Here is a 143579-nt window from a genome sequence, read left to right on the forward strand (position 1 = left end):
GATTATGCTCCTATATGTATTCCCACTTAGAGACTCGCAAATGCGTTGCTTCTACCAAACAAGACGACTTCATCATCTACTTCCTCATTTGCATGAAGACTTGATGTGACTACTTCTTAAGTTGTACACACTCAAGAAAGAAGTGTTGTATAGGAATGTGATTGTATAAATTAGAAGTTGGTTATAGGATCTAAAAGATGATTTCCTTGTAAAATTTGTATTACTTAGGAATCAAGTAATTCTCTCCCTTAAATAGTACAAATAAAGGCACTAGACACAAGAGATACACACACATTTCCTTAAGTGCTTTTTTCTCTCTGTCGTCCCTCCCTACTCTCTCTGCAATTATTTTATAACAATTTTTAATTTGTTTGGTTTTTCTATGTAGTTACCACGGCCTTTTATATTTGAAATTAATTATAAGGCCAAAATTTTCATTTAAGAGTGATGTGAAAGTGGATTAAAATATGAAAGGATATTAGTATAATTTCAAAAACTCGAGTGTTTTTTTTTATAAAATTATGATAAACCTCATGAGGTATTAGTAAAATTAATATTTTTTAACACTATTAATATTTGTTAAAAAAACACTACTAGTAAAATTCCCGAGTTTTCTAAATGAGACAAAAAAATTGAAGAAAATCTACTTGCGCTACATGGTGCAATCTAGCCTTTAGAAAATGGAGGAGGATTCTCTCATCTCCTATTTTGTCTCTCATTCTCTTCTCTCTTACTTGAACAATTACGGTTAAATCATATCAACATCTCATATTGATTTTTTTAATAGATACAACACGACAAAAAATAAAGTGTGAAATAATGGAAGGAATGAGGATAAAAATAAAAAGTGAGGAAATCCTACTCCTTAGCTAGATCTCGTTGGTGCCACACCTAAACGAAAAATGACATAAAAGAGGATGAGATTTTTTTAGATCTCGGAGGGCTTGGATCCTTTCCAGATCCAACCATGCAGAGCTTCCTTCAAACCACGCAATCTTGACCGTTCAAACAGACTAAAAATCTATTAAGATTTTTTTAATTTTTTCACAAACGGACCCATCAATATAGGATGAATTCCAAAATAATACGCAAACAGCATCGACACACCCAAAACATGTTGGAAAATGACAGCAACTTGGGAAATAGACAAAGATAATTCACCCTCAAAATGTAAGGTCATAAAGTAATCAACTAAACAATGCAGGAGGAAACAACTCGTGTCAAATACGCACAGCGCGCAAGTTAACGCTCCATGCGCCACGTAAACGACATCCCCTCCCAGTTGAACAGAGCAACTTCACGGTTCTACGCAACCTCACACAAAGTCCAAAACGCTGCACTTTCATTTCACCACGCTGTCCACCGTGGACGCGGAAGCCCTGTTACCTTGTACCTCCCGGCGCACGTTACCCCTTCCCCACAGTTACCTGGTACCTTCTCTCTCTCTCTCTCTCTCTCTCTCTCTCTCTCTCTCTAAACCAGTTTCCACTACAAGAAAGCTTATGCGAGAGAAGTCGGGAAGTTAGTTATCCTCTGCTTCGCTGCATTTGGTAATTCTACTTAATTATTTCCTTGTGAATTTTCCAGCTATTGCTTTTCCTTCCTTAGAAAGTAGAATTTCTGGTCATTTTTTTAACTATTAATCTCTGTTTTAGTTCTGAATTTTGGTTTATTATTTCATTGTTTTTTCACAAATTTTTGTAAGGATTTTATCTGTGTAATTTGTTGGAAGATTTTAAGAAACCATGAAAAAGTTAAACGTAAAATTCACTGGCCTGCTTTAAATTGCAAATTCTTAACTTCATAATCTTTATAATTCTGGGTTATTGTTTAGGATTTGAACATAAAGTGAGAAGTTGAATTTTGAGTTTTGGCAGGTGTTGGTGTACATATTTGCTAATGTGAGACTGAGAATCAGCCATGCCTCATGCGGCTGCTACGCGGTTTTTGTATGATTGGAGAAGCCACAGGAATCGTGGATGCCGTAATCCTGATGCTGTATGTGAGATTTCGTTGTAGTCTTCATTGCTTCGTACTATCTTCGCGCTTAAGAGTTAACTTTTTTATGGAGTACTAATGGAGTTTTGTAATTTTTGTTTGATTAAAAGTGTTTTGTAGGAAAGGGTCGAGTCCATATGGTTGGCATCAATCTTCCGTCACATGGTTTGGTATGGTTTTCTCCTTGGTTCGGTTATTTTTATCTTTTCAGTTGCTGCTCGGTGATTTGGCATGCATAATTATCACTAGAGTTCTGGTTTTCTTTTTTCCCTTTGTGGAACTGTGGTGTGTATGCTCGTGTGAAATTTGCTCATCATTCATTGTTTTCAAGGTTTTGTCGAGTGGATGATTGATTCTAGTGTAGTGCTTGCTTGGTCTGTGCGTGTGAGTTTAAGGGAATTCATTTTCTTTTGTTACGTTTGATCGTCAACGACAGGGTGCCTGCAGTCTCCATCTTTTAAGCAGTGTACGCGGCCCAATAGGTCCAGTTTCTTCCAGATGCAATGTTTTCTTGTGCAGATCTGTTTTAGGTCCAGGTGGACGAAACGGAGTTCCTGTTGTAAAATCTGCTACTCTTGTCTTAACAAGGTGTGTGTACACGTTCCCAATTGAATTCTCAATCCCTTTTTTGTTTTGATTCGACAACTGCACACAACAGCATACAAGGTTCTAAATTTTGGGTCTTCCATTCTGTTTAATTGGACGCAATGCCTCACCATGTTTTCTCTCACATTAGTATGGAAATGTTTGGTGTCTAAACAAATATACATGTTGACATATTATGCAGGTCCTATGATGCTTTACGTGGAAGCCCTGCTTTACTTAAATTGATCCCAGCAGCGGCTATCATTGCTTTTGCTGTTTGGGGTATTGGGCCACTATTGCGTCTCGGCAGGGTTATTTTTCTTCGAGTATGTTATTCTTGCATCACACCTTGCCTGTAGACATGGTTTGATTATGTTATTGAGCTGATTAATTCTTCCATGGTGAGTGTCTGCAGCGGAATGATAATACTTGGAATAAAAGTAGGTCCCACTATGTCATGACTTCTTACCTTCGGCCCTTGCTTCTCTGGACTGGAGCAATACTTTTATGCAGGTTCAGTTCTACTTTAGAAGTAGTTAGTTTCATATTACACTTCAGGGAACGAAAAATGATGTAACCTGTTCGCTTGTTTTGTTTCCAGTCATTTTATCTGCATTAACTGCCGCGATGTTCATTTCAGAGCATTGGATCCTGTAGTCCTACCTTCAGAAGCAAGCCAGGCTGTCAAGCAACGTCTTATAAATTTTACACAATCGTTATCAACAGTGCTGGCATTTGCCTATTGTTTGTCAAGGTGAGTACAGTTCTCTGCTCTTATTGTGTCTCAAAAATATTTATTTCATGATTCCGTCTGTCAACTAATAGATTGGTCTCCGATGAATTGCATTTTGATATTTGTTTCTTCCAGAAGTAGTGAAGCAACTTCTTATATTAGTTAAAAGTAATTTGAACATTGAGAATGGCCAAAGGGCCTCGTTCAACAAGTTTAGTTCTTCTGCCAGGATGTAGTAATTTCATTTGTTGGCATAGTTTTTTATTTTGCTGCTATGCTCTATACGCAGATGTTTCTGTGTGAGTGTTATTTTTATTTTTCCGCACTGGTCCTGTAATCACTGTGCTTGTTGATTGTGATGGCTCTGGTTCTACGGTTTGAAGTTTGATTTTCTACAGCGATACTTTTTGTTTACAGCTTAATTCAACAAGCACAAAAGTTCTTTACGGAGACAAATGACACAAGAAATGTATGTTTTCTTACTTTCTCAGTAGGCAACTCCTGTAGTTACTTGTTTTAATGTTGTGTTTTCATTAGTTCGTATGCATTCGTTTTCATTCATACTTTGTTTTGGCAAAAATTAACTTTCCTTTTCAATTTGCAGCACTGAAAAGGAAAATGTCATTAATATCTATGCAAAATTGCAAATAATAACAAAATGTTCCTCGCTATCATATACATTAGCTTCTTTTTACCTTTTTGTAATATATGTAGCATAGTTTTTCTTTTCCTGTCAAATTTCTATTATTGTGTGATTTTGTAATAAATAATATAGTAATATAACTATCTTGGTGGCACTTATATCGCGTAAGATCATTTTTCTTTACAAAAATTGTCCCTTGCTTGGGCAGATGGGCTTCAGTTTCGCTGGAAAGGCAGTTTATTCTGCAGTTTGGGTTGCTGCGGTATCATTGTTCATGGAATTGCTGGGATTCTCAACCCAGAGATGGGTAACGGCTGGGGGTCTTGGCACAGTATTGCTCACCCTTGCTGGTCGTGAGGTAGTGATCTTCTACCCCTGACATTGTTAACCGAAACAGCTGCAGTTCATTGATCATAACTACAAATTCTTGATTATCTATGTTTATACTTTTGTTCAAATACTATTAAAAATAATAGTTTCTTTCAAGGTTTTTCTGATAGCGTTGACCTTAATACTCATATTTTGACTCAGATATTTACAAACTTCCTTTCAAGTGTAATGATTCATGCCACGCGCCCATTTGTTGCTAATGAATGGATTCAGACTAAGATTCAAGGTTACGAAGTTTCTGGTACTGTTGAGGTTTGTATATGTCTTTGTTAATCCATCATATGAGAACTGTTAGGAGGAAAAACATAATGTATGTGCATAATACCTTTGATTGCTTCCACCTTAAACATAAGCGGGATTCAACAATTTAGTTCTTTCTGCAAAAGAAATATTTGGAAGTGAATTTCTTATCTGCAATTTGGCCCTTTTTATTTATTTTTTGATGAATTTGTTTTGTTTTACCAGCATGTGGGTTGGTGGTCCCCAACAATTATAAGGGGCGATGATCGTGAAGCAGTTCACATTCCAAATCACAAGTTCACTGTAACTGTTGTCCGGAATCTTAGCCAGAAAACTCATTGGCGAATCAAGACCCACCTCGCAGTCAGTCACTTGGATGTAAATAAAATTCATGTGAGTATTCATTTAGTTCACTGGTTTGTTACTCGTTCTCTGGAATATTGTTTCTTCTATAATGTCATACGATAACCTCGGTGGCATTGCTGTCTACAGACTATAGTAGCTGATATGCGTAAGGTTCTGGCAAAAAATCCTCAAGTAGAGCAGCAAAGGTTGCATAGAAGAGTTTTTCTGGACGATATTAATCCGGAAAACCAGGCTCTTATGGTAAGACTTTTATGCTGTCATTCTTTTGAAGTTACGAATTTTTCCAACTTTAAAAATACACGACGGAAACTTTTGGTCTTCCAATTCCTCACTTTCATTCCCAAGGTCTTCATAGAATAAATGGGAAAACTCATTTGATTTTCCAGTGGATCTTCAATCTCTATATAATACGCTCCTCTCTTTTGTTTTCTTTTTTTTTATCAACTTATTTATTTAATAATTGTTCTTATCTCAAGTTTATGTCTCATAAGCGTAAAATTTTGTTACAGATTATGGTGTCTTGCTTTGTTAAAACACCTCGTATTGAGGAGTATCTCTGCGTAAAGGTAAGACTTTTTTATTGGTAGAAGCTTTAGGAATGGACGTCGATACAAACTATATAAAGTAATGATGTCTGAAAAGCAAAATTATATAATAGAATCAGAAATAGTATAAATCTTGATCAACTTTGAAATGGACCATGGATGCAGACCATGGATGCAGATTGTATAATTCGTGTTGTTTGCTAATTCTGGTTTCCGAGTGCCTGTTGTCTGCCTGTACTTTGCAGTTGTTGTTTATGGATATCGCAATGCCTTTAAATCTTTCATTGTTAATTATAGGCTTTGAGAAAACCTTGAATGTCTATCTCACGGACTTTATTGATGAAATAATACAGGAGGCAATACTTATGGATCTTCTTAGAGTTATTAGCCATCACCGTGCCCGGCTTGCCACACCCATCCGCACAGTCCAGAAATATTACAGTGAGGCCGACTTGGAAAATGTGCCATTCGCTGACACCGTTTTCACTCATTCAAGGGCATCCACTAATCGTCCGCATCTACTTATTGAAACATCTGACAATATTAGTAGTGACGACAAGGGCAAGGCTTCAACTCACACAACCCGTACAAATGGAGAAAAACATTCTGAAGCGGCCTCAACATCTGACTCCAAGGGATCAAATACTAAAGCTGGGCCAGCAGTAACTCATGCACAAACTGACGACAAGGTTGTGGTGACTTTAAGTTCCAACTCAAGCACAACCTCTAAGGCTTCTGAAATGCCACCATCTGAACCCCAAACAAGGAATTCCGCTTCTGATGGTTCAGTTCGAAGTAACTCTGAGATGGTGCGGTCCAAGAACGAGAGTACAAAATATGCAGGGAAGGATACAACAGGAGTTAATTCCAAGGATGCCTCTCCACAAAAGGTGACGGCTAAGAAGCCCCCTGATGCTTCACCCGAGACTGGTAGCGAAAAAGCAGATGTTCCTTTGACCACTACGCAGGCAAAGCAAGATGGTGAGAAACCTGTTTCAGCACCATCAGCAGCTAGGCCTCCGTTAGAAGAGAATATTATCCTTGGTGTTGCTTTGGAGGGCTCAAGGCGAACGCTTCCAATTGAGGAAGATACCACTCCATCTCCTACTGCAGGATCAAAAGAGTTCAGCGGCAGCCGTAATGGTAGCGGGTCTCCTTCCGGTGGCACGGATGTGAAGGATGGTTGAATGGTTGTGGCTATGCAGAGCCATGGCAATGAATAGCAGAACCGAGAAGGCTACGATGTCATATCCTAAAGAAGTTATTAAAAGTGTAAAAAAATTGTATGCCGCTGAGTTTTTCAAGGTGGCATTACATGGGAGAAACTGGTCGTTTCTCCCATCACTGTAATGAATATTCAAGCTCAAAGGAATGAAGAAAAAAGGTAAATTAATATACACTTGGGGACGTTTGTTAATTATTTTGTTTTCAGTTTTTTATTTTAACGTTTTGTTAAAGTGAAAACTTAAAACTTGTCTGGTAAGTGAACCAGCACTTAAACTAAAAATGAAAAGAACCAGCTTTCGAAATAAAATTTGTGCAAGTCACGTGTCTTTTCACTTAACTTTGGTAAATATTTTTTATTTTTAAAAATAAAAAGAAATAACATTTAATATAAAAGTTAACTAGAATTGGGTGAAAAAATACATGGCAGATGATTAGATGTAGGGTGAGCATATATCATAGTTATAGTGGTGAGCAAAATTGCATGAGAGCATTTTTGCTTGTCACCATAAACTATAGTGTATGCTCATCATACATCTAATCATCTATCATGTGTCATTTCACTTAACCTTGGTTACAGAGGGACGAAAAATGTCACACTTGACATTAAATTTGGTGTCCAAGTAAGAGAAACACGTACGCTATCTTAGGCCTACATTAATAATATATTTCTCTAACTAGGCCTACATTGATAATATATTTCTCTAACGAGTGTAATGCTAGTACATCTTTCCTGTATTTTACGCCCAATGATGATAATCAAGCTGTGTGCCTTTTTCGCATTTAGGTTTAGATAATTTGTGCTATGTACATTCTCCATTTTATTAATTTTTACTAGCAATTGTACACATGCTATGCCTGTACGTATTAAAAATTTGAAAAAAAAAATTATAAAGATAAAATAAATAAAATGATCGCTAAAACTTTTTGGTGACGTTTTTCAATGATTTTTCGTCGTTGAAGTTGCTATTCCTATTTTTAGATGACTATTTCGTTATAGAAGGTTTATTTTATTTGAGAAAAAAACACGCTGAGAAAATGGAGGCAACTTATGTGTTACTTGACTGTAAGGCTTTGAAAAAAAAGTTAGTAAAATATTTTTGTGTTTAATTTACTATATTGACCATTACTTTTATTTTATTTATTTTTCTTTCGTTTTGTCAGCTTTAACCTAGTTTGGAAAAAGGCAAAAATTGGCTGGACTTGGCCCTGAGTCCGAGAAGGCCCGATCCGTGGGCCCATTTTACATACCAGTGCCCAAATTAATTTAACTTTGAGTCCTGACCCAATTTAATTTATAGCCGTTTACAACCACAAGCCCCAACCAAATTCAACTCTCTCTCTCTTCGCGCGCTCGCGCTCGCTCTCTCTCTCTCTCTGAATTCTCAGTCCGACCCTCTCTTTGCTCTCCTCCATCATCTCTCTCTCGATCGCTACTGTTTGATAACTACGGTGCGACTTTGGCGGAGGCCGTCGCCGTGGCCGTTACCAGCCGAGCAGCCTCCTCCTCGTTTGTCGTTTGTGGAGGTATATATCTCTTTCTCCTTGTTCTCTCGATTTCTTGATGGAATATTTTGTTCAATAGTTCGATGTGTTGGATTTTTTTGATTTGTTAAATTTGTTTAATTTGTCCGAGTTTTCCCTAACCTCTGAATTTTGCCCTAATCTCTGAATTTTGCCCTAATTTGTGAATTTTGCTATGGAACCTAATTTTCCGGCCGCCGATCCTTATTCGGAATTTCTAAGAAATGTGCATAACATTGTCAGGGAGTCGGTGGCGAGTAATAAGAGTCTTGTTCTTGACATTTTTGCTGTAAACGATGTCAGGGAAGAAGTTGAGAGGTTCAAGAGAACCCCTTTTGCACAGAAGGCGGAGAGGGACCAAAATGTAAAAATCCTTATGTCTTTCCGCTGATTGTTCTTTTCTTCTTATATATCTAATTTTTGTTTAATTAAAAGTGTCTTGGATGAATGGTTAGCCAATTTCCATCACATGGTTTAATATGGTTTTCTTATTGGTTTAGTCACACACACACATATACACATATATTGTCCAGGTGCTGTTCTTTGATTTGGTATGTCTACTTGTCACTAGGTTTCCGGTTTTTCTTTGTCCCTTTGCGGCATTGTTGTGTGCGTGCACGTGTTTCTAAAATTTTCTCATCATTCCTTATTTCAAGGTTTTGTCGAGTTTATGTATCTAGTCTACTGCTTGCTTGGTCTCTGTACGTGTGAGTTAATTTGAGGAGGAAGGGGAGGGGCGGGGGTGTTTCTAAATAGAGCCGGGAGGCTTGAAGTTCATTTTTGTTTTGTGGCATTTAGTTGTTAATTTGTTAGCGATAGGGTGCCTGCAGTCTCCATCTTTTAAGCAACGTACGTGGGCCGATAGGTCCAATTTCTTCCAGATACAAAGTTTTCTTCTGCAGATCTGTTTTAGGTCCAAGTGGAGGAAACAGGGTTCCTGTGCTAAAATCTGATGGTCTGGTTTTAACAAGTTACGTATACGTGTTCCCATTTGAATCAGTTCCCTTTTTGTTTTTATTAGAAAACTGCACCACACAAGCATATAAGGTGATATATATGTTCTCAGTTCCGTTTTTGCTGTAAATGTACAAAGATCAGCCAAAAACATTCTTATCTTGTACTGATATCACAGTCCCATTTTGCCCAAACCACTTATCGGCCAGGTAATCAGTGTTCCCTCTCTATTTAATATTCTTTCTTACAAGTTTATTTTAATTTTACGTGTACTTTGCGTTGTGAATGGTAATATTGTATACATCAATCACAAGAAGGTTGACTTCATTTTTACTTTTTCGTAATTGGTTTCATTGTGAAGTTTTAAATTTCCTTTGACATCCAATCTCCCCTCAACAGTTTTGGGTTTGTCTGTTAAGTTAAGCTCAAGGGAAGGACATCCGGCGAAAAAGGTGGTCTTTACCTTTGGACTTACTCAAGTGTTGTAATTCTTTTAATTAGTTTGCATAAACTTGGCATACAGCAAGGTTTCCTTCTTAGCTAACATCCTTGATTGTGTTATTTTCAGTTTACTGTTTATATGATTTTTGTTTAATTTTGAACTTCTAAAGGGGTGCAAGTCATAATTTTAAATTTGTATCATATTTGATTAATTGATATGTTGGTATATGTTGGGTGACCAATTCGGACTTAAAGTTTGTAATTTTACTGTGTTTCTATTTTTGTTTAGATAGAGGGTTGGATTTCGCTTTGTAGATTGATGCTGTTTTGTGTGGTTTACATGCGGGAATATTTAATGACAGTTGTTTTTGGGATATATAGGTGAGACCATCAATGCAAGGAGTGTACTATGTAGGGAATCAGGATGATGGGTTCAAACGGTTTGAGTTCTCAACTACAGCCAGCGGGGGTTCCGGCACACCATCCACAGAGACCAGTCCCCAGTCCCCATCTTCCCAAGTGAGTATTTTGATTCAGTTTCCAATATGTGGTTTCTGCACATGAGCGAATAAATATGTAACGTAAACGTGCTCTACCATAACTGATAAGGTGATATGTGTTGCCTGCTAAGGCTATTCTGATTGGTTTTATTAATATTGATGAAGTTAGTTTTTTAATTTCAACATACTGTTAGTGCTTGCATCTTCTCCAGTTGTCCGTCCGTTTGGTTCATATGAATGCCTGGACATTCTACATTTTAGGGAAGCAAAGAAATGATTGGCGTCGCACTGTTAGGTTCGTTGTCCCTCAAAGGATTTGATGATGAAGATTTACAAATATGTTTTAGTGTTGTTTCTTTTTCTTCAGTATTGTACAAGATGAATATGCCTGGTTTTGGTGCCATTTATTTTTATATGTTACGATTTCAGTTTACATTCTTTATCCTCTAAACTCACAACATAAACCGAAAGAAATGGTATTGTAAGGAATATTTGACACAATTTGTTATTGTTAAGATCAATTTCGTATAATTAACTGTTATAGTTATCGTTTTCCTGATCTTGTTGAAATAAAACTATGTAAAACACGTGTAGCGCCCTTTGATTAAAGTACACCTTAATACATCATGCACAAGGCTCCATTTTGCAAGCGCATGAACGTGTGCAGAAAGGCTAGTTCTAAATTACTCTAAGCCAAAAAACTCACTGTATTGAAATGGAAGAGTCTGTCGGAGTCATGGTATGCAAGGCGATTTCGTCACTGGATCTCTCTTCTGCTGGTGAGAAACAATGGTTGCCCATCGACATGAGAAGCAGAATGTACAATATAATTAGGTCAAATGAAGCCTATACAAAAATGGGATTGGATAACTCCAACACATTAATTGATTTCAATTATGATTGACACAAGCAATCAGGAGCAGGGTATGTATAGATCGACTGCTTCTCCTTCCTCAGTCTCATCTGCCCCTGTCTAGTTTTGTGTCCATCCAATACCGCGCGTTGGAAATTAGACCATTCCATGCTCTTATTCACGAAAAGCTTGCCCAACAATGCCATGTTTGGTCTAATAGTCTTCAAGTTCATATAAGCCCGGTGACCCACCTGACGGTACAAGTTTAATCCTGTCAGCTCAGAATGTCATATCTATTTTTAAGGAAACAATTCTTCTCTAGTGACACTGATTTTATAATAGGGCAAAAACATGCTATTTACAACAGCAGAATTGATGACGTGATAATCGGAACCATTCCCCCGCCATCTTAAAGAAGACAAATATTTACCAAGTATTGAACTTGATATGCTTACCAGTGCATTGTGCATATTTCCGGGAGAAGCAGAAATGAAGATGTCGCTTTGCATGCTCACATAATAGTCAACTGCGGCTAACAAAGAAGCCTTGCCTTCAACTTTGGCCCTTTCCTCTGCAGAGGCAAGGCTTTTCTTGTCATCCATGTCTGGAAATATTCTTCTCAAAGTCGAGATCCTTGCTTCTCCGCCGTAAACCTAAAAAAAGGAACATACAATTGTTTCTCCAATTTCAAACCACAATGAAGACATGATGTCAACATTTTGTGAGAAGGAACCTAAGGAATCGCATGAGATGCTTGTGGCTCGTTTGTCAGTATTTTCGATTTGTTTCTATTGAAGAGAGAGGGAAATGAAAATGACTGAGGCGAAGAGAAGGAGAATATCTAAACAAAACTTTACCGAGTATTATTTTGTAACCATTCTATGTTTTTTTTTTATCTTTATAGAGTTATTTTAATTTTTTTTTTTAAATAAAAAAAAAACATCAACAAACGATCCCCTTGCCATTAGCCCCTAAATAACAGCATAGACATTCTTCTTTAAGACAAACCTTGTGAGAAGCAAGATAGAGTCGGGTCATATTGTTGAAGCCCAAAGCAGCCAGCAGCAATCCAATCTCTTCAGGAGTCAATGGGCAACGCCCCTGATTTCTTAACTCCTCGTCTGTGAACTGAGATTTTAGGACCCTACCCTGCCAGATTACTTGCCGATATTTTGCAAGGGCGAGTTTCTCAGCTTTACCACCACCAAAATCACAGGCTGAATGAGCAGCCATATCCTGTGTGTATGTGCATGCAAAGAAGATATTAGGAAATACTAATCCTGCAGATGTAATTAAGATTCTTAGGACAAGCTTTAAGATTCTTCAAAAATTATTTTGGGCAACATATATTTCATAAAACTTATATCAGCCCAAAGACTCCGAAACGATTACATAATCAAACATGCCAAGGATCTAAAGCTAATTAAGAACATACTTTATCAAAGCGAAGATGCAAAACAACATATTTCCCAGCTCCCTGTTTCTCGATTTCATTTGCTTTGTCCTGTGAGCCATTACCTGCCTTTTGGCTTCTATTGGGATAGCGGAGACGATTAACAAGGGTTTCTCCCAATTCCCGGATATGAGGAACAAAGGCTAAAGCTTCAAAGTTGACTTTACAACGTAGGCGCTGTATGTTTTGAGGCAAGTTTTCAAAAGCCAAACGATGAGAAAATGGGGAGATAGCAGCAACTCCATATCTGTGGCAGTGAAACACCTTTTAAGTCATGAAAAGATATTTGTTTAAAAATTAGGTCCTAAAAAGCAACCTATTGTAGTGAAACATATGCATGCACTTCAGATTGGTAGCTCAAGTTGTGCCCAGAAAAGATACTCTAACATAATACCAATGGATATTCCTGGCTTACAGTTAGACCTAGAAAACCGTACTCTTTCCGTCCACAAATGACTGTCTTGAAGTAGTTCCTTCATCTTTCTTGCCTTGGAGCAGCAAGAAGTACACGGTAATCAATTTCTGTAATTTAAATTATTAATATACCTTCCCTTCGAGATCTCTTCTGAAGGTGCAAACATGTATAATGAATAGAAGTGAATTCCGCTTATGGTATTGAAATTTTTAAAACATTGGCTCGATCCCTCCATGGTTATTTCATTGACATCCCAAGATATAATAAAACTTGAAAACCCGATGCCTTGATGTGCAGAGACAGAAGTATTTCTGTGGTGCACTGCTAAGTTCTAAATATATACGATACACATTAACCAAACAACCAATTTCCCAAAGTTATGTCCCTAACATCATAATATTACCATGCCAAAACTTTCCTTGTCATGACAACTTCTTTCTGCTATTTACCCCAGTAAAGAGATGACAACTTATGTCCAAGTTTACAACACAAGCTATCACAATCAAAACTTTAAGGATTGTACACATCATGATCCATTACAAGATGGAATCTAAACTTTAGGACCTACAACATATATGATATGGACAACAGTATACAAAACAACTTTGCTCTCAATAAAGGGTCAAAGCATTTACTGACCTCTGCAATATGGGCAGGACGTTTTCCAGATACCAATCAGAAGAAGCATGAACAGGTGCTGTTTTTATTCTAGTAATCCGTATCCCAGTAGCATAATACTCCCTAGTGCTCCAAGAAAATTCAATAGGAACGACTTTAACTATAGAAACTTCACCCTGTAGGGCTTCAATAAAGTGATCCACATCAAAAATTTCCTCAAAGGAACTGCAAAAGCACAAGGAGTTTCACATCAATGGCTCCCCTTTGGATAAAAATAATAATTTCTAGGGACGGTTCCAGGTTAGCGTACCCACTATATACCTCGAATCTTGCCACACAGGATTAACTTCAAGGTGTGGAATAACCAAAGTGGCATTCAAAATTTTAGCAACAGCAACTGCATCACAAATCTTTTTTAAGAAAAAAAAAAGACCAAATAAATTAAATTAGATAATCTCATTTTGAACACCCATCTGACTATAGAATTACATGTAATAGCAAGACTTTCCTCATAAACTTATTAAAACTCACCCCCATTTTCTGCTGGTTCAAGCCTCCATCAAGGAACACCTGAATATACCCAGTAGATTCTTTCGGCAACGCTGCCAGAAAATGAACGGTAGTACATCAGATAACAATCAATACAATGTAACATATAATATGGCCTTATCTTTAATACTCACATGATAAACTTCTAGGCTCTTCAGGACAATGCTTCCATCTTTGGTCGGGCAACGGAGCCCAAAGCTTGCTCTGTTGATCCGCAGACTACACAAATTCAAAACCAATATGCAAATACATGTAATCAGATCAACTGTTTATAAGCAAACACCAAATCAAAGGCACATAAAAAATAAAAAATAAAAAAGGAAAAGGAACTGACAGATTGAAGAAGTAAAGCCGGACTTAGAAGGCGCGAATGCCGGGGTTGCGGGGCATTCCACTCCTGCAGAAAAAACCCATTTCAGTTTAATAATTATTCAACAAAATCACGCATTTCCATTAACAAAAACTTCAAACCTGTGGGAGTGGTTTGCTGGGAAGGAACTTACCGAGAAGATGGAAGGAGAGGCGTGGCCCAATGGGCCAAAGAGGTATGGCAGGAAGGCCGGAAAGAGGACCACCAAAAGGCCGGCTAAAGCGGCTCTCTGAGACTGGTTGGGGTAGTAGTAGCCATAGTAGTCTTTGTGAAGCTTCATGGGTTGGTTTGATTTTGATCGAAGACCTAAAGTTTCACCATTGATTGCGGGTTTTGGTTGAGGGGGAAGGTAGGGCGGTGGCGAAGCCCACCGTCGTCAACGAGGAGGACAGTGAATCGGATCTAATTTTAACGCGATAAAACTGAGAAGGGAAGGTGTATCAAGGCTTACGGTTTGATTAAGCGGAATCCGGATCTTCTTCGTGAGGATCTCGGAACCTACATGTCTCTTACATCGTACGTAATAAATTATTTTAAATATTTTTATTTAAAATTAAATACGATGACTCGTTTAACAGCTTAAATTGTAATAATTATTTCAGTCGAATAGGATAATCTATCATCAGATGACTTGTTTGACAACTCAAATTGTACTAATTATTTCAGTTAAATAGGATAATCTGTCATCAGACTGACTAAATTAATCAGACGTATAATGCAATATCATACTAATAATTGTATTATTTATAATATATTTGATACCTATATTATTTTTACTAAAAAATTCGATGACTAACGTAAAAAAGGGATGTTTTTTGATAAAAATTTCACAACCAAATGCATCAAATTTAAACCAAATTATAAAAAAAAAAAACAAATAAAAAATCCTTTCTTCCCCAAATCTTCTCCACTGCACAGCCCCCAGACACCCTCACTCCCTTCTCCTTACCAGTTCAAGCAAATCTTCCCCCTCTATACAGAAGAAGCGGATTGTCGGTGCTGGCATCGATGGATTTGCTAGGCTTACAGAAGAAAAGAGATGGAGGCAAAGGCCTATAGAACGTGAGAGCTCTCCGGAGTTGTTGATGTAAATTGGAGATTCCTAGTGATTCTATAATACCTGATTTCCCAAATTTAATCCACAATTTTATTTTCAATTTATGGAGAGGTTACATTCGATTGCCGATATCGTCGGACGGTGACGCAGCGATGTTGGGCAGTAGGTGAATGCAGGCAATTCTAGTGCTCCGACAACGTGGGTTTCAGTCGGATCTAGTTCAAATCCAGGATCGATGGCACGCGAACCTGCGCGGATCCCGCGATGAGGAACTGAAGTGAGTTTGCAGAACGATGCGAGAGAGCTAGACCAAAATAGCGAGGACATACACTGTATAAAAGATGTGGTTGCACCAAACACTTGAGTCCGTATTACTTATCCTATCCGATTTCATATACAATCTGCCAAACGAGGTCAAACTGTATTTGACAAAAACTAACTGCACAATGTACGATGATTGGATACGATTCACGCATCCCCAGGACCCTCACCAAAAGGATCCTGTTGGGATTAAGTGCATGTCAATTATTATTATTATTATTTTGACAAAGGATAGAAATGTATTAATAATCAAATATGAATAGAAACATTTGCATCTTCTACTGGAACATTAAACAAAAATTTAGGTCTTAATTCATCCCAACTAAAACTCCAGCCATACTTGAGAACGTATGCCGCCACCATATGGGTTGCATGATTGCATTGTCGAGGGGTAAATATAAACTTCACTGATTGGAATGACTACATCATATTCCAAATATCAACTAAATAGACCTCCATCAACACATCAGCTTGACTTTCCTTATTTAACATTTAAACCAAACCTTTTGAATCAAACTCCACCACCAATGCCTCCCCGGACGCATGAAATCCCCTCAAAACACACATCTCCAGACCTTGTCTTATGGTTGCCGCCTCAGCCGTATTTGACGACAAGAAATACTCCCCATCATTTCCTCCCACCATCTTTGGAATTCCTGCAAAGTCACACAAGACCCAACCCCACTCCACCTGGCTTTGTTTCCTTTTGCCATGCCGCATCAGTATTTAATTTAAACCTGCCAAATTCAGGTTTCCTCCATCCCTTTGCACTGACCTCAACCTGGGAAACATCCTTCACCATTTCCTGCCGTCCACTTCTACCCCCCTCCCCATGCTCCATGTCCATTGCCGCTTGAAACTCGGATACTTGATGTAACCACAACTCAACTGCAATACGAGGCATGATATGATCAATGAAGGTGCGTGTGAAATTTTTTACTTTTGTTTTTAAAATTGAAGAAGAGAGAGAATGTGCGAGTCGGGAGAGAGAGAGCGGTTTGTTTTTTATTTTTTAAAATTAGAGATGATAAAATCACATGTAAGTGAGGCTTAAACAAAAAGCGGTTTGTTTTGTGAAATTACGTTATTATTTTTAACTTTTTTGTTGTGATAGAAGACAAAAATGTCGGGTCATTAATATGTAATTTAGATTATCGATATGATGGGGCATGTTTAGGGGTGATCTGGGTTGGGATCCCGAACCGAAACTCCCAAGAATTCCAAACCAAAATATTTTGGGACGGATTTTATATCCTGAAACCGAACCGAACACTCAAGATTCTTGAATTTCGGGTTGCTCGAAGTTTTTTGGGGATTTTGGGGTCACTTCAGAATTGGACCCTGAAGGCCAAAGTGTTGGGCTTTTTAAAATTTTTGGATTTTTAAACTTTTTATACAACTCAGCCTACCTGTTTCACTAATTGCATAGCCTACTCCACACAATAAACAATAAGCTCAAGTTTATATCAAAGTTCATACCAAAAATTGTACAAAACCAATTGCATAGCCCACCTGTTTCTAATTTCATATCAAAGTTTATAATCTCATAAGTTCATACGAAGCAAAACGTTAAGCTTATGTTCAAGCCACCAATGTTCACAGTCTTCTATCAAATTACTTAATTAAAAGTGCATGCAACCAAAATGGAATAAGTTATTTTTGAGATTTATATCTATCTGCTACACAAATCTTAAAAATGAAATTCATCTGACGTGGTGGCATCATCGTCACTATCACTTGATAGTGATGAGTAAAAAATATTCCTTTATTTTAATTTTGGGTAATAATAAGAAGACTAAAATTTTAAAATAAATTTTATAAATTAAATGATGTTGATAATGATTAAATTATTAATTAACGTTCTTATTCTTCGTTGATAAGAAATCATTTTTCATAACAAATCTTGACCAAACCTGAAAATCCAAAAAGACAAAAATAAAAGAGAAGGAAGTTGTCCCTGATTGGTTAACTACAAATTTAAAGCAACACGCTTCATCGTGGAAAAACCCCCTCGTCTTCAGACTCTGCTTTCTCTCTCCGATTTGACCCAGTTTCACAACCCCGTCTATGCTCACTCGCTGAGTCACTTTGACTCGCCCGAGTTTCCACTCCAAACCCGTTACCTTCGCGATGAAGACTAGCGGCCTCGAAGTCTTCGACTTCAGCGAGGAGGACGAGCAGTCGGAATCGGTCCAGGGGAAGTATTTGGGGAAGTTCAAAAACCCTAGCCTCGATACCAATCGGATTTTCAAGTACGATTTTCTCCAGAATGGTACGTTTGCTTTCCGTAATGTCTAAAATTAGTAAGCTACATTTCTGTGTCTGGTTGCCGAGAATCCGTGGGAAAATAATCTGGTGTGAAATGAATGAAAGTTCAATAATTTTGTCTGAATTTTTATGTTAATGCTTCGAATTACAACTTTGGAACTTGCTGCTATGATAATCCATCGTTTGGAAATTGTTACTTAGTAAGGTTTGAGCCACGATGGAAATTTGGCCTGTTTGGATTCGATCTTTGTCGATAGGCTAATAGTTTTGTAGGACTAAGAAGTGTTTTTTTTTGAGTTTCTGGTTAATTATTCTCACAGGTTTATTTGTGCTAAAATGTTGGGATATGTATACTATCTCATACTTAAAATCATCTTCATATGAATGTTGAAAATTTTGATAATATGGTGGTTGATTTCTGAGTTAACCCCATTGTTTAATCTGTAAGTTAAGGTTGATCATATCGTAGAAAGGGGTAGAGATTGTTTGGCGAAGTTGGATGTATGTTTGAAAGAACTAGGTAATTACAGATGGATCTCCCTGTAATCCTAGTATCATATATGGTAACGTTTGAGAGTTAGGGCTGGCTTGGCATTGCTGAAATTATTTTAAAAGCAGCTTTTTAAAAAATCTGGGGCTAAAATTGTGTTTGGTAAATGAAAAAAAAAAAGAAGTGCTTTTTGTCAAAATCAAACAGCAGAAAGCAAAAGCAGCTCTACCCCTGCTTCTGAAAACAGCTTTCTATTGCACAGCACAGCAACCCAAACTAGCTTAGTGATCAGTTTGCATGCAGTAGGCTATTTACGGTTGTGTATTTTCATAATGTGGTAAGTAAGTAACATTGTTGTCAGGTCCGTCTGTATGTCAAATCTGCATTCCAGTCCCTTGTTTACAATGGTTTCTCACGTTTTTGGTAAATGCTGATTTATGTGTTGATTCTTCGAGTTTTGCTTGATGTAATAATCAAGCCACTAATCTTCTGACATCTGTCAGTCAACACTCCCCCTCAATCTCAACTGGGGAATCCCAGTTTGAGATTGGAAGAGTGTTTAGAAAATACGGGACTAATGAACCCCTTTTGAACAAAATGTCTGCAACTTGTCATCAGTTGGATTGTAGTGCACATTTGTATCTCCCTAAAGCTCCGTTTAACGAACAAAGTGGTTGTCAGTAGCAGGATGTTTACCCTGAGTCTTGTTGATATGCTGTTGTCAGTGTTTATTTTTCTTTTTCTCTGTTAGCTGAAAACTAAAGATGGTTGATCTATATCATCAGTGTCTTTGTTTAAACTATGCTAATTCATCTAAATATTTTTCTAGTTGCCCAGGGAGCCAAACTTCAAACAAAAGATATCAGCAGCATCCCTTGCGTAAATGATGATTCAGTTGACCGTGATCATTGTTGTGATAATGCTATTTCACATTCCCCCGTGGGAACAATTGAAGAGAGCCTTGCTACCGAGAAAGAGTATATGGAATTGGATGCTGCACCACAATTCAAATGTTTGAGTCATGAACAACAATCTGATTCCAAATTAGATAGTCATGGATCCAGAAGTTTTGTTTCTGAGCCAGAGAGAAGAGGTTCAAATGCTACGTCATCATCGTCTTGGGAAAGCCAGTTACACTTTGCCCTTGCAGTGCCTCCGTCCAGTGTATGTCAACTGTCATTTATCTGCTGAAGTATATCCTTAAAGGAGAGATTAACAATCAAAATTATGCTTTCTAAATTTTGTTGTTGTGTTCTTTTTTTCAGAATGAGCCAACTGATATGATTTTAGATGCTGATGAAAGCACGAGTGACTCTCCGTCAAGTCCTGCTTCTGAAATTGAAGATGATGACGGTATTTCCTTGTTAATTGGAGGATTGCTAATCCTTAGTTTGTGCCTTCCTTAGGCATTTCTGTCATGCACCAAGGTGTTCTTACTATCATTTGTTGTTCACTTTCAGATTCTTTGGGTACTTATAAATCGTATCATTGCTCTGGCGATTTGGAAATGGTAATCTCTTTTCTCTGTTATTAGCGGTCCAATACATGTGAGATTGCCTCTTACATAACTACATATTTGGGGTTGTAAAAACAGAAAAATAAAGAAGTATTTTATTTTTGTTGATGTTTAAACAAAATAATTGTCAAGAAAGAAAGTGGGGTTGTCTGTGTGATTTTCTAAATAGCGTAATGGGTAGTTTAGGTGGGTATTGGGTACTTTTTATTTTCATGTCACAAATACAAAGAATAATTTTGTGAGGTAACACAGAAGTAAGACTGAAGTATGCACCGTCAAAACATGTTTCGGTGACACTATCTATGCTTTGAATAAGTGTATGCAACAAAATAAATAAGAAAAAAAAAAAGGGCCTAATCAGATAAATGGTCCCCGTGGTCATAAGGTATTCAAAAGATAGCCCCTATGGTAAAAAAATTCGGATGTAAACCCTTGTGGTCTAAGTCTGTTAGGATTTATACCCAAAATTAAAACTTCCGTCAATCCTCCGTTAGTAGCATGCACGTGAGTCTCATATGTGAGGATAAGATGGTCATTTCATAGTTAGTAGCATGCCAATAGCTTACCTAAAATCTTCATGATGTTCCCAATTCTAAAGCACGAACAAAATTCCCAAATCTTGCTGCCACTGGGACTTCAAGTTTTGGGATTTCAACCAATCCCACTTCCATTTCGACAGAACCCATTGCCGCATTTTCAGAGTTTGGTTCTCTGTCAGCGTTGGATTTGGTCTAACCTCTCCGTCTCCCCCTCCTCCTTATATGGGAGCTCAGTAGAATTCTTAATCTCTTCCATGGAGACTTCTTCGTCAACTTGGCAGCGGGATTTTTTGTTCTTTCTTAGTCCTTACCTTTTATACATTTGGTGCTTCTTGGGTTTTCGGTTTTTGATTATTTTGATTGCAAGCAGTTTGAGCATTATCCTACCAAATGTGCAGAAGCATTAGAAATACTGCAGATTTTAATCAGTCAAATTTTGGGAAAAATCAAATCCTCCGCATAGAACTACAACAAAGTTCACAAAGTGTTCATTGCAAAAACAGTAGAAAGGAGATTGAAAGAGTTAATTTGTTTGCAAAATTGAATGCTGATTTGTATTCGGGGATTGTGCCATGAGCAAGATGAGAAAGATGAGATTGGGAACCAAGGAGACAGAGGAGAAAGAGAGAGAGAGAAGAGGAAAAGATTGAGAGAAGCGGCGACCATTGATGGTACTAGAGTTCACGTTATTGATCAGTAAAAGGTGTAGAGGTGTAGTTTATCAGCAATGCTAGGATGGTTTTTTTGTTAGTCGACATGAAAATACAATTCTATCCAACATTTAACAGAAACTTTACTTCTAGGCTAAATTTGCTAACGGTGTTGACCACAGGGGTTTAATTCCTAATTTTTTTACCACAGGGGTCATCACGCAAGTATCCTATGACCACGAGGATGATTAATCCAATTTGACCAAAAAAATATCTTCTTCATGTGCACAATGTTACTTGCCTTCTAAATAAGTGTTATATACCATTTTTATTTTTGGTGCAGATTTTTTAATACTTTGTTAATCCACTATTAGAAGGGTTTTTTTAGTTGTGACTTTTATACTGTTGCATAATTTGCAGGATAATACAAATATGACGGTTGTTCTTTATCCTGATTATGTTATATATCGGGATAGTTATTGTACAGAACCTCGGTTGACCTTTTCTCCCAGTTGCTTCAAAATCAGTGGTTCAACATCTGAATGCCCTGGAACCTTTAGTTCTGAATGGGAAGTCGATGATCTCATTGATGTAGAGTGTCAGTGGTTTCAAAAAGTGAGTCCTGAAACTCTCCTATTGGATGTCACCATTTACCATTTATACTCTGTATTGAATACGTACAGTTTATTGTACTGCATTCAGGTTGAATTTGTCATGATAAAACTTCGTGTTGTAGCAAAGGATGCCACTGAAGATGATAGTGCACCCAATACTTCTGGTCAGTGCACTTTTACTAACAAGCTTTTTTCTCTTTGTTGGTTTTTGCATTCATTTGGTGGGATTAGTGCTGCAAGTGTATTTTTAGGGGACTTCTCCTTCATGAAATTCTACCAGATTTTTTACGTGTAGATTATTTAACTTGCTGTTCACTTGTTGAAACTAATGTGATCCTTCTGAAAAAGTTTGGTCAATTTTCACTCTGGTTCTATACAAGCTCTCAGATCTCATTCTATGATGTTTAAGCTATGAAGTGAGGACACTGATAAATAGGGTTTAGGGTTACATGTTGTGTATACATTATATAGTCTTATGGCGAGGACACAATGTAATCATACTATATGTGACTTTAAAAATATTTGTGACTTAAAGTGTTATAAGTAAGATGGACTAGTACTTTGTAATCCAAGTATTAATGATGCACCTTCAAGTACTGCAGATTAGTTTTAGCAAGTAGTATGTATCATATGGGAAAATGTGCTTCTTTGTAATTCAGAAAAGAAAAGAAAGTTCTTGATTTTTAGTCTTGTTCTTGAACACAGTGTTGTTTAAATTCTGTCCAAACTTCTTAGTGTTGCGTCTTAATAGTTTTATTTTCTTTTTGGGACTTGAAGCTCTTAAGCTGAGTGTGGCTCCTCTTTTTTTTTTGACATTATCTGCTATCAAAACTTCTCCTAGGCATTGAAGAGTTGAAGATTGCAATTGTTGAACCCAACTGGTTCAAGCAACAGGAAAGGATAATGTCTTTGAATGCGAAATATATCAATTCATGGGTTTTGCATGAGTAAGTTTGTTTATGTTGCATTGGCTAATACAATAATATAATTCATATTTCTTGATGTTCTAAGCTTTATGCCAAGTAGCTACGTAATTTGATGGCGTATACTCTGATAATACCGATTCTTTTTTCATCTACTTATGTGGTTAAGACTAATTGTATTTGAATTGAACTTTGGGAATGACAGCATGTTTCTTTTTGGTAACATGTTTCCTTTTTCTCTTTTGTGTAGAAAGGCAATATTTGATAATTTTGTAAAAGGAACAGAATATTCTGCTGATTTTTACTTGAGATAGACGAGGATATTATGTGTTTAGTAGTCTTAGTTTCAGGCTTTCCGTTCTGCACAGATGTTTGATTACTGTACCTTAATACGTTCAATATGCTTTTAATAGTCTTAACTAGATTTAAAGTTCCATATTTTCTCTTTACTCAGTTTATACCAACATTGACAAAAGTATAGCCACCAACATACTCAAATTGGAGACAGCTTATCTAAAACAATATCCAAGATATGGTCAATGTAATATGATTTAAGATTTACGCTTTGTCAGTACAATGAAATTCAATTTCATCAAGATCATAAATTTCTTTTTTGTGTTTTCAAAGGGTTAGTGTTAAGATGAAATGAACTAAATGGCAATTTTGGGGATTACAATGGAAGATTTAAGGGGATACATACTTCTGTAGCAAAATGGATTCCTGTGAGAGCCATCTGATGTCCACTCTTGAATTTAGAACTTCTAAGTAATAGTGTGAAGTGAACCATCTAGCTTGTGGTTTTATTATAAGAATTTATACCGAAAGAAACTCTGTAAACATTAAATCTTAAGGCTCTTGGTTTATGACTATGTTTTATTACACTAGTGCTGAGTTTGTATGCATTTAATTTATACGGTATCTGTTCAACCATGCTTCTGTACAAGGATGGTGTACTTCTGTGGTGATAAGTGTTGCGTGTCTTGTTAGTGGTTTGCAAATTAGAATGGTTCAACAGTACATTTGTGGTGAAATTTTTATTTGTGCATATTCTCTCTCTCTGTCCACATATATCTAGCTTAGAAATGCAAGGTAAATTGTCTGAATTCAAATTGTATTCTTTCCTTTGTGATTTATTTGCCACAATTGTAAAATATGTACTAGTTCTTCTGTGTATTATGTATTATATTAGTCTATTTTACTTCAGTAATACTGCACAATCTTAAATTCATCTTTTTCTCCCATTTTGATACAAGTAGCGTGCACACGGAAACAGATGAGGAGGATTCACTTGGGCAGAGGCATCATTTTCCGAAGTGAGTTAAAGTGATCCTAGTGCCTTTCTATGTAACTATGGATATACAAACTAGATTGCTTTCTGTATAATTACTAGTTAAATGATGTTTCCTTAACCCTCCTTTTCCTTGCTTTGTTTTCAGACTCTTTGTTTTGTCCTTTGAGTTCTTTAATTGTTTACGGTTCTTATGCTTTCTAGTCTTTCTTTTTCTTTTCTTTTCTCACTTTTATGGTGAGTATTGGATAAAGTATTGAACCCTTTGTTCCTCGGTATCACGTAATGTGGATGCATGCTGTTTTAGCTTTAGCTCATACTCGTGGCCCAAAATCCATCATTAGCTAAACCATCATTCAGTTTTGCCTCATACAACAAACAGATGAAGGATCAATTTAAAGAGACTGAGAATCAATTTATGTGGTCCCTTTTCTTGTTACCACCTGTGGAACTATAAATATTTATGGAGTTGGACTCTGGTGGAAACTGTTTGCGTTTATGTTGCTTAGTAATATACCAAATGGTAGAATTGATTTGGTTTTTACAGTTCAGTTTCTATTTCTTTCTTGGTGTTGCTTTCTAATGTATTCTAAACATATTCCAAATGTTATACAGTTTTGATGGGCCTTTTGAAGATGTTGTATATCCAAAAGGGGACTCAGATGCTGTTTCCATCAGCAAGAGAGATGTTGATCTCTTACAGCCAGAGACATTTATTAATGATACAATTATTGACTTCTATATCAAGTAAGCTTGCGTGGATACGGTCACATGCATAATTTATATTCTTTATATTAAAAACTTGCATGTTTGGGGTTCTGAATATTTAGTTCCATTATGGATGACATCTATTTCTGGGACTTGGTTTTGTTAGTTTTATTAATAAGAGTTTAACGTCAAAATTAAAAAAAAATGTTGGGAGGTAACATCCCTTTCCTTGGTCTCACACGAGATATGAGAACTTTGTGCGTTTGTTAAGGTAAATGGTTTTGTATAGCTATATATGTATATATTTAGTTGCTTAGTTCTTAATATTTCAAAAGGAAAATATAACTACTAATAAATTCATGATTTTACTAATAAATAAAGCTAATTTAGTATTTATTTGTGTTCAAGTGACTCTTGCATACCTTAATATAAACAGATGCCTATAATCACATACTAATAATCATTTCGTTGTTAGGGGTCAGCAAATAAAGCAAGTTAAGCAACTTGGCCCGTTTGTTAACCTTTTTATTTTCAGGTTGAGCTACTTAGTTTTCACTTTTTTGTTAGGAATATAGGTGAAATACAATGAAAAATGGGATGAGCAAAGGTAGAGGAAGGATGGTTGGAAAAAAGTGGAACAAAGTACACAGTGAAAATCAAAAACAAAAAACTGAAAACGATTTTAGTATGTTTTCTTTTATAATTATTGCTACTTTGATCTTCATTTCTCTCTCCTCCCTTCCTCCACCCTTCTTCATTCCTTAATTCCTCCATATAGATTTCCATATAGATTTCCTTTATGAAGAAAATATGAATCCTAAAACTAAAAAACGACATGGGTATCAACCGAGCCCTTACCTTCAGAAATTTATCTTTACTTTGTAATTCTTTCATCTGGTTAGTCCCACACTGTATCAATCTTCTCTACCATCAATATCCTCACCATCCTCAACAAAACCCTTGGGTTTGTTTTATAGGAAATTTTAAATTGCTAGACTTTTTTACCTGACTATATAAATAAATAATATATTTCAAGTAAATTGATATAAAGATCATGGGAATGGTAGATGAAAGCATTGAGAAACTCTTAATTTTGATGTTTCTGCATTTTATGAACTGTTAATGAATTTAAAGACAAGATAATTAGAGTCCATAATGTAATGATTTAAGTTCATTGAAATACTAATACTTTGAAGTTTGAAACAGCATTTGAAAATGTAATAAATTATAATTGCTATTACCAAAAGACAATGCTAATGCCTGACAAAGCTAATGCTAATTGCTTTTGCCTTTATTAGCAATTAGAATTATAATGTGATTGTAGGTTTTGAATTTGTTTTATAATTCACCTGCTAAAATGTACTCTATTGACAGGTATCTGAAGAATCAGATTCAACCTGAGAAACAGCATAGGTACCACTTTTTCAATAGTTTTTTCTTTCGGAAGCTGGCTGACTTGGACAAAGATCCATCCAGTGTTTCTGATGGCAGAGCTGCTTTTCATCGAGTTCGTAAATGGACGAGGAAAGTGGATTTATTTGAAAAGGATTACATCTTCATTCCTATAAACTTCAAGTATGACCCTTTGACCAAACTTTTTGACTTTTGTAATATGCTCAATTTTCTGGAGTGCTGATACATGGCTTTTGTGTTTTTTAATGTCAGTCTACACTGGAGCCTAATAGTCATATGCCATCTTGGTGAAGTGCCTAAACATAATGGTAACTTTTTCTTTGATTGTGCAATGCGCATCTCAACTCTTATTCATCCCGTCATTTATGTACTTTTGCTATGTTCAGGTGGAGACTCGGGAAATTTACTTAAAGTACCTTGTATTTTACACATGGATTCTATCAAAGGAAGTCATACGGGTCTGAAAAATCTAATTCAAAGGTATCTATTAGCTATTAAAATTAATTTTTTTTTATTTGTTTGTGCAGATATCTTTTTCTTCTTGGAAAAACAGGTTTTATTGAAGTTCTTCCTTTTCGGATTTCTCTAACTATTCATGTATTCTCATGCAAAGTTTGACTTCTAAGAAGTTAATAGCCAGTTGGGATTTTGGTTGAAGCTGTAAAAGTGGGTGAGATATTGGAGAATTTGGGTTAGATGCTTCCAATAAACCAAAGGAGGAAAAAGAACAAAATATGAAATTTATGTGACAGGATCTAATTTGGACAAAATATTAGCTATAAGAAAGAGTGTCATTTCAATTGTAACTTCCCTTTGACTGGTAGAATAATGACAATTTTAAATCAATTGAAATGTTTGACCTTGGACACGCACAATATCCTTTTAATACAATTCTAACCACATAATCTCTTGACTCTTGTTATTAATTATATGAAAACTTAATGACATTAGAAATAGTCTGGTTATTGTGATATAGATAACCATGGGATCAATAATACAAGCATTAAGTTAGGTTGAAGTTTCTTATTTTTTTGGGAGGATGGACAATTGTCAAGTCAGTAGATATGGGTTGTCTAGTTTTTTAATGGGATAATATTGGATTTTGTGTGTTTCTGTTTGATGGTTTGATTTTGTGTGTTTCTAAATTGTGACATCAAAATTTGATCTTGAAATGATAGTTATCTGTGGGAAGAGTGGAAAGAAAGGAAAAAGGAGACATCTGAAGAAATCTCAACAAAGTTTCACAACCTGCGGTTTGTCCCACTTGAGGTATTGCTCCAGTTTAGTGAAACAGTTTTAGAGAGGGAAGACAATAAAGAACCTGTATTAGTTGGGTATATTTGAGTTTTATGATCATATTGTTGTGTATGCTTACTACCCTTGTGGTTTCGTAGGCCACATGGAAGAATGATTTAATAGGACACTGAAGTAGAGATAATTTGATGTATCATATATAAATGCTACCGTTCTTGTTTTATTAAAAAGTGCTACTACCTGTGTAAGTTTTTTGTCCAATGTCCTTGTTTCATTGGCACGGGATGCCAAGTGGCGGTGTACTCGTTCCATGTAAGTTGTTTTCTAAGTGAAGGGCATTACTATCTTGAAACCACCTTTTTTATTTCAAAGAAAAATATATAAAGAAATTTGTGGATATTAAGATTGTCTTTTATTTTTATGGGGCCGAATTATTTTGATTGCCTGGTATTAAAGTATATGCATTAAACCATTATAGGTTAGGTTCTAGATACAGTATGGTAAATTGATCATTTTTTTAACAATAAAACCTACGAAAATGTTCTTTTCCTTTTGGTCCAATTTTTTATAAATAAATATCAGATGTATGGAATTGCTAAGATGCACGTGTGCATCTTCATTTGTGATCATTTTGTCTTTGTGTTCCTGCAATAGATATATGCTCTCTTTGTTCGTGAGATAATTTTTGTCACTTTAAAGTTTTATCATTTGCTTCCTCATTTTTTGGTGTGGTTTTAGATAAAGAAGTTTTGAATAGTTTTTCCTGATGGTAACATCTTAGCTTCTGACACTGGTTCGTGTTCTTATTAGCTACCGCAACAGGAAAATTCATTCGATTGTGGCCTGTTTTTACTCCACTATTTGGAGCTCTTTTTGGCAGATGCTCCTGTTCATTTCAGCCCATTCAAAATAACCAAGTTTTCCAACTTTGTAAGTGGTCTACTTTGTCTTTTGTTTTTGCTTAATTTAACTAAGTCTTTTAAATTTTATTGTTTACTTTGTTGAAATTCTTGATTTGGCATGTGAATTTTATATATCTGATACTCAACCCTAACGTTTAATATTTAAAATTGTACCACCCACCACCTGTTTGTGTGCGTTGAAAGCATAATTACAGTGTTTACAAATTAGGGTGATGCTTGTTGGAAGCCATTCTGAGGGGAAAATCAAATATTGTTCTCTTGTTCGTTTGTATTATTAATTTGTTACATACAAATGGAGGAGTCCAATCACTAAGCAATTTAAGAGGAAACATAGCACATTCAAAGCCATGGGATGCAAATCTCATGGTTTAAAAGACAAATGAGAGTCTGAGAGCACTTACTTTCTAGTAACTGCTGGATGAAAACCCAACTAAGATATCATACTTTAAGCCTTCATTTGCATGTTTTCCTATTAATTGGTGGATGAAAAGTCAAACATATCAACAATTACTTGGTGTATATTTGAATTCTCGAAAGTCCTTAATGCCAAGTGTTTGAATGCTTCTGCATACATATCTGTGTTAGTATGTTGATTTACAGTTTATGCATCACGTCCGAAGATTGTAGGATTTCTTTTTCTCAAATAGAAGGTCTTTTGGGTTCTGTTGCCTAACAATGAATTGGGACAGAATCAGATATTACATACAAATGTTGGAACTTTAAATGGGGTTTCTGTGCTTAAAACTCTTGTACCCTTTTCCCATTATTTCTTGTTACCTTTTAAATATGATCCTCCTGTAATTTAATTGCATGCTTTATGTTTCAAGTTTTTGTTATGTATTATCACAATTTCTGTTGCCAGCTTAATGCAAATTGGTTTCTTCCGTCCGAGGCATCTCTGAAGCGTACTCTTATTCAAAGGTTAATTTTTGAGCTCCTTGAAGATCGTTGTCGGGGAGTCTCTTCAGTGGCTTCTAGTGATGAAGACCAGGCTAAGTTTCCAGAATGTAACAATCATGAAACTGGTGTGCAGTCTTTTTCAGGAAGATGTGGTCCTGCTATAGCTTGCCAAGAAAATATGTCGAGTTCTCAAGCAGGCCTGGGAATTGAAATTACTCTGTTATCCTCAACTTCTCTAAGGAGTTCTGATTGCGTTAAAGATGCAGGCTTTGTTATCCAGGAACTTTTTGAGCCAGGAGCCACCCCAGGCTCACTATTTGGAGAATATCAATCAATTGACCAAAAGTCATCTTTTTGCCGTCCTAATGGAGCTGTACCACTGATGGAGGTAACATTACTCATCTTGTTCTGTTTGGAACAGTATATGTTTTACTATGAGATAGTTGGGATTGAAAAGCATGAGCATGACTAGTGTTAACTTTTGAGGCTGTTTTGAAGTTCTTTTGGGTGTGGCTTTTTAGTGCATGTGTGTGTTTGGGAGAGAGAGGTATTCGAAAGGCCATGTTATAGGTTTTCTTTTTATCTCTTGCTTAAAAATTACTTTAAAATGATCTTCCTTTATTTATATTTATTTATGAGAAATTGGAGTATGGTTTGGTATTGCTGTGCTTTGAAAAAAACTGCTTCTGCTATGCTGTGAGAATAAGCTCATTTTTGCTACTTCACGTTTTCAGCTTTTTTTTCACCCAAAACTATGAAAATAAGCTGTTTTTAAGTGTTTACTAAACACCTTTTTGAGCTCAGCTTTTTTCGATACCCACTTTTTATAAAAGCACTTCAGTACCAAACCAGTACTTAGTATGACACCCAATTGGAGCTTCGGTCCCCAAACTAAAAATCTGTTAGTATTGGTCCCTAAACATGTTACAAATTGGAGCAATGGTCCTTTTGGGTAAAACATTTTAAAAGGAGTTAAGGGACGGAAGTTCTAATGGAGTTACCCAAAAGGATCATTTGTCCAAGTTGTGACAAGTTCAAAAACCATTACTCACATATTTTCAATTCAAGGATCAATGCTCCAAATATCTATTATTTTAATTTTCTTTTAACCAATAAGTGCTTTGAGAATCATTTCTGTCATTATTCAGAAATCCTTGATTTATGTAGACCTGTGATGCAGCCCGGTACACTCTTTTTTTTTGGGTTCTGTTATGGGCAAAGAACTGTATAGGACAAAAGGAAAACATATTATAAAGGGATACATGATTTCATTTAAGAGACTGCAATACTTGCACTTGACCATTTGTTTCATAACAGGAAGACACCAAAACTGGAGAGCAGTGTGCTTTTTTGCCTACGGGAGAGACTGGTTTTCAGCAAATAACTGGAATTACATCTCAAACTTGTGACATTCCGTATACATCAAGAGCTTATGGCGTTGAGACTTCCTTTGACTTGGCACAAACGGAAAATGAAAACACAGATTTATCCCCTAAACTATCTATGTGTGTCTCTGACCATGCTGAAGATATAGGGGTCATTGAGGATTATCCAGTTGGGGAAGGTTTGGGTCTGAGCCAGAAAGAAAAAATGGATGTAAACCATTCTCAATCAGTGGAAAATGTCACATGTTTAACAGATTTCCTTGTTTCTGCTCCAGGCAAGATGCAGGGCGCTTCCATTATAGAAATGGAAGGTTCTCAAGATCATGATAAGGTGTATGACGGGAATGAAAATGGAGATTCTCAAGACCCTGATGGCAACGAAAGTTGTCAAGAACATGATAAGGGGCATGATGGCAACAAAAATGGAGGTTCTGAAGACCATGGTAAGATTGATCGAAAAAGTGGAGGTTCTCAAGACCATGATGTAGTGCAGGATGCCAATGAGAATATGGGTTTTCAAGACCATGATAAGGTGCATGATGGCAATGTAAATGGAGCTTCTCAAGACCATGATAAGGTGCAGGATGGCAGCGAAAGTAGAGGCTCTCATGAGCATGATAAGGAGCAGGATGGCAAAGAAAATGGAGGTTCTCGAGACCATGATAAGGAGCATGATGGCTATGAAAATGGAGGTTCTCAAGACCATGATCTGGTGCAGGATGGCGATGAAAATGGAGGCTCTCAAGACCATGATAAGGTGCAGGATGGCGACGAAAATGGGGGCTCTCAAAACCATGATAAGGTGCAGGATGGCAATGAAACTGGAGGCTCTCAAAACCATGATAAGGTGCAGGATGGCAACAAAAATGGTGCTTCTCAAGACCATGATATGGTGCAGGAAGCAGTTCCAATTCCCTCGTGCCAAGAAAATCCTGACATACAAATGGATCAAGACTCCGATATGGTAGACAACAGGACTGTCTCATGTGATGATGTTCAAATGGCCGATAGTCCACCGCCTGATGATGTTCTGATGCCCGAATCGCTAGAGCAACGTGCTGCAAAAAGGCTGCGGCTTACACCTCCAGTTGAAGGGGATAACTGTGTCACATGAAGCCTTGTTGAAGATTGAAAGTTGTGAGGCCACCAATGCTCTTTTTGGCATTTCACTAGGTGTTTGACTTGATTGATCTGGCCACATGAGGTATGTGGGATGTATTTAGAGAAGAATAGTTAGATACTAGGATGCATAATCTAAAATGTTAGTGAATTTAATTCCTCACAAAAAAAGAGATTTGATAAAATCTTAAGGGTAAGAAAAAAAACATGGAGAAGTCATGGCCTACTTGGAGTTTTGAGGTTATGTGCATACTCTACAGGAGTAGGATTCGTTTCCCTCTTTTTCCTTGGCTCCGCTTGAACTAGGGCTGGGCGTGGGTTGGAGTAGTCTGGTTTTGGATGTAAATTGCGTACTAAACCGCACGCTGCGGTTTTGCCTAAATTCCAAACCACAATTGAACCGCAACAGCTGAGAACCAAGGTTGGGGTATGGTTTGCAAATGCTGTAGTTTTTAAACCTGTCAATTTATAAGAAAATTCAACATCAAATTGTAAGTCTCATAATTTTAATTTACGATCTCACAACCTCAAAATACACCACCTCATAGCTCAAAAAAGTATCCAATTCCAACCTCATAACTTGATGATGAGTTTAGTAAAATAGTAAATTATGATATAATTATACAAGAAAGTTCCCCAGTTTTATACTTTATATTATTTGTTTTAATTTTTTAGTATACAAAATTTATTGGGCTCTAATGATCATTTTTTGATATTTAGTTGCAAGAATGATTAGTACAAGGTCCATATTAAAGTAGTCCAACTAAAAATGGACTAATTATAATAAATTATGATTTTTCGGTTTTACACCCAACTTTTTTAGGTTGAGTTTCAGATTTTTGTCGTTAATGGAGTTCATCGTTGTTTTGTAGACCTTCTTTTTCTTTGAAACAAAAATATAGATCCTCATGCTATTTAATTTATATTTTGTATTATTTCGTTGAAACGTGATCATTGTCATTATTCATAAAGTCTTCGAGGGTCTGTTTTTCAATTTTTCTTCGTTAGTGGAGTTCATTGTTTGTTTCTCCAGAAAATAAATTTGAGATCTGCATGTTATTCAATAATAACGACGAGTCATTGTTTATGGATTGTAAAAGTAAACTGTTTATGGATTTTAAGTAACTGTTTTTGGAATCTAAGTTGCTGTTTCTGGAATCTAAGTCACTATTTCTTGATCCAAATGAAATAGACACACTGTTCATTAAATGTAAGTTAGAAAAGAAATAGTGAAATTTATTGTATTTGGATTCAAAGAAAAATAAGCATCATGTTTCTTAAATATAATCAATTGATGCATGAAATAAAAGAAACAATCAAAAGTTAACACATAGACTGTTTCTGGAATTTAAGTCACTGTTTCTGGAATTTAAGTCACTATTTCTGGATTTTGGTTCTTTTCTTTCCAGATGCAGTGTTTGTTTGTGCATAGAAAAAAAACAAACACTGTATCTGAAGTTTTGGTTTTTTTTTTTTTGTTTTTTTTTTCCCTATTTACAGATGCCTGATATGTATGTACATCACTGGGACCATAGGTCCTTATTGGATCTGATTGGAATAAAATACTAACACTATAAATTGTTCATGGTGCAGATAAGAGGATGAGGATGAGGACGATGATGAGGAAGATGAGGATAAGGGCACGAAAAAGGTAGACAATAGTTTTGGATGATTTTTTTATTAAACTTTGAGCCATTTTGGTTAAATAACATTTTAAGATGATTTTTGGTTAAATATTTGTTGACCCAAGCCCTTTTCATTAAAGCTCTCCTTTTTTTAATAACGACGATATATTGATACACGACGATGAAATAGCAACACTTGATAATTTAATTTTAATCAGGCGTAATATATGACTTGTAGGTGGATGGGAATATACAGCTTGTAGCACTACTGCATCGTCTAATAACTCAACCAATTTTTTGTCTTGAAGTTTACCACATAAAACGGGTAGACTCCACTTTTTCTCACTTCTTTATTCTAGCATTGACTTGTGCTATCAAATAGCTTTGTATCGGTTAAATTCGCGAGTTAGAGATAAGCGGATTCGAACCGTTGACATCCGCCATAGGGTAAACTACCGCCTCCAATCAAATTCCAAATTGAAGTCCGGTCGATGACACCAGCTGCCCGACATTTGCCAATCCCATCGTGGCTGGTGTAAGCCCTTCCTTCTTCCCTAATCCAAGCAACAACAATATAAGGCAGAGTACCGCGTAGCTGATCTATTCGAAGCTACCATCGGCATGAGAATGATGCATACTTATTTTCATATCGGAGGAGTAGCGGCCGATCTACCTCATGGCTGCTAAAAGTTAAAGTATCTCTTGACCTAAAGCTGCCTTTGTATTCGTACTTCTTGACCAAATAGAATATGCTTCTCGCCCCAATGGTTGATAATTTAGGTCCTGTAGATGCTCGCACAACATCAACAGAGAGCTCATAGGCCTTATTCTTCAAATCAAAGAGCGACGTAATTCCACGACGTAGTCTTTTAGTATAGAACAAAGACTCTTTGAGCTGACTAGGCATAGAGGAACCACACCAATCCATCCTGAACTTGGTGGTTAAACTTTACTGCTGTAGCGATACTGAAGGGGAGGTCCTATCTTTTGAGGTGCTAAACGAAGTGAAGCGGGAGACTACTACACCTCTGTTAGCTTTACCTGACTTTATTATTTGAAACATAGATTTTTTGAATCGAATGACAACCGTAATGGATGTCAGCTCAATCTGAAGGAAATTATGTAGAAGCTTTACAGGATTATTACGAAGCTATGCGATTAGAAATTGATCCTTATGATTGAAGTTATATAGTCTATAACATAGGCCTTACCATCTCTCCAAGGGCGGATCCACAGAGCTACTATAACTATAAGATATAAGAAGTAGAAACAAGCCTACTTGGAGCATGTTCATCTTCCTCTCATACGTTCATGGACGTTCCAAAAATGGGTACTATCGGGTCGGGTAAATTAAATTCAATAATAGACGCCTGTTGATAGTCCAGCCAAAAGTCAAACCATTTGTATGTACCACCTCTATATTCCCACTTGAGACCAGCTTTATCAAATTGTCTTAGTTCATCACCATGCACTACCTTCAAAGTGAATATATCAACATCATCTACAAAATCACACAATCAAATGCAGCATAGGAATTAAAAATGTAGCATAGAAAATTAGAAATTAGAGATGGATTAGTGTGATTTCACTAACATATATACAAGATTAGCATAAACCCCCAATACAACATAACTTAATCAGGCGTAGTTATAGTTTAATCCACATGTGATTATTATAATTGCTCTTTGTAGTGTAGTAGCTCTGTTTTTTAAGGGTATTGCTTTGTCTCTACTTCACATGAAAATATACCTTCCAAAAAGCTACATATAGCCACACATAGAACCCTACCGCACTACCCTCGCTAAACCCTTTTAACCCAACAAACAGTCAAACAAATGCACACAGAGACCACAAGTTTATTTTATATCCTGAGATCCTATATACAACCTGAAAAGCGCTCTCAAACAACATATTGCACAATAAAATACTCATACAAATAAACTCCAAACATACAATAATCCCTAAAACCCACGACCCCAACCAAATCACAATCCACAAGCATAGTTTAAGGTCTAAACTCACCATAATCTGGTTGAGGAGCTCCAAGTTCTCTTGGGATTGTCATTTTAAATTCTTCTCTTATTCACAGATATTCCAATCACCATACTTATAATATAACATACTTGCAAAAAATAAGATAAGCCGAATCTATAATTCGAAAAGCATAATATTAGGGTTAATGCATTATGACGAATTTTTCATGCAATCAAGGCTAATTAGAACATTGAAATTAAAACCGTGTTTTAAAAGGTACTTGATTGATGATGAAGATTGTGAAAGGATTTGTAGAAAAATCGCCTACAACTCCAGAGTTCGTTCTTCATTGCGTTGCATCACGTCCAACATAAACATTGAAACAAGGAGTAATTAAAGTAATAACAAGTAGATCAATTTAATAAAATAAAAAGTTAATCATAGTAAGAATGATTGAAACATAATACTCCTCTAATTGAAGATAGACAAACTCTCTTTAGCATAACATTAAAAGCATGTTGAAAACATGTTATAGGCTATTTTTGGGAGAAAGAGGAAAGGGAAATCGACAGAGAAAACAATGAAAGAAAAGAAAGGCTTGCAGAATTTTGTATTAATACTCTTCATGCCTTATGATCTTTTAGATCTCATAGAATTCCTATACATAACCTACTAGGATTTACAGAATCACATTCTTAATTAAATAAGAATAACAACATTCTTCTAATTTCTTTTTTTTCTTTCTTATGTGGCATTTTAAAAAAGGGTAATGCTGGGAGACTAATTTGTAAACTAAATATGACATGCAAGTTGATGATTGAATTATTACTTAAGTGTTGATTCATGTGCTTATTTCTTATTGGTGACACATTATTTGGTCTGCAAATTTTGATCTACCTATGCTCTTTTAAAAATGATTCTTAACCCTTTGAGAATTTTTACTTTACTTTTTTTTTTTTTTGGAAAAAAAGACATATACATGAGCATAAATGTGGATTTCAAGCTTGTCAAGTCATCATTTAACGAATTGATGAACAATAATTTGACATTGCATTGAATTTAACTTTGTGTATGAAATTGCAATGTTTATTAGATGAGATGACTTTGTAATGTCACTCAAGCTTGGGGTTACTGTAATTAACAAAAAAAAAAAAAAAAAAAATTAGCTAAGCAAGAGCACCTGAGGAGCCATTGTTATTGGAAATTGTTATTAGAGTTCAAAATTCTCATTTTATATTCCAAACTTTTTATATTTAAAAAGAAAAATACACTTGTTTTCATTATTTTTTGTATATCTTAGATTTGTTTTTTTTTGAGACTTAGTGGTCACTTTTATTTAACAATTTGAAAAAGGGGCTTTTAGATCCAGGTCCAAAAATATAGATGGTTTTTAGGAGTGAGTCCAATTACCTAATTATATGTATTTATTTATTTTTAATGCTCATTTTATATTTTCTAAAAATATTAAAAATCAATTAAAATCTTCTAATATTATGCATTTTCAACCCCAAAAAAAATATAATTAATATCTTATAACAATATATATATATATATATATATATATATATTGACATAAATCTATCAGCAAATCATTATATCCTAACTCAAGTAACAAATATATGAATGTATATCATACCTATAAGTAAGATATGAAACCTAACTAAAAGGTAGAAAAAACATAATATATCTACAAGCAAAACATATGAATCTTACTTGATTATAAAAAAGAATCTGTCATATAGGTAGATAAATATAATTAACCTGTAATATAAGTTGATTATAAAAATAAAAACTAAAATCTATAAATGGGGTTTAAAACGAGATAAAGAACAAGAAAGAACAAAAAAAAAAAAAACAAAAAACAAAAAATTAATAATCAAAGAGATAATTAGGAAGAAATTTGATTTTTATAATAAATCTTATCATTGAAGAGATAATTATTGATAATGAAATAATAAGATTTAAGGAATTGGACTTATTTTAATAAATTGGACTATTTCTACTATTGGCTCAAAAAATTGGACCTATATCAAGTTTTCCCTTTGAAAAATTTGTGCAACACTTTCGGCTTATGCTCAAGTAGACCTGGCAATTTCTTATACGACCCATTAACACGACACAAAAACAACCGGTTTCGGGTCAACACGATAACTAATCGGATTGTTATTGGGTCACACGATAATAACGGGTCCTTAATAGGTTTACATGAGAGTGACACGCGGGTAACCTATTTTGACACGATAAGAAAAAAATTATTTTAATGATTTTAATTTTTTAAACTACTAAAAAAACTTACTATAAAATACTGTAGATATAGTGATACGAATATATTGTTTATTAAATATTGTATTACTATTTTATATGAATTTCAAAAATTTAAGTTTTATTTATTTATTTATTTATTTTTATAGTATACTATGGGCAAAGAGTGAGATTAAAAAATTTATAAAACACATTAAAAATGTTAGATCCCACATCGCACAGGGGAATGATCCTTATATGTATATTCCTATCCCTACCTAGCACGAGGCCTTTTGGGAGCTCACTGGCTTCAGAGTTCATCGGAACTCCGAAGTTAAGCGAGTAGCGCGTGAGAACACTCCCATGATGGGTGATCCACTGGGAAGTTCTCGTGTGAGTTCCCAGAAATAAAACCATAAGGGCGTGGTCAGGGTTCAAAACAGATAATATCGTGCTACAGTGGTGGAGCCCGGGATGTGGTGGACCTTGGGCTGGGATGTGACAACATCGCCCAGGGGATGTGGTGGGGGCCTAGGCTTGAATGTAACAATTTGGTATCAGAACCTAACCCTGGCTGTGGTGCGCCGACGAGGACGTCGGGCCTCTAAGGGGGGTGGATTGTGAGATCCCACATTGCCCAAGGGAGTGATTCTTGTATGTATATTCTCATCCCTACCTAGCACGAAGCCTTTTGGGAGCTCACTGGCTTTGGGTTCCATGGGAACTCTGAAGTTAAGCGAGTAGTGCGCAAGAGCACTCCCATGATGGGTGACCCACTGGGAAGTTCTCGTGTGAGTTCTCAGAAACAAAACCGTGAGGGCATGGTCGGGGCCCAAAGCAGACAATATCGTGCTGTGGTGGTGAAGCGCGCCCGGGATGTGGTGGACCCTAGGTTGGGATGTGACAAAAAAAATCAAGTAATTTAAAAATACAAAACACATTAAAAAAATTATAATAATTAATTTTTAAGTGCGAAAAATGTGGAAAAAGTATGCAAATGCTCGAAATCGCATCCTCTACGCTTTGAGATGTGTACATTGTCGTTTGAATTTTTAAAACCATACAAATCCTCATGAATAGTATTTTTAAGAGAGTTCAAAATAAATAAAATTCATAAACATTAATGTATAAGTATGAAAAATGTGAAAGCAAATATAAATGTTCGTGATTGCATCCTCTACGCTTAGACGATGAGTACATGGCAATTTAGAATTTTAAAAGCCCTCCAAATCTCATGGATAGTGTTTTCATTTGAGTGCAAAATTAATAATAATTATTGTAGAAGTGTGAAAAATGTAAAAGAAATATACAATCAGTTGTAATGACAAGCTTTACAACTTTCGTAAAGGGGTCAACTTTGAAATTTGACACCATAGTCTATAAACTTTAGATTTAAATTTAACCATTCATTGTCATTTACACTTTATTCTACTCACCGAATTTTATTTTTTAGATTTTATTTTTTGAAAAGTGATCTTATAGCGGATGTAAAAAAATGAATGGTTCGATAGTTGACATGACATTCCGATATTTACGGTAAACTAACATGTGAGTTGATGTTATATAGAGACTAAAATGTGAGTTTATTTTCTAGAGACTTTATAAACTTCGAGCTATATTTTCACTAACGGTAAAACTCTGAATGTAAATCAACGATTCAAACCGTTCATCTTCCTACATCCTCTAAGAGATCATGTTTTCAAAAAAGAAAATCCAAAAAAAAAAAAAAAAAAAATTGGTGAGAAGAATGGAGCGTAAATATAAACGATAATCAACGGTTCCATTGAGATCTATAGTTTACGGATTATGAAAAACCTTAGTGAAGACATGGTCAATATAACCCTTGAAGACAATATATTAAGCCAAAGTTCCAATACCATTTCCCTTGGTGATTGATGAAAATTGAAGGGTTTTATTGTAAAAAAACCCAAAAACCTCTTTTGCCTCCTATCTCAAATCCACAATGAGGTTTAATTGTATGAAAAAAATATGAGGGAGGAAGTGAGAGTTATTGATTTAGGTTTAGTTTTGTAAACTGAGGGAGTGTAGTTAATTTGAATTTTAAAGAATTTTGACTGACTTTTTTAAGTGAGATTTTAAATGATTTTAATAGACACTACAATCTGATATGATTTTGGAAGATTTATATGGATTTCTATTTATAGATTTCTATGAATTTGTATGAACTTTTTTTCATGGATTTCTTAGGATTTAATTCTCCTACAACATAAAATGATATATTTTTTTCCCAGTGAACAATTTGAAAGGAACATAAACATATACATACATACATACATACATATAAGAGAAAATTGTAGCAATGGTCCCTCAAGTTTAATTCAACTGGAGCAATGGTCCTTCAACTTTAGTTCCTTGACCATTAGTCCAAATTCGTCAAAATGTGCAGTTTGACCACTTTCGTTAACACCATCAATAGTTCTGTTAAATTCATTCACGTGCGTCGCACATGAGACTGATTGTAGGGAAACATAATATTTCTTGTGGGTTGAATTCTATCGAACGTAGAACCCATCCCCAATTGAAACTTCCTCCCATCCCCAATTACAACTTCCTCCATGCCCATCCTCACATTCCTCAAATTCCCACCATGTATTGCAATAATCAGTCTTTAGAGTAGCTCTACCGGAGCTGATAGCCCGGTGGACAGAGGATTAAACAGTGTCCAGTTGCTCGAGCAAGAAGGTCTAGCCCAAGCTGGCTATTGAGCCGTGCGAGCCCAAGGGAGAGGCCTGGCGATAGGAGTTGGCCTGAGAGCACATCAGCCACTTATTTGTTATTTTTTTTTCTGTCAGGCGCGTGGGCTTCAAGCGCATGTTTGAGCGCGTCGTCTAACAGGATTTCAGAAGCTGGGGCCCGTGACGCACTCTGAAAATGTTACCGTTGGGAGGCCACATGGCTTCCCTTCATCAGTTGGATTTCAACGGCAACAATTTGTGGACCGTTGGATTTCCGATGGTAACAAAAATTTAAAAACCTTATTTAATTTCAGCTGTTGGATTTGAGATCAATGGTCCACGTTATTCGCCTTTATAAATTGAAAAAAAAGAAAAGAAAAAACAGTTTATAATTCTGAAATATTACCATTGTGCCACGTGGCACAATCTGGAGTGTTGGAATTCAAATTTTTTTAATCTAACGGTAGAGATTAATTATGTGAATAAAAATTAAAAAAATGTAAAAATCAGAAAAATTTAAAAAAAAAAAATTGATTTGATTTTTCTATAAATACCTTCTCATTATCTTCTACCTTATTTCAATCTTTCAACCATATTCCAATCTTTATCTCAAATACTTTCAACCACAACCATAATTTCATATTTTCTAAAAGTTTCAACCACAATTTCATATTTTCTCAGCTACTTTCAACCACATTCCTATCTTTCTCTCAAAGTTTCAATCCGAATTTTTCCCAACAAAATGACAACAAATGTAGGTACGAATTGGATGCTTATTGAAGATGTTGCGTTGTGTACTAGCTGGGTTGAAGTTACTCATGATCCGATTACGGGTAATGAGATGCAGTTGCGAGAAATGTGGAGTTTTATTCATACCGATTATCTTGAGAAAATGGGTGGAAAAAGAACCAAAGAATCGATGTCCAGTCATTGGAAAATACTTAGCCAATTGTTTGGTATGTGGAGAGACGGTTTGGCACAAGCTAGTAGTAATCTTAGAAGTGGGAAAAATTTAGCGGATCAGGTAACAATATATTATTTATCGTTTGGTATGTGGAGAGACGCTTTGGCACAAGCGAGTAGTACTCTGCAGTGTAGATAGATTCGATTGCTCCGCAAAACAGGGACTCAAGAATGGTTGATTTCCCCATCCTCACTATCGTCCACTTGGTCTGCAGATACTCCATATGCAAGCATCCGTAAGGCAGCAATAATTTTTTGCTCAGGAAGGAGACCCATAACACCAAAAGCAGCATTCTTTTGCACAAAGTAAGAGTCATGGTTGCAAACAACAATCATGATTTTGTTGAACAAATGTCGTTCTATTCTAAAACGATGTCTAAAGTACGTATCAACGAATGCACTGTTACAGACAAAATAATCGTCCAAGAGATTTGTACCTCGTCGTTGCCTACTTCTATGAAGGTTTAGGGAACGGCTTGGCGTGTAGATCTGAGTCACAAATTCGATGACTTGACGGAAATGTGAGGCTTTTGCCATTCTTGCTTCGTCATCTCTCCTTCTACACTCCTCGTCCTCTTCCATCTTATTTTGGGCCACCTGGAGATTGAACATTCCTTCTGATTGGTTAAACAATTCTTCCTCTTGCTGATAGATTTTCCACATCATCCTTGAAGAAGAAGACATTGTAAGAAGGAACGAGAAACTATGAATAATGATACAGATTTTGATTTTGGTAAAGAAGGAAGCAGAAACTATGAATAATGATAAAAATCTTGAGAAAATGGATGGTGGATTATATGGAGGATTTAGAAAGGATTAGGTTGTAGATAATGCCACGTGGCATGCCGTCATTTATTAAAAATATGATCGAAATCTATCCTCAAAGACTGTAAACAGATTGTGACACGAGGCGCGATGTGATTGATTAAAAATCTAATCGGAAATTTATCCTTAATGATTCTGAAAAGGTAACAACATGTGGCACGACGACATTGGATAAAAATCTTATCGAAATCCATCACCAATAATTGTCGTTTCGGATAATGGCACGTGACGCAACAAGAACGATTAAAAATCTTATCCGAAATTACAAATAAAATTATTTGGTATTATTTTATAAATAAAAAAAGTACCAATATTTTATTGCCTATTATCAGGGCTATTCAGTGTAAGGGTGGAGATACAAAAGGCAGTTACTGTTCACTTGGTGGATAAAATAGTGAATAGCCCTGGGGGGCCTTAGCAACGGTGGAGTTGCTGTTAGTGAAGGAAGACAATAGCAGAAAGTAACCAATTTGGTGCAAAATATCGGCGAATTTGAAGCAGGTATGACAATGTGGTACGGAAGAGCTTTACTGCACTGGTATAGATTGGTATAGAGGAGAAGGCATGGAGGAGTAGGCAATTCACTTAACCTTAAGAGCAAAATGGACGATTTGGAAGCAACTGCCGATGAGGAGAAGACATATGGTAACATCAACTAATTGAGGCCTCCTTGGTCCATGAACATAAAAAAAACAAGCACCAATATCGTCTATTTCAAAGCCTCCATGGTCTTCCCATCTTTCCAGAAGCTTGTGTCCCAGAATGTTGACCCACAAATCCATGTAAATCTGGTCTTGCTTGGTTCCCCATCCCCTTGTATCGACTTCAACCCACGAGAAATGATGTTTCCTTAATTACCCCTACAATTAGTTTCATGTGCCACGCACATGACTGTATTTAACGGAATTATTGATGATGTTAACGAAAAGGACCATAGCTGCACATTTTGACGAGTTAAGAGACCAATGGTCATGAAAATAAAGTTGAGGGACCATTGCTCCAATTGGATTAAAGTTGAGGGACCATTACTACAATTTATCTACATATAAATATATATAAATACCAAATAGTGGGAGACTGATCATTTCCAATACCAGAAGATATACAATAAAACTCTCATCAAGTCCCGTACGTCCCTTTCATCAAACTTGTAACAGATGCAACACGAACATCTCTTGCAAAATGCATCTTCTCGAATTAAGGTAGCTTTGCAAGCTGAGTTTTTGAAGAATTTAGTATTGGCTAGGTCACTCCCACTTCTATGGTTAGAAACACTATTCTCCGGAACATGTAGTCGAGATGGATTCTTAGTTTTCCTATGCCTTGCTTAACTTGCTGCTGTTTGATTGACAAGGTTTTTCTCTTTTTATCCTTGCTTAACTTGCTGCTGTTTGATTGATCAAGTGCAAGTCCTAAAGCCAAGAAGAAAGCAACGTATATCAAAGTAGAATCGTTGAACAGAAGATAAAAGCTTGAAAAGAAATGCTAGGAGAGATAGGATTCTTCAGATTTGTATGGACTATCTTAGAAGTCTTTTAAAATTCTAATTGACTACATCTGGATTTAGATATATTCTTTGAAATTCTATGAAATTCTGCTTTGATTACATCATGATTTCAAAATATTTTAAAATTCTAATTGACTACACACTAATTCTAAAATCTATTAAAATCCTTTCAAATCTTAGTTGACTACACCGTCTTCATGAAAGAGTGAGGAACAAATACTTAAGCATGCTGATACTTGATTTATTATTATCAGGAAGATCAACTACTTGCCGGCAAGGCAGGTGACCTTCTCAAAGAGGAGAAGGAGGATTTTCAAGAAAGCTGGAGAGCTGTCGGTTCTGTGCGACTATGAAGTAGCAGTTATCATCTTTTCTCAAACTGGCAAGCTCTTTGATTTCTCAAGCTCCAGGTACCAATACAACACCCCACCGCCTTACCAGTTCTTTCGAATTTTCCTAACTCGAACAAATATAACCAAGTACATGACTTGACTTCTCATTCTGTGTGTGAGAGAGAGATTCAGTCATTTGGGTCAAAAAATGTTACACACACACACACACACACATTAAGAGGAGAGAGTGCTAACTAACATAATCCATGCATGTACATAAAGACACATTAGATAAGACACAGAAGAAAGGCTATAGAATCCAAAAACTTTAACACAGAGAGAGAGAGAGAGAGAGAGTTTTAAATAGAGGATTGCTATCTAAAAATCCGGTGCAGGAGATATTAGAAATATATTCTCATTGAATTAAACTGGGTTACATTGGATGTATTTATACACAGCAACTGATAACATTAGTTAACTACTAATGTAACTAATTAAGCTTAATCTATGAATTAGTTACAATAGAAAACTTAAGGACTAAGCAATAGATGACTTAGACTTTAGCACTGCTGACTGTTGGGTTGACTGAGAAGAATAATGTGTTTCTTTACACCCCCTCAAGCTGAACGGAGGGGAACCAAGTGAAAGCTTGGAACGAAGAAACTGAAATCGACCCTTGGTCAGGGACTTAGTGTGAATATCTGCAATTTGATGGAGACTAGGAACAAACTGAACTTTCAGTAGAGAAGCTAAAACCAGTTCACGAATATAATGGTAGTCGATTTCTACATGCTTTGTTCGAGCATGAAAAACTGGATTTGAAGCAAGAGAAATCGCAGAAACATTATCACACCAGAGAAGAGGAACCCGGGACAGAGGAAAACCAATATCCTTGAAAATTTTGCAAATCCAGGTGATCTCAGCAGAAGTGTGAGCCAAAGAACGGTATTCAGCTTCAGTGGAGGAGCGAGCAACTGTGGGCTGTTTCTTGGCACACCAACTGATTAAGTTGCAACCAAGATACACACAGTAACCACTTGTAGAGCGGCGATCAAACACACAGCCAGCCCAATCAGCATCTGAGAAGGCAGTAAGAGTGAGAGAGCCTTTCCGAAACCAGATGCCATCATTCACAGTGCCTTTAAGAAAACGTAAGACACGTTTGACAGATTGAAAGTGTGTATCTCTCGGACAATGAAGGAATTGACAGAGTTGGTTGACAGAAAAAGAGAGATCAGGACGTGTCCAGGTCAAATACTGTAAGGCCCCAACAAGAGACCTATATTCATGGGGAGTAGAGAGAAGTGTACCACTGTGGTCTAACTTCTGAGTACCAAGAGGAGTAGCACAGGGTTTGCTGCCATCCATGTGAGACTTGAGAAGAAGATCCATGACATACTTATGTTGACTGAGAAAGATGCCATCGGAGGTGCAATGAACTTCTAACCCCAAGAAGTAGTGCAACGGACCTAAATCTTTGACAGGAAAGAGCTGACTGAGCTTGTGAATAAAAGCATTGCAGGCATGAGCACTAGGGCCAGTAACTAGTATATCATCAACATATACTAGGACAATCACAAGAGAGGGCTGGAAATTCACAAACAGGGAGCAATCAGATTGAGAGTTCTGGAACCCCAGAGACAGTAAAGTTTGAAACAATTTATCATACCAAGCCCGTGGGGCTTGCTTGAGACCATACAGGGACTTAGAAAGCTTGCAGACATGAGAAGGCAGAGAAGGATCAACGAATCCAGGGGGTTGTTGCATAAACACCTCCTCCTTGAGCGTCCCATGTAAGAAAGCATTGCTTATATCCAGCTGGTTTAAAAACCAATCAAATTGTACTGCCAATGTCAAGAGAATGCGAATGGTGACAAGTTTGGCAACCGGGCTAAAGGTTTCCTGGAAGTCAATACCTTCCTGTTGATGGAACCCCTTGGCAACTAAACGGGCTTTGTATCTGTCCACACTACCATCAGGTTTTTGTTTGATTCGAAACACCCATTTGCAGCCTACAATATTCTGATTTGGTGTAGAAGGGACAAGGGACCAAGTTCCAGTGGACTGCAAGGCTTGAAACTCCTCAGTCATGGCTTGCAGCCAGTGATCATGTTTGGAGGCTTGAAGGAAAGTGGTAGGAACAAACTCTAAGGGATTAATAGGATGTTTAGTAGCTGCAAAGGCTTTGGGTTTAAAGATCCCGGCTTTGGATCGAGTAGTCATGGAATGAGTGTTGACAAAGAGGGGAGGTGGATGTGGGAGTGGAGAAGGTGGCACGGGGGAAGGATCCTGTATTGTGGGAGAAGAGGATAAAGGCTGGATAGGAGAAGTGGAGACAGGGGGAGAATTGGAGACAGGAGGAATAGAGGAGGAAGGGGAAGAAAGGACAGAGGGTGAGGTAGGATGGGTAAAAGTGAAAGGAAGAGTGAAGGTGGGAGATGGGGAAGATGGATTGGGGTGCACTGGAAGGGACGTGAGTGATGTATGGAAAGGAAATTGAGACTCATTAAAAAGGACATGGCGAGAAATGTAAACGCGAGAGGTAAGAAGATCGAGGCAACGATAGCCTTTGTGGTGCAAACTGTAACCGAGAAAAACACAGTGAATACTCTTCCCATCAAGCTTAGAAGTGGAATAGGGTTTAAGCCATGGGTAGCAACTACTGCCAAAAACCTTGAGCTTGGAATAATCCGGAGACTTATGAAAAAGTAATTCCCAGGGAGAATTATCAAGGTTAGAGATGGGAAGCCTGTTGATCAAATACAAGGCAGTAGAAAATGCCTCAACCCAAAACTGATGAGGAACCTTGGAGGCAGTGAGAAGAGTGCGAGCAGTCTCAATAAGGTGCCTATGTTTGCGTTCAACACAATCGTTCTGTTCCGGTGTATGAGGGCAAGAATATTGATGCAAAATGCCATGTTGCAGAAGGAACGAATTAAAACAAGAACTGGTAAACTCACCCCCAGAATCTGATCGAAGAACTTTGATTTTATTACCAACCAAGTTTTCTACATAAGCCTTGAAATGGACAAATACTGAAAACACCTCAGACTTGAGCTTTAAAGGAAACAACCAACTGTACTTGGTGAATTCATCAACAAACAACACATAGTACTTATAGCCAGTAACAGACAACGTAGGAGCAGGTCCCCAAACATCACAATGAACAAGTTCCAGAGGTATAGAGACAGAACTAAGACTGGTAGTGAAAGGCAATTTGTGATTCTTACCAATTGCACAATCAGAACAGAAGAAAGAAGTAAACTTTTTACCACTGTAAACTATAGAACCATTATGTAAAGCCTTGCGAAAAATAGCAGAGGAGGGGTGGCCGAGTCGACTGTGCCAAACTGGTAAAGGAGCCTTGCTACTGACAAGAGCAAATGAAGAATTAGATGCTGGAGGAAGGCCTTGAAAGGGATAGAACCCATCTTTAACAGGCCCTCGGAAAAGCATCCTCCCCGACATACGATCCTTGATTGTAGAACCATCAGAATCAAGAGTTAAGTTGCAGTGATTGTCTCGTAAAAATTGATACGCAGAAAGGAGATTATGTTTCATGGCAGGAACATGTAAAACATTATTCAGACGAAAAGTTGCAGCAGAAGTAGTGAGAAAAGAACTACCAGTATGGTGGATAGGCATACCTTGACCATCACCAATATAAACCTTGTCCTGACCATTATAAGGCGCTGGAGAGTGAAGAGCAGAGATATCATTGGTTATATGAGATGTGGCACCGGAGTCCATGAGCCAAGTGGGAGCAGAAGAGGGGAGATTAGTGTGAGCACACATAACAGCCAATTTGGTAGGAGGAATTTTACCAGCAAAGGCATGATTCATGCGTTCAAAACAATCCAGAGCATCATGATCAGGGGAATGACAGATTTGGCATGAATCACGATGACCATGGGAGTAACTAGAAGGTCGAGGATAACTACCAGAGTTGCCAGAATTGCTGCCAGAATTGCTGCGATAATTGTTGCCTCGAAAGTTGTTGCTACGATAGTTATTGCCCCTATAGTTGGTGCCACGAGAAGTATTGCCGCGATAAGAACCTTTACCACGATGAAATTGCCTTGGAGCAGAATAGCCCTGTGGTGTGGGAAGAAGAGGAGGCTGAGATTGGGGAGATTGAGTCGCATAGGCTTGAAAGGGTTCAGAAACAACAGGTTTCTTCTTGCGCTGCATGAACAATTCCTTGTTAATCAGGAGGCCATGGAGTTCAACCAAGGAGGTAGAAGAGATGCGAAGCAGAATTGAGTCAACAAATGACTCATAGTCATCAGAAAGGCCATTAAGAGTGACTGCAATTAAATCACTTTCAGAGATCGGAGCACCGGCAGCCATGAGTGCATCAGAGATTGATTTGATGAGCTGAATGTATTCAGAAATTGCAAGATCCCCTTTCTGAACATTATGCAGGCGAGAGCGAAGCTGGTGAATGTGAGCAGCAGAAACACCGCCGAATCGTTGTTCAAGATTTAACCATAGCTCACGAGAGGAAGTAACACCAACGGTGAACGGAATGAGATCCTCCGAAAGAGTAGAATTGAGCCAGATAAGAATATTTTGATCCTTTTCATACCACAGATCGAAATCTGGATTTGGAGTAGCAGTGAGCTGGCCAGAAGCATCAAGTAAGAAAGGAGACGGACAAAGTTCAGAGCCATCAACAATCCCGGTAAGCTTGTAGCGACGAAAAATTGGAGCAAACAACGCCTTCCAAACAAGATAGTTGTCCCGTTTAAGCTTGGTAGGAACCATACAGCTGATATTCTGAATCGAAATCGAAGAAATGGAGGGAGAAGGCGGAACCGGAGGAAAATTAGGGTTCATCGGGGACGAATTTGGGGCAAGAACATCAGGATTCATGGGAGATGAACTCGACGAAGGCATGTCGAAAACAAATCAGAGAGGAGAAGAGAAGGAGATATCGATCAAGATCCGCAAGAAATTGAAGAGAGAGGATCAAAGATCGAAGAAATCAGAGGACACAGGGAGCGACGAAGAGGATCGGAGAAAAAGCAGTGAAGCGAAAAGGGATGATACCATATTAGAAATATATTCTCATTGAATTAAACTGGGTTACATTGGATGTATTTATACACAGCAACTGATAACATTAGTTAACTACTAATGTAACTAATTAAGCTTAATCTATGAATTAGTTACAATAGAAAACTTAAGGACTAAGCAATAGATGACTTAGACTTTAGCACTGCTGACTGTTGGGTTGACTGAGAAGAATAATGTGTGTCTTTAGGAGAGTGAGGTGTACTTTTGATTGAGACAACTTCTTGCTAGGTGTCCAAGTTTGAGAAACATTTTTTTAGTTTACATGCTTTCAATCTGTGAAGTATTATTTGTACGTGACTTGGTGATGCTGCTCTCTTTGCTTTTCATTCTACATGCAATTAGTCGTGTCTGCCATGCAGAACTCTCTATATATAAGAGCCATTTGTCTAGTGAATTATGTAATCTTTTTGTAATTTTACAGTTTCATAGTTCATCTTGCAGCTTTGATCTGATCTTCCCCACCTATCGCAAATTGATTGTAGATAATAATATATAAAATGAGGAATATATATCACAAATTGGTTGTACACCGTTTCACTTGTTAGATACACGGTATATTATTTTCTTAGACCATCATTCTTACCAAAATTTAGATAATCAATTCTAAATTAATAATTTAACAACATAAAGCGATAGATAAAATACTCTAGCTATAGGCAGGGTGAAATTCTTCATAGTCTCTCCGGGTCTGGAAAGGGTGGATAATTATGGCTCGCCACTAGTTGTCTCCCTTTTAAAAAATAGAAAGAAAAAAAAAATACTCTAGCTAGTAAAAGAGTGTATCACTCTCTACATACCACATATATAATATATGCAATATGTGTATGTATATCCATGCCACCTTCGACTCATGATGTTGGGTTATGTTCCTTTATTCTCCCCACCTAAACTAAAATGCCTGTAGATGAATAAGGTGAACTTGCTAAAGACTTAAAATACGAACATTCAATTATATGTGCTTTGTATTTGTCTTACAAGGAATAAAGTGATATGATGAGAACTTGGGAATTCATCATACAAGCCTTGAAGATCCTTTCAGAAGGAATACGCATGCATGCGTCAAGTAGGGCAATGAATGGTGCAGCTATTGCATAACCTGTTTTTTCATAAGCATGCATGAAATTACGAACGAACTTGAGTATACTTGCGAAGATTAAGTAGAAATGTAACTGGAATAAGAACTTAGATAAATTTGTGCTTTGTTTTAGTTAAAAAAATAAAAGTCGATCCACATAGTGAATGATGACCTAATTTTTATTAATAAAACTAGAAACACCATATTTAAAGTGTTTCTTTTAACTTGGAATGTGCTATATAAGAATTAGTATATCAATCTGTGATCCCAAATCAGTGTGCATAGAAAAGATGCTTTTATTGCATGGTGGTGTCTTTTAACTTGTCCATTGCGTAAGAAGAAAAGTTTTCTGAAGCTAGCTTCTTAGAAGTTAATATGTCTATTTGCTATAGAATGAATAAGCTTTTTGTCATCTAAATCTTCCTAATTTTACTATTCGACATTCTTTACCTATATCTTTTTGAATCGAATCATCAACTAGTTGCTCCTCTGAATTCACTAATGGCATAAACACAATCTTCCTTTCGAGATTCTCCTTTATAGTGTCTACCAACCTACACATGTTTCTATCATGTTGTACCGCATTATCGATTATTTCCATTGTAGACTTATTGCCACAATTGAATTTCATATCATAGCTTATTTTGGTTTGAAACGCAGACATCCTAACAGTTTATGTAATTAAAGAAGCTCACATATTCCTTGTGCCATACCTTTATATTCCGCTTAGAAGACTTTGACACCACTTTATTTTTTTACAATGCCATGTAACCAAGTTACCTCCAACAAATATATAATGCCTTCATGTAGAGCGTCTGTTAGTAATATTACTAGTCCAATTTGCATCCCTAAAACCTTCAACCCTTACGTGCCCATGTCAGCCATATAATATCTTTTTACCTATTGTAGACTTCAAATGCGCCAAAATTACTTACTCACAACTTCCAACATATGTATATCAGGACGAGTGTGAGCTAGATACAGTAGTCTCCCCACAAGCCTTTGATACCTACCCTTATCAACAGGAACCCGATCAAGATGAATACCCAAGTGATACTTTTCTTCAATAAGAGTATCCACATATTTATGTCCTAACATGCTAATTTATTTCAGCAAATTCAACACATATTTTCGCTGAGGCAAGAATATACCTTTAGTAGAGTTGGCAACCTCAACTCTGAGAAAGTACTTTAACTCATCCAAATCTTTCATCTTAAATTCAAATGCAAGATTTTTCATTAACCTCTGAATCTCTTTCGAATCATCACTGGTAATAATTATATCCCCTCCACGTAAATAATTAAAGCCATCATTTTACCACCTCTACGCTTCAGGAACAAAGTGTGATATGGATGACTCTGGCACACTTATATTTCTTCATTGGTTGAATAAACCTGTCAAACCACGCCAAGTATGATTACTTAAGTCCAAAGACAGATCAAATCTGCAAACTCATATTACCACTCACACCATAACCTGGTGGGAACACCAAATACACTTCCTCTTTCAGGCTCTCCTGAAGGAATGCATTCTTCACATCAAACTATTTAAGAGGTGAATCCATATTTGCAACTAAAGAAATCGAAGTACGTACTGCATTCATTTTCGCTACTGGAGAAAAAGTTTCTTAGTAATCTACACCATCTGTTTGAGTATACCCTTTTGCCGCCAACTTTGCTTTGTGTTTATCAATAAATCCATCAGCCTTATATTTAATTGTAAACACGCACCGGCAACCAACATGTTTCTCTCCTTGAGGTAACGATACTATCTCTTAGGTTTTTTTAACGTGTACATTTCATCCATAGTGTATCCACTTAAGGTCTTGTAGAGCTTCTTCCACCTGGATTGGAATCTTAATGGGACTCCATAGGATTTACCGGTACTTTCCGTTAAGGTGAAATGTGCTCACAAGATACATAATTTGCAATTAGATACCTCACTTTTCCTTATGGAGAGAACCTATCAAGTGGCACACCCCGATTCTATCTTGGAGGCAATTTATATGTACTCACAACAATATTATGCTTAGTTGAATTATCATTTAAAACACTTACCTCTAGGATATTCAGTGGAGATGGATCATGCACTAAAGGATCAGATAGAGAGAGGTTATTATTGAAGATGAAACGGGGCTTGCATCTGTTGTAGCCTGATTGTTATGCTAGAAAATGGTGGGCTATTTGGCACGGTTGTTCGATACAGTCATGTCAAAATGAGTTGGTATTTTCAGTAGAGTTCTGTCGAACTCGATTGTTATTTTCGATTCAGTCCTGCTAAACTAGGCTGGTACTTTCTATAGAGTTCTATCACATTGCGCTAGTATTCTTGGCACAACGCCGAAATAGGGCAGTATTTTCGGTAGGATCCTACTGAACAAGGCATTGCTGTTTGGTACAGTCCTGCCAAACTGGACCGTGGTATTCTGCTGGTTTCATGTTGTGCTATTTGTTAAGCTGTTAGACTATTACATTCTTCATTTCTCTCCCTGAAGTACAATCTAACCAATGTAGATCATCCAAATCATCACTCTCCCTCGAGATTAGAGTGGGATAAAGAAGAAGCATAAACCATTTGAACTTGAAAAACGTAACATCCATTGTAACATACGTACATTGAGTGGTGAGGTGAGAACACATGAATCCTTGCTGCTGACTTCCAAAACCCAAAAAAACACATTAAAGTGTACATAGATCAAGTTCTCTGTGATGAAGTTTTTGGATGTGAACATAAACCACACAACCAAACATCTGAGATGACAAAGTATGTGTAGAAACCATTGGAGCATGTTGAGTAAGCTTTTGAAGTGGTGTTCAAAAATTTAAGACCTGAGAGGCCATACAGTTCATAACATAAATTGCATATATAACTGATGCATGCCAAAAGCGTTTGGGAGTAGATGCACCAAAGCAAACAACATGTTGTCTTCAGGATATGCCGATTCTTCTTTTCTGTCACCCCATTTTGTTGTGGGGTATGATGACAAGTAGTTTTATGAACAATCTCATGATCTTGTAAGAATCGGGATAACTCAGAATTTATGTAGTCTCTACCATTGTCAGAACCCAAAACTTTAATATTACAGGAATACTGAGTTTTAACCATTTGGTGAAAACTGAGTTTTAACCATCTGGTGAAACATACAAAGCACATCGCTAACATCACTTTTATTTTTCACTACATACGGGTGCAATCATCACGAAAGTAACAAGCTACTTGATTCCAAAAAGTAGTACTAATAGGGGAAGGCCCCAAACATTAGGGTGTATTAGCACAAACAGAAATAATTTTTATTCATACTTGAAGAGAATGAAGTAGGATGACTTTTAGCTAAAACACATACTTCACACTTCAATTCGAAGTCTTTAATACCATTAAACAAACTAGGTAACATATGCTTCGAATAACCAAAAGATGCATGCTGCAAACGATGATGCAATAACCATAAATTCTGTAGGTTACCATCACACAATGCATGAAACAAATTAGCTCTTTCAAGAATCACACCATCCACATAATATACTCCTTCTCTCTTAGTGCTACGCCCAATGATCTCCTTTGTTTGAATATCCTGAAGCAAGCAAAATAAAGGATAAATTAATACAATGCAATCCAATTGTTTAGTGACTTGTGGTACATAGACAATTAATATTAGGACAATTACATATGCAATAAACAATGGTGTAAGGAAAGACAGGGTGTAAGGCACACGGTTCCCACTCCAACAACATGAGTAGTAGTATCATTGGCAATTGCCACACACTTTTTATGAGGAAATGTCATAGATTAATAGCGTGTTTACTAACATGTAATCGGAATGAGAATAAGGAATCTGATTCTGATTATGGATTATACTTCTGTTTACTAAAATTGGGAGGAATCAAAAGTGCGTGGGGCTCACACAAAAAATGGAATCCAATTCCTGAAATTAGAGGATTTGGATTCCCAACATATACAAGGTATTTGGATTCCGGATTGCCCAAGCAATCGGAATGATAATTTTTTCCCTTTATGCCCTCACTTACTTTCATTATTTCCAAGATTATCCTTTTAACCCTAGACTTATTTTTCTTTTCACCCAACTCATTTCTACCTTCTCTTAGCCGCATGCCTCTGTCTTCTCTCAATCGCAGCTCTTGTTACAATTACGGATAGGTAAATCCCTACTTCTTCTGCATTTTTATCTCTGTGCTTATAGAGCTCGATCAATATCAGCGTTTCGCTGCTCGTTTCTTGCGCGTTTCTTTCTTCTCTGTGATGGATTTTCTTTCCAGGATTTCGTTCAATTTTTTTCCCGATTTTCTTCTCTTTTGTTTTTTTTTTTTTTGTTTTTGTTTGTTCTTTCTTTTCTTTTTGGTGTGCGAAAGACTTGGACTTTGGAGGAGAAAAGCGAAAAAAAAAAAAAGAATTGAAATTAATGATAATGTTGTCTGTGCATGTTCTCGGACGGCCTGAGTTGACTTCACTTGTTTGAAGAGAGAGATTTTACTTTGAATTTCAATAAAAGTTGGAAACTTTGTTATTGGTTTTTGGATTTGCGAATTGGGTCTGATTTGTTTTGATGTTTTTTGTTTTGTATCTTGTATTGGGGGGAGTGATTGGTTGTTGTGAAAATGTGGGAAAAGAGTGGATTGAAGTAGATTGACATCTGTTGTTCTGTTGCATATTCTACATTTATGTAATTTACTTGAATTATTTGGTTGTTGGGAACTTGTTGAGCTGAATGTTGATTTACAATTATTTACTTGCAAAATGGATTTTTTTTTTTTTTTCATGGTTTGGTGCATAAAGAATCAAAGATGCAAAATTTTCTTTTTATTTGTCGTTTGGATTTGTTTGACCGTATGCTTAGATCAGGGACATTTGGGATTTGTGTGTTTGATGATCTTCTGAATTTGGGTTATGCAATTTATTTATCCTATTAGATCAGTGATTAGTACATACTATATCAAATTTTATTAAAAAAAGTATATAAAATATTTGATTTGAGACAAGGGCATTTTAGTAATCATACTGGTTTATATTCCGATTTTACTGAATTAGTAAACAGCTTTATGGAATTGTATTCCGATTCCTGACAGTTTTAGTAAACAACTTCAACATGAATCTGATTCTAATTCTACCTCATTTCAATTCCTCTTTAATCCAATTTCTCCTCAATTCAATTCCTCTCAATTTGATTACGAATTAGTAAACGCGCTATAAAACAAGTGTTTATCATAGTGCATATGATTCGTTGCATCGAATTCTAAAATCCAATATGTATTCGCTATTGTACTAACACACAAGATAGTAGGGTACGACAACAACAAAGGTTACGGTGATGGGAAAGGGATACAGCCGCAAGAGAGGATACACATGCCTTGTTCCATAAGTAAACGAATCACAAAAGATTAGAATTAATTATAGAATGTAATTCTACAGAATATAGGACTACCAAAATATTTACAATAAAAACTAACGTCAACAAAAACCCTCACACCCCATCACATTTTGAGATGCCAAAAGTGGATCAGATTTGGTGCCTAAAGGTTTAGCAAAACTATGTGTAGTTTAGACGTGGTGTATCCGTACTCCATTGGCTGTGCCAACTGCGTGCAAAGCTATGTTTTGCCCAGCCACTTTTTTTTCTCAAGCACCTACTGTTCCCTTCCGCCTAACAAGAAACCCAAAACCAAAGCGCCCCTTTTCGTCGGCCCTAACTTTGGTTGGGGTCGACCGCAACCCCTTCAATCTGCCTTTTGAGCTCGTCTTAGTTTTCTGAGCTTTTGTCCCAATTGTTCTGTGAGTGTCTCGATTTGAGTGGTATGACCATTTTTGTGGTTTTTTTCTTGTATATGTTCTTCCTCCACTTGTTTCTTTCATCCTTGCCACACCCACTCCATCTCCTTGTTCTCTGAACCCACCACGTATTTTCTCTCTTTCCCTTCTTTAACCCGTTACATATCATGCCCTAGATTTTTCAGTTTATTATTCGTCTTTGCCTTGGCATGATGTTTGTGCACATCCCACCCTTATTTGTGGACTTCATATCTACGCTGGTCGTTTAGGTGGATTGAAGGTCATTTTGACCCTTTTTCTGATCAATGGAGAATGACGCAGATTGGCTCGAGTACGAAACTCTCAACACATCCTCTACAGATTTCTTGTTGATGCTTGTTATTGGCCTCTGCCTCGGTTGTTGATGGCGACGGCAGCAGTTTGGTATAGGAGTAAGGGTTTGTTCTTTTGTTTTGGGCCTGCATCCTTGGATTGGACCCTTTATTTTGTTACTTGTTGGTTCATATTTTATATTTGTGCTTAACTTTGTATTTGGACTTTTTATGTGCCTTTATTTCTGATAATGAATTGTGAATTATCGTTTTCCATAAAAATAAAATAAAATAAAAAGCTATGTGTTGACCCCTTGTGTTTGCACTCTCCATCACCTGTATTGAGCCACATGTTAACCATCTGTGCCCTCTCCCACGAGTACTTAAGACAATCATCTCCAACAAACAGGTTAGACTCATTTCCACTGGAGTTACTCGCCCTTTCTCTCACCTCTCCCATTCCTCTTGTAAGAGTCTCCTAAATATAAGAGATTTTCATGTAAGTAATTTACATATCAGATGATTAAATACAACCCGAAATTGATGTGGCCCATCTAAGGTTAACCACTCAAATCTCTTCGCCTTGTGCTGCCTGCTAAAGCTCACCTCAGCTCGGTCTACTACCATTCTTTTCTTTAACTTTGACCCAAAGTTCTGTGTTAACCTCCCCAAAACACCCGTCTAGAAACATTATCTACATGACTGAAGGAACAAATTGAAAATCCTTTTGTAAATTAAGAAACAAAAAACTACTTTGGGGGCTTTCCCACAATGGGTCATATTTCGTTCCCTTTTTACCCATTGAAAGTAAGCCATTTGCAATGTCTTTTTCATCAATAAGATATAAGAAGTTCCAACATCCAAGCAAGTAGTTTCCAAAAAAAAAAACAAAGTAAGAAAGATGTGTACTCTCACGACACTTGAAAGAACTGTGGCAATTAACAAGACGAGCTTTGTGGATAAACTCAATAATTTGTTATGGGAGTGAATTCTTTGTTCTATATAGACTTCAAGCCACCCCTTTAAACCAATGTATCTTTTGCGTGAAGTTTTTATGTAAGGATGCAACTCATGCATCATGATATCAGATGCGTCCTCGGCAAACCACACAACTTTTCATTGATAGCATGTCATTGGTCTTAAAATACATAGACATGATTTGAACAATCCAACTTCTTAAAACTCAATCGACTTAACCGACATTTTTCATTCAAATATATATTACCTTATGAAACAAATATAAATATAAAATTTCAACACGAATGCTTTGTGCTGCATCCCTTTTAACGAATGTGAAAGAAGATTTCTCATTCGACAATCTTGTGTAGCAAGAGTTCAACATGATACATCAATGAAGTATATCCGTGGTTAAGTGGATATTCTGTAATACCCAAGTAATTGCGTGTTAAGATATAAATATGCTATATAATGGATAGTTCATTAACACTAGTTTGGAGGGGAGTTAAGCAAATGTGATGTCCGTACCTAATGAAATATTTTCTGAACAGATGTAGGGTTTTAACATTGTTCAACGTTTATAAGAGTTGATGTCAGACGTTCAACGTTTACTTAGAATAGGGGAGTTAGAGCTCTGCAAGACTGCAAGGTTGTTTTGGTCGGTTTAGCAATGGTGATTCTTTAGTCTTTTCTTAACAATTTGCGAGCATAAAAAAATATTTTTAAAACTTTGGCCATTTTTATAATTTAATTATTTTGTATACGTATAGAATATGTGAATTTTATATGTATTATTAAAAATATGTGCAAGTAATGCATATTAAATGTGTAAAGTATGTTATACGTGAGGTGTTTCAAGAAATTCATGAGATTTGTGGTAAGAAGGAGGTTGAAATGCCTTTGTGACTATTTCCGGCCCCCGAAAGAAATGAATAATCGTGGCTTGCCACCAGTTGTCTTCATTTATAAAAAAAAAAGAGACTAATTATGATGTGTACATAAAACAAAAATATTTTACAACATACATAAATAATACACGTATTAAGCGCACTTTGCTAACTGTAAGCATTGACAAATTCAATGCAGTCAAAGCCACCCAAAAGTGGCCATGGCAAATATAATAACTTAAGCATATTTGCAATGACGTCCGAGTTGATGTGAGAGGAACTTTTGGACTTTTAGGCCAACTTTTGTGAGAATTATGGGAATCTTCGAATTAGTAGTTTATTGTAAATCGTATAGTCAGTTTTCGTTAAGTATTGTTCATGTTTAATTTTAAATAAAAATATTTAAAATAATTTTTGACTGTATAATATATGATGAATAGACACAATTTGGGGATCCTCAAAATCCTCACAAAGAAAATTAAAATAAAATCCTTACAAAGAGAATTCGGAAAGAATTCTCAATTAACTTGAATGTTGGTTTTGCCTTCTTGATGATCTCATAATATTCCGACGTGACATCTTGATCTGGGTAACCAACCCAGACAATAAGGCATCAAAAAAGCTTTGCCCTAATGTTTTCTGCCTTTTGGCTGGTTGGTTTGCAACAGACTAGAACCTAATATCTCGACGGTGAGAGTTGTTGTCACCAGTGGAGTCACATTGGGGTTATTGAGCTCACATGACCTCAATAACCCAATGTTTTCCCTCTTGTTTTTTCGTCTTGACCTCTATCAATTTAGGAAATAAATGGTTTGTAGGTTAGCTTTTTGTTTCTCAACAGTCTCCTCTCTTTTGCTGCTGCTTCAATTTTCTTCTTTATTTCCTCTATCTTCTTCTTTTGTGGTGCATCTTCTTCTTAATTTAGATTTTCTCTGTCTCTTACACTGTACTTAACTCAAATTCTTATTAATTGACCAAAAAAAACTCGTGTTCTAATTTTCACTCATGTCCTTGACTACATATTTCCTGGATGTATTGACTTCTTGATTTGTGGCTTATTGCCATGTGTGGTGCTTGATGTTTTTTTTTTTACTTTTTGTTAGCGCTTTACATATAAACAAAAAAATATGATATTACTACGTGGACAAACTATAAAAAAAAATATGCTTAATTTTACACTTACTTATCATGACCTCTTGTTATATAATCCTGGCTTAGCCACTGGTTATTGTGCTTATTGCAAAAGTATTCGCAAACCAGAAGTATGGAAATTAGGTTACATTGCCCTTCTATTATTATTATTTTTTATCTATGCTTAGTCACATGTATTAATTTAACTTTCTGCGTCTTTTTTTTTATTGGATTAAATTTTCTGTCTAAAAATTTATAAATAATAATGAAAATGCTAATTATATTTATCCTTTTATGTTGTGAAGTACCAAGGATATGATTGCAAGGTACAACTCACATACTGGTAGGGAAAACTCGGATCAACCCATGCAGGTAATTAAGTTCAATATTGGTTTTCTTTTTCCCATCCTAGTTGCTCTTTAATTTCCATTTTAATCGTATGACAAGTAATTGTGTCAAGTGAATGTAACATATTCTGTGATCTGCACTAGGAGCTTCAGAATGTATTTTTACACCATCTTAAAGGTTTAATTACTTTAACATTAATAAAAATAAATAGATGTTAAGACTTCTATATATGCATGCGGCAGGTTGGCCTCTGGGGCTTAATATGTGCAAGTGCTTGGGGTTGAGTAATGACTCCAAGTTATAATTTTAACTTTTATTGAACGTTCTAAGCTGTATTATTAGTTGGTATTAATTAGAATCATTGAGGTTTTCTCTCGGAAAGAAGTTTCATATTTCGGCTGAAGAATCAATCATCCCAAAATATGGTTGCTTAATAGTGACCTGGAGATTGCTACATGTTGTAAATCCATGCATGCTCTAGTATGTTTCAGTAATCCATCTTTTGCCCTTGTTTCGCTCTTTCCTCCAGTTTGAAGAAAATGTATGAAGGAAACAACTTTTGCCAAAAAAAAAAAAAAAAAAAAAAAAAGGCAATATCCAATTTTTTTCCTTTCGGTTTTGTTCTAAGTTTTTGTTTCTTTCTTATTTATTTTTGGCCTGATGTTTATAAGCTTTTACATGTGACAAATTAGATTTATCTAAATGACAGTTCGGTATAAATATGTTTCTCATTTAATTAGTTGGAGAAAAAAAACAAGATCAGGCTGAGTAAGGAACTCAAGGATAAGAGCCGCAAGCTGAGGTAATTATAATTTAATGATTTGCTAGTAAGATATATGGTGGTTATTTAAGCTGATATGATCGTTTACGAGAGTGCTGAAATTGGTTTGGCATTCAACAGGCAGATGAAGGGCGAGGACCTTGAAGACTTGGATCTCGATGAACTGCAGAAGTTAGAAAAATTGGTGAAAGTAAGCCTTGGCCGTGTGATTCAAGCCAAGGTCTGTGCTAGCTAGCTAGCTAATTTATTCTGCTACAAGTGAATACAGGTGCCCATGGCTTCTAAAAACTAGGTACCCCTCAGATAGAGGACCACATTGTGAGGCTTAATGTGTATTATTTTGCAATTGGGACGATCTATTGTTTAATTAGTCTGTGTTCAAATATCGTTCTACAATGAATTTAAGACATGTCTTAATTTGGTTTAAATAGAAAATTTATTATCAGCACTCCATAAAAGTAACACAGCACTTCCTCTAATTTTTTTTTTTTTTTTTTTTCACTATGCATGAGTGAACTACCGGCCTGGCTTAATCAAATAAATAGATCGACACATTGTGCTCGTAGACACCGTACTTAACACCGTGTTTAATCAAAAGGTCAAGAAGTTACCAATTTGGCTATTCTTTTGCAGGCATATCTTTGATTTTAGACTTTGTTCAATTTGAATGAAGGCTTGACCTTCTTTTTTTTTGTTGTAAGGACTTGACGTAAGTATTTTCTGTACTTTAACTAGGTTATTTTACAATAGACAAATTTTGGATTACATGTCTATACAGCAACATCTAATTTTTTCCATTCATTTCAGAAAAACAAGATTATGAGTGAGATTATGGCACTTGAGAAAAAGGTTTGTAGTTAAATAGATGATTGTTGTCTGTGTCTATATATGAAATAGCCACAAATATAAACAATAGTCAAGAATTTCCAAAACAGAAAATAATAAACATTAAATTTAATTATCGTTAATGAATTTTTGATTTATTGTCCTCTTCCTTGCACTGACTATACATGCAGGGAGCTGAGCTGATAGATGCTAATAACCAGCAAAGGCAGAGGGTAAGCAACTACCACCATCAACGAGTATATTTCTTCTTCTTTTTTTTTTAATTTAATGAAAAACAAATAACTCTAAATTAGTAAATCACATCTCGGGTTTTTTTTTTTATCTCATCTCGTGTTTTTTTATATTTGTTGTGTTTGCATATGGCAGATGGTGATGTTATCCGGAGGAGATATCGGACCTGCGGCCATCATGGAGTCGGAAAACCTGAATAATATTGGAGAAGAAGGCGTGACATCTGAATCAGCCACAAATGCCACCACCTGCTCCACAAATGCTCTTTCTCTTGAAGATGACTGCTCTGACATCTTGTCTCTCAAACTGGGGTAAGGCGCTTTAACTTGCTAACTAATATATATGCTATTTGCTTTTGGCTTCTGCTTCCGACTTTTGGCTTTTTCTTTTTTTCTTATTTGATGGTACGACTGCGAAGAATAAAGTTAGTAAAATACTAGGGAGGGATATTTTGTTGTCCCAATGCGAAGGTTTTGCTTACTTGTCCTGTGTTGTTCTCTCAAGCTAATTCACTTCAGCATGATCAGGTCGATTTTTACACATTACCAATTTTAAGAATAAATTTCTTTTCTTTTAAGAAAAAAAACCATTTAGGGAAGGTCTTACTAAAATCTCTGATTGAGCATGGTTCGTATCCTTTGTGGCTTAAGCTTGTGTTCAATGATACTAATGGATTGCCATGCCTTCTTTGACGTTGAATTTGGTGTAGGCCTTTTGTTTTGTTCTAGCCCGTGATTACTTCAGAAGCGAAAATTAATGTTTAAAAAAAGAGTAGTGTTACACTTACCATTTATTTGTTCTATATCTCTAATAGAGGTAGGATCCGTCAACGTATGTGGGTTCCATCTCTATTACATAAATGTACAAATGATGGAATTCGGATCCTCGCTGGATCCTCTTTGTGAGGATCCCTGGGATCTGTGAATCGTGTCCATTCATCGTACATCGTGCGATCAGAAATCATTTTAAATATTTTTATTTAAAATTAAACACAAACAGTATCTGACAAAAACTGATTACACGATGTACAATGATCGGACACGACTTACGAATCCCCATGATCCTCACCAAAAGGATTCGAAGAGGATTCTGTTGGCAAATGATGATACAACTAGATGGTAAGAATATTATTTTTGTTAGAAAAATCGACTAGTTTGTATCAAGACAAAATATAAAATAAAATAAAAAATAAAAAAACAAACTAATTGCAAAACTGATGATTTAATTCCTATTTTTTCTATATTATATTTTTACATGAATAAATGTTTTCTACCATGCACTTCAGTAACAAAGCCCTTTCCAATTTAAAAATAGTTTCAATATAAAAATTTATCCTCCCTAATATTGCTCTTTCAGCAATATAAATATATGGTAATAAGTCATTTAATATGAGAATAGGGATTGCTTTTGGTTCGGTAATCGAACAGAAACACTTGTACCGACTACCGAACCTAAGTTTTTGGAATGGCTATTTTCAAAACAGATAACGAGACCAAGGAAGTTGATTACCGATTTTCGATAAACCAATTTCGTCGTTTCGGTTTGCCGATGGCCTTTGAAGGCAATGGGCATATTGGTGGCGTGGTCTATGTCGACAAGCAAATCATGGGGATGTGGTGGCTTGGAGGTCGTGGTGCGAGAGAGATGGAGATGGAGGCCGGGGCGGTGGCTTGGACTCGACCTGCAAGTGGGTTGTTTGATGAGAATTGCAAGGTAGATGAGAATGCAATGGGATGTTTACATATTAAGATGGGAGGAGGGAATAATTGTTGGTGACTGAAATGCAGTGGTGGTAGTGGCTAAATTGCGTGGTGGTGGGGATAAGGAGGAATCTTGGTGATGGTGGCTGATTTGTGGTGGCTGGGGTCGAGAGAGAAGAGTGAAGACCTGAAGAGAGAGAGGTGATTTTAAACGGGGGGTTAAGATTCAATCTCAACGAAATCCAACGGTTAATATTTAGTCGTTAATAAATAATTCAGAAAGACATTTTTGGTTCGATTTTACCCAACAAACCAACCCTTCATGGAAGCCAAATACCATATCGAAATTTACTTTAAGTTTCAGTTTCGGTTACAAAAGGGTTTAGGATTATTGGGTCCGACAAAGGTCTGGTTCAAATTTTTAGGGTTGAGGATTATTGGGTCCTATATAAGAGAGACTGAGTTTTTTTGGTGTGTAAGTACATAGATTAGCTCCAAGGCCGGCCTTGGCCTGGAGGGAGCAGGGTGACCATCCAGGGCCTATAACAATCGGGGACACCAAATATGTTAAGGTATTTAGATGAGTTTATGTTATATTCTTTTAAATAGTAAATAGTTTGATTCATCGTTAAAGTGTATTTTTAGCAACAGTATTTGCTGAATTTAGTATATATGGGTTTTTGTGTTCAATCCTTTATAATGTCTCTCCTTTCTTTATTTTTTAAATTATTTATCACACATGATCATTTTTCCTTTTTTGTTTTAACAGGCACCAAATTATTTCTCAATTTTTTTGTCCATATGTGACACACCCCGACCGAGATCAGGGTATGCTGGCCGTCACGTGGAAGTGACGAAACCATGTGCATGGTGCGGAAGCTAATAAAATGGTAATGGAAATAGTACGAATAATAAAAACTAGCATACAAAAGGTAATAGAAACAAGTGCTAGCGTAAGTGAGACACAAGTTCAGAGCATAAAGCCTAAGCAGTCCAAAAGAAAATGATGCGACAACAGTACACCCGAAGGTGGCCCTACGCTGGTGATCGTCTGTCAGAAATGCCGGAAAAGTCCTCTGGGAAACCACCAAACCTGCTAATCAACTAGAACCTGGAGGGGCGCAAAACAAAAGCGTGAGTGGGCAAAAACAAAGCTTTTCGAAAACCATTTAATAAATATGTTCTAACCCCTCGCCGTAAAACCTGTATACTTCCCAGAAAATAGACATATATATACATATACCCATCATGCTCAAGAATATGCCATGCCAAAACCTCAGAATGAAATGCAAGTGCTCAGGTATAAATCATATCGATAACATATAATCTGGCAGCCGGAGTCACCTAACGTGACCTGTACGACTGAATCTAGAGCTCAAATCTCAATCTCGCTAACTAGACCTGCACACGAGTCGGAACCACCTATAGTGGTATGTACGACAAGCCTGGGTGTAACATATAAACGCTCAAGTGCTACGATCACGTGAAGGCTGGGCGAATAATCGCGGGTCACCTACGAGTCGGAACCATCTAAAGTGGTTTGTACGACAGGACTGTGCACCTAACTTGGATCCAAGCTGAGCGTGTGGTGCGGGAGGTGAACATCACGTGAAGGACTGTGCCCAACTTTGGGCGGGAGCACTAACACCAGAGGTGCAGGTTATGAGCTCTCTAAGCATCTCAAACCACTACTGAATGTAAACATGAATAACCATTACTTGACACTTACCTGTGCGTCCGCAGCACCAAATATGCATATATATATATAAACGATTAATAATGCAACTAACGATGCATAACCAACGATAATATAATGCATGGCATATGGCAAATAACAATTCAAATCAATTTCTGGGAAAAATATAAGTATATAGGTATATACGGAAAACCAAAAGCCTACTCACTAGTATGTGGAAGGGTCGTAGCCCCCCTGCCTCGAGTGACCACGCTCGTCCTCGGGATAGGTATCACCTATATGCGAAACAACTACAAAAACGTCAATTTTAAAGCACATAACCAATCTTTAGAAATAACTTCTCATACAATGCTCAAATGGGGTGTATGAATACACCAACGTGATCTACTCAACCTCAGGAACATCCCCATATTTTTAAAATAATTTTTCACCACCGCATACGCCCCCACGCGCCGGCCACGCCCAGGCACGTGCCTGGCCCACTGACGGCGTCAACTGATGCCGTAAGGGAATATTCCGTCAGACTTAACAGATTCCGTCAACGGCGTCAGGAATATTCCGTCAGACTTGACAGAATATTCCGTCGTCTTCTCAGGCGCCGGAAAACTGGGAAATTTTCAAACTTTGATATCTTCTTCGTTTTTCACCCAAATTTCACAAAATTGGTACCAAAATGAAGCTTAGAACTAGAGGAACACAATCATACTACTTTCAAGGGCTAAAATCCACGAAATCTCACCTGCAAAATCAACCCAACTCTGGCCAACTTCGAAACTAGTGATCCCGACGTCCAAAACCTTCAAACGAACCACCCCGAGCCTCCTAGGGACCTCACCAAGCTTCCTACAAGCTTGAAATTCCCTAAAACGTGAAAAATCACGTGAGCATGAACAGTATCAAAATCGGGCATCGTGATTTCGACGTGATAACGAGGGTATTCTCACCTGGAAAAGGTATGGTTGGACTCCTACAAGCCTCACGAGCATGAATATGGCCTTGGTTTCTTCGATCTGTGGAGGTTTGATAGGTTTGTGGGTGTGTTCGTACGTTTCAAGAAGAATGAGAAGGAATGGGGACTCGGGACAGGGTGCAGGAAACAAGAGGAAAGGTGGTGGAGTGTGGGAAAGTGTGTGTGGCTCCAAACATGCCAACAAAACACAAAAACGTAACACAAAACGTAAAGGAAACAAACTGGGGGTAAAATAGTCTTTTCACGCGTACGCTTTAATATTTCTGGGACGGGCTGTCACAAAGCATGTGCTCATGCATGTTTAAAATCACACGTGATTAATAGGGATTTTACCACCTGCAAATGTTGATTTTATTACCTAAAATATTAAAAACGAATTTAATTAAAAACAATTAAAGAAACCAATTTGAAGGGGAACAATCTTAGAAAATAATGATAAAAGGACACTAGGGTTCCACCATCACCTTAACAATCTTATGTAATTTTGACAATTACTTATGAATTACACTTGCAACTTTGAAAGTTGGGTTTTCCTTATGCATATTCTACTTGTGGCATTCAAGCTAGAACGTATATCAAACATGCAATCTGTCTGTGACATTTAGATCAAATATAAACATGCATGACTCATTACGCTTTTTTATTGAAAAACCATGCAACCCCTAAGACGTGGCATTCGCCCTAGGTGAAATTACAACTATCAATCACAAGAAGCAATACTCAATTCCCCCGATGGCATTCTGACCGAATTGCATCCGATTACTTATCTAAACATCCTAATGGTAGCTAAGCATTAATGTGACATCCCACATCGCCCAGGGGAGTGATCCTTATATGTATATTCCCATCCCTACCTAGCACGAGGCCTTTTGGGAGCTCACTGGCTTCGGGTTCCGTAGGAACTCCGAAGTTAAGCGAGAAGGAGGCTAGAGCAATCCCATGATGGGTGACCCACTGGGAAGTTGCTCGTGAGTTCCCAAAAACAAAACCGTGAGGGAATGGTAAGCCTAAAGCGGACAATATCGTGCTACGGTGGTGAAGCGGGCCCGGGAAGTGATCCGCCCCGGGCCGGGATGTGACAATTTGGTATCAGAGCCTAACCCTGGCCGCGTGTGTGCCGACGAGGACGTCGGGCCCCTAAGGGGGGTGGATTGTGACATCCCACATCACCCAGGGGAGTGATCCTTATATGTATATTCCCATCCCTACCTAGCACGAGGCCTTTTGGGAGCTCACTGGCTTCGGGTTCTGTAGGAACTCCGAAGTTAAGCGAGAAGGAGGCTAGAGCAATCCCATGATGGGTGACCCACTGGGAAATTGCTTGTGAGTTCCCAAAAACAAAACCGTGAGGGAATGGTAAGCCCAAAGCGGACAATATCGTGCTACGGTGGTGGAGCGGGCCCGGGAAGTGATCCGCCCCGGGCCGGGATGTGACAATTAAGATATAGAGACAATTTAAACACAGTGATTAATAATTCAAAGCATGCATGTATAATATCATAAGCAATTGAATAAAGACTACATATTCATGTTAAGGCTCAAGGCATTGCCCTAGCAAACATAAATTAGTTACAAACAACCATAAAACAAAAGGAATTTTATTGAAATAGAAAAATGATAGAAAACACCTTGAAATACAAAACGTCAAAACCTAGCTAAGTTCTCCAAATTGATGCCTCCGTTCTCCTCCTAACCTAATGGCTAAAAAGCCTTATTTATACTACTACAAAATAAAACCCTAAAAGGTCTTAGAATAAAATTAGGAAACCTAATACATTGAAATAAAATAGGAAAAATAATTTTAAATTAACTTGGTAAATTCGCCAAAAAATCTGCACAACAACGTTTTAGACCCAAATTAGCTCCAAAACTGGCCCAAAATAACTGGATTTAAAGCTTGGACTATTCTGAACACTTATCCAAAAGACCGCGAACCCATCTGAGGTCATCTTGGACTCCAAAAACGCATTAAAGCCCAAAAACGTTACTTTCCAGCAACATACACTACTTCTTTAATAAATAGCCAAAAAATAACTGCTTGGTAGAAAAATCTCAAATTTTGATACGAACACGCCAAGAGATACACGAACGTCCTTCAATTTGAAACACTCCAAAATTCGTCTGTTTGATCACGTTTTTTTTTAGAGAAAATCGAATGTCCTACATTGAAAATATAAAATAAAGTATCAAAATTCAACCAAAATAATTACCAAATTATACTAAGAATAAGATAAAATATATAATATAATATTAACTCATCAATGATCACCATACATTATTTTATTCATGTCCTGTCACCTGTTGACATGTGCAATCACTATGAGATGGCTACAGCTAATGACTTTCACCAAAATATCCACTCTTTGAGTTGAAATTTTTGTGTGGTCCTGATGAAGCTTTCATAAGACCCTAGGTCAGAGACACATAACACATTTTCATGGTTTTGAGAAATTATCTGGGGATATCTCCGAAATCATACTCATATAACATTCGAGCAAGTTGATCCCATCTTTAGAACCTTAGGTATAGATTTATTCCAAACTCTCTTATTATGTTAATGTTCGATTAAGAGAGATTTGTGCTGCTATTGAATCTTCATTTGCATATCATTTAAGTTGCATTCATTCTTTCATTGGTGTCACTAGTGAAGAAGCTCAAACTTGAGCTTCCATTGCTGTGAAGACCTTGCATTGATTTCCTTGAAGAATCTTAAGTTGCACAAGAGCTACAAGCTACTCATTTTATGGTTTAGGAATTGAGCATTTCCTTTGTGTGATATTTTGATTACTTATATTTATATTGTCGTTGATACACCATCTATATTGTTGATTGAATTTACTAGCTTTTATATGCAAAAATAGATCCCATTCAGTTAACATTTGTCACTCAATCAAGAGCATGTTCATAATAACTGTTAGTCTAATTGTTGTTGTGCATTAGAGTCAGTCTGGGTGGTTCTGCATAGGAATAGAAACTATAGAGTCTATTATCATATATTATTACAGGAGATTCTGCCTAGTGCCAATTTCATGCTTTTTCGGCTTGCAAACGTGTAAAATCTTTTTGGAACCAAATTTGTGCACTGCCGTTGAAGGTGGAGATGCACAAATCCAAGCATTTGTAAAAGAACAAACAACCGTAAGTAAGCCAAAGATTAGGGGTTGTGCTGGTCAAACTCTTTGATGGTCAAAGTCTCTTCAATTTACATTCTTTAACGAATTTAGAACAAAGCGAATTGAATACCGTACTGGCTATGTCTACTCTCTCACGAATAATACTATGAGGTACTAGCAAATCTCGTACCCGAACCGAACCGCGAATTTAAACCATACTCCGTATCCGGCAACTATGCCTGCAACAAACAATCCCAAAGTAATAAACGTATTGCATATACACATAAACTGATCATACATATAAGTGACTAACATAACATAATATTTTGCATATATAACAGACACTGATACGCATATTTCTTCAATGATTACTTGGTCATATTGCAATGAATACCATAACTCACTACATTTTTTGACATCTATTTCATTAAGAGTAACTAGCAGAGAGCACATATTTTGTGTGTGTGAACAACCGTCCACTTCCTTTCACATTCTCTTCAGCGCAATCGCAACCGCCCACCTCCTCCCACATTCTCCTCAAGTGCAACCGCTTCAGTTCATTCAAACTATCCAAAAAACATCATGATTTCACTTACCTGTATGAAAAAATGATGGTGGAACAATTTCTCTTAATAAGTGCATATTTTTATCTTATGTAAATATTTTGATACAAAATTACTATTTTACCTTCCTTATGTAAATATTGTGTATCAAAAGTGAGGGTAAAATAGAAAAAAAAGAGATATGATTGTCATTTTGTCAATAAGTACAAAATTACTATTTTATCCTCCTCATCTCAATATATAGTATAGATAATGATTAGAGAGATTGGAGAATACATACATACACCCACAGTACATAAACACACAGTACATACGTACATACACACACCCACAGTATACATACATACACCCAGAGTTCCCATGCCTCACAAACCAATTTCACACACACACACACACACATACACGCACAGGACAGTTTGTCCGTCCGTCCGACATTCGAGAGCGAAAGGCTGAGAAAGAGACTGGGAAATTGGTTTCACACACACACCCACAGTATACATACATACACCCAGAGTTCCCACGCCTCACAAACCAAGTTCACACACACACACACCCACTGGAAACCAATTTCACGCACACACACACACACACACCCACTGGAAACCAATTTCACGCACACACACACACACCCACAGTATACATACATACACCCAGAGTTCCCACGCCTCACAAACCAAGTTCACACACACACACGCGCACACACACACACCCGCAGTATACATACATACACCCAGAGTTCCCACGCCTCACAGACCAATTAAAGAGACTGGGAAATTGGAAACCAATTTCACGCACGCACACACACACACACCCACAGTATACATACATACACCCAGAGTTCCCACGCCTCACAAACCAAGTTCACACACACACACCCACAGTATACATACATACACCCAGAGTTCCCACGCCTCACAAACCAATTTCACACACACACATACACGCACAGGACAGTTTGTTTGTCCGTCCGACATTCGAGAGTGAAAGACTGAGAAAGAGATTGGGAAATTGGAAATATGGGGGACTGGTTGATGGTTGATGGTGGAGGAACGACGATCGAGAGAGATTGGAGAGGAGATGGACAGCAGCGAGAGATCGAGTCTGAGAGAGATTGGAGAGGCTTTGACAGACCGAGAATAGTGAGTCTGAGAGAGATCGAGTGGTTGAAGAGAGGGTGGGTGGGGGGCTGTGGAAGTCAAATCCATCAGGTGTGGCCGACTCCACGTGAACTCGGATAAACACCGTACCGTATAACTGGAAAACCGGTTCGGTTTTGCACCGTACCAAAGTAAACTGAAAAAAAAAAAAAACCAAATCGATCAGTTATTTTCCGGTTCGATACTATATCTCCATTCCCTCCACCGCCCCATTTCTTTTCCTTCTACCAGCCACCTGTTACGTGTCAACTGCACAAGCATCGACTGAGGAAGAAGCAGCTTTAGCAACTAGCAAGTGATGCTAGCATCTCTCAAAAAAGTGGGACACGTAAAAAGAAATAGGCTAAACCGACAATAAACGGTGGGATAGCATTCATCACACCAACCGCATCGATCACCGTTGATTGACGTTCCATGTTTCTTACCTTATTTGCCCAACAAAATATCCAAAATATCTAAAAATAGAAAAAGCAACAAACAGCGGATATTAATAAAAGATTTATCCAAGGTCTTCCATAAATGGGAAATTCATTTAGGGACCTTTCCTTTCTTGAACAGCCTGCAGCTCCAACTCTCTCTCTCTCTCCTCAGTCTTCTCCTCTTTCCAAAATTGCTCCGAAAATTTCCAGTTCAGACCTAAAACCCCTCAACGAAGGTAAACAAGAGAACCAGAGGTGAACCCAGTACTTAGTTTATCTATGTTTTTCCTTCTTTTTTTTTTTTTCCTTCTATTAATGGTGAATACTAAAAACTCTAGGCTTGTCTGGCAGTTGATTGTGGTTGGTGGGTTGATCTGTGTTTTATTTTACTTATTTAGAGCTGAGATATGTTAGGGTCTGAGGTCAATAATCTTAAAATTATCAGAAACCCAGAAAATATACTGTAGTTTGTGAAACATTTATATGTATATGAGGAAATTTAAAGTGATTGATTTATTTTATTTTATTTGAATTATTGTTTCTGAAGGGGGTAGGAAGAAAGAGAAGATGAAGATCAAGATCAGAAAGATCGACTACTTGCCGGCAAGGCAGGTGACCTTCTCAAAGAGGAGAAGGGGGATTTTCAAGAAAGCTGGAGAGCTGTCGATTCTGTGTGAATCTGAAGTTGCTGTTATCATATTTTCTCAAACTGGCAAGCTCTTTGATTTCTCAAGCTCCAGGTACCAATAAAACACCCCACCGCCTTATCAGTTCTTTCGAATTTTCCTAACTTGAACAAATATATAACCAAGTACATAACTTGACTTGTCTCTCTTTTTCTGTGAGAGAGAGAGAGAGAGAGAGAGAGAGAGATTCAGTCATCTGGGTCAAAAAATTATATATATTTATTATATATATATATATATATATATATGTGTGCGCGCGCGCGCGCGTGTCTGTGTAGATAAGCCGTGCAAGTAATGATGCACGGAAAGATTACGGTAGATGAGGTACAGAAGAAAGGCTAGAGAAACCAAAAGATTTCACAGAGGGAGAGGGAGAGGAAAAAGCAATGCTATCTAGAATATTCTAGTTCAGGAAACTGAGGTGTACTTTTGATTTTGATAACTTCTAATTTGGTGTCCAAGTTTGAGAAACAATTTATTAGTTTTACGTGCTTTCAATATGTTAATTACTTGGTGATGCTGACTGCTTTGCTTTTCATGCTAACAACAATTAATCGGGTCTGCCGTGCAGAACTCTGTAAACTTAAGAGTAACTTGTCTAGTGAATTATGTAATCTTATTAAAATTTTACAGTTTCATAGTTTATCTAGTGAACTCTGTATATATAAGAGTCACCTCTCACAAATTGGTTGTAGATAATAATATCTAAAATATTATTGGGCTTTATTAAAAGAAGGATATAGTCTTTTAATTGGATACACGGTGTATCTATGCCAACTTCAACACCTGATGTTGGGTTATGTTCCAATAGTTGTCCATTCTCCCCACCTAAATTAAAATACCTGTAAATGAATACGGTGAATTTGCGAAAGACTTAAACCACGAACATCAATTATATATGCTTTGGATTTTTCTTACTAGGAGTAAAGTGATATGGTGAAAACTTTGGGAATTCATCATATAGAAGCCTTGAAGATCCTTTCAGAAGGAATCTGTATGCATGCGTCAAGTAGGGCATGAATGGTGCAGCTATGGCCATAACCTGTTTTTTCATATGCATGCATGAAATAATGGACGAACTTGACTATACTTGCAAAGATTAATATGTAGAAATGTAATTGTGGAATAAGAATTTAGATGAAGTTGTGCTTCGTTTTAATTAAAAAAATAAAAGTCTCTACACATAGTAAGTGATGATGTCATTTTTATTAATAAAACTAGAAATACCATTTTAAAGTGGCTCCTTTAACCTAGACTGTGTTAAATAGGATTTAGTATATCAATATGTGAGCGTGCATAGAAAAGAGGCTCTTGTTGTAGGGAATTAGTGAGCGTGGACAGAAAAGATGCTCTTATTGTAGGGTGGTGTCTATTAACTTGTCTATTGCATCAGAAGAAAATTCTTCTGAAGCTAGCTTCTAAGCAGTTGATACATCTATTTGCTAGAGTGTGAATAAGCTTTTTGTCATCTAGATCTTCCTATTTTTACTACTTGGCATTCTTTACCTATAACTTTCCGATTGAATACATCAATAAGGAGTCGTCACGTATTAGGGCCAACATACTCCCACGTATAAAAGGGCTTTTTTACGCCACCAAAGGGTCCACCATCGGCAATTCGAGCTGACCTCATTGCCTTAGTTAACTGTGATGAACGATTGGAAAAGGGGACATCATCGAAATCAATCAACTTGACTAGGCTGTGGTCATCACCACCTATGAACCAAGATGAGTTGGCCTCATTCCCTTTTGTTGATAGCCATGCCATATGGAGTGATAAGCTGATCATCCACGTTAACTTGACTAAGATGGGTCACCGTTGGTAAACCTGAGTTGAGTTACTGTTGTTCTCATTGTTGATTAGTTGTGAAATGGGACATCAAAGCTTTTGCTCCTCCCAACCCCTTTGATCTACAACCTTATGAGCTCTTGTCTTAGTTTTCTAAGTTTTTGTCTCAGTTGTTTTGAGCTGGTGTCTTAGATTTGGGTGCTATGCCCATTTTGTGGTTTGTTCTTGTTTCTGTTCTTCCTCCACTTCTTTCTTTCATCCTTGCAACACCCACTCCATCTTCTTCTCTAACCCCACCCCCTAACACCATATATTTTGTCTCTTTCTCTTCTTTCACCCCTCATCTGTAGATTTTTCAATTTATGCTTCCTCTTTGCCTCAGATTGTTGTTGTTGTTCATCCGCACCCTTACCACATTTGTGGACTTCATGCCTATGGTGGTCTGTTGTGTGGATTAAAGGTCAATTTTAACTTTTTCTACGATTGAATGAGAAATGACACAGGTTGGCTAGAGTACGAAGCTCCGACCCCATCCTCTAAGATCTCTTGTCGAGGCTTGTTTGTTGCATGTTCCTTGTTTAACTTTTAGGGGTATTAGGGTGCCCATTAGCCTCTATTTTAAGGAATTGTATTCAACAATGAGATCTTGAAGTTCTCTATGCGCTTGGAGATCTTTTATGCTAAAAGGTTGTAAGAAGCCTAGTCTTCTTTGTGAAGAAGTGTTTGAGATCAATAAGGTAAGTGACTATGACATATCATTGTGACTAGGCAACTTTGTTGTTAGTAGACAATTTTTTCATTTCTTCGTATTGTTACTTGATATGAATGATCTTATATATCACAATTATTTCCTATCTCCTTATGATTGCTTGAAACTAATTAATATGAAGTTCCAAGTCATTGAGTAGATCTATGGAAGAGATTTAGTAAAAGATTGTATGTAGTATGATTAAAATAATTAGTAAAACTTATCAAATATAACCTATAAGGATTGCAAAGTTATACTGGGAGAGAGCTTGGCCAATCAACATCGCTTGTTGGTGATGAATGTACATATCCAAAGAGAGAAAAAAGAACAAGACCTTGAAGTGCCCAAGGACTAGATGGTAGAATCTAAAAGGAGAAAAACAAGCCATTTTCAAAGAGAAAGTAATCACCCAATATGTTTGGAATAGAGAGGGATAAGCTAGCCAAATGTGGGATTCCATGACTAGTAGTATCCGAAAAGTAGCAAAAAGGGTATTAGGAGAGTCCAAGGGCTTTTCTCCACACCAAAAGGAATCTTGGTGGTGGAAGGAGGAGGTACATGGAAAGGTTAAGGCTAAGAAGGAATGTTGTAAAACCTTATACAAGGATAGGACTGAAGAAAACGGTGGAAGGTATAGAATAACGAAGAAGGAGGCGAACAAAGCTGTGAGAGACGCTAAGCTAGCCGCTTTTGACGATATGTATAAGCAACAAGATACCAAAGAAGGAGAGTTGGATATCTATAAACTAGCTAGAGTAAAGGAAAAGAAGACAAGGGACCTAAACCAAGTGAGGTGCATCAAGGATAAGAATAGAAAGGTTCTTGCTATAGAAAACGCGATCAAAGATAGATGGAGAGGGTGTTTTCATAATCTTTTCAATGAAGGACATGAAAATAGTACCTCTTTGGGGGAGTTGAGTAAATTAGAAGAATGTAGAAACTAGACATTTTACTGCCGAATTAGGGAGGAAGAAGTGGTTGTAGCTTTGAAAAAAGATGAAGCATAGAAAAGCAGTGGGCCCAGATGATATATCAATCGAAGTATGGAAAGTTTTGGGAAAGACAGGTATAACATGGCTCACAGACCTTTTCAATAGGATTTTGAAAACGAAGAAGATGCCAAATGAGTGGCGAAATAGCACTTTGGTGCCTATCTACAAGAATAAGGGTCACGTACAAAGTTGCTTGAACTATAGGGGTATTAAGTTAATGAGTCATACAATGAAGTTATGGGAAAGAGTAATTGAGCATAGACTGAGGTAAGAGACACGAGTCTCAAACAACCAATTTAGGTTCATGCCAGGGGCACTCAACCATGGAGCAATCTATTTCTTACGAAGATTGATGGAAAGATATAAGGATATGTAAAAAGATTTGCACATGGTCTTTATAGATTTGGAAAAAACCGTATGATAGGGTCTTAAGAGACATTCTTTGGAGGATTTTAGAGAAGAAAGGAGTACGAGTAGCATACATCCAAGTTATAAAGGATATGTATGATGGAGCAAGGACTGTCGTAAGAACTCATGAAGGACAAACCGAAAGCTTCCCCATAACCGTAGGGTTACATCAAGGCTCATCTTTAAGTCCTTAATTTTTTTGCTTTGGTAATGGATGAGTTAACTGGACATATTCAAGATGATATTCCTTGATGTATGCTTTTCACAGACGATATAATGTTGATAGATGATACTCAGGAATGAGTAAATGCGAAGCTTAACCTTTGGAGAGAAGTGTTGGAATCTAAAGGTCTTCGTCTAAGTCGGTCAAAGACATAGTATATGGAGTGCAAGTTCAGTGCAAACGGAGGCTTAAATGAGTTAGGGGTGAAGATTGAAGATTAGGAAGTACCAAAGAGCGACCACTTTTGCTACCTAGGATCTATCTTGCAAAAGAACGGAGAATTGAATGGAGACCTCAACCATAGAATACAAGTTCCATGGATGAAGTGGAAGAGTGCATCTGGCGTGTTGTGTGACCGTCGTATGCCACTGAAGCTCAAGGAAATTTTTTATAGGACGGCAATAAGACCGGCAATGCTTTATGGCATGGAATGTTGGGCGGTGAAGCATCAACACGTACATAAAATAGGTGTAGCGGAGATGAGAATGCTTCGTTGGATGTATGGGCGCACGAGAAATGATAATATTAGGAATGAGGATATCCGAGGTAACGGAAGACGCGACACATAACCGAGAGTAATGACGTTCTAGGATTCACATAGCCGACCCCACTTAGTGGGGAAAATGTTTTGTTGTTGTTATTGTTGTAACAAATATATTCATAAGAATTTAGAGTGTCAAACAAGAATGTTACCTAGTGAAATGAAACTTCTTGCCTTATTTGGTGTAAGAACTGCAACCAAAAAACAACTGTGGATAAAGTAAGCAATTGTTTGAAACTTATCTCACATTGATCATGCATGGGGTATTGTTTAAGTGGTTTTTTATGCTTGACTACTTTCCTTGTTCATACTAAAACATAAAGATGAAGTTTTAAAGAAGAAAAAGTTTCTAAAGCTTTTAGTTTGATAAATAAGAACATTTATATGGCTAATACTTGTGACCTATAGCCTAAAATCCTCCCTAAATGTTGTTGGTTACTTATCAACTCTCCACCATTTTTGTATCCACTCTTGTAACTCTTGTTATGTTAGAGCAAAATAAAAAAGTTATGAAACTACTATATACTCCAAATAAGAAGCACCCTTGATAAAAAACAATAATAAGCGTAAATTTACTTCACCTAAAAAAAAAAAAAAAGAAATACTAAGCGATTGAGGCTTGCATTCTTTTTCATTTAAATACAAAATATTACAATATTAAAGGTTTATAAGTGTAGGTTTTAAACATTGTTCAAGGTTCCTAAGTTTTGATGTCAAATGTGTATCTTCGTTAATCTTTTCATAACCATTTGCGAGCATAAAAATATTTTGACAACTTTGGCTATTTTTCTAAATCTTTAAATTTAGTTATTTTTTTAATATTAATTATTCTGTATATGTATAGGATATGTGAATGTTATATGTATTATTAAAAATGTGTAGATAATGAGTACTAAATATTAAAAGTATGCACGGTAAGTGTATTGTATCTCAAAATTTTAAAAAATTCATGTAATTTAAGACATACAGAAAAAAAAAGTATTTTTAAAAAGGGAATTTTTATTAACACTCTAAAAATATTTCTATATTCCTCATAAGTTTATTTTTCTTTCTAATTATAGAAAGTTTGGAGTGTCAAATGAGATTTTTGGAGTGCTAATAACAATTCCCATTAAAAAAAAAAGGTGTACATTTCATTGACAAATTCAAGATAGGTAAACTTCACCTCAAAAAAAAAAAAAAAAAAATAAATAAAAAATCAGGATGGGTAATTACAGCCATCTCTAACCGAAGGTTGCCCAGAGGGTTCATTTTAGTCCTCTGGCTCTCCAAGAAATTAATATTTTAATGAATAATGCAAGGTCATATTTCTTACCATCTCCAACTAAGGACCAAAGGGCTATAGGACTTGTTTTAATCCTGTCACAAAAAACTATCTTCAACCGAGGGCCAAAAGGTCATAGGTTCATATTATTTAAATTTAGAAACTACAACTTCAATTAAATGCAAATTTACCATCTCTAATAGGAAGCTTATATTTAGGGCACCCATTATATTTGTCCCACATCTAGAGAGAATTGAGCAAGCAAAAGCTTGCATATGTGGCACCCATTATATTTGTCCCACATCGGCTGTGGGAAAGGTTTGAGCAATCAAACATGCTTATAAAAACATCCCCGCATAGAACCAATCACATTTTTGGGCCTTAATTAAATATTATTTTTAAATTTTTGGCCCAAAAAAAAAAGTAAAAAAAAAAAAAATAAAAAAAATATCTGCTCGCCGTTGAGATTTAAATTTTTTAGCCCGATCCGGGGCCGTCTGGTTGGCCTTTTTTGTCCAGTATGGTCCACGAGCCCTTTGGCCTAACTCTCGGTTGGAGATGATTTTAAGGTTATTTTTGACTCTCTGGCCCTCTGGACCCTTTGGTTGAAGATGCCTAAGCAACCCACCAAAAAGTGCCTATAGCAAATATAATAATTAACGCATATTTGCAACGATGTCCAAGTTGATCTTAGGTACTTCTAGTCTTTTTAGGCCAACTTTTTGTTTAACTTGATAGTCCCCAATAGAGGCAGATTGTCTGCCCTCTTGTTTGGGTACCCTTCCTATCCCCTCCTATTTGTGTTGTCACGGTTAAGCCACGTCAATATTTTTTATTCCTATTGTTTTTTGTCTTATTCTCTCTATAAAAAAAATTAATATAAAATGTTGACGTAGCTTAACTGTGACCGCACAAAATAGGAGGGGATAGGAAGGGCACCCAAACAGGAGGGCAGATAATCTGCCTCTATTCCCAACGTTGGTTTTGCCTTTTCATGATTTCATATATAATATTTCGACGTGACATTTTGAAATGGGCATCCAGACCAAGCAAAAGGGCCTCCAAAAACTTTTGGTATAAGAGTTAGTTCACCCGTTTTAGGAAGGCAACGGTCGAGTAAGGGCAATGAAATTACTTTAATTATCCACCATAAATAGTAATTGACTTTGCGTAATTTTGTATTTTTTTTTCTTTATGTTTTATTGGCCTTATCCTCTATACCTCATTATTTCTCAAATAAAGTCTAATTCCAATAATTTATTTCCGAGTTATTATACAAAATGGTCTCTGAGATTTGCATGATCAATAGAATTGGTCCTTGAGATTGAAAATCAATAGAAATGGTTCCTGAGATTGTCCACCATCCATGGTTTTAGTCATTCTGTTAAAAACGATTTTGGGCAATTTTCAAAGCTTTGTAACTCAATTATTTCTTAACCAAATTCGACCCATAATATATCAAAATGAAGATAGGAAAGTGTAGAATAAAATTATACCTATTTGGAAGCCCAATGGTTGCCGGAGATGGCCGGACAATAGTTTGAAAGGTGACTAGTCGCGGGAAAACTGGAAAACTCGTTGGAAACTGGGTAAACTTTAAACGTTCATAACTTCTTCAATACTCAACGAAATCGAGTGATTCAAAAACAAAAATAATAGTTCTCGACGAGATGAAGAGAATGGTACATTTTTCGAAGGCTAACTTGACGTGGTTTGGTCGGACAACGGCTCAAAAGTGGCTAACCATTATCGAGTTAGCCACTTTCGAGCAGTTTTCCAGGCAAACCACGTCAAGTTAGCAATAAAAAAAAGATACCATTCTCTTTGTCTCGTCGAGAAGTATGATTTTTGTTTTTGAATCACTGGATTTCGTTGAGTATTGAAGAAGTTATGAACGTTTAAAGTTTACCCAGTTTCAGGCGAGTTTTCCAGTTTTCCCGCGGACCAGTCACCTTTCAGGCTATTTTCCAGCCATCTCCGGCAATCATTGGGCTTCCAAATAGCTATAATCGTATTCTACACTTTCTTATTTTCATTTTGATATATTGTGAGTCAAATTTGGTTAATAATTGATTAAGTTACAAAGCTTTGAAAATTGCCCAAAGAGTTTTTAACGGAAAGATCAAAATCATGGATGGTGGACAATCTCAGGGACCATTTTTATTGTTCATGCAAATCTTAGGGACCATTTTGTATAATAACCCTTTATTTCAAATACAAGGAAAAAGCATAGCATTTTAACAAACATAATTAATTTTAATTAGTGTTTTAAAAATGTGCCTCAGGCAGCCTCAGGGGCAGGGCAGTAGCTATTTCGCCTCTCTTTTGTATGAGTTGGCAAAAAACATGCCCAAGCTTATTCAGGATGCGCTTCGGACAATTCTAAGCAGTTTAACGAAGAAAAGGCCTCGGTCTAATTGCCCTCCCCTTTGGGGACTCGTGGAATTGAATTTCTTGGGTTACAGCAATTCAACCCAAATGCCTAGGTGTCCCATGCCTTATTGGACTTGCTCTAAGAGCAACTCCACTGTTGTTTATTAACTTGGGGATTGACAACCCAATCCTCTCTCCTTGCCTTCCCAAAACACTCCAGCCACTTAAGCAATTGAACCCAAGGCGAGCCTGATGGAGAAGTTAAGCAATAATCACCTAGCCCAGTGCTGCCTATGTGTCGTAAGGTTGATGTCAGCTATAATTTAAATTATTAAAAAATTATAAAAATGATTGAAAATTGTAAAAAAACTATTTAAAAATATAAAAAATTATATATATATTTTTATAAAATTACAATACACGTAACCATATCTTTCATTTTACACTACATTTCAATATTTTCAAATACATTCAACTAATTTTTTATAATTATTTGAGATTAACAATAAAGTTATTTGTATTATTTTATAAAATAAAAATACTAATATTTTAATACGAATTGTTTGAGCTATTTAATTTAGGAATGAAGATGAACTTGTGCAGTTGTGGTTCATTGCAGGTAGTTATTGTTAATTTAAGGGGATTGAGTTGTCTATTGCCCAGGGAGGTCTTCCTATACTGAAGGTGCGCTAATGTTTTGGGCCTTTTGGCTGGTTGGTTTGCAACAGACTAGAACCAAATATCTCCAAAGTGATAGTTGTTGAGGCTGGTTAATCTTGATACTCCTAATTTGGATTAATTGGTGAACAAAGTTGAGGATTCACTATAAAACCAATCGGCTATATAGGAAGTAGCCTAACTTACTTATAAGTCCATGCAAGGTTCCTCCTCCCATCAATGTAAGACTCATTCTCAACACACCCCTCACATGTGGTGAATTTTCAAGCCTAATATGTGGACAACACAATGGGGTGGTGTAGAGCGCGTGTGGCCGTTTGGCTTCACACGTGGAACAACCTGCTTTGATACTATGAAGAAAGTTGAGATTCCACCATTAAACCAATTGACTATATGGGAAGTAGCCCAACTTACTTATAAGCCTAAACAAGGTCCTTCCTCTCATTAATGTGAGACTCATTCTCAACAATTGGTTCTTCTGATTTTTTTTGTTTTCTGCGTGATAAATTAGTTCTGCATGTCACTGTGCATGATGTTTTGGCTATTTTATTTTACAAGTTATTTTTGCCGTATTTTATTTTAGAAGTTATTATGTTTGCATGCATGTTCAAAGTGGTTGATTTCAGTATCATTTTTTAAATTACTTTTTTTATTTGAAAAAAAATAAAAAAACCAGAAAAAAACAGATTAAGTAACAATTTCGTACAAAGCCTAATATAGCATGCATGTACTAATTTATTGGGCTTATTGGAAACCAGAAAATATGGAAATTGTGTTGCATTTTTTTCTTCTTCTATTGTTATTTTATCTATGCTTAGTCACGTGTATTAATTTATCTTTTTGTCTATTTTCTTTTGTTGAATTGAGTTTTCTCTGTCTAAAAATTTATAAATAATAATGAAACATGCTAATTATATTTATCCTTTTATGTTGTGAAGCACCAAGGATGTGATTGCAAGGTACAATTCACATGTCGGTGGGGAAAAATCGGATCAACCCACGCTTCATCAGCTACTGGTAATTGAGTTCAAATTGGTTTTCTTTTTCCCATCCTAATTGCTCTTTAATTTCCATTTTTAATGGTATAACAAGTAATTGTGTCAAGTGAATGTAAATTATGTAACATATTTTATCTGCACTTGGAGCTTCGGAATGTATTTTTACGACATCTGAAAGATATCATTGCTTTAACATAATAAAAATGAATAGGCGTTAGACTTGTATAGATGCATGCAGCAGGGTTGAGTAATGACTTCCAAGTTCTAAGCTGTGTTATTAGTTGGTATTAATTCGAATCATTGAGGTTTTCTCACGGAAAAAAGTTTCATATATATATATTGGCTGAAGAATCAATCGTCCCAAAATATGGTTGCCTGGTAATGACCTGGAGATTGCTACATATTGTAAATCCATGCTCTAGTATGTTTCAGTAATCCATCTTTCGCCCTTTTTTCTTTCTTTCCTCCACTTTGACATTCAGAAAATGTATGAAGGAAACATCTTTTGCCATAAGAAACCGGAAACATCCAATTTTTTTCCTTTCTCTTTTTTATTTTTGGGCCTGATGTTTATAAGCTTTTCATGTGACAGATTAGATTATGTAATGACGGTTCGGTGTAAATATGTTTCCCATTTCATTAGTTGGAGAAAGAAAACAATATCAGGCTGAGTAAGGAACTCGAGGATAAGAGTTGCAAGCTGAGGTAATTATAATTTATTGATATGCTTGTAAGATATATGGTGGTTAATTAAGCTGGTACGATCATTTGATGAGAGTGCTGAAATGGTTTGGCATGCAACAGGCAGATGAAGGGTGTGGACCTTGAAGACTTGGATCTGGATGAACTACAGAAGTTAGAAAAATTGGTGGAAGCAAGCCTTGGCCGTGTGATTCAAACTAAGGTATGTGCTAACTACAAATTTATTTTGTTACAAGTGAATACAGGTCATGGCTTCTAAAAACTAGGTATCCCTCAGATAGAGGAGCAAATTGTGAGGTTTAATGTGTATTATTATGCAATAATTCGGAGGATCTTTTTTTTAATTAGTCTTTGTTCAAATATGGTTGTTGCAATGAATTTAAGACAAATGTCTTAATTCTGTTTAAATAGGAAATTTGTTATTAGTACTCTATAAAAGTAACACTACAGTTCTTCCTCTAAATTTTATTTATTTATTTATTTTTTTTCACAACGATGAGTGAGAACACCTGTTTTAAATAGATCAACACATTGTGCACGTAAATATCTGTTTTAATCACCGTGTTTAATCAAAAGGTTAACAAATTTCCAATCTGGCTATTCTTTTGCACACTATTCTTAAAATCTCCGCTTAGGCGCTAGCGGTTGGCCACTGCCTGATTAATTCTTAGGCGTCCCCCCTAAGCCCCCTGCTTAGCCCGCCTAGGTCGCAACTCTTACTTAGATAGAAAATTAATAACTTTCATTTTGGATTTTTTTTTTGTTTAATAAATTGTGAGGGAGTTGTTGAATATTTGGATAAATATTCATTATATGCTTGTTCTTTATATTTTCAATATGTTACAATATTTTCATCTATGTCTTTTTATTGTGCAATTTATAATTATGTGTTTTTGTAAGTATAAATAGTTACTTATTTATACGATATATAATAAATATACTTAAATCTACCTAAACCTCGCCTAACCATCCCCCAACATAGCCTGACTAGCGCGTTTTTTAGAACTTTACTTTTGCGTGCATATCTTTAACTTTAGACTTTGGTCAATTTGAATAAAGACTTGACCTTTTCTCTTTTTTGGTTGTAAGGACTCAACGTAATTATTTTTCGTACTTTAATTAGGTTATTTTACTAGAGACATATTTTGGAATATATGTCTATCCAGAAACATCGATCTAATTCCAAATTTTCCATTCATTTCAGGAAGAAAAGATTACGGGTGAGGTTATGGCACTTGAGAAAAAGGTTCGTAGTTAAATAGATGATTGTGGTCTGTGTCTATATATGGAATAATCACAAATATATACAATAGTCAAGAATTTCCAGAAAAGAAAATAATAAACATAATTAAATTTAATTATTATCAATGAATTTTTTATTTGTTGTCCTCTTCCATGTATTGAATATATATGCAGGGAGCTGAGCTGATAGAAACTAACAACCAGCTAAGCCAGAAGGTAAGCAACTACCACCAAGAAGTATATTTCTCCAATATATTTTTTTATTTAACGAAAAACGATATCTTAATTAGTAAATTAAATCTGGGCGATTGTTTTCTTTGTTGTTTTCGCATATGGCAGATGGTGATGTTACCCGGAGGAGATAGCGGACCGGAGGCCATCCTGGAGTTGGAAAACCTGAATAATATTGGAGAAGAAAGCGTGACATCTGAATCAGCCACAAATGTCACCACCTTCTCCAACAGTTCTCTTTCGCTTGAAGATGACTGCTCCGACACCTTGTCTCTCAAACTGGGGTGAGGCCCTTTTACTTGCTAATATATATGCTATTTGATTTTGGCTTCTGCTTTTGGCTTTTGGCTTTTGGCTTTTGGCTTTTGCGTTTTGCGTATTTGGTGATACGATTGCGAAGAATAGAGTTAGTAAAATACTAGTGTAGACATTATTTCGGTGAAATAAATACTCATAAACACATTAAGATTTCAACATGTCAAGGATTACATGACTTGCGCCATATGTGGCACAAATAGTACACATGATAAATGACTCATCAAAACCAAATGAGTCATCAAAAGTGTCACGCATCGATCTTTGGCGGAGTGTGATTACAAAATTATCTTTATTAATTCTTTAATTAGTTTTAATTTAAATCAAACAAATTAATTGATTAATTTTTTTTTTAAAAAAGCAAAAATACCAAATTAAGAATGTCCAAATTAAGGATGAAATGTGATTGATTTATATGATTTAAATCAAAGATTGTTTGATTAAATCAAAAGACTATTTGATGAAGTCAAATCACGAATCAAGTCCGGATCAAGTCTCGGTCTTTCGTCAATTAATGAAGTTCAAAATCAACACCAAATCAAAGACTTGGAGAGCCTATAAATAAGGGGCTACAAGGCCAAAAAGAAAAAAAGAAAAAAAAAAAATCTCTCTCACACGTACATCCTCGCACTTAGATTCTCAAATTCCCAAATACTCTACACATTTAGAAGATTTAGAAAGCTCTCTGCAATCTTCGCCACACTTGTGAAGAATCATCAAACACTACCACATGTGCCAGTTCCTCCATCACTACAAGCCAAATTCTTATGACATTCTTAGTTTGAGATCAAGCCACTGCGACTCTCGGATCAACAACCCTACACTCACTTCTCTTGCACACGAGATGACTTCCCGAAGCGATGAATGGGGTTCTTCGGTGTTGAAGAATTCAAGTGTGCGTTCGTTGTCAATGATTTCAGATGCGGACTCAAGCACGAGATCGTACTATGGATTGCCAAGCAACGATGTTCGCCAGGAGACTTTGCTGACACCCTTGACATCGGCATGAGAGTCTTTATACTTTGGCTATGCAAGTTATGACTACCGTCATCGCCTTTAGTGAAGAAAAGCTTACACAGATGAACGAGGCAAATGCAAAGCTGACAAGGACCATCGAGGAGAAGGATATGCAGATTGCTACGCTCATGAACAAGTTGGAGTTGCAGCATGATAAAGAAGTTGACCTTGACCCAAAGAAGAATCAACATGACCAGGAAGCCAACGAGAATGAGGCATTTCGTGATGACGAGGCTTCATCGATAGGCTCTATTTTCATCCAACAATTTCAGGACATGATGGCAAACACCATCGGAGCACAATACGGAGGTGCTTCTCGGGATACACTAATATATTCCAAACCATACACCAAGCGAATTGATAGCTTGTGAATGCCGATATGCTACCAACCTCCTAAGTCTATGCAGTTTGACGAAAAGAAAAACCTGAAGTACTTCGTTGGTCATTTTGACGAAACTTGCAACAACGTTGGGACGGAAGGTGACTACCACATGAAACATGTGTATGTTCCTTGAAGGGCAATGCATTCGATTGGTACAAAAACCTAGAGCTTGAACCATAAATAGTTGGGATCAGATGATTGAATTGTTTTTACATCACTCTTCATCAGCATGATGGAGCTTACAAATATGAAGCAGTGGAATGAAGAGCCAGTTGTTTATTACATCATTCGATGGTGCTCACCAAGTCTCAATTGCAGGGACAAGCTTTTAGAGATACCTAAGATGTGTGTACAAGGTTACGCATTGGGGATCACGCTACATTGTCCAAGGCATCAAGCCCAAGATGTTCAAGAGCTTCAAGAGCTAGCTTCCCATGCCTATGACATGGAGTTAAGCATCGCTAATCATGGAAGGAAAGACTCAATCATTGACTATAGTAAAGCCAAATTCTTTAGGCAGAAAATAGACAAATCTCGAAAGATACCTACCAAAGAAGCAATGACGGTCAACATAATTTCCTTCAAAATCTCTACTTGAGACAAGAAAAAAAAAAGTAAAGCAGAGTAAAACTTTTCGTGACCAACAGAGACATAACTGCACTTTGAAGGAGCTGAAGGAAAAGACATACTTGTTCCCAGCTATGGTCGGTCACCATGCTGGATGATCTGCTCGACAAAAAGGTGATTGAATTGCCTAAGCATAAACGACCGGAAGAAATGAATTGAGAGTGAATGACCCGAAGTACTCTTAAGTACCATCACATCGTCAGTCATTTGGTGAACAAGTGCTTTATCCTTAAGGAATTAATCCTTGAAGCTCACCTAAGAAGAAGGGATTGAGCCAGACATTAAGGAAGCGGCAAAGGCAAACACTACAAGCATTGTGTTCGAGTTCTTTGATTATATGCTTTTCTACATATCGCTAAGCAAGCCCTAGCGGCAGTCGTCAAAGGTAAGTCTTAAAGTGGTTAACGCATGCAAAAAAGGCAGCATGGACAAAGCAACTTATCTCAATGACATGGACCTCACCAAAGGTGAGGAACGTGCATAAAATGCAACTACAAGCTATTCAACCAAAGAAAGAATGGTGATAGGGAAGTTCTCACCGAAACACTGAGAAAACCTGCACTAGAGTAGCACCAAGGACAAGAAAACTAGCTTGTATAGAAGAGCCAAAGGTTTAGATGCCACGAACTCTCGTAGTCTTGGATGAATATTTTTCCAAAAGTTCTTTCAACAAAGCTCAACCACAACCATTCGTTACATGACCGAGGGAGAAAAATGTATTCAAATGGCATTCCACCAACAAGCAAGAGCAGATTTCTGCACAAATAGAAGACTTATCTCTGCACCTTAGTGTGGAAGAGGTGTTGTAGCTCCCTGAAGCTGAACGAAGGGAATTATTGGAAGTTTTGATGAATCTCAGCACTTATCTTTGAAGACATGCAAGGTTGGATGTCTAGAGCTTCGATCTCATGAGTGCGATATATGTTAAGCTATATGTGTTGCCATCAACTTCACCGATAAATATCTATTGTTGGGGGTTGAGACCACACAATTGTCCATTCTTCGTTTTAGGGTACGTAAGAGAACAAAACATAGGCCGCATGCTCATTAACAGAGGTTCATTTATAATCATCCTGCCAAAATCGACGATAACAAATCAGGGAATCACAATGGACGAACTATCTTGAAGTTGCTTTCCAATCTAAGGTTTTAACCAAGGCGGGCAATAGGCATAATCAGGATTAAGATAGTAATAGGATAACTAAAGTTGAATACGTTGTTTCACATGATCAATCTTTCATCTACTCTTAGGGAAACCTTGGATTCATAAGAATGAAGTTGTACCGTCAACCCTGCATCAATGTCTAAAGTTCAATAGAAGTGGAGCGACGAAGATACATGCTTATAGTAAGTCATTCATTGAAGCAGTCACATTTTCCCGATGCCAAGGTTTACATGGATGGGGAAATGGTATATGAGGCTATCCCCATGAAGATTCAATCAACAGGCAAAGCCATGCCTGGGTAGGAAAAATAAGCAATGTCTCATCTCAAGAAAACTAGCAACAAGTAGCCAGAGCACACAATGTCTGAGAAGAGCTGATGATTCTCAATGGGATCAAATGCACCAATCCTTCGATAAATTCTAATGCCACGAAGAAGGAATGGGCAATCCTCATCTGAGAAAGAGATAAACAAGGAAGTTCGAGAAAGCTGCAAAAAGAAGACGTAAAGATCTTGAAAGCAGATGCAGTCCTACATGTACCTAAGCTAGACAACTCAAGTGTTTCAAGGCCATAGTTACAGAATTTTGTCTGACCAATGCAAAACGTTATGGATCACAAATTTCTTCCAATCAAGAACCGAGGAAGGATTCGACCCCAACGCTTATAAGCTCATCCAAGGGCTAAATATGACTTTGCCTCGTCTTCGACACTTGGAAAGAATAGCACGAGTATCACTAGAGAAAGGAAACACGACCTCAACGAAACCCAGAAGAAGTTGAAAGAGCATCATTACAGAGTCAAGCCCACAAAAGCAAGTCTTGGCTTCACACTCGTCACACCTGTCAAAATCTCAATTAAATAAAAAGAAAAGAAGGCCAATGCCCAACACATTAATGTGGAAGTGACAGAAGAAAATAAAGAGTTGAAGTCCATTGCACAAACTTTGGTATTTGATCGCTTGATCGGTCCAAAGTCTCGAGCTTTTGTGTTGGACACCACCAAGCTTATGTGCTTAACAAGTTGACTAGCCCTCATTGATATGAAAGTGTGGTTAGTTATCCTCCACGGAGGTCAGCCTTGGATAGACTTGAAGTCGTAAAATAACCTTATAGGAAAGAGCAGCCAGAGACGATGAAATTCGTAGTGCAATCCCTTCACGCATGAAACGTCATTTGACATTATATTTGAGTTTAGATGGTGAACTGAAGGTGAAATGATCAACAATCACATACTGGTCCATCTTCGAACCAACGAGTCGAAAGGGATGACGAAGAAGAAGTGGTATAGGATGTCTACCATGTCACGGTCGAAGACGTTGACAAGGAAGAAGTATCCGAAGAAGACATTAAAGAAGCTCCATCACAATTCAAGGACGAGGGGGCAAACAACTTTTGATGACTTGAAGGAACTCATCAAAACTGAACGAGTCACCAAAGTTGTCACGCGTCGACATTTGGTGGAGTGTAATTAAGGAATTATCTTTATTAATTCTTTAATTAATTTTAATTTAAATCAAACAAATTAACTGATTTATATTTAGATCAACTGAAAATGCCAAATTGAGGATGAATTGTGATTGATTTATTGATCAAATCAAAGATTATTTGATGAAGTCAAATCACGAACCAAACCCAAATCAAGTCTCGATTCTTTTGCCAACTAATCAAGTCCACAATCAAGACCAGATCAAGACTTGGAGAGCCTATAAATACGAGGCTCCAGGATAGAAAAAGTGTCTCACACATGCATCCTCACACTTAGATGCTCAAATTCTCACAAACTCTACACACTTAGAAGATTCAGAAAGCTCCCTGCAGTCTTCGCCACACTTGTGAAGAACTATCAAGCAATACTACATGTGTCAGTTTGTCCATCGCCACAAGGCAACTCCTTATGACATTCGTGGATTCGAGATCAATTCTCTACGATCCTCGGATCAACAACCCTACACATATAATTTGCATTTGGGAGATCGAATTAGAGGATCAAAATTTTGTATCAAAGATTGTAACCTAAACTTACATTAATACAAATTATTACTTTGTATATTTTTTTTTCATTTATTGCAAGAAATTCGTGTTTACATCTAGGAAGAGATATATATATATATATATATATATATATATATATATATTTTGCTGTCGTAGTGCGAAGGGTTTGTTAACTTATCATGGTTTGTTCTCTTAAGCTTGATTCATTTCACAGCATGATCAGGCCGAATTTTATACATCACCAATTTTAAGCTTTATTTCCTTTTCTTTTAAGAAAAAAAAAAAAAAAAGCCATTTAGGGAAGGTCTTAATAAATGTTGAATCGAGCATAGTCCATCTCCTTTGTGGCGGAAGCTTGTGTTCATATATACTAATGATATTGCGATGCCTTTTTTTTTTTTTTTTGTTTGAACAAGTGATATTATCTACACTAAGGGGATATGAGAGTAGGTTAATCTTCATAAGGGGCGAGCCACGATAATATGATTCAAATTCTCCATTGGCGAGAATCGAACCTAAAATCTCTCACTTACAAGTGAAGATGAATACTTCTAGACCGTAATAGATTTGATATTGTAGATTTTTTGTTTTGTTTTAGCCCGTGATTACTTAATAAGTGAAAATTAATATTTGGGAGGATTGACTAGTTTGTACCAAAATAAATAAAAACCGACTAGTTGCAAACTGATAATTGAATTCCAATTTTTTCTATATATTATATTTTTACATGAATATGTTTTTTTACCGCGTCAGTCAAAGCCCTTACCAAATTAAGAATAGTTTCAAAGTCTGGTCCTCGGGAAAATCCTTTTTCTTAATATCCCTTACTGTCCTTTCATCCGGAGCTGCTGTAACTCGGGGTTCATCATGCTATACTCCCGTTGAAGGAAAAATGAGCACAGTTTTTTTGGTGTGTAAGTGCATAGATGAGCACTAGAGCTAATATAGATTAGCTCTAGTGCTCATCTGGGCTTTTGCTGTTATTTCCTTTTTTTCTGCACCTCATGTTTCTTTGGTCCGTTTGGCTCCTTACCTCGCCCAAAAGCAAAAAAATTTGGAGAAAACCCAGGGGAAATGGTAGGGGATAGCACAGATTATGTGGTATTACCATCGATACTAAAATTGTTGATTTTTCTGAAAGTATTATTATCTGAATCGTCCAACCTACTGCGTTAATGATGGTCTAAAAATTCATCATATTGTAAAAGATTATACAACTAATTCTTCATCACTTGCAAATATTTATTTTATCTTATGTAAATCATCTGCATGATGTCATGTCAACTAGTAGTCTAATAGGTTGTTAAAGAGTGACGATCACCGTTATTCAATCGAAAATATGCGATAAAATTCATTCCATATTCTCGAGTTCTCAAGCATATGGCATAAAATCACTTGCATGATTTCGTACGAGATCACAAATTCATGATGTTCGTAAGTATTACTGTACAGTTAGTATGCTTTTATTCTTCAACATCTTCAATGAAATTGCTAATCAGTTTCGTATTCTGTATTTTCAGGCTTCCGTAGTTTCCCTGGTTAAAAAGTGGAGACAGATGGAAAGTTGTACTTCCTTATGACTACTAAATAAAGTCGAGTTATTGTAAGATTTGACTGACTTGTGTGTTTTAACTCGAAAACAAATCGGAAGGCATTTCTGTGTGAGTGTGACTGTGTGTTTTATGTAAAACTATATTTGTGTATTCCATGCAGCCAGACATTGCTGTATATTAAGTTGTATTGTATCTAAATCTGTGTGTTAAATGCATGCCTACTAATTCAGACTAGTCCAGTTTTGGGTTGGGGATGACAAGCTAAATTATGAATCTTTCTAATTAGGCGTAAATAATCATTTGTCCCCTAAAACAAAACTCGAGCCTCATTTGTGCACCTGAATAGTTGATATTTAACCTCCGAAACTTACATTTGTGTTTCATTTTGCCTTGTTTTCTTCAACATCATTATGGCCGCACATGAAATAATGAGTACATGTCATCCATTTTGCGAATAGAATTATTTTAGGAATGTGATTTTATAAACAATTGAATTTTCTAGATTACACATCCATGCCTTTTAGTAATTTCATTAAACTTTTTTTTTTTGGTCATAATTTTGGTTCTATATGCACATTATATTGTAACAAATTTCCTTTGATCTAACCTTTTGATTACACTCTCCTCCGTTAGAGATAATTGTAAAAAAAAAAAAAAAAAAAGTTGGTTAGATTCAATTTATTTTCACAATAATGCTACAATTTAGTAATAATTATCTACGATTTAAGATATTTACTTTCCAAAATAGTTTAAAATATTTTTAAATCCCCCAAAATCAAACGTACTGAAATAAGTTTTTCTTTTAGTACATTAAAAGAAAATAAGATTGAGAATAATATAAACGTACCAATAATACACAATGTGTACAAAATAAAATGTACCAAAATAAAAATAATGTACCCATATTAACAATATGTATCAAATCAAATGTACTAAAATTACAAATAAACATACCAATTAATGATTTTTGTAAATTCAAGCGTACTTGCAAATAATATATATGTAATGTATTGTACCTAATGATAATTTGTCAACAACTATACTTAAAAAAACAGCAAAAAAAAAAAAAATCACAAACAAATTGAAAAATTTACACGGAACTTTTATGTTGATCACCAACTATTTGAAAAGAAAAAACCATTTGGAAAAAAGAAATAATATTAAATGTTTACATAACAAAAAAAAAAAAAAAATCTATGATTGAAAAAACTTATTTGGAAGAAGAGAAAATATAGTTTAATTACTAATATCTCCACTAAATAAGAAAAAGTACATCATGCAGATAAAATGATAAATTTAAAAATTATTTTAATTTTAAAAAATATAGATGATGATTGGTCAAAACACTTTAATCAAATTTAAAAAAAAACACAGATGTTTAATTTAAATGATATAGAAAAACTGTAGGGAATTCTAATTTTCCTTTTATATATAAACTTAAAGTAGAGTTGAGTAAAAATTTGTATGTATATAAATAAGGACACAAAGCCAAAGAAAAAATACACAGCCCATTACCAGGTATATGCCTTTTTTTGGCTTGCAGACGTGCGTAAAATCTTTGTTGCTCTTCCATTAGACGTTTGATCAAGGTTGCAAATGATTGCAATTTCTTGATTCTCCAAAATAGCATGTTTACTCGTATTGTATGTATAGAGAGACCACAGTGAGTAAACATGGATGCTGTTTTCTTCACATTATTTGTTCTTTTTAAATTAAAATAAAAATAATTAAGTGTTGTAGTCATATTTAGAATATGAATGTGATTATGTAAATACTAGGGCATCTGAGAATGTATCTTATATTCGTATTAAGAGTAGATTACTTATTAAACTATAAATAAAGACACAATAGGATGAATCAAACACACCTCACAATTAAATGACTCTCTCTTCTCTTTAATTGTGGTCGGCCCCCTCTCTCTCTAAACCCTAGATCGTTCAATCAAATAGGCCTACAACACGTTATCAACACGCTATTGTCAGAAACTGAGGAATGGGTGCATCGTAGGAGGAGGCTATCATCCACAAAATTCAAAGGCTTATTTTTGTTTTCTACTAATCATGTACACTTAAAATAAAAGAAGATATTTGAAACGTCCACGAAGCATGAAAACCTTCTCCATGATGCATGAACCCCTCTATGTTCAAATAGGCCTACAACACATTATCAGCACGCTTTTGCCATAAGCTGAGGAATTGGCGCATCGTATGAGGAGGCTATCATCCACAAAATTCAAAGGCTTATTTTTGTTTTCTGCTAATCAGGTACGCTTAAAATAAAAGAAGATATTTGAAACGTCCATGAAGCATGAAAACATTTCCCATGATGCATGAACCTCTCTATATCTAAATTTTCCTTACGATATACATATTGTATATGTTCATGTATTTGTCACTATATATATATATATATCTGTTTCATGCATTGCACAATTAAACTGTTATGTGGGATATGTGAGTCAATGTATAACAAAATAAATTAGAAGCATATTTAGGGTTTCCTAAACCCTAGGGGATTTTGAAAATAAAAAAAAAGAAAAAAAGGGAAATTAGACATGGTGCAGCACACCCACCGTACCACAACTGTGCACTACAGTTGGCAAGGTTGCTGGCCTAAAGCCCAGCTAACCTTCACAGCAACCAGACCTCGGCCTGAGGTCTATCTCAACAAGGCTTGCAACCCTGAGCCCACGACATTATCATGGCCCAACTATCATCGAGCCTTTTGTGCTTGCTGGGTATTATTGTTGCCCTGGCCCGCAGCCTTTATCCCACCAGCCCAGTTGGCTGGGGTTTTTTTTTTCTCTTGCCCCGACCCACATCATATACAGCCAGCCCTATGCGGCTGGGCTTCCCATGCTAACCCACAAGCCAACAAACATGCTAAGCTTGAATCCGCGCCCCCTCCCCTTCGGCCCAAAATTGAAACCCAACTGCGGCTAGGGTTTCTCCCACACCCCCGTGGCATGCAGCCTACTCCTGCAGCCATTTAGGGCCCTGCCTTTTACTCAAGGCACCCAACCCGAGCCCAATTATTTTTGGGGCAATATTTTCGACCTAAATGCTATTATTTTAGTATTCTAAATCATTTTAACCTATATATTAATATTATTTTTGCTTCTACAATCGACCCCATATGGCCCGATTTATTGAATTAATTAAAAGTGATCAGTAGTCCATTAATCTGATAATGAATCCAAGATTATTGACATGAAGATCACTTTTGGACATTAACGATTCAATAATTTATTTTTATACTTTGAACCATTGACATACTTTCATAGTAACGAAGCTCTCACAGTTGAGTTCCCGAAGAACCTCAAATCCACTATATTTAAAATCAGTATATTGCATTATGTGTTTCTTGTAGGAACCTCTCCTTATGAACTAATTGTTCATCAAACTAAATTGAACTTGTAGCTTCAAATTTAGTGCCTTTGAAACCCGAAGTTTTCTTTCAAAACATACCACATGAAACCTGTAGTTTTTAAGCATAAATTATACATGCCTATAGAACCTGTATGTTCTATGATATATGTCTATGGCTTACCATATGACCAATCACGTTTTTCCCTCTGTTTTAGGGACATGTCAAACTTGAACAAGCTTGATTTCTCTGCTCTAGAAGTATCTAGAAGAAACTATAGGAAGTGGGTTTAAGACGTGAAGCTCTATTTGACTGCAAAGGGTATTAGAGCCACCATTAAGACACCTATCGTCGACCAAGCTCAGAAGGCTACTTCAATGATCTTCATTCGAAGACACATCCATGATGCACTGCAAACTGAGTATCTCATTGAGGAGGACCCACACACCATTTGGCTTGCTCTGGCTTACTGTTTCGATCACCAGAATGACATATACTTGCCTAAAGCAAGACACGACTGGCAGCATCTTTGCTTCCAGGACTTTAAGTGCATGAATGAATACAACTCTGAAGTTTGTAGAATTTTTTTCATTGTTGAAATTCTGCAAAGATGGAACTAACCAAATCAGATTTCTTGGAGAAGACCTATTCGACCTTCCATGCCACCAATATTGTCCTGCAGCAACAATATAAGGCATAGAAATTCACCAAGTTTTCGGATTTGATGAAGAATCATTAATCTTGACCCACTGGCTTTTGATGAAGAATCATCAATCGCGCTGAAAAGCAGAACTAACTTTTGATGAAGAATCATCAATCTCGACCCACTAGCTTGAACGCCGTGCCTGAAGCGTATGCGACCAATTCTAGTAGCCATAAACGATGAAAGAATCATCATGGTCGTGGCAATGGACAACAAGCCCCACCATGGGACCAAGGTCAACAAAGTGTCGCACCAAAGGAAGAAATGTGACCCAGCAATGTTCATCACTCCAAGGTCAACAAAGTGTCGCACCAAAGGAAGAAATGTGACCCAGCAATGTCCATCACTTGCCCCTAAGGCCCCAAACTTCAAGAATAAGGGCAAAGCTCCCGTTCGGCCCGCTTATACTAAATTGGACATGTGCTATCATTGTCGATCAAGGGATCACTGGTCATGCATATGCCGAGCTTCCCCTAAGGCTATTGCTAAGTATCATTCATGTAGCGAGGCTAAATTTGCACACGTGGAACATCCAAAAGATGCAACTACATCAATGGAGATATCGGATTTTCAGGAGGCATCATCTCTTATGGATGAATAAATTAGACATGTATTTAGGGTGTTTACCCTTAGTGGCCGAACCCACTACGAGTGGCCGACCCTTCCCCCTATTTTTCTAAGTTTATGGTTTAAGTTTGAACAATTTTTCTAAGTATTTGGAATAATTTGTTTGGTTTTGGTTTGTTTTGAATTATGGATTCTTATTTGAATGGATATTATTTTCTCGAATTGCTTAATTGAACGGACGAACTTATATTTATGCATGTGACCAATTCAATCAATTTATTTACATGTATGTCTAGTGGGGAAGTTAGTTGTCTGGCAGATAGTGCAACCATGCACACCTTCTTGCGCGAACGACGTTATTTTACTAACTTAATACCCAAGAAAGTTCATTTGACAACTCTCTTAGCCCCATCTAACCTGATTGAAGGATACAGAAAGGCACGTATCATGTTGTCCAACGGTACTATCTTAACCATTAAGGAGGCACTTTATTCTCCACATTCCGGAAAAACGTTGCTGAGTTTTAGAGATATTCGAGATAATTAATATCATATTGAAACCATTGAAGATAATGGTTCTAGATTTCTTTATATCACTTCGTATGAATATGGCCAGAAGCGTATTCACAAGAAGTTGGAACGTTTGCCGAGTGGGTAGTACATGACAACCATTCGCGGCATAGATGCCCACAGTATGGCCGACCCTATGCCTGAGTTCTAGGACACTTTGTTGCTTTGGCATGATCATTTGGGACATCCCGGACGTGACATGATGCGCCATATCCTCAAATCTTCACACGGGTATAAGTTACATCCCTATGTTAGAGTTCTGTCATGCAAAGTGTGTTCTTTAGGGAAGTTGAATACTCAATCCTCATATACAAAGATTATTCATGACCCCCCTAAATTTCTTTAGAGGATTCAAGGGGACATTTGTGGACCTATCCAACCAACCTGCAGACCATTTAAATACTTTATGGTGTTGGTTGATGCATCGACATGATGGTCACATGTTTTCCTGTTGTCTATACACAACGTTGCATTTGCTAAACTCTTAGCTCAAATCATTAAGCTAAGGGCTCACCACCCTAATTATCTGATTAAGTCGATTCGATTGGATAACGCTGGAGAGTTTACGTCACAGACTTTTGATGATTATTGCATGTTATTAGGGATTAATGTGGAACATCATGTACCCCATGTTCACACCTAAAACGGCCTGGCATAAGCTTTCATAAAGTGCCTTCAATTGATAACTCAAACTTTGGTTATGAGAACCAAACTGCCAGTATCTGCCTAGGGCTATGGAATATTGCACGCTGTTATGTTGGTCTGCCTGAGCCCTACCGCTACCCAACCACATTCACCGTTACAATTACTTACTGGATACAAGTCTGACGTCTCACAGTTACGGGTGTTTGGGTGCGCCATTTATGTGCAAAAAGTACCGCCATTACGAACCAAAATGGGTCGTCAGAGAAAAATGGTAATCTATGTCGGTTATGATTCGCCATCAATTGTTAGCTATTTACAACCCTTGATAGGAGATCTCTTTATCGCATGTTTTGCGGATTGTCACTTTGATGAGACAGTCTTCCCGTCATTTGGGGGAGAAAAGCATGCTAACATTCCCATAGAATGCTGTGAATAGTCATCGTATGCTCCCACTATGTCTCATTTAGATCCTTGCATTGCCTAGTCTGAAATTGAGGTACGTCGAATTATAGATCTTCAGAGCATTGCTTAAAGCATGCCGAATGCTTTGAATGATCTAGCAAAGATAACAAGATCACATATACCCGCTTCAAACACACTTGTAAGGATAGATGTACTTCGTATACGTCAACAACTCGCCTGGGAAGGTTGGACCATCTTCGAAGGTGGGGATGCCGCACCCTCCACGCGGTAAGGTACATTGGTGGCTAGCCAATCACTTACTTTGACTCTGAAGCGTGGCAGACCCCTTGGTTCAATGGATCCACAACCCTGGAAGAGGAAAATACCACCAACTAGTGACGCTAGTTTGAATTCGACCATTGCTTAATCATTTATTCTAACGCATGAGGTTATTCTAGATTATAATGATGCTTCAGATGAAACATGCCGGCGTCCCAAGAATTGCAAGATTTCGGTCCACTACATAGTATTGGATGAGGTTTGGAGTAGGAATGAGGTGATTATCGACGCTACCTTCGCGTACTCAGTAGCTATTGACATCATGATTAGTGATGACATTGAACCACGTTTTATCGATGAATGCTTACGTAGAACCGATTGGTCAAACTGGAAACAAGTAATCCAGGTCAAACTCGATTCTCTCGCAAAACGTAAAGTGTTTGGACTTATCATTCCTACACCACTACGCGTAAAGCCCGTTGGCTTCAAATGGGTTTTCGTGAAGAAGCGTAATGAGAAAAATGAAATAGTGCGATACAAAGCACGCCTCATAGCGCAATGCTTCTCTCAGTGCCCTGGGATTGATTACGAGGAGACGTATTCCCCATAATGGACGTTATAACGTTCTGCTACCTAATTAGTTTGGTAGTTTCTGAAAAACTAAATATGCAGCTTATGGATGTGGTAACCGCGTATCTCTATAGGGATCTAGATATGGAAATTTACATGAAAGTTCCAAAAGGACTTCCATTGACTGGATCAAATAGTTCTAGACCACGGAATACTTTCTCAATTAGGTTGAGGAGGTCACTCTATGAATTAAAACAATCTAGGTGGATGTGGTATAACCATCTGAGTGAATATTTAACAAGTCAGTGTTATGTGAACAATGAATTATGCCCATGCGTATTCATAAAGAAGTCAGATTCTAGATTTGCAATCGTTGCAGTTTATGTCGATAACATGAACCTTATTGGAACTCTCACAAAGCTTGAGGAAATTGCAGTACACTTGAAATCAAAATTTGAGATGAAGGATTTTGGGAAAACTCAATACTGTCTCGGCTTGGAGATCGAGAATTGTTCGAATGAAATCTTAGTACATCAATCAAACTACACCCAAAAGGTGTTGCATCGTTTTAATGAGGATAAAGCGAAGCCTTCGAGTAAACCTATGGTCGTTCGGACTCTAGATGCTAAACGAGATCCCTTCTGTCCGAAGAAGGATGAGTAAGAGATTTTGGAACCTGAAGTTCCTTACGTAAGTGTAATTGGGTCTTAATTGTACTTGACTCAATGCACTAGACCCAACATCTCATTTGTTGTTAATCTTTTGGCAAGATATAGCAATGCGCCCACACACAGGCACTGGAATGGTGTTAAAGACATTTTCTGCTACCTCAAGGGTACTACGGATTTGCACTTGTTTTATAACCGCGAATTTTCGAGTGTTTCCACCTCTTATGGTACTCGGATTGATTCTTGCCTTGTTGGTTATGCAGATGCTGGATATCTGTCTAACTTGCATAGGGCACATTCTCAAACGGGTTATGTCTTTATCGTTGGAGGCACCGCTATATCTTGGAAGTTTACTAAGCAAACACTAGTTGTGACTTTGTCGAACCATGCTGAGATTCTCACCCTGCATGAAGCATCGTGTAAGTGCTTTTGGCAAAGAGAAGTCATGGAACATATTCAAAGCACTAGTGGTCCTATGACGATCTTTGAAGACAATATAGCATGTATTGAGCAATTAAAGAAACGATACATCAAGGGAGACAACACCAGACACATAGCGCCAAAGTTCTTTTACTCACACCAGCAGCAACATCATAACATTGAAGTCAAGCAAATTTGCTCCTAAGACAACCTAGCCAATCTCTTCACCAAGTCATTGCCTAAGTCTACATTTCAGAAGCTCGTCCAAGGAATCGGTATGTGTAAATTATCTAAGTTGAATCACTTGTAGTTCTCTTATTCAGAAGTTATGTCTAACTTAAGGAGAATATCTAGAAGCATACTCACATGATCTTAATGTATTCTTTTTCCTACGATTAGGAGCATTTTTCCCACTAGGTTTTTGCTACCTAACAAGGTTTTAACAAGACACCCATCTTGGGATAATCATACTCCGTTAAGTTCATTACTTTCATCCTGTTTGACGTTTATTTTAGACATTATGCATACTTCTCACTTTTCTCCTTAGTCTATGGGTTTTCCCCATGCCTTGGGTTTTACCATAGCGAGGTTTTGTGAGTTTTACTACAAATGCATACTTCCTTAAATTTGAGACTCGCGATCACCCATTATGCCGATGACTTCATCAACTATTCAACATTATCTGTTGAAGATCTGATGTGATGGTTTGTTGAGTATTTACACACTCAAGGGGGAGTGTTGTAGTCGTATTTAGAATATGAGTGATTGTGTAAATCCTAGGGAATCTGGTAATGTATCTTATATTCCTCTTAGGAGTAGATTACTTATTAAATGTTGTAATCCTAAAGGGTAAGGTTTTACCTATCCTATTACTATAAATAAAGGCACAATGGGGTGAATCAAACACACCTCACAACTAAATCACTCTCTCTTCTCTCTAATTATGGCCGGCCCCCCCTCTCTCTTAACCCTAGATCGTTCAATCAAATAGGCCTACAACATTAAGTACCTAAAACTCCCAACTTCTTGGTGTGATTTCAAATGGGCGACTTTGATCAGGTTCAAAAATTTGAACTGTTATTGGATTTAGCACATTTTTCCTATTTTTATATTTTATTAAAATTTTAAATTAAATTTCTTGATTTATGCATCTATGCTCATATTTTTAACTTGCATATTTAAATATGAAATATAGCCACTTCCATGGATAATAATTAAGAAAGTTTATGTCATTCTACATGATACCTATGTCACAACAACAACAATAACAAAGCTTTTTCCCATTAAGTTGGGTCGGCTATATGAATCCTAGAACACCATTGTGCTTGGTGTCGGCTATATGAATCCTAGAACACCATTATGCTTGGTTTTGTATCATGTCTTCCGTTAGATCCAAGTACTCTAAGTCTTTTCTTAGAGTCTCTTCCAAAGTCTTCCTAGGTCTTCCTTTACCCATTCAGCCCTAGACTTCTGTCCCGTAGTCGCCTCTTCTAACCGGAGCGTCAGTAGGCCTTCGTTGCATATGATACCTATGTCACAGGCTGATAAAATACATTGTTTATGTGATAAAAGTATATACAAAAATAAATAAAACTTATTCTATCTAACTATAATCCATGAAAATAGTTCGGAGAAATTTCATGTTCCATACATTCATAAATCCTTAGTGAAATATATATGTTGATGTATATAGTATTTACGACCAGTGTTTTAAAAATCAGCCTTGACGATGACCAGTCATTACGATTAAGCTAAAATAAGAAGAAACATCTACAAAGGGATTAGGCGGCTGCTTGGGAGGCCTAGGCAGCTCGTTAGTCTCAATTTTGAAGACAGCTCTCGGATCACGTCGAACTCAACTGCCTCAAGCTCTTGGTATTAGATATTGGGCTGTGTTTTTGTGTTGAAGATTTGAATCATAAATTTGTCCTAAGAACTTTCTGATGGATTTTTGCAATATGTCATTGATTTATAGTGTGACTTGTCAAGCTCATATTCGCAGAACCTGGTCTTGCAAAGCCACCTTGTAAAGGAGAAGAATGTGAAAAATTGAAACCGTATCTTTTTACCGTCAAAACCTAATCGTTTTAGAGAACTACCTCTTAGTTTGGTTTACTATTTATACGTGGCATAGTGCCATTCATTTTGGCAAAAAACAAAACCTAGATTACATATTTTATAGAATCCTAATAGCATTCAATATTCACTAAAAGTATTAAATGTTAGGTGATGCTAAATGGACTATCTTCTTAAATCATATTTTGTAAACCATGTGGTACAATGGTTAATGGCTGGAATCCACTAGGACTATGCTACAGAACTTTCAATCCATTGCGACTCAACCTTAAGCGGAATTTCAAGTGAAAGAATATTTAATCTACTACAACTCAACCCTAATTGTTAACCAAGTGAAGGGAGATTATATCGCCCACAATTGTGGGACCATGTTTTTATGGGCCGATGACACATAGCATCTTGGGTGGCAAGAAAAACCATAATGCCCATAGCCCATGCAGTTCAAACAGTTGGACTAGTCAGGTTTTCTAGTCAAAATCAAAGTAAGCTATTCCAATGGGCTGATTAGTCAAAGGCATAGTCAGACAACCATTCCGCAATATGCATTTCTTATCTCTCAAGTAAGGAAACCCTACTTTAAGTCAAAGTAGGATATCTTGGAGAATAGGCAATGTAATTGTAATCCTAGGAGAATTTGATATTTTATCCTAGAATCTCTCATAGACAGGCTCCGAATTTCATTGAGATAACTCTCCTTACAAGGACTCTAAAGATCTATATAAATACCTTAGCTTGGTCATTTATCGAGGGAGATCAATTAATCAATCAATCATAACTGAAGGGACTTTCTCTAGATTCATCATCTCCTCTAAAAGACTACTGCGCATATGTTCTCTCTATACCTAACATGAACTCATCTTAAATCCATGCCACCATCTACATGTAAACACGCCCATGGAAAACTCATCTCATTACCGCATGCCATAGGCTATTCGTCGAGGATGGTTCACGATGTATTACACATCACACTATTCTTTCTCAAAACTACACATATAGTTTGATTCTCTCTCTTAAAGATAAGTAGGCAATCTAATATGTTTTCAACCATACCCTTACCCTAATCAACCATATTCTCTCATTTTCTGAGATCATAAGCAAATCCGAATGGATCTCGTCTCCATCTGCGGATCTGAGCAAATTTTGTTCTAACAGTAACCCTGGTCAATCAGCCTTTCAATGTGATCCTGGAGCATACGACTAGTATGTCAGGTGCTTTAGTGAAAGGAGAAATAACCATTTGGACTCCTATTCGCCAAGTAATTAAGAAAAGGTTTTGGCTTTTTAGGTTAAGCTTATCCTTGATGGTATGAAGGCTATTGTTAATTAAAGTTTCCAAAGTAGTATATTGCTTAGGTTTGGACAAAGTTGGCTTATATTTCCGTCTTCTCTTGTCATTCTGACAGAGAGGAAGAGGTGGCAGAGTATCCCGCATATTTTTGTGCCGTTCAGACTTCTTGTCCTGGTCAAACTGGATCCTTATTGTGAGCCTCAACGTCCCTGCTCGTCTCATCGTCAAACTCCTCGAGCGTTGCATAGTTGTACTTCTTCTTAAGCTTCTGGCACAAGTGAGAGTAGACATAAAGTCCTCGCTCGAAAGCCATGACAACAAGTTCTCACCGGGCCTTTCTACTTCAGCTAAATTTGCTCAAAATCATTCAAGCTAGTTTCTTACACTTTCGTGTTTAGATTGGGGCTTCATGCTAAACACAGCCTCGTAGCATTCTTCAATAATGGAAGGAAAAATCTTGCATATCCACACAATGTTGCTATACATAGCGATCCGATAATGCATGATGTGATTGTCCATATCAGAATTTCCGGGATAACTCTTGAATTAGGGCAAAGTAAAATTTTTTCGGAGGAAGAATGGCCTTTATGGCGGAGGAAATATGACTTTTGACCTTTGCAAAAACCCTGCTAGAGACTTGGTTTTGAGCATCTCTCAGAGCGTCCCTAACGTTATTGCGATTTAGAGGTCTGCGAGCTCGTGGTCCTTAGAGGACTCCAGTTCATCAAAGTTAGGGTGTCTGTGCTCTACAAGATAAGCTATTGTAGTGCTTGAAGGTCCGAGGTACTGTTGAATACGAACCCTGTCCTTAGTCGTGTGAGTGACAATTTGATCTTTATGCTGCTCTGGGCACTAATCAAGAGCATGATTTTTCGTTAAGACTGGAGAAGAAGTTTCAAGCGGGTGTCCTTCTAGAGTTGATGTACTCAGAACCTGAATTCCGAGATTGAAATTTAGATCTACGGGTTAGTTCCGAAAGCATTATCCAAGGCCATCGTCTATCTCTCTATGTCGATGAAGTCGGTGCGACTTTCTGCCTGACTTGCTTTGGAGGTCTTCTGAAGGTTGTCAACAACTTGCTTAACTTTGGTTAAAATCGCCATGGGCTGCTCTAGAGTCGAAAGACCGTCTTTGACCAAATCAGAAATGCTTCGTGTAAGAAATAGAAAGAAACCGTGAATTCATTAGGCACTGGTGAGTTACCATCCAAAGGTTCTTCAACGATTAAGTTAGGGTAAAGGTTTTAAAACTTAAGAAGTAGGCAATAGAGCGAATATGAAAGCAAAATATGTGTTACCATGTTGATACATTTGAGGGTATATTTATACTAGTTGAGAGAGACCTTTTAGGATAGTGAATCCCCATAAATCTGGAAGAATCCTAGCAGATATCTAGTAATAAATATTTATTTTTTTGTAGGATTGTGATTACTTGAGTCTTAAGTCAAACCCTAGACTATAAGATTATCCAAAATTATAAGAAACTAGTCAATCGAAATAGATTTTGTATCTCACCGTTTTTGTACGGCCCAGCCCAATCGAAACTAGGTAGCCCATGACTAGAGTTAGTATGCACTTTATTCCGATCGGTCTTACTCCGACTCAGGAAAATTCATGTTCCCCAAGTCATCCATTGTAAGCATGATCAAGCTACATCCTTTTAAGCCTAACCTAGATGAGAGTTGATTTAAACTAGTTCTAAACTATGTTCCTTAAGAAGTGCGGTGTTGTTACGTCCCCAATTTCTTGATCCAAAGAAAGTAGTATTAAATAGAGGAATGATACTGGGTCATGGTATTTCAAAATAGGGTAATGATAAGAAGACCAAATTGTTATACCAAATTTGCAAACCAGATGATGTGTCACCAATAAGAAATATACATGTTAATTAATGCTTAAGTAATAATCTAATCATCAGCATCAACATCTACATCATTTGGTTTATAAAATTTGATTTAAAAATTTAATCTCTCTAACATTATTCTTCAAAATATAAATTTGCATGATTTATTTATTTTTGAATTTTTATAATCACAATGTGAGAATAAATAGAAGCGTATGAAGTAGAAAAAATACCGTGAAACCACATGAACTAGACAACTCTCACGCTTCCGTGCGCGCTTTGTTTTACGCCACCACCATTTCCATGCTCCCGATTCCGATTCGAAAACAGTGCGTCAGCGAAGGGAGAGACGATCATGCCATATTTTATTATTTATTAAATGACGAAAACAGCCCGTACAAAAAGCAGGTCGAGCTCTAAAATTCCCTGCCATTGAAGGCAAAATCTAGACCCAATCAATAACACTCTGCAAGTGGAAGTAGAAACACCTCCGTTTCCAATTTCCCCATTTCGGTATTTGGCATTTGCTTTCCCAGAATTCCGAAGCCAGGGAATCCATGGATCCAAACAGGGTAGAAGCCGAGCGATTGCTCGGAATCGCCGAGAAGCTTCTACACAGCCGGGATCTGAGCAGCTGCCGCGACTTCGCAATTCTAGCTCAGGAGACGGAGCCGCTGCTGGAGGGCTCAGATCAGATCTTGGCCGTCGTCGATGTGCTGTTAGCCGCCGACAAACGCATCAACAACCACCCCGACTGGTACGCCGTTCTCCTGTCCGATCGCCGATCCGACGACCTCGATCACATCAAGAAATCTTACCGACGGCTGGCGTTACTCCTCCACCCGGACAAGAACAAGTACGCCTACGCCGAGCACGCGTTCAAGCTCGTAGCCGATGCATGGGCGGTTCTGTCCGATCCGGCCAAGAAGCAGATTTACGACAACGAGCTGGGGCCGTTCAGCCGGATCGATCTCGGCTCTTCGATTTCGAACAAATTGCCGGTGCGGCGGGACAACCGGGCCCGAACCGACGCCGGGGTGGGAAACGACAGCCAGCAGCAGCCGAGGTCGAGATTGTCGACTTTCTGGACGACTTGCCCGTACTGTTACGTGCTGTACGAGTACCCTAGGGTTTACGAGAGCTGCTGTTTGAGGTGTCAGAATTGTAAGAGAGGTTTTGAGGCGGTGGTTGTGCCGAATCTGCCGCCAATGGTGCAGGGACAGGAGGCTTACTACTGCTGTTGGGGGTTTTTTCCGATGGGATTTGTTGGCGGGAGCGGGGCGAAGGGTAAGTCCACCGCCGCAGCCACTGCGGCCTTTCCCAATTGGATGCCACCTGTCTTTACAACCCCGCAGAGTAAAACTTCGGTGACTGCAGCGTCAGTGCCCCCGGCGGTGCCCGTGGTGCCGAATTCAGGTGGAGTGGTGGATGTTTCGGATGGGACCCGGCAATTGGGGACTAATCCGGTTCCGAAGAAGAGAGGACGACCCAAGAAGTATGCATAAGCAGAAGAAGACTCGTTGTAATGGAATGCTTTAGGACTGGCAGAGAGAAATTTTTAGGTTGGTTTTTTGAAGCTGCTGAGTTTCGAAAACTCGGAAGGTAACTCTTTACAGTCTTTACTTTTGCTGTTGTTGATTTTTCTTTAGAATGTAATTGTTGGCTGTAGATGTTCGGATGTTCTCTTCTTAAGTTATGAAACTGACTGCATTTGTAGATTTTGTAGTTGATGTGTAATCAGTAATATCCTTATTCTGTATTTAGCCCAATGTCGTTTCATTAAGCGTTTTCAACCTGTCTATTGAGCCTCTTGTTCTTGTTGTCGTGTTCGGATATATATTGTTGGCATGTTCGGTGGTATTGAATGAATGCACATGTACATTCTGTTGGGACATGTCTGATCAAGTTAGCTGATTAGCTGAACCATCTTAGGTGTTTTAGTTTGTACGAGTTTCTCGGTTCACTTCTACCAACAGAACTGAGGCCTTGTTTTTTTAACACTTTGAGTTGTATGATTTTCTGTTGACGATAATGTTTGTAATTGTTCTTTTGCCAAGGTTGTTATTGTGTGATATTCAATAGGTAACAGAATGTAGAAGTTGACAGACAAACAAGAAGACTTAAATTAAATAGGGTAAAACACAATTTTGGTCACATTGTTATGACTGGGAATCATGCTTGATCATTGTCATTTTGTTGTTACCAATTTTGTCGTGGTAATTGACTCCGGTAGCAATTTAAGTCCACCATTGAACTTATGTCACTTATATCAATTGAATTGAACCTAGAATATGAATTTACCAAATTAAAACATTCGATTAGAAAAGAAAGAAAGTTAGAATTATAACTTTTAATCGAAGATACAGATAGAGAATTTCCAAGTGTTGCTTTGCATCAGATCATATGTCAATGAGTATTCAACCGATTAGGTAAAATGATATCTAATCCCCTAAACTGTTTATTCAATTAATGGAAGTTACAAATTGGACGTAATTGCTAACTGAGAACCCCCTTGACCGATACTGGAAAACTAAAACAATGACAGTTGTGATTTTGTATCAAAACGCAGTCACCAAAATTGTGTCTACCCAAATAAATGAATAGAGGCTAAAGTGCGTAGCGTAGAGCTGTTGAATTGCAAGTACTGCTTAAATTCCCTTTCAGTGAGGCTTACAATTCTAACCAGTCCAACCAGTCAAAAACCGGGTGATTATTTATCCATTTCCATTTCCACATCTTCCGTGTTGATGTACTTCTATGAATCATCTTCATTTCATACTTTGTATAATTACTTCTATAGTTGCAGCGGCTGCGTGATAGCGGCTACTGCATCCTCTGTTATGAATGAGTTGAGCAACTGATTTTGCTGCAGCTGCTGAAGTATGCTAGTTAGCTATGCTTCATACTGGTATGTGGTAATATTGTGTAAAGTGATTTTGTAAGTTCAGTTTGATTTTGAACATCTAATAGGCTTAACCGGAAACCCGTAGGCTTTAAAGGGTTGACCGCTACAAATCCTACTGAATGTGGAAGACATATTAGTTGGTTACAGACTCTAGAGGGAGGTGTAAGGTTAAAGGAATAATATCTACTTGGTGCATGTAAGACTACAAGCCATTGCGGTGATTCGTAACTCATACAGTTGCATAAACTTTACTGGTTTCGCCTTTCCTAGATTGAGACAGTATTTTGATAGTAACATCATTGTCGTTATTTCTTTGCCATTCTGAGCGTTGTGCATATCCGTATTAATTCTCTTCTTATCAGATCAATTCCTGTGATTTTATTAAGTAGAACATTGCCAAAAGTACGCACATATGGTTTGATAAGATTTCTATATGCATAGTACGGAAAACATCGAACGTTTTGCTAGAATAAGTGTGTGACTTGTCTTCTTCTTTTCGGTTTCTTCTTTTTTGGGGTCTGGATTTGTTGGCCCTTTTGTAATGTCACTGGGTAAGCAGGAAGGTGTGAGGTTCCAGCAACTGCTAATTGAGACACCTCTAAGCCAAGGTGGCTATATCTCAAACCTATCGGGCACCGCCACCCATATGCTTTAACTTGCTTGCATGACATTGCATGATTGGTTGAGAATATTGTCACCTTAGCATCGCAGTTGCATGTAATAGTTATTACCAAGTACATACATACACTCCTCGAACTCGGTTCTTCCATCACGACTCGTTCCAGCCTTGAGCCTTTGTAAGGCAAAAGAAATATGCATAGTAAAATCGTAGACGGAGTGGCCACTGGCTAGTCAAGCTCAAGAATTTGAATTTAGTTACTCTTATCCAATTCCAGATAAAAATCCAGGTTTCCAATTTCAACCGGTTCATCTCATTTCGAATGTGATCTGAATGATGAATCATATACGCACATGGGAATATTGTTTTTTGTTTTTTTTTTTTTTCTTTTGGAAACTCACATAGGAATATTTGGAAGAGAGAAATGATTTATCAAACTTCCTATAAAATTAGCCATATATGATATATCCAAGTCTCCATAATGAATTTTAGCCCCGTTCTAAGAATTTTACAAATTTAACCAAACTAGAGGTTAAAAATCTTAAATGCCTTTAGAGAAAGACGTAAATGGAATGAATTCACCGTTATCGTACCTTCTCATTCTAATAAAATTGTTTTTATTTTATAGATCGAGATAGTATATGGTAGTGAATCCGTTCAATGTAAATTGCTCTCTCGTCTCTGATTCATAATATAAGAAATGATAAACGTGCACTTTTCTCTTTCTCCCGCACACCCTTTTTTTTTTTTAATTTTTTTTTTTTTTTGTTTACGTTTAATTTCAATGGCAAAGAAGGGTGTGAGAGATAAAAAATGGTGTGGGAAAATAAACTCCTGAAAATTATCCGTATTCAACTCCCCTTATTGAATTTTTGCCCCATTTTTTGAATCTTACAAATTGAACCAAACTAGAGGTTTAAAAGGCTTAAGTGTATATCTCTAAATGAGTTCCTAATTACAATTGAAAGAGGATTTAAAATATTCGACTTCAATTATGCTCCCTATCCACATCCTAAGATAGGGATCCATCAGGTACCATTTGGTACGTGGGATGGGACGGAACAGAGTGGGACAAGGCGTTCCGTCCCACGTTTGGTGCGCCTAAAACGGGTGGAACGAGTTGTTCCACGGGACGAGTTTTGGGTGAATTTTCGTTCCACCTCACCCCCTGGAACGACTCGTTCCACATCCGTGGAACACAAAATTATAACCTCTCTGTCTCCTTCTTCTTCCTCCTTGTTTCCATCCGAGGGCATCTTTGCTCCCGCTCCGTTCCGTCCCATCCTGTCCCGTCCCGTCCCGTCCCATTCCGTTCCGTCCCGTCTCGTCTGCATACCAAACGATACCTAAGAACCCCTAAATCCTAACATAGGGAGGGAGAAAGGAGCCCTGGCGGCTCTCTATAATTAATGCAAACGGTTTAAAAATTGTTTTAAATAAATAAATAATTCTTATTGACTCATGATCATTATAACTCTCTAAAATAAAGAGTATGATCGGAGTAGAATTCTTTTAGAGAGCTTTTAAAATAATTTTTTTAATTATTTTAACTAAAATTTTGCTATATAGCAGAGGGCTTGATTGAAGATGCTCTAAATGCCTTTGAAAAAACATCAAAATATATGGAAAGCTCTCTATTGTTTATTACAAATTGAGACTCTTATACTGGTCAAAATGTTTATGGTGTCGGGCAGAAAATGTAGCAGTTGATACTAGGCGTAACTCTAGTTGTAATCACTCAAGGAAAAATCAGCAAACAGATTCTTCAAACTTGTAGGTTCTGCAAATGGCCCTTTATCATAGTGGTCAGGACCCGCCTTGAGGGGGGGGTGTGAGAAGTGCGACTGGACAGAGCCCCCTTTTTTCGAGGCCCCTAAATTTAATAACCTTTGTAATATACTACATATATACTATAAACGCGAGCTTGTTAAACAAAGTTGCCGTAGCTGATTTGGCAAGCACTGCTTTTGCTATCTACCTGTGCGTGAGTTTGAGTCTGTGCATGCCTATATTTTTAATTATGAATTTTTTCAGCTGTGTTTATTTCATAATGGCCATTTTCTGGGTTTTTTTTTTCTTCCTCCAAAGCTAGATAAGTATTATTAAATACGAATGAATATATTTATTTTTAATTATGAATTTTTTTTCAATTGTGTTTATTTCATATTGGGCATGTTTTGAGGAATTTTTTCAGTTGTGTTTATTTCATATGGGGCATTTTTTGGGGGTTTTTTCTTCTCCAAAGTTAGATAAGTATTATTAAATACGAACGGATACATTTATTTTTAATTATGAATTTTTTTCAACTGCGTTTATTTCATATTGGGCATGTTTTGAAGTTTTTTTTTTCTTTTTCTCCAAAGGTAGATAGATATTATTAGATACAAATGGATACATTTACATCCTCAGTAGGAGTATTAAACAAGAATTGAGGACCAATACAGGCCCAAATATACTTCCCTCCATTTTTGAATGCAAAAGACGCCACAGAGTGTGCCGCAAGATTATCTTCCTTGGGCTTTTTTAGCTACACTATTGTTTGCTTGTTTTAAATATATGTAGTCATTTTCTTTCATTATAAAAGTTAACTTTTGCTAATAAATCTATAATTAGGAATATAATAATAAATTAAAATTTTAAAAATTTGAAGATATAATCTTTAAAAGCCTCATTTTCTTTTCTTATATGATGTCATTTAACCATTTATTTTCTAGTCACTATTTGATGGTCATCTAATTTTCATTTTATTTGAAAATCATTTTGTCATCCATATATCAATGATTTGTTTAACACATAAATTTTTCTTGAGATTAACTATGGATGATAATAAAGAGCAAGAATGATTCTAATTATACTATTTGAACGGTGATATGATAAGTACATATCCACCATACGATGCTTTTTCTATTAAAAAGCAAAGAGTTTCGAACCCAAAAACATAAGGGATGCAGATAGATACACAAACCCAACACACAATGTTTCATTTTTATTTAGTTTCTTGTGCGTTATATCAATTTGTACACATAAAAAATGAAAAGTATAAAAGAAAATGTCACATCCCAGACCAGCTCTGCCGTAGCACGATATTATCCACTTTGGGCATTGGCCACGCCCTTACGGTTTTGTTTTTGGGAACTCAGACGAGAACTTCCCAGTGGGTCACCCATCCAAGGATTGCTCTTACCCGAACTTGCTTAACTTCAGAGTTTCGATGGAATCTGAAGCCAGTGAGTTCCCAAAAGGCCTCGTGCTATAGGGAGGTGGGCATGTACATATAAGGCACGTCACCCCCTCTCCGTCGGTCGATGTGGCATGTTACAATCCACCCCCCTTAGGGGTCCGACATCTTCGTCGGCACACTCGCACCACACAGCGGAATGGCTCTGATACTATTCTGTCACATCCCAGACCAACTTCGCCGTAGCACGATATTGTCCGCTTTGGGCCTTGGTCACACCCTCATGATTTTGTTTCTGGGAACTCAGACGAGAACTTCCTAATGGGTCACCCATCCTAGGATTGCTCTCACCCGAACTTGCTTAACTTCGGAGTTCCAATGAATCCGAAGCCAGTGAGTTCCCAAAAGGTCTCGTGCTATAGGGAGGTGGCCATGTACATATATGGCACATCACCCCCTCTCCGTCGGTCGATGTGGGATGTTACAGAAAATATAGCAACCAAAATTTTAGACCATGTAAGGGCTCCTGTTTAGGTCTTGCACATGGCCTCTAAAATCTCAGGACCAGCCTTGACAGTGGTGGGAAGGTGTTGAGCCTTTGCAAGACGGCATGAGTTCAAACCCCGTTGGTTGTAGAATGCCGATGCTCAGAGAACGGAATTTTCTGTGAGTTTCTTTAGCTGGTCTATGGTTACATATTTATCTTCAGATACTGCATTGTCATAATTCTTGGCATTATCCATATAAATCTGCGGTTAGGTAAGGCTATCTCCAAGAAAGCGAAATGTCATGATACTACAAAAGTATGGTGGAGCAGAAGAATCTAGTTGCACGAAGGGTTGAAAATGCAAATGGGAAAGCTTCCAAGCGAGGTGGGGCAGAAGTGTTATCAATGTCCAAAGAAGTGAGTTCTCGGAGATTGAGAGTGATGCAACAGCTTGGCCTGATTGCTCCTTTGGGATCTTCATTCCACAAAAAATGGACTAATTTGAGTCTTTTGCTTGAGGTATTACGTTTTTGCTTGTCATGGTGTCCATTATCTGTTAAAAATACTAAGATTTTTTTCTTGGTCCTTTGCAGCTGTATGATAATATTGTACCATAAAGAGACTTCAAATTCGGAACATGAATCATTCGGACTCAACCTGTTTTTCCCGTTGGGGGCAGATAGATGCTAGCTGCTAGCTTTTGATGTAAGAATTCCATTGTTGATGCATAGGCTTCTGCTATAAGGCCGCCTGACAAAGTAAGCCTAATTGCTCTTGGCTAATTGGTTTTTTTATCTCTTTTTGTTTTTGGGGGGTTTTGTGGGGTGGTTGCAAAAATCTAGTGGATTGTGCTCAAGTTTCTTTTTTGTACATACCAAGTTTGAAACCAGTGTGTGAAATTGAAGCTCTAAGAGTTTATTTCATCCTTTGCATCAAGTCCCGAGTGTGATTGCCACGTTGTTAATATAAAAAATTTCAACCACTTGTGTTATGACACTTGCAAAAGCCCATTGCCCTTGCCTTGATAACAAACCCAACACTAAAAAAGACCTCCCCGCTCCTGCATGTCTGCTAATAATAGCATGTTGACATCGAAGTTTGTACCAAACGAAACTAAGATTGCAACAATCAGATTCGCTTCTTTTTATGTATGCAGGGTCAATTTGCCATAAAAGAGTTACTTTTCTCTCTTGAAGGAGTTTTATGTACAAAAGAAAATGGGTTAACTAAATTTCAGACTCTCAAGGTTTGAGATGATTTTTAAAATACGAAGGAAAAAGGGTTAACTACATTTTAGACCCTCAAGGTTTGAGGTTATTTTTAAAATAGACCACGAGGTTTCAATTTTCTTACATTGCCTCCTAAGGTTTTGAAATTGTATCAATTTACCTTTTGGATATTTGAATGTCTAAATATCAATTAAGTTGATGAGTTTTTTTAGTCAATGTAGTGCAAGTGTGGCTTATATATCATCACAATAGCGGGTTTCAAGCGCACCAAATTATCATTTAATGAAAATTCAAATAATTCTTAGACAAAAGGTGCAAATTGATACAATTTCACAACCTTAGTAATGTCAGAAAATTGAAACCTCGTGGTCCATTTTGAAAAAGGATAATGTTAGGGAGACCAAATTTGTAAACCAAAAGATGTGGTAGGTAATAAACATGTTAATCAAGACTTACACAATAATCTAATCATCTACATCTACATCATTTGGTTTACAAAATTTGGTTTAGAAATTTTATCTCTCTAGCATTACCCTTTTGAAAATCACCCCAAACATTGGAGAGCGTACAATGTAGTTAACCTGAAAAATATTATACTTTCTCATATGCGTAACGTTAATAAATAATTAACCAAAAGGAGTTGTTATGACAATCCTAGTTATCATGAACTTCTTTACTATAAAAACATAGAAAACAATTTGCAAGTGAGTATCACACATATTTTTAAAGTGTCAGTAATAATTCCTTTAAGCAAAGACGCAACAAATCAAGCATTTTTCTTCTCCTGAGTGGTTGGGGGAGGATTTCAGTGATGAACTAGTTAGATAGGTTTATAGAACACTAATTGTTAAATCGATCATTTTGGGGTATTTCCCTTTTATATTTGGGTGAGGGTCATTTTAATATTAATAATTAAAAAAGTGTTTAGAGGCAAAAATGAGATGTAAAAGGAATCACCCATCATAGAATAGTACTAATTAATTGGTAATTTTGATCCATTGATGAACCATCAAAGTGGCGGTGACAGTCGGGTTTTGTTCTTTGGGTAAGAAAGGGCCTAGACAAAACAAAATAATTGCAGAGGTGCTTTAGACCAATTTGGTTAAGGCAATATTCTAAAATAGGGTAAAAGTTAGTGGGGAGGTCGGTTGAGGCTTCGCACCTAGACATTTAGATAGGGAGTTTAAGCGGACTAGAAGGATTTTTAATTTTCATATAGTATATAAATATAAATATTTATTTATACTTTAAGAAATACATAATTATATCAAGATACATAAATTGTAAAATAAAATAACACATAGATTATAAAGTAATAGAAATTTTGAAAACATAGGAAATAAGCATATAATGAGTGTCCATCCAACTACTTAACGAGTTTCTTACAATTTATTAAAAAAAAACAAAATGCAAAATGAAAGTTATCTATTTTCTGTCAAAGTGAGAGTCAAGACCAAGGCGGAGTGCCCAAATGGCTCTAGGTAGGTGAGGTGGGCGCCTAGGCAGATTTAGGCGCCAATTCTTAATTTTCAAACGCAATCAGAACGGTGGCAGAGTGCCTAAGTAAGGCCTAGGTGGTGCTAGACGAAGATTTTTAGAACAATGGTTTAAGCGGGGAATTAAATATATTTGGAGAACAATCATCATTCTAACAAGAAAGAGAAGCCAGAGGAAATTTTTCTTCCCCCTCCCCTAGCTTTCTTCTTCTCTTGCCCTTGCAAAGAGTCGTCTCTAGTTGTTGTTCTTCTTCGTGCCACACCAAGGTAAGGAAAAAATTAAATTTTCTTCTTATTGAATTTTTTGGTAGTTTTGGGACTTGAAAAATTGGCTCGGCTGGGGTTGAGGATGTGGGTGACACATGGCAAGGGAGCCACATGGCTACTGTGCACCGTGGCTAGCAAAAGTGATGAATATCCTCCACCTTTGTACCATCAAGGTTGCTCTTCCGGCAAGGTGGGCTACTTCAAGGCTGCGCATGTCAACGTCAATTTCGATGAGTTGTTTTAGGATTTTCTTGAAGCGTACAAGCACGTGATTTCGTCAAGGGTTCGCTTCAAACGGGTGAAAGATGATAGTGGCCATTGATAAGTTCATATTTATATAAATTTTATATCAAATTTACTTGTCTTTTCTTAGTTAGTTCCTTATATTTTTGAGTTATTTACTTTGTTTTTGTGTTTTGTAGGATTTGTCAAGTAAAGAAAAGAAAAATAACACAAGTGGAATTTTAAGTAACAAATTCGTCAAAACTGCCTGTGCAGGTCAGCTGACTTTGGAAGCAAGTTGCGGACAGCTCAGAATGAATTAGAGAATGAGCCTTATATGCTTGGAAAGCTACGGATGTCTATGTTCTGGAGTATTTCACGGATTGTTAATATCATTTTTCTAGAAGAAGTTATGGCTGTTTCAACACTGAAAGGTTCCCAAGAGGCTGAGCAGTTTGTAACTGACAAGAAAGCATTGAAAGCAATAAATCCAATAAATCTAGTAGCCAAAACTGATGCAATCAAGAACAAACCAGCTGACACCTATTCAAATATCAGAGGAAATGGAATTAAAGATGAGGATTAAGAGGGAGTAATTGGCATAAAGGCTACCCAAGGAGTTACAATTGTTTTACATTTCCTCTCACTTATTGTCATCACTAAATGGCTATTAGTGGGTGAGTTAAGGAGAAGAAAATGATGCAGCAAGAATTGGTTTAAAAGTAGCATTGGGGAAGGAAGGAAAAAAAAGCCTTAGGCAATTTCTTTCGGTTCTATTTTCTCAAACTCATGTCTATCTTTTGTTTTAACTTTAGGATTGTGTAACTAAATTTTTAGTAGTTAGGGGCTATTTGAAACCCCGAATATGATTGCAAGTTTGTTATGACATTTCATTTGAATTACTTTTATAATGGATGAAAATTGGTTCACTACTTGTCTCATTGATGAATTCTTTATGTGTTTTCTACGGATGCATACTTAGTAAGCATATCTAGGATTCTAATGCTATGAATATGTGTGTGTCTGCCCTTGTCAAATGAGGACCTACATATGTTCTAGAGTAGTACTTGTTAATTGCGATTAACATGTGAACCAATTTCTAGGATAAGTAAGACAACGCCAGTACTTACGATGCCTTGTGATGACTCAAACTCTTTTCGTTCTTAATGATTTCTACTTGTTAAATCTATGAACACATCATTCTAGATTGCATGTTAGGGACTAAGTTAAGTTGAAAACGCCATTCTCTTAACATACTACATAAGAAAGAGTAATAGGTTGAGTTCTAACATTGAGCCAACTTGAGCATCTTCATCCGGAAATAGAAGGAATTTGAATGAAACATAACATGTTTGCATGATTATTTGGTGGTGGATAGCAATTCCCCTAACTCGTTTTTCTTAATTTGCGAACTACTTAAAATCTGTTTCTGTTCTGTTTTTGTTTGATTTAATTTAAATAGCAAATCAACTCCAAAAATCCCAACAATTTGTGTGAGTGTAGCTCTGTGTGTCTAGTACCTGCATATAAAATTTCGTCGACTTTAGATAAGTGTAAGTCGGTCTAATAATTATTGTTTGGTGGCTGGTCAGTAGGGACAACAGCCCAGTTTTTGTGACATTTTAAGTAGTTAGATAAAAAAATCTTCTGCAGGAAAGACCCTTATTTTCATATGCTACAATTGACAAATATTATTGTTAATAAGGAAAATTAATAGGACATTTGTGTGCTACTTTGTGGTGTGTTTTTAATCCTATCAGCCATGAGCCTTGTGATGAGGGTGCCACTGCTAGAAAGAGAGCTATCAAATTCCATTCGTACTACTTTGTGATGGGATTTACTTTTCCCATGCCGAGTCTTTTCTAGGAGGTGATCTACTCCATGAAATGCGCGCCTGCTCAATGTTCCCCAAATGCAGTTCGTGCGATTGTGGGATTCTTAAACTTGAGCAGGTTCTTTGATCTTTAATATATATGAAGAAAGTGCACATCAGCTTGGGTATTTCTACTGAGTACCATAAGTGGCACTGGCTGCTCAGTCCTGTTCATCCGAAGAAAGGCGGGTTGTTTCCGAAGGAAGAGATAAAGTGGATAAAGGATGAGGCACTTGCTCGTCCAATTACTACTGTAGAGCCTGCTCCCAACAAGGATGGAAAGAAGAGATCTTCATCACCTTCTTGTGAGCCTTTGATCGAGAAAAAGCCAATGACTTTTTTCTGGTGCTTGCGGGGGCTTGTTAGTTGCTGAGAATCTCGTCATTGGCTTAACTTTTCCAAAGGGAAAGAAAAAGTTCATTGAGTCGGAGCCTGTAAAACCTGCTGCTCCGAAGGTGACCAAATCCATTGCTGAGAGACTTGCCCAGTGAAAAGGTTCGGTGGTGCCCCCGGTGTCCGAGTTTGTATTGAAGCGTCTGTCGGGAACTAAGTCTAGTTTGGCTTCTAAGATGTTCGCCGCTATGAAAAGCAGAAAGGTGGATTCTGCCTCTAAAATGCCGCCTGGGCCTGTTCCTCCTTCTGCCATGACTGACTCGTCTGCTGAGAAGGGGAATTTTTCTCGCACGGGCAGTTGTGAGAGGTCAACCGAGTCTGAGGGTCATAAGTTTCTCGAGATTTGTGCGCTGCTGAAGGCTGACCTGCTTGAGGACGTTGATGCATATGCCAAGTTCGTTGACAGTGTTGGGAAGGTTGTCATCCGCTCAGACTCTTTTGTGAAGCGTCATGCCTACTCAATGAGGTCCTCCCTGATTGCTATAATGCAAAAGACCTTGATCCTAGCAGCTGAGTCTATACGCGTTGATCAGGATGTTGGCAAGTTTGTTAAGGAGGCCGAAGTGGCATTGGTGGTTCAACTTCGCTCGATTGCTGAAAAGATCGAGAAACTCAAATCTGAACTGGCCGTTTAGAAAGAGTCTGGTGTCTCTGCCCCCACTTCTATGCAACTAGAGATCGTTCATCAAGAGGTTGCCCATTTGAAGACTAAGCTTAGTGCAACTCAGGCGATGTTGAAGGCCATAGAGAAGGAAGTCAGTTGTGTTTCTCCGGTGGTCGAGGACCTTGAGCGTGTCAATTCGGAGCTATGATCTGTGCTAAGGACGAGGAGCTTGTCTTCATGCATGTTGAAGTGTCTCATCTCAAAAAGGTTTTTAGTAAGCTTAAGTCCAAGGAAGTAGTTCTGCAAGGTACGTTGTCTACTAGTGAAAACCTAAGAAAGGAACTGGATAAACTGCAAGGTGCTCACACTGGGCTTGTTGAGGAGAATGTGTAGCTGAAGAATAAGAAAGTCGATCACGAACTGTTGCTTCTTATCGGATCCGATTTCAACAAGCTTGGCTATGTAGACCATTTTTAGGGTAAGCCGTCGGATTATGAGTTTTCTAAGAACTTTGAGACTTTTTCCATTTTTCTAGTTGATCTGCTTGATTTCTCGTTTAAGGCTGCCTTTGATGGAGTGGCTGAGGGTCAAGCAGTCCAGCCAAGGGTAGCTAAGGATGAGCTGATGGAAGCTTTGGTTGTTAAGAGTGATGTGGCTGCTGAAGGCATGATAATCGAGGAACCAATGGTTGCGCAAGCTGCCGATGAGTAGTCTTTTGCTTAGACTTAGGAATTTTTTTCTTTTCCTTTTTGTTCTGCTTTATTTGAACTTTGCTGGCATTCGAGCTGGTTTATCAATTTGCTAGAAATTTAAAAAATAGTTTTCCTTGTTTCGCTTCATCCTTCTCTTTAGCCATGTTTTTTGCAAAATTTTATCCTAAGACGGTCGGCTGGGTGAGCTGCCTCAATGAAGCAGTTGATCTCACATTGTCACTTAGGGTTTAGTTTCATCTTCGGGGCTTCAAGAACTTTACCTACAAGAGGAAAAAATGTGAGATTTCAACTTACAGAGCCAGCGGCCGAACTCGTTGCCTCCATAGGAAGCAGGCAAGTTCGCATAGCTACTATTATTATGAATCTCGGCTTCGAATGGCTTCACAAGCTTTAGCCTTCCCGGGGCGTATTGGAAATTTTTAACCTATAGAGCCAGCGGTCGGACACGTGCTTCTCGTAGAAAGTAGAGGAGTCCATGTAGCTACTATGGTTGTATTTCATCTTTGAATGGCTTCTTGAACTTTTGTGGCTTCTTAAGCTTTGGCCATCCCAAGGTGTGTTGCGAAGATTTTAACTTACAGAGCTGTTAGCCGAACTCATACTTCTTATAGAAAGTAGAGAAGGTCCGCATAGCTGCTATAGTTGTACCTCATCTTTGTCCATGCAAAACTTAAATCGTAGATTGTCGACCAAAAGTGTTGCTAAGTCTCGGCTTACAGATTACCTTAGGCTACCAGTTATTGAGTCGTGGGCTGGGCATCTTACTTACAAAAACAGACAACTCGCGTGACCACTTCAGGCGTCGTCTTTGGCTCTCGAAGGCGTTTTAGGCGTGAGTTATAAGCAGAATCGCGCCTTAGAGGTCATATTCTTTAGAGTTGTAACTTGATTCCATAGGTTGGTTAACTAGTATTGCAACACTTTAAAACCAAGCTATGTTCATGAAGACTTGCACATCGAAGACAGATCATCTTATCACACGAACTCTTTCATGGGCAGGTATCCTGCACTTAGCGTCTTTTCTGGTTAGAAACCCGGGATTCTGCAGAATTAAATCTTTCAGTCGGCTAAGTCTATTCCAAGGGAATGACTATCTTGGCCAATTATGGGAGTCATCCAGCTCAGGTAGTCTCTGCATTTAGGGGAAACTGAGTAGTCGTACCACCCATCCACATTTGGACATTCTGGTGTTATATGCCTATAGAACATCGGATAGCTCGTCTGGCCACTTGGCCTTCTTGTCTGAAAGAGACTTCTTCAAGCAGTTAAGAATGGTTTTATTGGACACCTCGGCTTGCCCATTGCCCTACAGATACTTGGGCGTGGACATGTGCTGCTTTATGCAATATTTTTCGAAGAACTTCGCTAAGTCTTTGCCCACGAACTGCAGACCATTGTCAATGACGATGAAGTGCGCAATGCTTAAGCAACAGATGATGTTCTTCCATATGAAGCACTTTATGTTCGTTTGGGTAGTTGTAATCATGGGTTCAGCTTCGACCCATTTTGTAAAGTAGTCAGTTGTTACGGTCATTATGCCTCCGACCTTAATGGTAGACGACATTGGTCCTACCAAGTCAATCGCTCATTGCATGAATGGCCAAGGGCTTATTTGCAGGTGGAGTGTGCTAATAGGTAGTGCGGGAATGGGCTTGAAGCGCTGGCAGCTATTGCACTTTTGTACATACTTCTTAACGTCTTTATACATGGTTGGCCAATAGTAGCCAGTGTTAAGAGCTTTTTTTTGCGATAGGGAACGACCTCGAGAATGGTTTCCACAAACACCTTCGTGGATGGAGCTAAGAATCTTCAGGTCGTCGGGAGATGATATGTAGTAAAGATGTGGTCTTGAAAATGATCTTCGAATAAGCATGTCGTTCCACATGTAGTAACGTACTGCTTTCATCTGTAGCTTTCTGGACTCAAGTTTGTTTGTGGGGAGCGTTCCGTTGACTATGTAGTCGTTGATGGGATCTTGCCAACTCAGAGTTATGTTGATCTGCATCACCTCGACTACTGTTTCCTCATCTATACTCAGCTTTTCCAGATACTCGACTGGGATGGAGCGCTTGAGCTAATGGTCTAAAACAGAGGCTAAGCCTGTTAATGCATCTACGTGGAACCTAAGTAAGTGTGTATGCCTGGAACGTCGCTAACTGCTCTTGTACCTTTTTGAGGTTTGGTTACTTTGCTGCGTACTCCCCTAAGGTTTAGTTGGTGATCAGCTGGGAATTGGAATAAATTGCGAGCTTTTTCACCACTTGGTCTTTTGCCAATCAAAAACCTGCTAGTAAGGCTTCATACTTTGTGTCATTGTTTGACACCTTGAAGCTTAGAGTGATTGCCTGCTTAAGCATCGAATCGCCCGGGATAGTGAGAATTAAGCATGCACATATCCTTGGTAATTGGATGATACGTCGACGTGCAAACATTGAAATCTCCTGCAAGTGGGGCTGGTGGGCTACGGTGTGCTCGATTGCCTTTAGGGTATTTTGGGCTGTGTTGCTACACTTATCGGAACGTCCCCTGGTTTTCGCACCTTTAACGTTATGCGTCTGGGTTGTGCGGAATATCACATCATAACGATGACTACATATGTTTGAAGGCATAGCTTGAGTTTCTGAGTTGTAACAACTTACCATAATCAAAGCTTTGATTTTCAAGTATCTGGTTTTTACATCGAGAAGAGCATTGGTTTATGCGTTGAGGAGATTTTTTGGACTATGGAATACAGGTTGTCAGGCCCCTAGCTCTTATCGTACGAGGGTAGAGCTCATTACTGCTTCAGATAGCGTTATATAAATGCATAGGTCCTTCACTGTTTCCAGCTTAGATAGTAAGGGATGTGATGTCAGGTACTTCTTCAAGTCCTGTAATGCTTTCTTGCACTTTGTTGTTCAATTTGTCTTGCTATGAGCTGATCCTTTTAAAAAAACTTGCATTGGTCGGTAGGTTGGGATAAGAATCAATTTAGTGCAGCTGCTCGTCAGGTTAGACCTAGGATCTCCTTTAGAGTGGTAGGGGACTTCGTATCCAAGATAGCTAAGATCTTCTTTGGATGCGCATTCTGCGTGGTCTGACAGCTGCTTAGGGTCAAGGGAGATGTGCTCGATGTCCCCTTCGGGTTTCCATCTTGATTCATCTACCAGGGCATTGTCGACCTTGACGCCATCTTCCCAACATGCCTACTGTAATTGTTATTTGGTGGAGGTAGAATCATTTTTTTGCACTTCAGCTGCTACTGTTGGGGCGAAAGACTTCTTCTTCGTCTCCTTAAGAACTTGTACAGTGTATCTCCGAGACATGGCCTGGTCGCCTTTGATCTCTCTGACTGCTCATCCCAAGATGCGAAATTAGATCTTCTGGTACTCGATCGAGGTCACAGCTCCAATCTTCATTAGCCAAGGTCGGCCTAATATCCCATTATGGGGAGATGGATCGTTGATGATCATGAAGGTCTACAATGAGACAATCGGTGGGCTGGTTACATCGAGTGTGATAATGCCAATGGCAATTAAGGTGAGTTCATTGAATCTGGTCAAAACCTCTAATTTACTTTAGATCATGTTTTCCAAGCTCATCTTTTGGATGACTAACAATTGTAGGATGTTGACCGGGGTATCGTTGTCCACCATAATTTTATCAATGATGGCATGGACCAGTTGAACAGAATTCACCAAGGCGTCTTCATGGGGAAAGTCTACTCCTTCAACGTCATCCTTGGTGAAGCCGACGATTGGTCTAGGTATAACATATATGGCTTGAACTTGAAAGATCGATCTCGCCTGCTGGAACTTCCTCTTCTTAGAGTTGTTGGTGGCCCCTAGATGCTCGGATTCAACAAAGATTCTGTTGATTTAAATTGTCTTGGTTAGGGGTTAACATCGGCGTCTACTTCTCGCCTTGGCCGAGTAGCTGGCCTATCGACATATTGGTGGCACTTGCCTTCCTTCACGAGTTACTCAAGGTACCTTTTCCACATTGTGTAATCATTGGTTGTGTGTCCGAGGCCTTTATGGAATGAGCAGTGCTTGGTCTGGTCTATCTTAGAGAGGTCCCTCTTTATAGGTGGCAGTAGCTTAAACCATAGCTTGTCCTTGAGGTTGCGAAAGATCTGGTTGATCAAGACCAAGAACTTGGTGTATGTCTTGGGCGCCGTGCCTCCCTTCGTCGAGGATCGGTCCGTACGTTTGCTCCTTTTCTTGTTTTTGTCGTTGAGCAGTTTATCGCTCGTCTTTTTCTGAGTCCGCTCTGTGTCTTTGTGCGGCTGCTTTAGCAACTTTTGAGAGCATTTTTCCTTATTCCAGATAGAGTGTTTTTCTGCCAAAGCACAAGAGTTTGACAGGGTCAAGTTCTCGCCTATGATCAATTCTCAAAAAAATGAGTGATCTGCAGGGAGCCCTTTCCAGAAAGCTGAGCATGTGATGCTGTCATCGTATCCGACGATCTTTTCCTTGAACCACTTGACGTATATATGGAGTGACTCATTCAGGTCCTTCTTCATATTGAAAAGATGGTCAGACTTCTTCTTGATCCACCGATAGGACGAATATTCCTTAGTGAAAACTAAGAAAAGTTTGCTGAAGTTCCAGATTGAGCGTGGCGGTAAGGTGTAGAACCCGTCTTGCGCTTCGCCTTGGAGCATCATGGTAAAGATTTTGCACATAAGAGCGTCGTTGTTGGCGTATAGGGTCATGACGCTTTGATAATGTATCAGGTGCTTGTTCGGATTTTCATCTCATTTGAACAAGGTGAAATATGGGGGCTGAACTTCTGTGGTGGCTCCATCTGCTCAATCTCATTTGTAAAAGGTGACCTGCTCAGGATGGCCACATCTTTACAAAGGACATCGTCTATAGTGTCAATACGCTGGAATTCGCGTAGCTTTGTACTTCTTCCTGGATTTGTTCCTGTTGGAGCAACGGAAGCTCGAGCTGCCCTTGGTGTTAACCTGCTAGTCCATGTTGCTCTTCGACATGTCCTGCTCGTATGTGCCACGGTTACGATGCACGTGGTTCATCTTGTGCTACTCACTGTCGCGTTTGGAGAGAGCTACCAATGGAACTTAAGCTGGACTGTTATCGTGCTCTGTTTTGTTCGTCATGTGGCTGCCTACTCTGGTGCCTTGTAAAAGAATCTTCTTGTGGGCCTAGCCACGTTGGACACTTCTCCTAGAATATCCTGAGTGCTCATCGGAGTACACACCTAACCTCGAATGCATACTGACTCGTGAGTCAAGTCAGGAATGAACACTTCTCAGTGCATCTAGATGAGAGAAGACTTTTTCCTGAGGGCCCAAATAAAAGTGCACACTACCCGAATACATGGTTCGTGGCGGGCTGAACGGCTTTTTATCGGGACGTCGTTGGAATGAGTCACGTTCTTTCGCCCTTATATTGCTTCGGGACACCTCTTCTGGGACGCGTTGCATCTTGATGTGCTTGAGGAGCTAGTTCACCAAGGTGGTCTGCTGTGCGAGGGTACTTGTCAAACTAGCGACTTGTTGGGGCAGTTAGTGTTCACCATTTGAATTGGAAAAGTTTGGATAATGTGCATCTCCATGTGTGGTTGAAGTATAGTGGACTGTAGGTACAAAACTTGAGCCCAATGCGGGCATTCCTGCATAAAAGTAGGGTGAAAATAACTGTGAATTAATCGCGGGACCTATGGTCAGAATTTGGTCAAGCCTTGCGTTACGCATTGGGTCGACGCTTGTTCGCCTTGGGCCTGCATGGGATTAGGCTCTCATGATCGTTGGGCTACCATCGTGACCTGCTAGCAGGATAACTTGGGTTGGGCCCATTATACTGCATGGCTGGCAACAGTTGTCGTGGTCTAGGCTTGGGTCTAGGTCTTCTGTGTAGCAAAGCCTACTGCTGCGGTGGGCTGGGCCTTTTGTCCTGGGCTTTATGTGCTAATTGGCATGGGATAGGCTTCCTGCACGTAGCCTTCTTATGCCCTAGAAATGTGGTGGGCCGTTGCAGCACGCGTTTGAGCCTCAGCTTGGGCTCCTATTGTTGCGGTGGCCCTTGCCATAGGTTGCAAGGTGGTGGCCATGGTGGTGGCGTGGCTACACAATGGTGGGGCTCATCCTGCCATCACTATGAGCCTCAATAATCTCCATCATGGGGCTATGTCCTCATCTCCACTCTCTGGTCCAAATCCTTGCACGTATAGGGTTTCGTTTGTCGTGGTTTCCGAATTTCCTATCATTGCATCCTTTCCCCAGGGATTGATCAAAAAAAATTTCTAAGAAAAATTAATTGATACGACGTGTGGGAAATTCAGAATAACAAAAAAATTCAAGAAATCAATGCAAGAGGCTTTTGCGAGGATTTAAATCAGCTCTTAATGAAAGCACCAATTTGTCGATGCAAATTTCTGTCGTCTTCAGTCTTGACGAAAATGCACCTGCAAAACAATTAACACCTTTGATCAATGACCTAAGCCTCACATGCCAACGAGGTGAATAAAGTGTTTAGGGCTTTTTTAGGGTAGCAAAAGCTTCTGACATTTGGTAGAATATGAGGTATTTATAAGGATAAGGCCGACCATAGTGTTAAGGTTTTACCCTACACGTGGTGGCATCTTATTGGCCATGTGTTTTATGGAAAAATATTCTCTAAATATTCTCAAGATATTAAATAGGAAATAATATCCTGAGATAATGGAGTAATTATCCTTAATTTATTTAAATTGGGATTACTTACTTGATTGGAGTCAATCTTCAATTGGGAATGTATTAAAGATAGGATTTGAGTAATTAATCCTTATCTTTAATGCTTTCACTTTTACTTGCCAAGGGCAGGTAAGCTGTGGGTAGTCGTATTCAGCTGCTGCGACCTTCAGGGGTGTGAGCTGCACGTGGGAGTATCTAAGAAGCCTGCTCATTTATTAAGGGCAATATTGTCTTTCTAATGCAAAAGTCCACATGTCGCCTCTAGAATTTATGGGATTATTTTAGGCTACACAAACATCATGTTTATGTTAAGGGTTATTATACAAAATGGTCCCTGAGATTTGCATGATCAATAGAAATGGTCCCTGAGATAGAAAATCAAAAGAAATGGTCATTGAGATTGTCCACCATCCATGATTTTGGTCTTTCCGTTAAAAACGATTTTGGGCAATTTTTAAAGCTTTGTAACTCAATTGTTTCTTAACCAAATTTGACCCATAATATATCAAAATGAAGATAGGAAAGTGTAGAATAATATTATACCTATTTGGAAGCCCAATGGTTGCCAGAGATGGCCAAAAAATAGCCTGAAAGGTGACTAGTCCGCAGGAAAACTGGAAAAGTCACCGAAAACTGGGTAAACTTTAAACGTTCATAACTTTTTCAATACTCAACAAAATCGAGTGAGTTGAAAACAAATATAATACTTCTTGATGATATGAAGAGAATGGTACCTTTTTCAAAGGCTAACTCCATGTGGTTTGGTTGGACAATGGCTCGAAAGTGGCTAACCATTTTCGAGTTAGCCACTTTCAAGCCGTTTTCCGGTCAAACCATGGCAATTTAGCGGTTAAGAAAGATACCATTCTCTTCATCTCATTTATAAGTATGATTTTCGTTTTTGAATTACTCGATTTCATTGAGTATTGAAGAAGTTATGAATGTTTAAAGTTTATCCAGTTTCCAGCGAGTTTTCCAGTTTTCCCGCTGACCAGTCACCTTTCAGGCTATTTTCCGGTCATCTCTGGCAATCATTGGGCTTCCAAATAGGTATAATCTTATTCTACACTTTCGTATCTTCAATTTGATATATTATGGGTCGAATTTGGTTAAGAATCGATTGAGTTACGAAGCTTTGAAAATTGCCCAAAGAGTTTTTAACAGAAGGACCAAAATCATGGATGGTGGACAATCTCAAAGACCATTTCTATTGATCATGCAAATCTCAAGGTCCATTTTGTATAATAACCCTTATGTTAATCAAACCATTCTACCCGGCTGACTAGAAGCGGCCATCACCAAAAGCAGTTGCAGGGCAAAGCCAAAACTTGTGGCTAGGTTCTGGCTTTTGTCATCAGTGCCTATACAAATACAATACAGTGTGGTCCAAAGCGGAAGCCAGAAGGAGAAGCAGTGGCATGGCATGCTCTGAAAATGATGGAAAGAACCAGACCAATGGAAAAAATAGAATGCAGACATTAAGCAAATATTTATATGATGAGTAGCTAATTTAATTGAAATATGGACCGACCATCCATGCTAGCTAGGCATGAGGCATCATCAGTAATAATAATGTAGAAACATGCCAATTGCAGCATGGAGACGTTATCGTCCATGCAACTGTTGAAATTTGTATATAGCCAATAAGGAACATTAACTGCAAACTCTACATATCATTTTGACTTCTCAACACTCAGCTCTTGTTGGTCGGCTGCTCTATTCAGATGGAGATGTTGATCTTACTCCTCTCTCTCTCTCTCTCTCTCTCTCCAGGAACGTTTCGATAAATTTTTATGAGTACCTAGTCACGCAATGTATTATTTCACATGTTAGTTTTAGGATACCACATTAAGTGGAATTGGAACACCACGAGCATGTTTTAGGTGCATTGAAAAATTGCATGACATTTTCATGCCTCTGTGGGTCCATCTAACACCCTCACGTGTATTTTTTATTTTTTAATTTTTCTAATTTTTATTCTTTTGCAGATACATATGAGACAAAATTAAATTGTATGTAATTATGTATGTTCGTAATATACTTACCTGTAGAATAGAAAACTCACATTTTTTTTACTAATAAGAAAATATTATACTATCTGTTATATGCCTATTTTACTGAATTGTATTTGGGACCAGAGAGGGAGAGGGTCGGTGGCAAGAGAGAGAAGAGAGAGATTTAATTGTGAGGTGTGTGTTGTATCACCTCATTATGCATTTATTTATAGTAGTAGGATAGGTTAAATCCTTACCCTTATAGGATTACAACTCTAATAGGATAATAACTACTAAAGGGAATATCCAAAGATATCCCTAGATACACTAAGATTTACACAATCACATTCCTATTCTAAATATGACTACAACACTCCTTCTTGAGTGTGGAAATACTCAAACAAAACATCGCATCAGATCTTCAGTAGGGTAGAATAGTTGATGAAGTCGTCGGCACAACAGGTGAATGCGAGTCTCAAATTTAAAGAAAGTACCCATTGGTAGTAAAACTCACAAAACCTTGCTGTGGTAAAACCTAAGATAGGTAAAAAACTCATAGACTAAGGAAAAAAGTGTGAAGTATGCATAATGTCTAAAACAAACGTCATACAAAACGAAAGTAGTGAACTCAATGAAGTATGATCATCCCAGTGATGGGTGCCTCATCAAAACCTAGTGGGAAAAATGCTCTTAATTGTAGGAAAAAAAGTACATAAAGATCAAGTGAGTATGCTTCAAGATACTCCCCCTGAGTTAGACATAACTTCCAAATAAGAGAACTACAAGCAATTTAACTCAGATAATTTACGCATAACAATTCCTTGGAAGAGCTTCTAAAAAGTAGACTTGGGCAATGACTTAGTAAAGAGATCGGCCAGGTTGTCCTGTGAACGGATTTTCTTAACTTCAATGTTCTGATGCTGTTGTTGTTGGTGAGAATAAAAGAACTTTGGCGTTATGTGCTTGGTGTTGTCTCTCTTGACGTATCCCTTATATAACTGCTCGATACATATTACATGCTGCATTGTCTTCAAAGATCATCGTAGGAAGGTCAATGACGGTAATAAGACCACTAATGCTTCAAATATGTTCCATGACTGCTCTTAACTAAAAGCACTCATGCAATGCTTCATGTAAGGCGAGAATCTCAGCATGGTTCGAAGAAGTCGCAACTAGCGTTTGCTTGGTAGACCTCCAAGATATAGCAGTGTCTCCAACGGTAATGACATAGCCCGTTTGAGAACATGCCCTATGTGGGTCCAATAGATATCTAGCATCTGTGTAACCAACGAGGCGAGAATCAACCCGAAGACTGAAGGGGCAACAGCTTCTCTCGAGGATTCATGGGTGTAGAACAAGCCCAACTCCGTCGTACCCTTGAGGTAGCGAAAAATGTCTTTAAAACCATTCCAGTGTCTGCGCGTAAGCGCATTGCTGTATCTAGCCAAAAGATTAACAGTGAAGGAGATGTTAGGTCTAGTGCATTGAGCTAAGTACAATAAAGCACCAATTGCACTTAGGTATGGAACTTCAAGCTCCAAAATCTCTTCTTCGTCATCCTTAGGATGAAAGGGATCTCGTTTAGCATCTAGAGTCCGAACGACCATAGAAGTACTTAAAGGCTTTGCCTTATCCTCATTAAAGCGTCGCAACACCTTTTAGGTGTAGTTTGATTGATGTACTAAGATTTTATCCAAACAATGCTTGATCTCCAGGCCGAGAAAATATCGAGTTTTTCCAAGATCTTTCATCTTAAATTTTGATTTCAAGTGAATAGCAATTTTCTCAAGCTCTGAGGGAGTTCTGATGAGGTTCATGTCATCGACATAAACTGCAATGATCGCAAATTAGGAATGAGACTTCTTAATGAACATGCATGGGCATAGTTCGTTGCCCAATATTCACTTAGATGGTTATACCACATCTGCCCAGATTGTTTTAATCCATAGAGTGATCTCTTCAATCTAATCGAAAGAGTGTTCCATGGTCTAGAATTATTTGAACCAGTCAATGGAAGTCGTTCTGGAACTTTCATGTACATTTCCATATCTAGATCCCCATAAAGATACGCAATTACCACATCCATAAGATGCATACTCAATATTTCAAAAACTATCAAACTGATAAGGTAGCGAAACATTATTACGTCCATTACGGAGGGAATACGTTTCCCCGTAATCAATCCCATGGTGTTGAAAGAAGCCTTGCGCTACGAGGCGTGCTTTGTATCGCACTGTTTCATTCTTCTCATTACGCTTCCTCACAAAAACCCACTTGTAGCCCACGAGCTTCACATGTGGTGGAGTAGGAATTACAAGCCCAAACACCTTACGTTTCACAAGAAAATCGAGTTCGATCTGGATTGCTTGTTTCCAGTTTGAGCAATATGTTCTACGTTGACATTCATCAACGGAATGTGGTTTAATGTCATTGTTATGCATGATGTCAGTAGCTATTGTGTAATGGACCGAAATCTTGTGATTCTCGGGAAGCTAGGTTGTTTCATCTAAGACATTATCGTAATTTAGAATAACCTCATATGTTGGAACAAATGAGTAAACAATGGTCGAATTCAGACTAAGGTCACTAGTTTAAGTCGTTTTCCTCTTCTGGGGTAGTGAATCATTTGAACCAAGGGATCTGCCACGCTTCAGGGTAGGAGCAGATGATTGGCTAGCCGCCAGTGTACTGGGTCATGTGGAAGGTGCGACCGCCCCACTCTTAGGGATGGTTCGGCCTTTCTAGGCGATAATATGGCATACTCGAGGTACGTCTATCCTTGTAGGTGGGTTTGCAATGAGTATATGTGATTTCATTACCTTCGCTAGATCAGTAAAAGCATTCGGCATGCTTTGAAGATCTAAATGAGACATAGTGAGAGCATACCACGATAATTCGCGGCATTCTATAGGAATGTTAGTGTTCTTATCTCCTACTAATGACAGCAAGACTATCTCATCGAAGTGACAATCTGCAAAACATGCTACAAAGTGATATCCTGTCAAGGGCTCTAAGTAGCAAATAATTGATGGTGAATCATAATCGATATAGATTCCCATTTTTCTCTGATGACCCATTTTGGTATGTAGTGGCATCGTTATTGGCACATAAACTGCGCACCCAAACACATATAAATGCGAGACGTCAGGCTCGTATCCAGTAACCAACTGTAACAATGAATAAGGTTGGGTAGCGGTGTGCCTTAGGCAGACCAACATAGTTACGTGCAATATTGCATATTCCCAGGCAGATACTAGCAGCTTGGTTCACAAAACCAAAGTCCGAGCTATCAATTGAAGGGGCTTTACGAAAGCTTCTGTCAGGTTGTTCTGGGTGTGAACATGGGGTACATGATGTTCAACTTCAATCCCAACTGACATGTAATAATCGTCAAAGGTCTGTGATATAAACTTTCTAGTATTATCCTGTCAAATCGACTTGATTGGATAATTAGGGTGATGAGCCCTTAGCTTAACAATTTGTGCTAGGAGTTTCACAAATGCAGTGTTATGTGTGGACAATAAACAGACATGTACCAACGTGTCGATACATCAACCAACACCAAAAAGTATCTAAATGGTCCGCATGTTGGTTGGATAAGTTCACAAATATCCCCTTGAATCCTTTGAATAAACTTAAGAGGGTTGTGAATAATCTGTGTAATTAAGGGTTGAGTATTCAACTTCCCTAAAGAATAAGCTTTGCATGGCGAGAGTTCAACATAAGGAGGTAAATGATGCCCATGTGATGATTTGAGGATACGGCACGTCATGTCACGTCCGGGATGTCCCATACAGCCATGCCAAAGCAGCAAAGTGCTCTGGAACCCAGGCTCAGGGCTGGCCACATGGTGGATCTCTATGCTGTGAATGGTTGTGATATACAAGCTACTTGGGAAACATTCTAGCTTCTCAGGAATACGCTTCTGGCCATTCTCGTAATAAATGATACAAATAAATTCAGAACCATTCTCTTCAGTGGTTTCAATATGATATTGATTATCTTGAATGTCTCTAAAACTCAGCAACATTCTTCCGGAATGTGGAGAATGGAGGGCCTCTTTAATGGTTAAAATAGTACCATTAGACAACATTATACGGGCCTTTCCTTAACCTTCAATTAGGTTAGATGATCCTGAGAGGGTTGCCAGAGGTGCATTCTTAGGTACGAAGTTAGTAAAATAGTGTTGCTCACGCAAGATGGTGTGCGTGGTAGCATTATCAGCTAGACAACTAACTTCCCCGCTAGTCATACCTAGAAATAAATTAATTGAATTGGTCACATGCATAAGTATAATTCCATTCATTCAATTAATCAATTGAGAAATATTATCCATAAAATAATTATCCATAGTTCAAAACAAACCAAAACGAAAAAAATTATTCCAAATACTTAGAAAAATTGTCCAAAAATTAAACCATAAACCTAAAAATTAGGGGGGTTCGGCCACTCCTAGTGGGTTCAGCCACTAGGGGTAAAAACATGTCCAGAAGAATAAAACTTGTTTGTCATTCCATTCATTCAATTAATCAATTGAGAAATATTATCCATAAAATAATTATCCATAGTTCAAAACAAACCAAAACCAAACAAATTATTCCAAATACTTAGAAAAATTGTCCAAAAATTAAACCATAAACCTTAAAATTAGGGGGGTTTCGGCCACTAGGGGTAAAAACATGTCTAGATGAATAAAACTTATTTGTCCATAGGGGCATATGCCTTTTGAAAATCTAATATCTCCATGGATGTAGTAACATCTTTGGGATATTCCACATTGGCAAAGTTAGACTCACAACGAGAATGATACTTGGCAATAGCCTTAGGGGTAGCTATGCATACGCGTGACCAATGATCCTTTGATCCACAGCAATAGCACATGCCTATTTAAGTGTAAGCTGATTGAACAGTAGCTTTTTCCTTGTTCTTAAAGTTTGGGGCCTTAGGTGCAAGGGGTTGGCGCTTCTAGGTCAAATTTTTTCCTTTGGGTGGGCCTTGGCTATGTTGACCTTGGGCCCATGACGGCTTTCTCGTCATTTTCGGCTACTAGAATTGGTTACATGCCCTTTAAGCGAAGCGTTCGAGCCAATGGGTTAAGCTTGATGATTTCTCATCAAAAGCTGGTTCTGTTTTTTAGTGAAAAGTAAAACAGAGATCAAATTTGAAAATTTGGTGAACTTTTATGCCCTATGTTATTGATGCAGGACAATATTGGTGGCATAGAAGGTCGAATAAGTCTTCTCCAGGAAATCTGCATCTGTTAAGTCCACTTTATAAAACTTAAGCAGTGATCGAATTCTACAAACTTCAAGAGTTGTATTCAGTCATGGACTTAAAGTCTTGGAAACATAAATGCTGCCAGTCATGTTTTACCTCAAGCAAGTAAATGCCTTTCCTGTGATTAAAACGATCAGGCAGAGTAAGCCATAGGGTGTGTGGATCCTCCTCAGTGAGGTACTCGGTTTGCAGTGCATCATGGACGTGTCTTCGAATGAAGATCATTGCAGTAGCTTTCTTAGCTTCGTTGACGGGGTTGTCGTCGGTAGGTTCCTCGATGGTGGCTCTAGTACCCTTTATAGTAAGGTGGAGCTTCATGTCTTGAACCCATTTCAGGTAGTTTCTTCTAGATACTTCCACAGTGGTGAAATCAAGCTTGTTCAAGTTCGACATGTCTTTAAAACGAAGGGTAATACAAAACATATTTGTCATATGGTAATCCATAGACATACATCGTAGAACATTCAGATTTTATAGACATGTATTGGTTTAATTTAAGCATGAAAGCTCTAGGTTTCATGTCGTAAGTTTTGAATGAAAACTTCAAGTTTCAAAGGCACTAAATATGAAACTGCAGGTTCAATTTAGTTTTATGAATGATTAGTTCATAAAGGAGAGGTTCCTACAAGAACACAAAATGCAATATGCTGATTTCAGTGTAATGGATTTGAGTTGCTTCAGGAACTCAAATGTGAAAGCTTTGGGACTACAAAAGGATGTCAACGGTTCAAAGTAGAAAAATAAATTATTGAATCGTCAATGTCCTAAAGTGATCTTCAGGTCAATAATTTTGGATTAATTATCAGATTAATGGACTGTTGATCACTTTTAATTAATTCAATAGATCATGACCAAACGGGGTCGATCGTGGAAGCAAAATAATGACAGACGGGTCATATTAGCTTCGGTTAGCTATAGGCCAAGTGATAATTAAATGAGAATTAATTGGCGTAACCCAAAGTACCCCAAAAAATATTTGGGTATGAGTTATAACACGGGAATGCCAAAAATTGGCATTGGGTCAAAAAAGAGAACACGTCCTAGCTAAAAAAAAAAGAAAATGGTTGGCGGTGGTGCGGGGACGGCTGCAGGCCAGTGGGCCTCGGGGAAGGCTACAAGCTTCTAGGTCGTGTAAGCAGCAAGTGCTGCTGGTTTGGGCCAAAAACAGGGAACGGGTGTAGGCACATCATGTGCTGGCCTGCGGGTTGGTGCAGGGAAGACCAGCCGAGGATGAGGTCCAGGTTTTTGGGTCAGGGCAAGTCAAGCCTAGCAGCAAAAGCTACTGGCGAGTTGGGTCGAAACCCAATAAGCAACATGTTGATGCGGGCAGGCTTGGGTGTGAGACATGAAAGGCCCAACAACTCTAGGCTGCTGAAGTTGGGCCAAAGATGCACGGGACAAGGCCAAGAAAGCTTCAGGCCTTCTCGGTTTGGGCTGGGGGCTTTAGGCCCGTGATTACCTTATCAAGCCTAGGGCTTGGGTTTTTTGGTGTAAGCAGTAAAGCCTAAAGGGTTGCTACCATGTGGTCCAAGGTGTCAAATGACTATGTTCCCATGTTTGCTCCATGCGGCTGGGCTACAGGCCAGTTGCCGTGGTCGGCGATGATGCCTAGAAGCAGCACGGCGGCGAGCCACAACCATGCTACATATTTCCTAGATTTTTCTCCTTTTTTTCGACTTTTCTAGGGTTTAAGAACCCTAAATCGCTTCTAATTTATTTATATGCTTTGACTCACAAATTCCACGTAGCAAAATAATAATTGTGTAATGCATGAAACGTGTGTGTGTCTATATATATTGACAAATATATGAATCATATATGATATATATATATATATAGGAAGGAAAATATAAATATAGAGGGTTCATGCATCATGGGGAATGTTTTCATGCTTCGTGGACATTTCAAACATCTTGCTTTATTTTAAGTGTACTTAATTAGCCGAAAACAAATAAAAGCCTTTGAATTTTGTAGAAGAAAACCTCCTCCTACGATCCTTTAGTTCCTTAGCTTCTGGTAAGAGCGTGTTGATAACGTATTGTAGGCCTATTTGACTGAACTGTATTTAGGACTAGAGAGGGAGAGGGCTGGTGGCAAGAGAGAGAAGAGAAAGATTTAATTGTGAGGTGTGTGTTGTATCACCTCATTGTGCCTTTATTTATAGTCATAGAATACGTTAAATCCTTACCCTTATAAGATTACAACTCTAATAGGATAATAACTACTAAAGGGAATATTCAAAGATATCCCTAGATACACTAGAATTTACACAATCACATTCCTATTCTAAATATGACTACAACACTATCCTCAATTTTAACACATAATATATATATATATATATATATTTTTTTTTTAATTTTACTATTATTAGGAGGAGGAGGGAGAGTTCAAAACTATCCTTAATTTTTAACATATAAATTATGAAAATAAGAATTAAATTATAAAAATGACTAATGATAAAGATGATTAAAGTATACTAGCCTCTTGCCGTATACGTGTGTGGCAATTGGTCTTTTTATACTAGATTGTGTCTTTTAAAATTTTTATTTAAATAACAAATTTAAATTTGTAATAAAAAATTATTAAAAAAAAAAGGAAAGAAATGAAGCAAAATCATGAAACCACCCACTAAGTCGAACTCCAACCCTTAGGTTAAAACCCAAATTTATATTTTAAACTGATGCAATCCATCATCAATAGTTGAGCCTAAAATAAGTTTTGGGTTAAAACTTAAAATTTGGACAAATTTCACCTAGAGTTTCGGTCAGGGGTGTGATATCTACACACCCCTTTTTACTTCTCACATACCTTTTAATTTTTGATTGTCGAATCGAATGAATTGAAGAAGATCAAATGACAAAATCTAACAAAGGGGGTGTGAAAAGTAAAAAATGGTGTCTGGATCGCACACCTCTTTCGGCTAGGTTAAAAGGCTGGCCCACCTCATACATGTGGACACGCCTAGAAACGTAAAGGCCATAACAAGGTGACGCGCCCAACACACGAAGGCTAATAGGAAGTAGGGCCCACCCTTACCGAGAATGTCGGGTGCCTAAAACTAGCCCCACAGCTCTTTTTCGATTCGACAGTTTTAATAAGGGAGTTTTAATGAAAAACCCACGATACTGTTCACTTTAACGAAAAACCACATTTTTACACTAAAAAATCAATCCCGGTACTATTCACTTTATCCTTTATTTTGTCTTTATCATTAAAACTCAAAGTTTTCAAGCCCTTTTCATTAGTTTTCCTTTTTAATAATTGGTTGGACCTTGGTTAATCCAACGTCTAGATTCAAACTTATTTCATTTTTAATTTTTAAATTTATTAAATCCAACAGATGCGATCGAATATAATTAAAAATAAGATCCAGGGCATCCCAATTCAATTGAATGGGTTGAGTTTCTGAATCGGAATCTGCAAAAACAAAATTTTGATCAAATAACACATTGCAATATGCTAGGCTTTCTAATTCTTTAAGTGATTTGTCTAAAAAGATTTGCAATATAACTAGGAAGACGTTTAAAATACCACACATAGGTTACTGGGCATGCCAATTTGATGTAGCCCATTTTGATATCTTCATATCCGAGAATCAACAAATTCAACTCTACATTGTTCACAATATCTTGGGTCTTTTTTTCCATCTCCAATTACTCGATAATTTTCACGAGCACAAATCCCACTTTTTATAATTCCAAAAATTATTTCACAAAATAATTCATCTTTTTCGAATTTATTGATTTTGTAATGAAAATTACGGTTTTTTCACCTTTTCAACTATCTCTCCATTAGGTAAGGTTTTTTATTTGGCCCAAGGACTTATTTGGTGAGGATAAACTAATCGAATTCGAAGTTGTTGATGTTTATACCGATTGATCATAGAAGAAAAATTCTAATTCATTTCATTCCAACAATAGAAAAAATTTCAAATGACCCAAACTAAATCCAATGCCTAAAACAGTTAAAAAAAATTATTTAAATCAAAATTCACCAAAAAAACTCTACAAATACATGTTTCATGGGGTCAATTTAGTGAATTTTTCAAATTTTTTCAGGATCTAAATATTTTTATGTTAAAACGTTCATAAAAATAAATTATGATAATCTACATAAATTTTTTTTTTAAAAAAAAAGTTATAGAAAAAAATTAGCCTCAATTCATTCTTTAATAATCTCAGGTTAAAATTATAATCAAGAACCATTGGAGTATAACAATTGTTGTGGGTTAAAGCCTAAATTTTTTAGGTTAAAAATTTTAGGTTTTAACCAATGGTTGAAGATGGTCTAACGTGGGAGTTCTTTGTTTTTGTTAATCTTTTAAGTTTTAAATTTTATACAGAGAAAATTAAAATGTTGTGGATTACTTTAACTCCTTTTGATTCAATCGTAATTTTGAAAAATTTTAAAGCACAATTTATGCTATTTGAGTGCTTCACTATTTTGAGGTGCTTCATTTATGAACATAGATAGATAATTATCCTAAAATCTGATCAGAAATTCGAAATTTTTTAGTAAGAATAATATAAGGCTTTAGCCTTTATGTTCATTTACTTGTTTCATCCCCATGTTTTCCTATTTTTGTCGCTCCACGCCTATGTTTTCCATTCGAAAATGGGAAAGGGCCGCTTGCGCCGCGGAGGCGGGGTTGGGTAGATTTTGGACCTTCGTGGCTTATGAACTAATAGGACTGAAATTTGGATTAGATCAACCCCATTCTATTTATGTCCAACCTGAATTTCAAATCCGATCAGATGGGTTAGAATGAAAGAAAAAAAAAAACTAGCCCAAACCCAACACAAGCTCATTCCAATCATTTATTGGATTGGATTGTGTTGGTATCTTGCTCGTCCATGTCAATCTAAACCCAATCCGATTTGAAGTCCAAATTCGCTCATGCATATATTACCCATCCATTTCATATCTATAAGTTATGTATAAATTTTGGAGTGACTATATTTAAAGTTTATTGTTAGTTTTTATTTGGATAATGAATGATAGTGTTACTTTTACATTTGTTTTGGTTGAAGCTTTGGTCTTGTAATTTAATTTCAACTTCATCGTTGTTCAAAAAAAATCAACTTTATGGTTGAAACATTAGAAATAGTCTCCAAGGTGTTATAAGATTGAACTCGATAAAGTTGGACGAACCTGAACCCACCCCAAATAAACATGAATCCGACTAAACCCGCATGACCACAACCTCAACCCAAGCATGAGTTGTGAAGGTTGAGTTAGAGTTGGGTCAGCCATCTAACCCACTCAAGTTGCACCTCAATGCACTAACGTATTAATGATCACTAATCTTGAGTTAGTTTGTTGCGCTGATACATGGGACCTCTTTTTCTTTATCCAAACTTTTTTCCACTCAATTTTACCCGACTAGTTTTTTTGACCCGCTTTATGTGACGTTTTCTCGATTGTTGTTAAATGAAATCCATCTTTTAACTTAAAGAAACTACCCCACAGGATGAGAAATATTTTCAACTACGGTAACAAAGCATAAAGAAAGAGCAGAAGAAGGAAGGGTGAAAGTGAAACATGGGCAACTGGGTAAAGTTGAGAGAAGAAGGCAAGGGTAAAAGAGGTTGTCGGCTAATGATCGCTGCTGTCACCACCTTTGATTCCCCTCTTTCCTCCTCCTCCTCCTCAAAAGCTGTGGCTGCTTTTGCTGTTGCCGCCGCCGTAGTGAATACTTAAATTGAATTAGTATAGTACAATATCATTACCAATTTACTTTCTATTGTTTTCTTTTTTGCAGAAAGAGGGACAATTGGTGATAAACCATGGTTATCCTCCCTCTTCGAGCCGGAGAAGATGTGGGGAATTTCATCCTACTCGTAGGCACGTAACCACAGTCAAGCTGACTCATCAGAGGCATCGTACTCGGAAAATGAATACTAGAGATTGAACCAGTTTGATTGTAAACAATCTGAAGATACATTATTAACAAGTAGAAGAATGAACCCATCTCCCTAGGAGAAATTATACTATTTTTATACAACGATAACTGGTACGAAAATGGCCTTTTACAAATTCAAATCTAAAGACGTTTCACTTACGATTGAAGATAAATATTATTAAACTATTAACTGGCTTAAGTAGTTTTATTTGGATAAAAAAAAAAGTGATTCATTTTTCAATTACATGCAATATTTTTATTATTTTTTTGTCAAACCATATATTTTGTTAGATTATATGTTAAATTAGCTACTAACAAGGTTCAAACTCACACCGTCATACAATATTATTACTTTGAACTACAATGATGAAATTATGACTTCTTTTTTTGTTTTTAAATATTAAGTTGAAGAGAAAAACTCTATTCATCATAATAATTTAGGGGTTTTAACGAAAAGCCCACGGTACTGTTCACTTTAATGAAAAACCACATTTTTACACTAAAAAATCAATCCTGGTACTATTCACTTTACCCTTTATTTTCTCTTTATCATTAAAAATCAAAGTTTTCAAGTCCTTTTCATTAGTTTTCCTTAATAATTTACTACTTACAAAAAATATATTCAATTAACTGTTCAATTATTTTTAAAATAAAATGAACTAAGTCTTATAATAAGTTTTTTTGTTTTAAGTTTTGGTCAAAGGATTTGGATCTCATCCGGATCTAAATTGTAGGGTTTTAGCGATCCTCACATCTTAGTCATTTATTGTGCATCGTGCGGTCAGAAATCATTTGATTTTTTTTTTATTTAAAATTAAACACAAATAATACCTAACGAAAACTAGCCGAACGATATACAATAAACGGCTAAGATATGGGGATCTGTAGGATCCCTACAAAGTGGATCCGGAAAATATCCTCTTCCTTGATCAAATCACAGCATGACATGTCTAGAATTTATTTTTATCAAGGTTCTAAAAAACGCTAGGCACTAGTAGGGCAGCGAGCTGGCGCCTAGCGCCTAGGCAGCTAGGTGGGGTCTAGGCAGGCACCTAGGAGGCTTAGGCAGATTTACGTAAATTTCTTCTATATCTTGTAAATAAGTGCATATGACTTACAAAAAAATTAAACTTGTATGAAATCCATGGATAAGATAATAAAAGAATAATAAAATGCAAAAAGAGTATCCAACAAGTCCAAAATTTAAAAACACATTGAACATATATGTCATAGAACCATAGTGAGGAGTATTGTAGGATAACACATGTACAATAAGTTCCCAATTTTAAACCACACAAAATTCAAAATAGGAGGAAAGTAAGGAAATATAGTAATGTAGATAGGATTTTTTTTTAGCACCGCCTAGCCAACCTAGTCACCGCCTAGAGCTGCCTAGGGCCGCCTCACCCGCCTAGCGCTTAGCCTGCCTAGAGCCTAACTGATTTTTACAACCGATTTGCAAGAAAACGTCTCGGATCACTACTGCCTAGCACTTAAGTAGCCGACCAATAAAAATTGTTCATAATTTAAATCTTGATTTATTTAGTCAAACAGAATACAAAAAAGTGTGTATATTTAAATATTTAAGTTCATTTTTGTTCAACGTGTAAGTAGATTCTCATCGTGTTACTATCTAACTTTTTTTAATAAACAAGTTACTATCTAACTTTTAAACTAAACGTTTCAACAACAAAAAAAAATTTAAGTTTAAATAATTGAAAAAATATATACAAATAAGTAAATATAAAGAAAATGTGAAAAAATAAAAATGATTTCAATGACATTTTACCACTTCTTCAGACATATGGACATGACCCATGGATTGTTTAGTAATATTCCCTTGGTCCCCTTCCGAACACTGTCCCCTCTTTCAGTCTTTCCCCTTTCAAGTTTCTAGTCCTTCCTCGATACTCGTCCATTTTGTCTTCTTTTTTCCTTCAAAATTAATATCATCCAATCCCACGCTTTTTCACTTTTATCTTTTTTGTGGTAAATTTTTATCTAATCCTAGTGGACCTGCCCAACAAACTAAATGTTATTTAATATTACTATTTAATATTATATTTAAAGTTATTTATCTTTTTTTTTTTATTAACAAACAATATTATTTAAAGAAAACTAATAAAAAAAACTTAAAAACTTTGAGTGTTAACTATAAGAATAAAATAAAGGGTAAAGTGAATAGTACCATGATTGATTTTTTAGTGTAAAAATGTGATTTTTCCTTAAAGTGAATCGTACCAGAAACTTTTCTTTAAAGTTTCTTATTATTTATTACTAAATGGATGGTGGACTTAGCCTCATAATAAGCTAGTAATAAGTTAATTTAAATTCGCCTTTGGTCATAATCGAACTTAAGAACTCTCACAAGTGAAAACGAATAGTTTAATATAAAACTGATTAATGAATTAGTTTAATAGTTTTTATTTTTATTTAGGAGTTAAAAGTTTAAATTTAACTTTAGTAAATAAATAATAAATTCATACTAATTTATTAAAACTGATTCATGGATTAGTATAATATCTGTTAAAAAAAGAAACCCAAAACGGTAAATCAAAAGTAAAAACCAAGTACAAAATAACTCACTGTCCCTCTCTCTCCTCTGTTTTATAGAATTACACCCTTTTGTTTGTGGGTGTGGGTTTATATATACATATACATATACAGACCCCTTAAGCTTTCTTCTGAGTTTAAAGTTTTAGCGTTTTAACCTCTTCACTTCAACTCCCATTCTCTCTTCCACTTAATTTGTTCTCATTCATTTTATGTTACATTTTATCATTTTTTTTATTCGTAAGAGAAAGAATGCTTCCTTTCCAGAACTACTCTGAGTCGGAGCGACAGAGCTGGTCCAGTCAAAACCGCAACAACAACAACCTAATGGACGGCGCAGATTCCATCCTGAGCTCGGCAGCATCGGCGACGGAGACCGCTAAGTCAGCAGAAGCATCCACCAGCCACAAGGAAGCCGAGAGGCGGCGCAGGCAGCGTATCAACGCCCACCTCTCCACCCTCCGTACTCTCCTCCCCAACACCACCCGGGTATATATATCTGTAACCGCGTACTTTTTCTCGTTATTTCGACTTCACGCAAGGACATTACAGTAATTGCACGCGGTGTTTTGAATGTATGCAGACGGACAAGGCGTCGTTGCTGGCGGAGGTGGTGCAGCACGTGAGGGAGCTGAGGAGGCAGGCTGATGACCTGGCGGGCCAAGGCCGGACCGGGTCGGAGGCCTGGCCGTTTCCGGGCGAATCGGACGAGGTGACGCTGAACTACTGCAACGGCGGGACCAAGCTGTTGAAGGCGACACTGAGCTGCGAAGACAGACCGGGTCTAAACCGGGACTTGGTACAGGCGATAAGGTCTGTTCGGGCAAGGGCTGTGCGGGCTGAGATGATGACGGTCGGCAGTCGGACCAAGAATGTGGTGGTGATGCAGTGGGCTGGCGGTGGCGGGGAGGAGGGGTTTAGGGCTTTGAAGCGGGCATTGAAGGCTGTGGTGGAGAATCGGACCTCCGGTTCTAGGCTGGGTAAGTTCGTTTCGGGTAATAACCGGGGTCGGGTTTATGAGGATGCTGACGAGGATATGAGTTTGTATTGACCAATAATCATGGCGTGAGGTGGTTGTATAGAAACCTAGATTACAAGGAATAAAAAAAAGTTGGATTTTCTGGTCGTAAAGAATGAAATGGTTTGTGGGTTTCTATAGTAACCTTTACAAGTTGGGACACTACGAAATAGTGAATTCGGTTCATGTAAGTTGTTTTTGTTTTTTGTTTGTAAGATAAATCAAAAAGTATGAAATCCTGTTTCTATGGAAAGTTTATACTCATTCAATAAGAATGAGCCTATTAAACAAGGGAATACAATTTCATACTCATTTCCAAACTTGTAAGTATTGAGGTTGTGTTTGGTACGGACGCGAAAAAGAATTCATGAAAAATCATTTTCCATGCATTTTCCTTAAAAACAGAAATGCAAAATCTTGGCCAAGCCAAGGAAAATGAGTGTCGACGCTCAAAACATTACGTTCTATAACCAAAACCTCATATTATGTCGCTTAGTATTACAGTCTAATGACATTTTTCTTTATTTGTAAGTGAGAGATCTTAGGTTTGATTTTCGCCAAAGGCAAATTTGAACCACATTATTGTTAACCCATTGTGAGACTAAGCACATCCCCTCCCCCTTAGTATATATAATATCGGTTGTTAAAAAAAAATAAAAATAAAAATAAAAATAAAAAACTCGTAGTACTAAATTTTCAAGTGTCCTCATGCTTCGTATCTAATATTCGTATGCATTCTTGTATAAAACTTAATGTTGTATCATCTACAATATCAAAGCAAAATATAACTAGCAATGTTTAAATGAAATCAGCGTGGAAAGTATGTGAATAAGTAGAAATGTGAAAAATTATGTCCATGTGAGAAAAGAGCAATTGATTTTCATAATTATTTTTGGCTGACGAGCCGCGACGACGGATGCCAATGGACATTGCATTTGAGCTGTTTGTTTGTCATGCGCGGGGCGGGTGCGTTGCACTTGATGCTCCGCATCGCACATCAACACCAGCCAATTTTATAGACCGAGCTTTTGGGCTTGCTAAATGTGGCCAGCCTGAGACCCTTTTTGGTTCAAATCCTTTTAGCACTTGGTTAGAGATGGCCTAAGAGTCTATTCCACCTGAAATTCTATGCTCGACTCTTCTTCTGGTCACCGGAGTAAAAAAGAAAGAGGAAATGAGAGAGGAAGAGGGAGTACAAGTACATGTCAAGAAAAAATTGTCTGTAATTTTCATGTTCTGTTTCACGTCCAAGCAGGCGCCATCATTCCAAGTCTTGATGAGTACTACTGAATGCTAATAGGTGGCGCTCGGGCGCTCGATCCCCTTGAATTGCAGTCCAAACTTTGTATTTAGACCTAAAATTGTGCCAGCTTCCCACTATAACTGCTATATATGATCTCCTAGCCTTTTCCATTTGAAGAAGCAACACAGTTCTAAGGCCGGAGGCATCAAATGAGTCCGCGGATCTTGCTCGTGAATGTACACAATTTAAAGTAGAAAATGTATCAAAAGCACGGGATCAATTCATTTTAGCGATGAAAGAGAGGTTTCAAAGTTTTAAAAAGCATACATTTTTGTAAGTACATAGCAGTTGAAAGTGTTTACAGAAGTTACTTGCATATACATATTGGTGTTAGTCTGTAAATGTAAGGTAAGTATACTATTCAACAGGAAAGAGTCATAGCATTTCCGAACTCCGGCTCAAGTACAATTATCCGAGGTAATTATATTTTCTCTTGCAAGTGGGTTTTTACTATAGTAGTGGAAAGGAGTTGAGCCCTTATATGACGGTGTAGGTTTGAACTTCGTTGATGGCTAATCTAACAAAATCTATCGATTGACAAAAAAAAAAAAAAAAAAATTCTCTTAA

At 37.4% G+C, this 143579-nt stretch overlaps 9 protein-coding genes and 2 long non-coding RNA genes across 29 annotated transcripts; 8 read left to right on the forward strand and 3 right to left on the reverse strand.

Moving 5' to 3' along the window:
- The first annotated feature begins 1257 nt into the window (after nt 1-1257).
- On the forward strand, nt 1258-6917 carry LOC137711880 (mechanosensitive ion channel protein 3, chloroplastic). Of its 6 annotated transcripts, none has more exons than XM_088685597.1 (14): nt 1258-1430; nt 1835-1998; nt 2109-2168; nt 2435-2586; nt 2786-2909; nt 2999-3096; nt 3224-3337; nt 3734-3785; nt 4168-4317; nt 4491-4601; nt 4815-4982; nt 5082-5195; nt 5465-5521; nt 5854-6917. In XM_088685597.1, the coding sequence occupies exons 2-14, from the start codon at nt 1921-1923 to the stop codon at nt 6685-6687; spliced, it is 2112 nt and encodes a 703-aa protein (XP_088541723.1). In that variant the 5' UTR covers nt 1258-1430; nt 1835-1920; the 3' UTR covers nt 6688-6917. The 6 variants fall into 6 exon arrangements, with proteins under 6 accessions (XP_088541723.1, XP_088541724.1, XP_088541720.1 ...); XM_088685594.1 differs by having other exon boundaries at nt 1263-1550; nt 1878-1998; nt 3185-3337; XM_088685595.1 differs by having other exon boundaries at nt 1263-1430; nt 1878-1998; nt 3185-3337.
- A 949-nt stretch (nt 6918-7866) lies between these two features.
- Nucleotides 7867-10571, forward strand: LOC137747054 (uncharacterized). 3 transcript variants are annotated; one of them, XM_088685602.1, is made up of 6 exons: nt 7867-8251; nt 8492-8612; nt 9270-9411; nt 9564-9654; nt 10025-10162; nt 10356-10571. In XM_088685602.1, exons 3-6 carry the CDS (start codon nt 9332-9334, stop codon nt 10461-10463), a joined length of 417 nt encoding a protein of 138 aa, XP_088541728.1. In that variant the 5' UTR covers nt 7867-8251; nt 8492-8612; nt 9270-9331; the 3' UTR covers nt 10464-10571. The 3 variants fall into 3 exon arrangements, 2 of the variants coding, with proteins under 2 accessions (XP_088541728.1, XP_088541727.1); XM_088685601.1 differs by having other exon boundaries at nt 7876-8251; nt 10338-10571; XR_015956626.1 differs by lacking the exons at nt 7867-8251; nt 8492-8612; nt 9270-9411 and adding an exon at nt 9445-9519 and having other exon boundaries at nt 9602-9654; nt 10338-10571.
- A 261-nt stretch (nt 10572-10832) lies between these two features.
- Nucleotides 10833-14982, reverse strand: LOC137747044 (O-fucosyltransferase 31). Of its 2 annotated transcripts, XR_015956625.1 has the most exons (11): nt 14535-14921; nt 14366-14428; nt 14166-14250; nt 14014-14084; nt 13804-13892; nt 13504-13707; nt 12432-12696; nt 12005-12232; nt 11452-11649; nt 10905-11247; nt 10833-10868 (listed from the first exon to the last, which is right to left on the reverse strand). XR_015956625.1 is itself a non-coding variant. In XM_068487049.2 (10 exons), the coding sequence occupies exons 1-10, from the start codon at nt 14679-14681 to the stop codon at nt 11038-11040; spliced, it is 1560 nt and encodes a 519-aa protein (XP_068343150.2). In that variant the 5' UTR covers nt 14682-14982; the 3' UTR covers nt 10833-11037. The 2 variants fall into 2 exon arrangements, 1 of the variants encoding a protein (XP_068343150.2); XM_068487049.2 differs by having other exon boundaries at nt 10833-11247; nt 14535-14982.
- Nucleotides 14983-17684: 2702 nt separating this feature from the next.
- On the forward strand, nt 17685-34159 carry LOC137708377 (putative ubiquitin-like-specific protease 2B). 6 transcript variants are annotated; one of them, XR_015956613.1, is made up of 18 exons: nt 17685-18051; nt 19367-19701; nt 19803-19890; nt 19998-20047; nt 21663-21857; nt 21945-22020; nt 22698-22803; nt 24036-24092; nt 24683-24814; nt 26150-26350; nt 26441-26496; nt 26575-26668; nt 27367-27457; nt 28253-28372; nt 29228-29653; nt 30583-31854; nt 33363-33420; nt 33633-34159. XR_015956613.1 is itself a non-coding variant. In XM_068447448.2 (16 exons), the coding sequence occupies exons 1-16, from the start codon at nt 17910-17912 to the stop codon at nt 31762-31764; spliced, it is 3351 nt and encodes a 1116-aa protein (XP_068303549.2). In that variant the 5' UTR covers nt 17685-17909; the 3' UTR covers nt 31765-32258. The 6 variants fall into 6 exon arrangements, 2 of the variants coding, with proteins under 2 accessions (XP_068303549.2, XP_068303539.2); XR_015956611.1 differs by having other exon boundaries at nt 17747-18051; nt 24033-24092; XR_015956612.1 differs by lacking the exon at nt 33633-34159 and having other exon boundaries at nt 33363-33618.
- Nucleotides 34160-42602: 8443 nt separating this feature from the next.
- Nucleotides 42603-61674, forward strand: LOC137707940 (MADS-box protein AGL24). The gene is made up of 8 exons (XM_088686735.1): nt 42603-42631; nt 43855-44010; nt 59459-59525; nt 60242-60303; nt 60403-60502; nt 61090-61131; nt 61299-61340; nt 61495-61674. Exons 1-8 carry the CDS (start codon nt 42603-42605, stop codon nt 61672-61674), a joined length of 678 nt encoding a protein of 225 aa, XP_088542861.1.
- On the forward strand, nt 54183-56495 carry LOC148690409 (uncharacterized). Its single transcript, XR_015956581.1, has 2 exons — nt 54183-54241; nt 56189-56495. It is a non-coding gene; the product is annotated as an uncharacterized LOC148690409 (long non-coding RNA).
- A 2304-nt stretch (nt 61675-63978) lies between the features above and the next one.
- Nucleotides 63979-65882, reverse strand: LOC148690410 (uncharacterized). Of its 2 annotated transcripts, XR_015956580.1 has the most exons (3): nt 65700-65882; nt 65495-65616; nt 63979-64170 (listed from the first exon to the last, which is right to left on the reverse strand). It is a non-coding gene; the product is annotated as an uncharacterized LOC148690410 (long non-coding RNA). The 2 variants fall into 2 exon arrangements; XR_015956579.1 differs by having other exon boundaries at nt 65495-65882.
- A 5172-nt stretch (nt 65883-71054) lies between these two features.
- LOC137708252 (MADS-box protein AGL24) lies at nt 71055-91100 on the forward strand. 5 transcript variants are annotated; one of them, XM_088685524.1, is made up of 9 exons: nt 71055-71213; nt 71525-71717; nt 81618-81696; nt 82321-82382; nt 82482-82581; nt 83584-83625; nt 83796-83858; nt 83961-84136; nt 90870-91100. In XM_088685524.1, the coding sequence occupies exons 1-9, from the start codon at nt 71078-71080 to the stop codon at nt 90877-90879; spliced, it is 861 nt and encodes a 286-aa protein (XP_088541650.1). In that variant the 5' UTR covers nt 71055-71077; the 3' UTR covers nt 90880-91100. The 5 variants fall into 5 exon arrangements, with proteins under 5 accessions (XP_088541650.1, XP_068303394.2, XP_088541651.1 ...); XM_068447293.2 differs by having other exon boundaries at nt 83796-83837; XM_088685526.1 differs by having other exon boundaries at nt 71080-71232.
- Nucleotides 91101-104498: 13398 nt separating this feature from the next.
- LOC137739128 (uncharacterized) lies at nt 104499-106056 on the forward strand. The gene has a single exon (XM_068478629.2). It carries the CDS (start codon nt 104855-104857, stop codon nt 105800-105802), a length of 948 nt encoding a protein of 315 aa, XP_068334730.1. The 5' UTR covers nt 104499-104854; the 3' UTR covers nt 105803-106056.
- Nucleotides 106057-132263: 26207 nt separating this feature from the next.
- Nucleotides 132264-132626, reverse strand: LOC148690411 (uncharacterized). Its single transcript, XM_088686753.1, has one exon. It carries the CDS (start codon nt 132624-132626, stop codon nt 132264-132266), a length of 363 nt encoding a protein of 120 aa, XP_088542879.1.
- An 8159-nt stretch (nt 132627-140785) lies between these two features.
- On the forward strand, nt 140786-141962 carry LOC137717835 (transcription factor bHLH30). The gene is made up of 2 exons (XM_068457325.2): nt 140786-141180; nt 141275-141962. Exons 1-2 carry the CDS (start codon nt 140944-140946, stop codon nt 141740-141742), a joined length of 705 nt encoding a protein of 234 aa, XP_068313426.2. The 5' UTR covers nt 140786-140943; the 3' UTR covers nt 141743-141962.
- Nucleotides 141963-143579: the final 1617 nt, after the last annotated feature.

Source organism: Pyrus communis, chromosome 15 (genome assembly GCF_041283825.1).
Source record: "Pyrus communis isolate YQ-2024b chromosome 15, ASM4128382v1, whole genome shotgun sequence".
In the NCBI taxonomy this organism is placed as follows: domain Eukaryota; kingdom Viridiplantae; phylum Streptophyta; class Magnoliopsida; order Rosales; family Rosaceae; genus Pyrus; species Pyrus communis.

Bases quoted from the DNA above. Each gene is read 5' to 3' on its own strand.
- LOC137711880 (XM_088685594.1), top strand. From the start codon at position 1,921: ATGCCTCATGCGGCTGCTACGCGGTTTTTGTATGATTGGAGAAGCCAC. The intron at 2,587-2,785 runs GTGTGTGTACAC...CATATTATGCAG, and splicing joins GCTACTCTTGTCTTAACAAG to GTCCTATGATGCTTTACGTG. The intron at 5,196-5,464 runs GTAAGACTTTTA...ATTTTGTTACAG, and splicing joins CGGAAAACCAGGCTCTTATG to ATTATGGTGTCTTGCTTTGT.
- LOC137747054 (XM_088685601.1), top strand. From the start codon at position 9,332: ATGTACAAAGATCAGCCAAAAACATTCTTATCTTGTACTGATATCACA. The intron at 9,412-9,563 runs GTAATCAGTGTT...TTCATTGTGAAG, and splicing joins CCAAACCACTTATCGGCCAG to TTTTAAATTTCCTTTGACAT. The intron at 9,655-10,024 runs GTGGTCTTTACC...TGGGATATATAG, and splicing joins AAGGACATCCGGCGAAAAAG to GTGAGACCATCAATGCAAGG.
- LOC137747044 (XM_068487049.2), bottom strand. From the start codon at position 14,681: ATGAAGCTTCACAAAGACTACTATGGCTACTACTACCCCAACCAGTCT. The intron at 14,085-14,165 runs GTGAGTATTAAA...ATTTTCTGGCAG, and splicing joins AGAGCCTAGAAGTTTATCAT to CGTTGCCGAAAGAATCTACT. The intron at 11,650-12,004 runs GTTTGTCTTAAA...TCCTTTTTTTAG, and splicing joins TCTATCTTGCTTCTCACAAG to GTTTACGGCGGAGAAGCAAG.
- LOC137708377 (XM_068447438.2), top strand. From the start codon at position 17,910: ATGAAGACTAGCGGCCTCGAAGTCTTCGACTTCAGCGAGGAGGACGAG. The intron at 22,804-24,032 runs GTAAGTTTGTTT...TTTTGATACAAG, and splicing joins AATTCATGGGTTTTGCATGA to TAGCGTGCACACGGAAACAG. The intron at 24,815-26,149 runs GTAAGCTTGCGT...CTCTATTGACAG, and splicing joins ATTATTGACTTCTATATCAA to GTATCTGAAGAATCAGATTC.
- LOC137707940 (XM_088686735.1), top strand. From the start codon at position 42,603: ATGTGGTACGGAAGAGCTTTACTGCACTG. The intron at 60,503-61,089 runs GTCTGTGCTAGC...CATTCATTTCAG, and splicing joins GCCGTGTGATTCAAGCCAAG to AAAAACAAGATTATGAGTGA. The intron at 61,132-61,298 runs GTTTGTAGTTAA...CTATACATGCAG, and splicing joins TTATGGCACTTGAGAAAAAG to GGAGCTGAGCTGATAGATGC.
- LOC137708252 (XM_088685524.1), top strand. From the start codon at position 71,078: ATGGGAAATTCATTTAGGGACCTTTCCTTTCTTGAACAGCCTGCAGCT. The intron at 71,718-81,617 runs GTACCAATAAAA...TATGTTGTGAAG, and splicing joins TTTGATTTCTCAAGCTCCAG to CACCAAGGATGTGATTGCAA. The intron at 83,626-83,795 runs GTTCGTAGTTAA...ATATATATGCAG, and splicing joins TTATGGCACTTGAGAAAAAG to GGAGCTGAGCTGATAGAAAC.
- LOC137739128 (XM_068478629.2), top strand. From the start codon at position 104,855: ATGGATCCAAACAGGGTAGAAGCCGAGCGATTGCTCGGAATCGCCGAG.
- LOC148690411 (XM_088686753.1), bottom strand. From the start codon at position 132,626: ATGTCGAACTTGAACAAGCTTGATTTCACCACTGTGGAAGTATCTAGA.
- LOC137717835 (XM_068457325.2), top strand. From the start codon at position 140,944: ATGCTTCCTTTCCAGAACTACTCTGAGTCGGAGCGACAGAGCTGGTCC. The intron at 141,181-141,274 runs GTATATATATCT...GAATGTATGCAG, and splicing joins TCCTCCCCAACACCACCCGG to ACGGACAAGGCGTCGTTGCT.